Source organism: Oryza brachyantha, chromosome 8 (assembly GCF_000231095.2).
Source record: "Oryza brachyantha chromosome 8, ObraRS2, whole genome shotgun sequence".
NCBI lineage: Eukaryota > Viridiplantae > Streptophyta > Magnoliopsida > Poales > Poaceae > Oryza > Oryza brachyantha.
In genome coordinates, this window is record NC_023170.2 from 2,042,068 (window position 1) to 2,182,534 (window position 140,467).

General features: G+C 39.6%; 16 protein-coding genes and 2 non-coding genes across 29 annotated transcripts; 9 read left to right on the top strand and 9 right to left on the bottom strand.

The window, feature by feature from the left end:
• Positions 1–337: 337 nt before the first annotated feature.
• TRNAR-UCU lies at positions 338–410 on the bottom strand. The gene has a single exon. It is a non-coding gene; the product is annotated as a tRNA-Arg (tRNA).
• A 5,080-nt stretch (positions 411–5,490) lies between these two features.
• On the top strand, positions 5,491–8,312 carry LOC102712744 (factor of DNA methylation 1-like). The gene is made up of 6 exons (XM_006659058.1): positions 5,491–6,378; positions 6,496–6,677; positions 6,894–6,983; positions 7,082–7,366; positions 7,490–7,702; positions 7,822–8,312. Exons 1-6 carry the CDS (start codon positions 5,496–5,498, stop codon positions 8,047–8,049), a joined length of 1,881 nt encoding a protein of 626 aa, XP_006659121.1. The 5' UTR covers positions 5,491–5,495; the 3' UTR covers positions 8,050–8,312.
• A 1,353-nt stretch (positions 8,313–9,665) lies between these two features.
• Positions 9,666–12,860, top strand: LOC102720624 (pentatricopeptide repeat-containing protein At4g16835, mitochondrial). 4 transcript variants are annotated; one of them, XM_040526877.1, is made up of 3 exons: positions 9,666–12,241; positions 12,355–12,464; positions 12,670–12,860. In XM_040526877.1, the coding sequence occupies exon 1, from the start codon at positions 9,836–9,838 to the stop codon at positions 11,666–11,668; it is 1,833 nt and encodes a 610-aa protein (XP_040382811.1). In that variant the 5' UTR covers positions 9,666–9,835; the 3' UTR covers positions 11,669–12,241; positions 12,355–12,464; positions 12,670–12,860. The 4 variants fall into 4 exon arrangements, with proteins under 4 accessions (XP_040382811.1, XP_040382812.1, XP_040382813.1 ...); XM_040526878.1 differs by having other exon boundaries at positions 12,687–12,860; XM_040526879.1 differs by having other exon boundaries at positions 9,666–11,790.
• Positions 12,861–13,633: 773 nt separating this feature from the next.
• LOC102720900 lies at positions 13,634–14,594 on the bottom strand. The gene has a single exon (XM_006659777.3). The coding sequence runs from the start codon at positions 14,592–14,594 to the stop codon at positions 13,851–13,853; it is 744 nt and encodes a 247-aa protein (XP_006659840.1). The 3' UTR covers positions 13,634–13,850.
• A 5,928-nt stretch (positions 14,595–20,522) lies between these two features.
• LOC102721187 lies at positions 20,523–21,684 on the bottom strand. The gene has a single exon (XM_040526969.1). It carries the CDS (start codon positions 21,583–21,585, stop codon positions 20,791–20,793), a length of 795 nt encoding a protein of 264 aa, XP_040382903.1. The 5' UTR covers positions 21,586–21,684; the 3' UTR covers positions 20,523–20,790.
• Positions 21,685–27,755: 6,071 nt separating this feature from the next.
• LOC102713012 (O-methyltransferase MdmC-like) lies at positions 27,756–31,594 on the top strand. The gene is made up of 9 exons (XM_006659059.3): positions 27,756–28,047; positions 28,162–28,215; positions 28,768–28,851; positions 29,324–29,449; positions 29,780–29,847; positions 29,936–30,005; positions 30,224–30,289; positions 30,411–30,488; positions 31,018–31,594. The coding sequence occupies exons 1-9, from the start codon at positions 27,766–27,768 to the stop codon at positions 31,066–31,068; spliced, it is 879 nt and encodes a 292-aa protein (XP_006659122.3). The 5' UTR covers positions 27,756–27,765; the 3' UTR covers positions 31,069–31,594.
• Positions 31,595–34,273: 2,679 nt separating this feature from the next.
• LOC102713759 (DEAD-box ATP-dependent RNA helicase 42-like) lies at positions 34,274–42,969 on the bottom strand. 8 transcript variants are annotated; one of them, XM_040526520.1, is made up of 7 exons: positions 39,630–42,969; positions 38,973–39,171; positions 37,946–38,881; positions 37,644–37,854; positions 36,790–37,570; positions 35,635–36,677; positions 34,274–34,718 (listed from the first exon to the last, which is right to left on the bottom strand). In XM_040526520.1, the coding sequence occupies exon 1, from the start codon at positions 42,916–42,918 to the stop codon at positions 39,688–39,690; it is 3,231 nt and encodes a 1,076-aa protein (XP_040382454.1). In that variant the 5' UTR covers positions 42,919–42,969; the 3' UTR covers positions 34,274–34,718; positions 35,635–36,677; positions 36,790–37,570; positions 37,644–37,854; positions 37,946–38,881; positions 38,973–39,171; positions 39,630–39,687. The 8 variants fall into 8 exon arrangements, with proteins under 8 accessions (XP_040382454.1, XP_040382455.1, XP_040382458.1 ...); XM_040526521.1 differs by having other exon boundaries at positions 36,790–37,128; positions 37,249–37,854; XM_040526524.1 differs by having other exon boundaries at positions 35,635–36,560; positions 36,641–36,668; positions 36,790–37,854.
• On the top strand, positions 35,356–38,136 carry LOC102713291 (disease resistance protein RPM1-like). The gene is made up of 2 exons (XM_040526722.1): positions 35,356–36,934; positions 37,004–38,136. Exons 1-2 carry the CDS (start codon positions 35,356–35,358, stop codon positions 38,134–38,136), a joined length of 2,712 nt encoding a protein of 903 aa, XP_040382656.1.
• A 1,448-nt stretch (positions 42,970–44,417) lies between the features above and the next one.
• Positions 44,418–50,343, bottom strand: LOC102721472 (monocopper oxidase-like protein SKU5). The gene is made up of 9 exons (XM_006659779.3): positions 50,050–50,343; positions 49,237–49,346; positions 47,938–48,208; positions 47,428–47,566; positions 46,570–46,939; positions 45,572–45,937; positions 45,400–45,478; positions 45,090–45,289; positions 44,418–44,757 (listed from the first exon to the last, which is right to left on the bottom strand). The coding sequence occupies exons 1-9, from the start codon at positions 50,194–50,196 to the stop codon at positions 44,646–44,648; spliced, it is 1,794 nt and encodes a 597-aa protein (XP_006659842.2). The 5' UTR covers positions 50,197–50,343; the 3' UTR covers positions 44,418–44,645.
• Positions 50,344–53,807: 3,464 nt separating this feature from the next.
• Positions 53,808–57,708, bottom strand: LOC102721760 (transaldolase). The gene is made up of 13 exons (XM_040527254.1): positions 57,642–57,708; positions 57,410–57,536; positions 57,231–57,309; positions 57,055–57,130; positions 56,850–56,933; positions 56,671–56,775; positions 56,482–56,562; positions 56,330–56,394; positions 55,715–55,784; positions 55,562–55,639; positions 55,011–55,108; positions 54,788–54,923; positions 53,808–54,298 (listed from the first exon to the last, which is right to left on the bottom strand). Exons 1-13 carry the CDS (start codon positions 57,696–57,698, stop codon positions 54,152–54,154), a joined length of 1,203 nt encoding a protein of 400 aa, XP_040383188.1. The 5' UTR covers positions 57,699–57,708; the 3' UTR covers positions 53,808–54,151.
• Positions 57,709–63,553: 5,845 nt separating this feature from the next.
• LOC102714032 (DNA topoisomerase 1 beta-like) lies at positions 63,554–69,825 on the top strand. The gene is made up of 16 exons (XM_040526680.1): positions 63,554–63,793; positions 64,321–65,587; positions 65,728–65,922; positions 66,035–66,115; positions 66,448–66,507; positions 66,603–66,697; positions 66,795–66,951; positions 67,032–67,157; positions 67,605–67,685; positions 67,764–67,854; positions 67,945–68,078; positions 68,373–68,441; positions 68,529–68,618; positions 68,713–68,816; positions 68,901–69,069; positions 69,430–69,825. The coding sequence occupies exons 2-16, from the start codon at positions 64,373–64,375 to the stop codon at positions 69,496–69,498; spliced, it is 2,736 nt and encodes a 911-aa protein (XP_040382614.1). The 5' UTR covers positions 63,554–63,793; positions 64,321–64,372; the 3' UTR covers positions 69,499–69,825.
• A 1,817-nt stretch (positions 69,826–71,642) lies between these two features.
• LOC102714310 (sm-like protein LSM2) lies at positions 71,643–74,900 on the top strand. The gene is made up of 4 exons (XM_006659062.3): positions 71,643–71,769; positions 71,865–71,943; positions 72,040–72,198; positions 74,571–74,900. The coding sequence occupies exons 2-4, from the start codon at positions 71,941–71,943 to the stop codon at positions 74,688–74,690; spliced, it is 282 nt and encodes a 93-aa protein (XP_006659125.1). The 5' UTR covers positions 71,643–71,769; positions 71,865–71,940; the 3' UTR covers positions 74,691–74,900.
• LOC121055245 lies at positions 73,272–73,413 on the top strand. The gene has a single exon (XR_005812392.1). It is a non-coding gene; the product is annotated as a small nucleolar RNA snoR134 (small nucleolar RNA).
• Positions 74,901–81,754: 6,854 nt separating the features above from the next.
• On the top strand, positions 81,755–88,121 carry LOC102722040 (oxysterol-binding protein-related protein 2A-like). 2 transcript variants are annotated; one of them, XM_006659781.3, is made up of 10 exons: positions 81,755–82,212; positions 83,764–84,126; positions 84,408–84,486; positions 84,726–85,132; positions 85,622–85,777; positions 86,038–86,205; positions 86,293–86,433; positions 86,991–87,218; positions 87,306–87,419; positions 87,525–88,121. In XM_006659781.3, exons 1-10 carry the CDS (start codon positions 81,826–81,828, stop codon positions 87,681–87,683), a joined length of 2,202 nt encoding a protein of 733 aa, XP_006659844.2. In that variant the 5' UTR covers positions 81,755–81,825; the 3' UTR covers positions 87,684–88,121. The 2 variants fall into 2 exon arrangements, with proteins under 2 accessions (XP_006659844.2, XP_040382582.1); XM_040526648.1 differs by lacking the exon at positions 81,755–82,212 and adding an exon at positions 83,559–83,604.
• Positions 88,122–88,317: 196 nt separating this feature from the next.
• On the bottom strand, positions 88,318–91,742 carry LOC102714577 (U3 small nucleolar ribonucleoprotein protein IMP4). The gene is made up of 8 exons (XM_006659063.2): positions 91,473–91,742; positions 91,248–91,357; positions 91,109–91,159; positions 90,795–90,938; positions 90,605–90,694; positions 88,962–89,068; positions 88,704–88,788; positions 88,318–88,616 (listed from the first exon to the last, which is right to left on the bottom strand). The coding sequence occupies exons 1-8, from the start codon at positions 91,666–91,668 to the stop codon at positions 88,518–88,520; spliced, it is 882 nt and encodes a 293-aa protein (XP_006659126.1). The 5' UTR covers positions 91,669–91,742; the 3' UTR covers positions 88,318–88,517.
• Positions 91,743–95,113: 3,371 nt separating this feature from the next.
• On the top strand, positions 95,114–98,921 carry LOC102714851 (vesicle-associated protein 1-3). Its single transcript, XM_006659064.3, has 7 exons — positions 95,114–95,470; positions 96,114–96,184; positions 96,278–96,359; positions 96,488–96,603; positions 96,705–96,863; positions 97,991–98,068; positions 98,527–98,921. The coding sequence occupies exons 1-7, from the start codon at positions 95,413–95,415 to the stop codon at positions 98,635–98,637; spliced, it is 675 nt and encodes a 224-aa protein (XP_006659127.1). The 5' UTR covers positions 95,114–95,412; the 3' UTR covers positions 98,638–98,921.
• Positions 98,922–101,007: 2,086 nt separating this feature from the next.
• LOC102722323 (protein NRT1/ PTR FAMILY 6.3-like) lies at positions 101,008–108,210 on the bottom strand. The gene is made up of 3 exons (XM_040526684.1): positions 107,774–108,210; positions 107,080–107,669; positions 101,008–102,273 (listed from the first exon to the last, which is right to left on the bottom strand). The coding sequence occupies exons 1-3, from the start codon at positions 108,116–108,118 to the stop codon at positions 101,415–101,417; spliced, it is 1,794 nt and encodes a 597-aa protein (XP_040382618.1). The 5' UTR covers positions 108,119–108,210; the 3' UTR covers positions 101,008–101,414.
• A 21,842-nt stretch (positions 108,211–130,052) lies between these two features.
• Positions 130,053–139,547, bottom strand: LOC102715133 (DNA-directed RNA polymerase II subunit RPB1). The gene is made up of 14 exons (XM_006659065.3): positions 139,272–139,547; positions 138,116–138,379; positions 137,294–137,593; positions 137,047–137,205; positions 136,803–136,964; positions 136,502–136,722; positions 136,284–136,425; positions 135,848–136,183; positions 135,485–135,771; positions 135,126–135,384; positions 131,909–135,024; positions 131,724–131,795; positions 130,718–130,777; positions 130,053–130,619 (listed from the first exon to the last, which is right to left on the bottom strand). Exons 1-14 carry the CDS (start codon positions 139,353–139,355, stop codon positions 130,514–130,516), a joined length of 5,568 nt encoding a protein of 1,855 aa, XP_006659128.1. The 5' UTR covers positions 139,356–139,547; the 3' UTR covers positions 130,053–130,513.
• Positions 139,548–140,467: the final 920 nt, after the last annotated feature.

Below are 140,467 nucleotides of genomic sequence, written 5' to 3' on the forward strand. Positions count from 1 at the left end.
ATAAAAGTAGACTTAACAATAAATAAAATAATATAAAAATAATTAATAATTATATAAAATTTTTAAATAAGATGAATGGTCAAACTTATATAAAGAATAATGGCGTCAAACATTAGTGACAAAGGTACTAATACTTGTTTGATAACTTTGAATGACATTCTAAACCTTAACGTGAGTTTTGATGGGTAGTCCTTAGCCCTAGTGAAGTTGAACAGATAGGTGGGGTTGCGGGTGCACGGACACATAGATTTTTTTTTTTTCATGTATCACTTCTTATTCTTATTTAAGAAAGAAAAATGGCCTGGGAAAAAAAAAAGAAAGAACAAAGAAATAAAAACACGCCCAGTGGGACTCGAACCCACAATCGCCTGATTAGAAGTCAGACGCCTTATCCATTAGGCCATGGGCGCCTTCTGTTCCTCAGTTGATAATATATAGTACAGTTATTCACAATGCCACCTTACGATTTCTAGGGAAAATATAGAAAATTTACGTAATTTTAATTCTATAGAAAAGTTTTCTATTTGTTCTTTTGAAATATAAATTAGTCTAACTCCAACAATCCTACGGAGTTCCTATAGGACAGCCAAGACAAGGAATTTTCGTTCCAATTTAGCAAGAGGTCCAATGTCATCGGAACTTCCCTCTGATCTATTAAATAAAATAAAGTAGGTCTAGTTTATATGATCTATTTAAACTGTTGTTTTTATATAGAGATAAAAACGATAAAAAAATTTAATAAAAGCCGAATGATATATTTACGTAAAAAATTAATTTGTAAATAAAAATTATATATACGTGTTCTTAGCTATTTAAAAATCAAGACCGAAAAACAACCATCTTTGTGTCTGTCATCCGGCCTTCCGTCCGTCGCGTTGTGTTCGAAGGGCTGGACCTGAGCGCTGAGGAGCTAGTTCTGGCCACGCGTCGGCGATGCCAGTTCTGGTGGCCTAGAGCTAGGAGCATTCATTCACATGTTGGAGCGAGTTATACGGTAGTTTAGTTCTTTCAAGTATTTTTTAGCAAAAATATGTAATTCAAACATGCATATGGCTATTTTAAAGGAGTGTCACTGGGTGCAAGGCTATTTTAGAGAAGCTCACGGTTCCAATCATTTTAACCAAGCCATCCAGTTTCATGGTCAAAATAGCAAAATTCCTCCTCATGTCCCCCTTTCTATAATTGAAATATCTCACTCATTGTATGCATCCTGCAACCCAACGGTGCTAATCTAAGCTTGCCGGTGGCGAGGTGTTACACTTGCCTGTGTTGCTGTATAACACACGCCATGTAAGCAGACACACATGATCCTTCGCCATGGTCCGTTTACACTGCACAGTTTGGAGGGAACCATGACCCAACCCGCATCTCTCTCTCCACCGAACACTCACCTCTCTCTCCCCACCAAACTCAAGACCGACACTGCTGCTCACTCTCTCTCAAGACCGCTCCTCTCCCCGACTACGCGCAGATCTGGGCGCCCGCCGGCCACCGGCCAGGTTGAGCGGCGGATCTTGGTGGCCGGGCGACGGAGATCGGCGGTTGGACGGCGAAGCTCGGCGACAGAGCGGCAGATCTGGGCCCGGCCAGCGACGGACGACCTCGGTGGCAATGGACGTCGCCCGGACGGCGACCAGCGACCTCAGCGACGGATCGAGCAGCAGATCTAGGCTCGGGTGACGGCGTGACGTGTCCGGGCGGATCTAGGCGGCCGTGTCGGTGCGGAGCTCGCCGGCAACCGCGTCAGGGCCGGCGGCAGGCGGGCACCGACGACTTTCTCCCCCTCTCTCTCTCACTTTTTCTGGCTCCTTCTTCTCTCTCTTCCTTTTGCTGGTGCATTTTTCTCAACTCTGACAGAGCTATTCGCCTCCTCTGCAAGCTCCAAAAGCCTCTGTGGGGGTGCGGTTCACAGGAACGTGGCTGCCTCGCTCCAACGTGGTGGGCTTGAACACGAAGCATTGTGCACGCTCTCACTCGCCCAGCAGGAGCGCCCAGCGCCCAGCACATGCACAGTTGGCGCACCCTCCTCCCCTTTCCTTAACCGGAAAGCCGGCGAAGGCCACCCCCCCCCCCCTGGCAATGGCATTGCCATTCTCGTCATGGTCCGTGGGCCCCACCGCTGGACCACGCCATCGCCGTCGACGCGAGGTGGCCCGACGGCCGGGATTGCATTGCCGGTGGGGCCCTTTCTTCGGTGCTGGGGTTTTGCATCTGCTGCTCGTTCAGGTTCAGAGCAGCAGGCAGGCAGACGCGGTGCAGAGCCAGTCTTGTCGTGCTCATCCTTTCTCCCTCTCTCTCCTCTGCTACAAGAGGAGACAGGAAGCAGAGAGAGAGAGAGAGTGAGAGAGAGAGCAAATCCATTCCTGGTTGGTCATCTGGTGAGGTTGCTCGATCTCTCTCGATATCTCTGTATGTATTCCCTCCTCTTCTTGCTGTTCTTGGCTTGGAGATTTTGAAAGAGAATCTCTCTCGCTCTTCTTTTGTGACGATCGATCTTCTTGTTCATGATCTTTGTCTCGTCGTTTGAGTTGCGGATGCTTGATTTCTTGTTGCATTTTGCGCGGATGATTGATGGATACGATGGATCTTGCTGGGAGGTGGGAGACGGACGGTGTGGGGATTTGTTTCTTGACGAGTCTGTTTGCTTGCTTCCACGGCCGAGCACGTAGGTATATGCATGCATACGCGACCTCTGCTCTCCTCCTCGGTTTCGTCTGCTTCGGTTGATTGATTTTCTTTTGGTTTTGGTTCGTCACTTGGTCTCCATGGAATTATTCTTGAAGCCTATGCATGCAAGTCTCGTTTTTTTTTTCTTCTCGTGTATGTTTTATCTACGTTTTTTTGATTGATCTTGCTTTGCCTGCTCCATCGAAAACATAGAGATCCCAGCCATCACCAAGAAACAGAGTACATGCAGAATTCAGATGCATTTCGTTTATGTGTGGATCCATGTAGAACAGATCGTTTTGGGGGTTTTGGTTCCTTCTTTTTCTTCTGCTTCTGCACCAACCATCACCTTTCATCCGGTTTCTTCTTTTTGGTCTCATATCACGTAGAACGTAGATGTGTTTGCTCTTTTTTTTTTTTACTTTTTTACTTTTGCTTCAACCTTTCTCTGCTGCTCCAAAGCGTTCTTGTTGGTTGCATGACTGCTCTTGCATTTTCATCTCGTTTGGATTCTCTTTTTCTTTTGGCGATTAGACGATTACAAGCCTCTCCTCACGCGTTTGATTTGAGATGAGAGACCTGTCATACACTATTCGATTTCTCGACTACTTCCAAGGATGCAGTTACCTTGCCTTCTCTCCTCACGAGAAAATTCATCCAAATGTTTTCCCTTATATTTATACCTATACGCTAAAAAGTAAATTTTTAATATTTATTTTAAAGTTGATTTTATGTTTTTTTCACCAAATTTTATTTTCTAACATTTAACATTTATTTTTAGATCGTTAAGAATATGTATATAAAATTTTTATTTACAAATTATTTGTTGTTTGTAAATATAAAAACGCCAAACAATCGTGATGATCTAAGGGAGAGAGAGGGGAGAAATGAAGCCCTTTCTCTTTTTTTTTTCTTGCTCTGTCACTTCTTTTTCTTAACCGCTTTCCATTTACTTCTTTAGTTTCTCCTCCTGTTCACAAATGTGGGTTTTGTTTTGTATTTATTCACCCCATCAGGTTGATTAACAGCTGCTATTTGCTCTCTGCATCGATTCACTGGCCTGCTATCTACACAGGTCAGGACTAGATGGCACCCACGACAGCACAGGATCAACAGCAGTGGCAAGTTGCACTACAGCCTCCTTAATTAATTACAATTTACGTTCATATCTTTTTTTCCCCTTTTCTTGCCTCTTATGGCTGCTGTACAGTATGCAGATTGGTATGGAAAATGGGTGCTATTTATTATACAACTAATATTGTCTGCCTAACCACATGATTTATGTTTATTTGGGTCTTTCTTTCTGGTTTTCCACCAAGATTTTCCTCGCTAAATTTTACGTACAACGACCGGTCTACTTAGGAGTAGGGCATGTAATTATTATAACTTCATTTTAACATGGGTTTACTCAAGTTCACCGAAAGGCCTAGAAATAAGAATGGTAATTTGGAGAGAGGGGAGTGCAAAAAGTCTAGCGGACGAATACATGTTCACCGTTAGCCCGTGTAAATACTTTCTATATATAAACTTTCCCCATATATATACACACACCTATTTATATACAAACTTTTATATATAATTTGTTAGTGTATAGTTGTTTTAGATACAATTTTCTAACATGATATAAACTTTCTATATATAAAGATGAAACATTATATATAAAATAAAAAGTATAAAAAGTTTGCGTGTATAAACTTTCTAAGCATTAAAAGTGCTCGCATGAGTTAGTGGGTGTGCGCTAGGGAGGTAGATGTAGATTATAACGATGCAGACTTATCCATCAAGTTATATACACGTATATATTTATAAAATAGAATAATTTTGTAGTGAATAGCACCATTCTGTTTCAAATAAATTTGACCATTTTGCTTAAAAAACCCCCAAAAAAAACAGCCCATGTTTCTGGAATTTTGGCCCAGCAAAATGGCACAGAGTTGATCCTCCCCAGCCCAATGTCTTCGCTCTCGCACCACCTCCAGGCTCCAGCCCACGCGCCGCCGTCACCTCGCCGCCGGCGAGGCGGAGCCAGCTCCTTCGTGCCCCTCCTAGTGGCACCGCCGCTGAGATATGGGGCAGGCGTGTGGAGGAGGCCACTCCTGCTGCCATAAGATGCGGGGGCTGCACTGTGAGGTCGCCCAAGTAGGCACCGGGAGAGGCCGCCATCGCCTCCGCCGGCGGCGGCGCGGGCACCCGCCGGCGAGGAGAATGGAGGATGTTTCGGGCTTGTGCATTGGCACCGCCACTCGTGGCCTATGAGGCCTATGTGTTTGTTTAATTGCCTGAGAGCGCTGGTTCATGATCATGGTAGATATCTTGCCTGTGAGTTGTGACTGAATCGATTTTGGCATGTGGTTACTGTCTTACTGAAGGTTTCTTGATTAATCGGGTTGGCTAAGCATGATGATATACAGAAATATAAAGTGTCACATTTTGTAAGGCTGTCTCTAATCCTATTTCAGTAGATTGAAAAATGCACACAAAACTGGAGGATTTTGTGTTGCTGGTTACATTCCTAGTTGTTGTTGCTGACTTATTTGGTATTTCAATTCTTGTACTGAACCAAGTTCAGTGTTGGAGAATATGTGAAACTGTCTAATGTTATGTGATGCAAATGCAAATTTAAAGACAACCCTAATTTCTAATCATAAATGGCTATTGTACTGTTGCTGCATGTGGTCCTTTGATGTTCTGAACAATGCCATATGCACACTACTGCTAATCCTTACATTGATTGATATTTTAACTGTAGTGGAAAAAAGTGCGTCCAGCACTGCTTTTGGGCTCATGCAATGTTTTCATCTGAATATTTCGTTGCCCTCAGGTCTGCCATGGAATGCAGCTCTGATGAGTCGGAGATAAGTGATGCGGATATCGATGACTATGTCGACAAATCCTACATGGACCTGAAGTCTGGCAAGAACGTGGTGAGGCTAGGCAATGAGAAGTTCAGATGCCCGTTCTGTCTGGGGAAGAAGAAGCAGGACTACCGTTACAACGAGCTACTTCAGCATGCCGTCGGGGTGGGCGCATCCAATCGTGCTCCAAAGGTCAGGGCAAACCACATGGCCTTGGCCAATCTTCTCAAGAATGATTACACTGATGCAGCAGGCTCATTGCCGTCACAACAAGTCGTTGCACCAAGTAATCCTCCAAGGCCATTGCCAGATCAGGAAGTATATGTTTGGCCCTGGATGGGCATCCTCGCAAATGTTCCAGCTGAGCAAACGGAGGGGGATGGAGCCAGTCTGATGCAGCAGCTAGCTGATTTCAATCCATTGCACTTTACTTCTGTGTATTGCTCCGAGGGTAGGTATACTGGTTATGCAGTTGTCCGTTTCAGCAAAGATTGGATTGGGTTCAAAAACGCCTTGGCATTCCAGAACTATTTCAAATCACAACATTCGGGTAAAACGGATTGGATTGCACATGGACAAGAGAAGTACATCTTTGGATGGCTGGCCAAAGAAGAGGATTACAAATCTGGTGATGCAGTTGGTAGGTTTTTGTCGGCGAACGGTGATCTGAAGACTGTGTCTGATCTGGAACAGGACCTGTCCCGCAAGACCGAGACTCTCATAGCTAGTTTGTCACACCAGATTACAGCTAAGAGCAAGTATTTAGTGGAACTGGAATGCAAATACAATCAAATGAATCTCTCGGTTAAAAGGGCAATGGAAGAAACTGACCTACTGCACAAACGTTACAATGAAGGTAAATACTACAAACTGTTTGTATGAATAATTCTCATTCCATAGGTATATGATTGCTATGCTGATATCTATTTGTGTTCTATAATATCTATTCTATTGCATTCTGTTGCTGTTACAGAAATGCGAAACATGCAGTCTGCTGCTCGTGAACATTCTCAGAGAATTTTTCAAGAGACTGATCAGCTGAGAAAACAGTTGGATGATAAAGAGTCTGCCATTGAGAGGAGATCCAAACAACTAAGCAAGTTTGTTGCTCAAACTGACATGGAAAGAAGAAAACTGGAGAGTGAGATGAAAAAGGTATGTATGTAACCCCAGCTTTGCTTTATGTTACTGCTTAGCATTTCCTCTGTCAGAGTTCGGTCTTTAGGAAGAACAATGACTATCTTGCTAGGGATGGCATTTCTGTATGCTTATAAAGTATCTATGTTGCACTTCCTCTTAGCTCCACATTTACATCCTAGTTACAATGATCTTATATCTAGCTTGTCTTACTTCTAAGCTGCTTCCCTGCAGAATTCTGAGCAAAATGATTCCCTCCACATGGCTAGAATCGAGCAACAGAAGTCTGATAAAAGTGTGCTAAAGCTTGTTGAGAAGCACAAGGTCTGCTGCACTCTTGTGTTTCCAATTGTTAACCTTACCCAAGATTCTTTTCATTTCTTATGCTCTAGAATTTACTCTGGCTTGTAAAAATCTCACAGAAAGAAAAGGAGATTGCTCTGAGCAAAATCCTGCAGTTAGAAAAGCAGTTGGATGAAAAACAACAGCTGGAACTGGAAATACAACAACTTAGAGGAAGATTGCGGGTGGTCCAACACATGGAGGGGGAGGGTGTTGATGTGAAGAAACTCACTGAGGAGCTGACTGAGGAACTAAATGAGAAAATTGAGGAGATGGAAGATATGGAAGCTCTGAATCAAGCACTCATTATTAAAGAAAGAGAGACCAATGATGAACTGCAAGAGGCTAAGAAAGAGCTGATTTCGGTAATGTGATATGCCACAATATGCAGACATTTTCATTTCTGTTGATTTGAACTCCTTTCAAACTTAATCTTATTATGCTCTCTAATTGTGGCTGAGACCTGAGCTTGTGTGAATATTTTGTAGGGCTTGTCAGACTTGTTAGGCCCTCGTAGCAATATCGGAATCAAGAGAATGGGCGAGCTGGACGAGAGGCCCTTCCTTACCGCTTGCAAGCAAAGGTACGGTGCTGACGAAGCTGTAATGAAAGCTGCTCAAATTTGCTCCAAGTGGCAAGAGAATCTGAAAGATGCCAATTGGCACCCATTCAAGATTGTTACCATAGGAGGAAAGACCGAGGTATGAGGATCCGCTCAACACAATGAATCTTCTACCTCAGTTTCTTGTATTGAATCTCCTGATAAACATATGATCCACACTTCCATCGCTGACAAAACGACGATTTCCGTTTTCGCTAGCAAATCATCAACGAAGATGATGAGAAGCTCGTGGGCTTGAAGGAGGAGCTCGGCGACGAGGTCCACAGTGCCGTGATCACCGCGCTGCTGGAGATCAACGAGTACAATGCGAGCGGCAGCTATGTGGTGTCTGAGCTGTGGAACAACAAGGAGAACAGGAAGGCCAGCATGCAGGAGGCCTTGCAGCACGTCCTGAAGCAGTGGAAGCTTCACAGGCGCAAAAGATGAAGCGTGCCTCTCGAATTGGAATGAGCTGTTGCTCTCAGTTATTTTTTGGAAGGGATTTTGTTGGCTTAGCAGCTGGAGGATTTATCTTTTGTGTGACTCTGGTCTTTTACTCTGATTGAAATTGCTGGGATAAACTTGCATTAAGTTCGTAGACTACATTCTGATATGATTTATTACATTATGGCGGAATTGTTCTACATTCTATTATGCCAGAATTGAGCTACATTACATTATGGCAGACAGTTTCTTTTTGGGATGATAATCTCTGGAACAACTTATTAACTATTAAAAAATAATTTATAGATAAAATTTTTATACATGTGTTCTTAGTGATTTGAAAGCTAAGACTGAAATAAAAGCTATAGTGAAAAAACATCCTCAAATAAACTCCAAATATTAGTTTTAAATTTTTGCTTGTAATCATTACCGAAAAATGGAACAGAAAATGTCTAAATTGATGATGATTTGTTTTTTTAATCACTTTTGAACAATTGCAAAATCAGGCTTCTGTCATGTTACAGTTAGCAGGAGTTGCATTTTTGAACCTTTTGGCGTCAAACTTTTAAAACTACTTTCACATGCTTAATTTAAAAACAAAATAAATGATACAAAACATATCATATCTGTTATGACTTATGACCATACACATATGCCTCAAAAGTACTGTCACAGTATCATTAACTTGCTAGATTTTATAGCTTTGATCCAAGAGAACATTTTCCTTGCTTAATTTTTTAAAAAAAATAAACGGCATGCATAGATATACCTGAAAAGGTATCCTCATGGCATCATAAACTGATTAGAATTTGCAAATTTAACAAGTTAAATATTTGGCCAAATTATGTTAAACAGCAAATATTTATATATTTTACTATGGTTTTCTAGGTCAATTTGACTAATCTTATGCTAAACTTATTATATTTTATAAATTTAACTTGTTGCCATAATTTACCTTCTAAATCATTTTTTGTGTTATCGTGGTTTTGAGAATTTTTTGAATTTTATTTATTAAATGATTTATAAATATAATTTTTCATTTTCGACATTGACAGAACCAACCTTCTGCCATCCTCCTAGAGGACGGAAATGTGACGTGGAAGACGACGGAGCTATCCCCTCTTATCCCCCTCTTGATGCAAAAATCAAATAAAATATGCTACTATGGGGTTTGACCTCTACTCAAGAAAGAGGTGGTGATTACTGAGTCGAAGACAAGACAGTGTTTGGGATTAATTAATTACATACGATATATATATATATATATATATATATATATATATATATATATATATATATATATATATATATATATATATTAAATCATGGTTCAATCGAAAAGTTTTTGAGCACGTGCAATTTTGCACTTTGCGCCTTGCCGCCCTTTGTAAAATTGCCAACGCGCCGTCATTGCTCGTCTTCGGCTCTCTCTCTCCCGTCTGCCACGTCATCTTTCCGTCCTCTAGGAAGACGGGAGGATGTTAGTTTCGTCAATTTCGAAAATAAAAATTATATTTGTAATTATTTAATAAATAAAATTCAAAAAAAAATCATTAAAGGGAATCGAATTGTTTGCTTAATTGCTTTTCTTTCCAGCCCATCCAAGGCTCCAAGCCTTCTTCCTAGTAGGCCCACGCACGACACGCCGGGGCCGTTTTGCCTCTCGCCGCCGGTGACCGGAGTTGAGCCCGAGCCCCCTCCCCGTCCGGCGGCGGGCGGCCTCCGTCATCTTGAACCTGCCTGCGCTGCTGCACAGCGGCGCGCCATGTAAGCAGCCAAGCAGGCCCGCATGATCCTTCGCTGCGGCCCGTTCATGGCCATCGCCCCTCGCTCCCTCACCGCCGCGGCCGTCGCGGCGGCCGTTCGCCGGGGGGACCTCGCCGGAGCGGAGGAGGCGTTTTCTTCGACGCCGCGGAAGACCACGGCCACCTACAACTGCCTCCTCGCCGGGTACGCCAGGGCGCCCGGCCGCCTCGCGGACGCCCGCCAACTGTTCGACCGAATCCCGACCCCGGACGCCGTCTCCTACAACACTCTCCTCTCGTGCCACTTCGCCAACGGCGACGTCGATGGCGCCCGGAGGCTCTTCTCCGCGATGCCGGTCAGGGACGTCGCGTCCTGGAACACCATGGTGTCGGGGCTGTCCAGGAGCGGGGCCGTGGAGGAGGCCAAGGCAGTGTTCCTGGCGATGCCGGTGAGGAACTCCGTTTCTTGGAATGCTATGGTTTCTGGGTTCGCCTGCACTGGGGACATGACGGCGGCGGAGGAGTGGTTCAGGAATGCGCCAGAGAAGGGGGACACCGTTCTGTGGACTGCGATGGTGTCGGGGTACATGGATGCTGGCAATGTGGTGAAGGCCATCGAATACTTTGAGGCAATGCCAGTGAGGAACCTGGTTTCATGGAATGCTGTGGTTGCGGGGTATGTGAAGAATTCACAAGCAGATGATGCTTTGAGGCTGTTCAGGACCATGGTCAGGGATGCCAATGTGCAGCCAAATGCGTCGACATTAAGCAGCGTGCTCCTTGGTTGCAGTAACTTGTCTGCACTTGGATTTGGTCAGCAGATTCACCAGCGATGTATGAAGCTGCCATTGATTAGGAACTTGACTGTGGGTACGTCACTTGTGAGCATGTATTGCAAGTGTGGGGACTTGAGTAGTGCATGCAAGCTGTTTGGTGAGATGCGTACAAGGGATGTGGTTGCATGGAATGCTATGATATCTGGCTATGCTCAGCATGGGGATGGGAAGGAAGCTATCCATTTATTTGAACGAATGAATGACGAAGGAGTTGAGCCCAACTGGATTACTTTTGTGGCAGTATTGACAGCTTGTATCCACACTGGTTTGTGTGATTTTGGAATACAGTGTTTCAAGGGAATGCAGGAATTGTATGGAATTAAGCCCCGGGTTGATCATTACTCATGCATGGTGGATCTTCTCTGCAGAGCTGGTAGGCTTGAAAGAGCTGTGGACTTGATCCGCTCAATGCCCTTTGAACCACATCCTTCTGCCTATGGAACCCTGTTGTCTGCTTGTAGAGTTTATAAGAATTTGGAGTTTGCGGAGCTTGCAGCTGGAAAACTGATTGAAAAGGATCCACAGAACGCAGGTGCCTATGTACAGCTTGCAAATATTTATGCTGTTGCAAATCGGTGGAATGATGTCTCTAGAGTAAGGAGGTGGATGAAGGATAATGCAATTGTGAAAACACCTGGGTATAGCTGGATAGAGATAAAGGGTGTGATGCATGAGTTCAGATCAAATGACAGAGTGCACCATCAGATTCATTTGATCCATGAAAAGTTGGGACAGTTAGAGGAGCGGATTAAGGCAATGGGTTATGTTCCAGATCTTGATTTTGCCCTGCATGATGTTGATGACAGCCTGAAGGTGCAGATGCTAATGAGGCACAGCGAGAAGCTTGCTATTGCTTTTGGTCTGATCAGTACTGCTCCTGGGATGACCTTGAGGATTTTCAAGAATCTCAGGGTCTGTGGAGATTGCCACAATGCAGCCAAGATCATCTCTAAGGTCGAGAATCGAGAGATCATTTTGAGGGACACTACACGTTTCCACCATTTTAAGGGAGGGCATTGCTCATGTGGTGATTACTGGTGAAGAACGCCGATAACAACAGATACATGCTGGCAACTTTTGTAGGGATTGATTCAACCCTATTTAGTCTGTAACAGGGAGAAATGCTGATCATTGTATACAGGAAGGATTCAACAGCCAACACTGTGAGCAGTTTACCATGATGATTTGTCCATGATATTATTTTCAACAAAGTTTGTGCTTTCCAGACCATAGTGCTAGAGTACAAATCAAAAACCCAACTATTTGGAAGAATTGATGAGGTGCATTATTTATGACATATAGGTAGTAGCGAGTTGGGGAAGTGTATGTTCCAAGTCCCAACACCACCATACAGGAGTAGCTGCAATTTTGGATTCCTAGAGTTGTGATTTTCTAGAATAGTAAATGACATGGGTGAATCTTGAGGGCTTGAGTTTCTGGTCAGGTATCACAATTAATTCAGCTGTGATCTGTAAATCTGAAGTTCTTGACTTTGCTGACCTGCATTCCTGCCTGCTGACAGAAGAATTTTGTTCAGCTGTCCAATGGCTTTAACAAGTTGGATAAAACAGGGCTGATCAAGTGATCAGTGCCCAAATATGAACGGCAAATTATGTTAGTTTGATGTGCATACATTTTGTTTGGAAAAATATGAAAGTTTATACGTTTTCAAGATTTGGATTCCTTCAAATCGCCATCTCATGTAACTCCGTGGTTACTATATTCAGGTGGCCTTCCTTAGCCCCTCATTGATTCCTCAAGAAATAATCAACCGAGTCTTTTTCTGCTTCATATGGCGAGACTTTTCAAGATGCCGATGGCAGGCAAGAAGACTGAGGTAAGATTGACTCTTGAACACTAAAGAAAATGGAATAATTCCCACATATAGGAAGCCATGCATGCAGCACAACTAATGGTAGCTGCAGGGGATTTGAAATGATGTATTACATCATTCTGGATGACTGGAATTGAATAATTTTAGCATTATTGTTCTTGATTGCTTGTTGAGTTATGTGGTTGTCTAACTTCAATTGAATCTCTAGATCTCTGAACAATGCAGACTCGTGAATCAAAAGATTAAGCATCATCACCTGCAGAGTAGAGGAGCTAAAAGCTATCAGTATCATTGCATCAACTTCACACAGTATTCAGCTATTCAGGAAGCTGGGGATACCGTAAGGTTTGTAGCTCTCTCTTTATTTTCTTCATATTAGTATTTTGCTGAATGCATGTAGTGAACTAATACTAATACAAAATTTAGTTATATCTCATTGGGAATATGTTCAGAGCTTTCTAATCCTTGATAATATGAGCTTTGCATTTCCAATTTCATTTTCCAAGAAAATTATACATAATCATGCAACTTATAGATGACATAGCATAATTGGCTTTGGTTGCTAGCTATAGTAGAAGTGCATGACGGCACTAACTTGTAAGTTGTCACATAGGAAACAAGATCCAATAAGTTCCAAGGTACTAAAGATCTGATATCACTTCTAGGATATATAATAATACATGATTGTTGCAGGGAAAGCATATATATCATCCTAACTTGAGCAGATAAGCAGATGCGCCCGAGAGAGCGCGAGAGCTAACACCAATACATAACACCAATACATAGAACACACAGAAACAGGCAATACCATGCATTAGCGCCTTAGTTTATTTCAAAACTTTAAAGAACCTTTTACGCATGCATACTGTGGGCTTCAACTTGAGTAGAGAGCGCACTCGCATGTACTATAAAGTTTTTTTTATTTGACGTACTATCTCTGTTTCATATTGTAGTACTTTCTAGATTTGTCTAAATTCATCACTTGATGAATTTATATAATTTATATATATATATATCTAGATTCATTAACATCTATATAAATCTAGGCAAGACTAGAAAGTCTTACATTGTGAAACGAAGGGAGTAGTTGATTTTATGTTTACGTGGGACTATTCATCTGATTTAAAATCTTATATAATTATCAATTATTTTGTTATGAATTAATTTACTATTATAGAAATTTTAAGCATGGCTTATACACCGTAGTTTTTCATATTTAAATAAAAATTTTGAATAAGACGAACGTATATTCAAAATTCAACGGGCATCAAATATAACCATCCAGGAGGTATACGTTGAGTGTGGCGATGGTGTGTTGCGTGTGCGTCATCCGGAAATCAGGCCCAGTTGAACTATACACTACTAAAGTTGCCGTTATTCATGGCATCGTTATTCATGGCATTTGATGGGATCGCCGGCGCCGGCGCCGTTGAGGTCGTCTTCGTCGTCGGGCTTGTCCCACTCGGAGTAGACGTCGAGGAAGTAGAGCGCGCAGACCATGGAGAGGCAGGCGGCGAACATGGGGATGGGCCCGAAGAGCCAGAGGAAGACGGGGCATGAGAAGTAGAAAGCACGGATGCCGAGCGACCAGAAGTAGCTGCCGCGGTTGAGCGCCGCGGTCACGTAGTCGACGGCGAGCCCCGGCCGCCGGAGGCGGTGCGCCTGCAGCGGCACGTTGACGAGGAACCCCGTGTGGCTGTAGTACCGGATGGACTGCACGTTGAGGAGGAATGCGACGAGGAAGCAGACGAGGATGGCGAAGAACTTGACGGACAGCGCCGTCTCGCCGGCGGCGCCGACGAGGAGCTCGCCGCCGCCGGAGCCAGAGAAGATGGTGTGCGCGACGCCGCTGGCCATGAGCGCGGCGACGAGGGAGCTGAGGGTGATGGCGACGGAGGCGAGCACGGTGGAGGCCATGATGCTGTTCCGCATCGTCTGCACCGCCAGCACGGCGTGCTTCCCCGACGGCTCCTCCATGACGTGGCGCACCCAGATGCGGCGGTTGATGGCGTTGATGCCGATCACGGTGGTCGCCGGCCGCCGCCGGATGCGGAGGAGGAGCCACGCGTGGTAGCTCGCCATGATCGCCAGCCCCAGCGGCACCAGCACGTAGTCCAGCTGCACCATCACCATGATCTCTCTCTCTCCTCACTGTCACTCTCTCTGCTGCTTGATTCTAGCTCGTCGCCGTCGTTGACGACACAAGGACGTACGTAGTGGCCGGATCGGCTACGTACGTACGTGCTCGATCACTATGGAGGCTGGAGTGGAGTCTTGCTACTGGAGCATTAGTATTTATGCTGGACTTGCTAGGAATGTACGTGGTGCTACGTCCTGTCCAGATACATGGTGACAGACTGACTGACTGACAGGAACTCGATCAACCATCGCATCCTGCTTCTTGATCGATCAAGTGCTTCCCACGTTTGAAAAACTCAAAAGTACCTTGTACTGCGCTGGTGCTGGCCACATGTGCAGGATTTTGCTACCTAAGTGGCTGGCTGTTTAGATCCACGGATTTTTTAGTCATTTGTCATATCGGATGTTTAGATGTTAATTAGGAGTATTAAATATAGACTGATAACAAAATTAATTGCATAAATAAAAGCTATTTTATTAGATAAATTTTTAAGCCTAATTAATCCACGATTAGCAAATGTTTACTGTATTATCACATTCACTAATCATGGACTAATTAGGCTCAATAGATTCGTCTCGCGAAATAGTCCAGAATATATGGTGGATTTTATTAATAATCTATATTTAATATTTTTAATTATTGTCCAAACATTCGATATAACAGTAACTTAAAAAAAGTTGGAGGGAACAAACAGAGAAACCATTGCTAAGTGCGCCGGCAACCTGCTATTTAGTTAGATATATAAATGCGAATGTTGTTTCTGCCGTCATTACCCACTTTCAGTGGCGGAGGACGGAGGACGAACAGAAAATGAGATGAGGTGTGGTGTGGTGTATGGTTAAGGGTAAAACTAAGCACACTACAATGTTCAATTCACTGACGTGATAATATGGAACAATAATTAGATCAAGAAGTGAACATTTCACAAGAAAATCAAAATCAATTTACAATAAACCCCCTGTTCCAATAGCTCTTCAAATCTGCACATAAAAATAATCCCACAATAGCATTGTCAGGCAATAAATCTTAATCTTTCTTTCAAATATCTTGATGGCGAGGAGGGGGAGAAGACCCAAGGGGTGTTTGCGCGCGCCGTGGTTGAGGTACGTATGGCGAATGCCACACTGAGCGCTGGCCTCGTTATTCTCCAGTTTGAGGTAAGTTGACAAAAGTAGTTTAGGTCTTCAAAAATCTTGCATGCATGTAGATTCGTTGTCTTGCTTGTGCTACGTGCTATCTCAAGTAGAGGTGGACAGAAAGCTCGTGGCTCGTTAGCTCGCTTGACTCATGACAAACTTAGCTCGGTTCGACTCGGCTCATTTCATTTTTCTGACGAGCCGAGCTAGCATTTTAGCCCGTTAGAGATAACGAGCCAGCTCGAGTTGGCTCGTGAGCTGCTCGTGAGCCTAACGAGCTAGACCAAAGATACAAGATTCACCGGTATTCATTGATTTCACCCTGGAATGCATGTGTCTAGTGCTTCATAGGTTCACCATGTGATTTGTTGGTTCAAACTTTAATATTTAAATACAATTTTATATGATTTGCATGTTTGAAATAAAAATTTGCTTGTATAACCTATTAAGAAATTATTTAGGTTAACTTTTTATGCATGGCTCATGAGCCAGCTCGAGCTTTATAACGAGCCGAGCCGGGTTTTTAGCTCGTTACGATAACGAGCCGAGCCGAGCCAGCTCGTTATCTTAACGAGCTGGACCGAGCCGAGCCGAGCTGGCTCGTTATCCAGCCCTAATCTCAGGGCATGTTTTTTTTAAGTCTCTGTCACATCAAATGTTTGGACACTAATTAGAAGTATTAAATATAGACTATTGATAAAATACACCTATACTTTGGACTATTTCGCGAGACGGATCTATTGAGCCTAATTAGTCTATGATTAGCGAATATGATGCTACAGTAAACATTTATTAATCGTGGCTTAATTAGGCTTAAAAAATTTATCTAATGAAATAGCCTTTATTTATGCAATTAGTTTTATTATCAGTCTATATTTAACACTTCTAATTAATGTCTAAACATCCGATGTGGCAAAAGACTCGAAAAAAGACTTGAAAAAATCTTTAGATTCAAACAGCCCCAATAGCCGTGCAGTGCAGATTGTGATGTTATCTGTCACTCTGTAGTCATGCAAAGTGGATGGCAATGGTGTCAGAGATCATAGCTAGCGGTCTTGGGCCTTGACAAATGCTTAATTTAGAAGATGTGAGATCTGTCAGAGTAGTTTGGTGCGATATATATATCTACAAATGAGGTTTTTAATATCCTTGAAAAGATCCATATTTTTTATTGTAAAATTTTAGTAATTTCATGTGCAATGTCTTAAGATACCATAATTTTATACTAAAATTTTTGATATCTTAAGTTACTTTTATCACTTGATAAGGATGTTAAAAAACACCCTATTTTTATTGGGTTGGAGGATGATGAATTGGTGGTGCTGTTTCTTTCATGATCTAATCAATGTTTGTTTGGTTGTCGCATTATTGCTAGCTTGTGTTGCTTTTCTAATCGTATCCAATACATCCTAGCTAGCTAGTAAAGATGATCGAAATTATTACGACGCCGAATGAAGCTTTTAAATGTCGTGCATACTGATCTCTGTTGTTATTGTTTTTGCAGAGGAGCTCTCAACGCCTTGTGTTCTCACGTCGAGAGATAAAAGATTTTCTGGTTTACATGAAAGCAATTTAAAAAATATAAAACATTAAAATTAACTATTCTTAAGAAAATTAAAAGAAATTGATATGATGAACTTTTATGTAGAAGCCGTTTTTTTAAAAAAAAATCACACCTAATAATTTAGATAGCATGCGCATAACAGATGAAAAGGATATATGAAAAAGTTAAGAAATGAACACGGGCTGGTATGAAAAAGTTTTGCTCTCTCTTTGATGACACGTTCTATTGGTATTGTCACTTATTTCGTGGTCCGTGGCAAAAAGTCAAACGGCTGACGCCATGTGTGACGTGTGCACTATATACAGTAGCGAAGGTAGCCGAAGACCTAAGTGTGTAGCGTCTACTAGAGGACGTTTAGGTTTTGAAATTTTTTGGGAGTTGTGTTAAGTCGACTGAATATCGGAAGGGGTTTTTGGACATGAATGAAAAAATAGGTTTTACTGTTAGCCTGAAATCCGCTAGACGAATCTTTTGAGCTTAATTAATTGTTAATTAATCATTTATTAGCATATGTTGGTTACTGTAGTACTTATGACTAATCATGTACTAATTAGGCTTAAAAGATTTATCTTAACATTTTTTCCGTACTGTGTAATTAGTTTTTTGGTTCATCTATGTTTAATGCTTTATTTAGATGTCCATAAATTTAACGTGATGTTTCTTTAAAAAAAAATTTGGGAGCTAAACAATAAACAAGGCCTAACCGTAAGATTCTGAAGAGATTCAGGTACGTGTTAGCATGGTAGTAGTATATACTTTTGCAGTATTATAGCCCACGTACACAGATTAGTTCTGTCACGTCAATTTATAACTTAAAATAGGGATTACTTTACCAGTTAATTACTATTCCCTCTAGTGATATAATACTGTTTGTTTTAGGTATAGTTAAGGTCAAAATTTTAAAACTTTAACTGCAAATAACTTTTAATATATTTACTTTAAAAAATAGAATATATATATAATATAGATTAATGTTAAAATATAGTTTAATAAAAACATATGTTTTGATATTCCTTTCTATATATATATTGCAATAGAATGATCAAAATTATTTTTTAAGAACGTCTCCTTGTTTAAAACGATAGGTATTCTTGAACCGGAAAAATTTAACCTTTTGCCACTCTTATGAGTGACTGGCAATAGATTTGTCACTTTGTCACGTTACAGTATGAGAGGAATTAAACTCTTATGAGTGACTGAAAATAGATTTGTCACTTTGTCACGTTACAGTATGAGAGGAATTAAACGCTTGTTAAAGAGTGGCAAAAAGTTAAAATCCTCTTGAACATGAGGGAGCAGTAGCTTGTAATGTTAGTTTGTAATGTTATCACGTTAGAATGATGTAGACCGCTTTGATTTTGCCTGCAGCATATGTTCAAACATAATAGAATAATTAATCATAATAGAATAATTAATTAGAACGAATTTCACGAAACTATTCTCTTGTCAAAACTACTACTTTATTGTAATCTTAGCCATACATTTCATAAAACTACGAACATTTGTTTGTTAGACAGATTAGGTCCACCCGTCAGAGATGTAATATTTATCCTGCTATAAATTGGGCCCACGTGTCAAAATGTCAAATACACAATAAGGAGTGAGGTTGTAGTTTACTGAAACATTTGATTGAAGTTGTACAAAGTGATAATTCTAGCAAGAAAATTGCAGCTTTGTGGAATTTACTCAATTAAATATGTTTTGCGGAGTTCAGTGCAGTCATATCTTAACCTCACAATGAGTTAGCATCTCTGCAAGTAATGCATCACAACTGTAGCCTGAGAGGCCTAGAAATTTTTAATTACATCATGCAATGATGATTTCATAGAACTGAACGAATTCATCAATTTAGCTGCTGTGTTCTTTTACTGATGAAAGACTATTTGATTTTTGTGATGCTTATTTAATGGCATACACGATATAATTCACTACTACAAACTTGAAAATCTAATTTAGATAGATAAGATGATCAACTTCTATACATAATTTCTTTTTGCAAAACCTTCACATTTTAACGGTCTAGAAAGTGTGCATGCAAAAACCGAAAAAACTGACAATAATCTGTGTAAAAATCTGTAAAAGAAGCATCCTTATGCCGTTTGAAATAGTTGACGACATGGTTATCTAGCTATAAATTAGCACACCCTCTTTTGCTTTTGCTTATGAGTGAAAATTTAAATCTTCAACTTTAAATTTAGAGTTGATTTTAAGTTTTTCACCGAAATTTATTTTATGCATTGCCTTTTAGATCGCTAAAATACATACACACATACATATATATATATATATATATATATATATATATATATATATAAGTCACAAAATATTTTTTATTTATAAATATATCGTTTTAACGTTAAGCATCACTTGCAAAATGCATCAACGTCTTTTAAGATTCAGGAGGCTCAAGAAGAGTATTGTTGCATGTACTCCTTATTGTAAGGATTTTTGTTTGAATAAAAATTTTATATATGCGTTTTTAGTGATATAAAAGTAATGACTGAAAAATAAACTTTAATAAAAAATCCTAAAACTAACTCTAAATTTAAATTTAAAGTTAAAAATTTAAATTTTGGTTTATAACTATATGAAAAACGGGGGGGGGGGGATGTCAGTGACGGTGATATGTCTTTAGTCACCTTGTCGTCTCATTAAGAATAACATGATGGTTTTGAGGTTTGTAATTCCCTTTCAATTTGTTGAATTTATGAGGAAACAATAACATGACTACATGAGTATATATATTATCTTATAAGGTACATTACGTAATTGACTTTTCACGAGATATGATACTACTATACTAGTACTATATATGTAGAACCGGAGTGCACATGAAGCCACTGACTTGTCTGGTAGTAGCGAGATCCAAGAAGGTCATAACGAAGACCCAGTAATTAACATCCTCATCTTTCACTTCTATTTATATTTATAAGCTAAATTTAAATTTTAAATCTAAATTAAAGTTAATTTTAAGGTTTTTTAATGAAGTTTATTTTTCATCCTTGGTTTTTAAGGTCGCTAAGAATAAGTATATAAAAATTTTATTAATAAATTATTTGGTTTGGTTTTTTCACCGGCACCCCCAAAAAGTATGAGATCACTTGTCGTACACGTACACTTCCGTCGTTTGGTTTTTACTTATAATCCGTTGTTAAAATTTAATTTAAGTTAATTTTAGGAGACTAGTTATTATCATATTTTATTCAGCCTTGTATGATATCGTAACGACGTATGTATAAAAGTTTTGTTTATAAATAATTTGTTTTGATCGCTAATAAGCCGTACAGTGCATATACGGTTGTGGTACTATATGACATTGATTTGAAGCGTTTTTGTTTCGAATTTGTCGACACAAATCCTGGATTCAACGAGAAATTGAATCCTAGGTAGGACGATTTATTTCTGATACAGTAGATGCACTAATTAATTGATTAATTAATCTTGATTCAACGAGCTGTTGAATGAAGACCATCTGCATGCAGAGATGATTCAGACGACGTCTTGCTGAGGCATCACCCTGCCGGCGCCGGCGGCCGCCGTCTTGGCGTCGACGTCGCCGCCGTTGAGGTCGTCTTCCTCCTCCGGCTTCTCCCACTCCGTGTACATGTCGAGGAAGTAGAGGCCGCAGACCATGAGGAGGCAGGCGGCGAACATGGGGATGGGCCCGAAGAGCCAGAGGAAGACGGGGCACGAGAAGTAGAAGGCGCGGACGCCGAGGGACCAGAAGTAGCTGCCGCGGTTGAGCGTGTCGGTGACGTAGTCGACGGCGAGCCCCGGGCGGCGGCGGCGGCGGTGCGCGTGCAGCGGCACGTTGACGAGGAAGCCGGTGTGGCTGTAGTACCGGATGGACTGCACGTTGAGGAGGAAGGCGACGAGGAAGCAGACGAGGATGGCGAAGAACTTGACGGACAGCGCCGTCTCGCCGGTGGCGCCGACGAGGAGCTCGCCTCCACCGTCGCCGCCGCCGGAGGACAGGATGGTGTGCGCGACGCCGCTGGCCATGAGCGCGGCGACGAGGGAGCTGAGGGTGATGGCGACGGAGGCGAGCACGGTGGAGGCCATGATGCTGTTCCGCATCGTCTGCACCGCCAGCACGGCGTGCTTCCCCGACGGCTCCTCCATGACGTGGCGCACCCAGATGCGGCGGTTGATGGCGTTGATGCCGATCACGGTGGTCGCCGGCCGCCGCCGGATGCGGAGGAGGAGCCACGCGTGGTAGGCCACCATGACAGCCAGCCCCATCGGCACCAGCACGTAGTCCAGCTCCTTGGATGACTTCCTCATGATGATCACGTCGATCGATCGGTCGGTCGTCTTCTTGGCCGCCGGCGATCGAGCTCGCTCGCGTTGGTGTTCGACTTCTTGGCCGCCGGCGAGCGTGACGACGACGACCACCACAAGCGAAGTGGTGGACTGTGTCGAGTATTTATGGTGGGAAGAGGCGGGTGACAAAGCTCGACCCTCCTGCTTCGATCCATCTTTATGTTTTACCACCACCCATTTCGGATATTTTTCTACCGATTTGACTTGTGCTTTTTTGTAGCTTTACGTGGGGTTATTCACATGCGGAATGGCTACTTTTTGGATGTTGATGATCCAGGGTGATGTATAACAAAAATATCAAGACATGTAAACACGTAATACCTTCGTCTCATACTAACTTTATTTTTCGTTTTTTCATATCTAACGTTTGATCATTTGTCTTATTTAAAAAGTTTGTACAGAAACTTAGAAAAAATAGTCAGAATAAAAATATTAATCACAAAAAAATTTCAAATAAGACGAATAGTCAAAATATTGTATCAAAAAACTGAAAAACGATCTTATTTCAGGACGGAGGTAAAAACGTTGCACTAAGTTAGTACATGATTAATTAATTATTAATTATAAAAATGTAAAATAGACTAATATGATTTTTTTAAGCAACTTTTTTATAGAAAATTTTCGCAAAAAAAATACACCGATTAATAGTCCGAGAAGCATGCGCATGAAAAAAGATGTAATACAGGATAAGTAGCAGTGTGGCCGAACGAGACCATAGTATAGATAGTTAAAGAGTTTTTTTCAATGTAAAAATTTAGTATCTCGAGATACTAAAATTTTGCACTGAAACTTTTGATACTTTTGATAGCTTAAGTTATTTTTCAAAGATGATAAAAAGAACTCTTAAAGTAAACATAGTAATGCATATCTGATAACTTCTCTATCTATTTATTGCATTATAAAGATATCTTGAAAAGAAGTTACCATGCTCTTCTATCTATCTATTGCATTAACCTCAGATACTTACTAGTACAGAAGTTTTACACTAGAAAACACGGTAACTTGAGGTTTCATTTGAAGAATTGTAAAAAAAAATACTTTTTCTAACACTAAATATTTTTGAAACCACAGGTTTTTCTAATATTTCGACATGCAGTACAAAATTTGATTCTCAATCTGTTCGTGTGGACTCCGTTGCCAGTATGTGCTTTTAAGTTTCTGACTGGACAGCGTTCTAAATCAATAAATAAACAAATAAATAGTTGCAAATGGAATCACTCAAAGCCTGGATAAATAAAAAAATTAGAGCTTTTTTCACTCAATATGTGCTTTTTAGTTTTTGGATGGTTCGTGAGCCTAGGTCGATCGAGGATTCACCATCTACGTCGGTGCTGGCCACGTGTTGTAGCTACTAGCTAACATAAGAGTGGACTTTTATCTTTATCTTTTTTTTCTTATATGTCAAATTTAAACTATTAACTTTATATTTAAAGTTGATTTTAAGGTTTTTTTTTACTGTAGTTTATTTTCTAGCTTTGGTTTTTAGATCATTGTGAAACCGTCATTAAAAGTTTTATTCCTAAATTATTTTCTGTTTGCAAATATGTCGTTTAGATTTTTATTCAAAACCCTAAAGATGACCGTTCCATAAGTATTTGTTTTTATAATACAATCATTAAAAAACAAATTTAACTATTATTATTTCTTACAATATACAGGAATATCCATAAATATATGATTTTATTGAATACATCTCGAGATTAATAGATTGATATACCTCCATGCTTCTAAAGGAAAAAAATTCAATATCTTCATAGTCAACTATAAAGATTAACTTTAACTTATCCAAAATGAATGAAATATACTACTAGTAGCCAGCTACTACCTCCATCTCATAATAACCTTATTTTTCGTTTTTTCATGTCCAACGTTTGACCATTCATCTTATTTGAAATTTTTTACGATTAATATTTTTACTGTTACTAGATGATAAAATATAAATAGTACTTTATATGTGACTATTTTTTTTTAAGTTTTTATATAAATTTTTTAAATAATACGAATAGTCAAATATTAGAGACACGGAAAAACGAAAAATAAGATTATTATGCGAGGGGAGTAGCCACGACAATGAGCTATGAGCTAGTGCTCCCCTGTTTCTCTGCATGCGCGCGTGCATGCAACATTGCAAGTCTGCATCCATCATTTTTCCTTTGAAAAACATACAAAATGCGTGTTCTGCGTTCCTGTCGTCATTGCACACGTATAGATATCAAAAAGTTAATCCATGTTAGAGTTACATTTCAAGAGTGAAAAAAAAAAGTCCAACTCATTAGAAAATTACAATTAATAGCATACATCATGTGTCAAACAGAAGGTACAACCGCTAGTATGGTACTTACATTGACAAGTTGGTATGGTTAATTGACAAGTGTGTTTGAATTACTTTTCAAAATTATATTGCACAACATGTATAATTGAATGTGCTTGATACTGAATTTTTTATATGCAAATCTACTGGTCCACCCGTTGTAAAATATAACTTAGAATTTAAATTTAGAATCATAATATAAGCATTCACGTGTTGATTCATATGATTCTTATAACATCCATAAGAATCTCCAACCAATCAGAAGCTTGGAAAGAAAATCTAAACAATTCTAAATTCAAAAACTGACAAATAAATTCTTTTGACACAACTTTAATATTTGCTTAACAATCTAGAAGATGTTTAAATTTTAGAATGTGTGAGTAATACTAATTTTATAATATGTTTAATTGAATTGATACATAAAAAACCAACGGAGAAGGAGGGGTTGATTCAAACAGTGTATTTATAAATAAAAAATAATTTGTGAATAAAGTATTTGTATATATTTTCTTAGCGATGTAAAATTTAAGACTAGAAAATCAACTACGAAAAAATCCTAAAATCTATAAGGTTAAAAATTTTAAATTTTAACAAATAAACGTAATTGGAAGCGAGATGACATAGCTGAGAATTTATTTGGTTGGTGATCCTAGGTCAAAGATTCGCAATTTCCTACTAGTGGACCGGAGCCCGGAGATCATGTCATGTGTGCAAATTAAGTGCAGTGTCTGCCACAATCAGCATCTAAAAGTTTAGTTTAGTTTTAATTTAGAACAGTAGAGATACGTGTAATCATGCACGGATGCATGGATGGTCTATTCTCGTTTTGCGTAGAATGATCCATTTCTTGCTATTGTCATTGCCCACGTCTACATAAAGCCATAAACCTAATTTGTATTGACGTATATATATAGCTTAAATAAACCACACCAGTAATTAATTTATAATGAGATATGATGTTGAATTTTAAATTTTGGGCACCGTGCACGTGTTCTTTTGCGTAAAACGCCTTAAATATACCTTTTGTGTTCCAATCTTTTTAATTTATTTGGGCATGATTACATCTATCATATACGTACTACCTCAGTGCTTACAAGCTGCTAGTATGATGATATGATATCATAACTTCGATCGCTCATTCATGGGTATTCACAATTAAGCGATAGACACTAATTAATTAATTAATTAATTAATTAATTAATAATTATGGTGTCTGAGGTAAACGTAGTCACAAATAAGCAATGGACATCGTTTTACGACGTATACAGCTTATTATTGAGTTCTGAAGTAAAACACCAAAAATAAAATATCTGTTACAATATAAATTAAAATAGTTTTGAGTTACACGTCTTATTTTTATATAAATAAAGATATATGAAAAATTATGTTGCAAGATAAACAATATAGTTTTGAGCTATACGTTTAATAATAAAAAGTTTTTTATTTTATTATTCAAAGTAAAATATATTAAGAACTCACGTAATAAATATAAAAAATGTGGTTAAGTGTATCCAGGTTGCTTATTTATTTTACTTGGAGATGACGTTAGCTAAACCAACACCTTTGTCGAAACAGGCTACCCCTCCGTTTCATAATGTTTTCTGCTTTTAATTTTTGGCCATTTGTCTTATTCAAAAAATTATAGAAATATCATTTATTTTACTTGTGGCTTATAAAAGAACTTTAAGCACGACTTATCTTTTTTTATATTTGCACTAAATTTTTAAATAAAACGAAGAGTCAAATGTTGAAAAAAAAAGCAAACATCTTATGTTATAAAAACAGAGGTACTAGATCGAAGTGTCATCATATGCATGGATATGCATTCACAATATTTAATATGTTAAATATTAAGGTATATGAAAATGCATGTACGTTGACCATACATCCAGGTGCTTTGTATGTATCTAGCGAGGGTTATTACTGGTAAGTTATAATAATGCTCACTGCTTAATTGTTTGACTTTTGCATCATCCACACCGTACGTACACGCCGCAGTACTTGGTCGCCACGATTAGCCATGCAGGAACAACAATACAAATGCGACTCCTCTTCTTTGTCTGAAATCGATCTATAGATATGCATGGTCAATGCATTAATGCTTGGGCCTGTATCAGAAGTCAATTTGCTATTGATTTAAGGTCATCTTTTAGCATTTTTTTAAAAAAGGTAAAGATTATATTTATAGATGAAAAATAATTTATGAATAAAAATTTAGTGATAAAGAGCAAGGCTGAAAAATAAAGTATGATAAAAAACTCAAAATCATCTCTTAATTTGAAGTTGAAAATTTTATATTTTGGCTTATAAGTATAAACAAAAGTAAAAAACATAAAGCCCTTACTTGAAATGTACAAAGTCAATTTGTTAGATCTGGATTTTTCTTAGATAAATCCGGATTAATTAATTTTGCAGCTAGAGAGACTAGCAAAATTATTCTCTCAGGTGTGCTGCTGAGATCGAATCTGGTGCCTTGTTTCGATCAGTAGAACAATATTTGTGTACGTATGGTGTATGTAAAATGATTAATTCGTACGTAAACCTCAATGGCGAGTACTTTGGACAATATACAATTTGGGTTCCATTTTAGCCAAACTGAATCTCTCATGTCATGTCTATGGTCTTGCTAGGCTGATTTAATTTATAGCATCTGTATTATTACTGTCCCGAAAGACATTTCCTTAATTAATTCTATGTATGAGCACCCTTCTGATGACCAAATTATATATGTTTCCTAGAATATATACCATGAATACTATGTGTGGATTTTATTTTCTTGTAGGTTAACCCAAAGCAAACTAATTAAGCTGTTTTCTAATTATCTTTTACGAGACATTATATATTAAAAACGAAGTTTCTAGCAAGTATTCCATCCGTCAAATTATAGGGTGTATCTTTTTTAAATAGTATCCAATGCATAACTTTAAAGTTTTTTATAATATATTATTCGTGGCTAAACACATACATTATTATTCAAAGATATAGGTATTGATTTTTCTAAAATTATGGGCGCCCTCTAATTTGAGACAGAAGGAGTAGCAGAGTGCATGCATTTTGAAAAGGGAGAAAATTGAGGAATAGGAGTGGCATCAATAAAATGTCACCCTTAACATTGCAATTGATAAAATTAATTAACAAAGTGGCAACAAAAATATAAGTGGCATTATCAATTACAATAATAATAAGGGTGGTATTCTACCGACGTAATTTCTATAGGATGGTATATCCTCACTTAATTTTCTCATTACAGAGGAAAAAACTTTTGCGAATATTATTGCTCAACTGTAATTTTAGCTACCTCTCGTTCTAGGAATTAAGACATAGCATTCTCCCAAGTTAATTCCGACCATCATGTCAATCAACCAGGTACTCAAGTTGCAAATAATGGTAATAACGTGCTAATCACATTTTATTTAAATAAAATATCGTTCCAACACAAGTCAACATGCTAGTACATAAAACATAAACATTGATCCATGCATCAATTTATTCGGGTAGACTTAAAACATGTTATAATATAAAACAGAGGGATTAATATTTATCATACAACTATCAGAAAGGTTAAAAGCTTATCTAACCTAATGGAATAAATCGTACTTTAATAGGCGTGGCATGAATAAACTTAAAAGGAAAAAACAAATCATCTTGTTAACATGGGCTTATTGGGCTTTTTATGGGCTGGGAAGAAATAGATGCAGTTGATGAAGCTCGCACATGCTTATTGGGCCTTTTGAAATGGGCTCACCCGTACAGCTTGTCGGCCCAGTGCGGTGGCCACTCACTGACATGTGGGCCCCAGGACGCCAATCCAATCCGCGTCGTCGCACGCGATGGGTCGCTTCGCCTCCGCGTCGGCCCTCCCGCCGCCGGCGACGGCCGCGGCGGCTCTCAGGTTCGGCGCCGCCGCATCGCGGGTCCCCCGGGCGCTAGCCCTTACCTACTCCACTCGCCCGTGGCGCCGGCGCCACCTGTGCTCCTCGTCGTCGTCGGCTGGTGGTGGTGGTGCTGCTGCTACGGTGGAGGCGGTGGAGGCGGCGCGGCAAGGGCGGAAGCAGGTGGGCGCGACGCCGCAGCTCTACGAGTACCTCCTCGCCAACGTCCGTGAGCACCCAGTGCGTCCCTCTCCTCTCCCTCTGTCTCTGCTCCTTCTCGAGCATCGTGGCGCGAAATTTCGAGCAGGCTCTGACCCAATGCGCGCTCCTGTCGTGGGGTGGAAATGGCGCCAGGTTCTCCGGGAGCTACGCGAGGAGACGGCGGCCATGAGAGGGAGCCAGATGCAGGTGCATATCTACGCACGCTTCTTAGAGTTCACGAATGCATTTCTGCTGATTCGTTCCCTTGGCATCCATACTACTTGCCTCATCAATTGGTGTTAACAAACCTACCGCACATTCTGATGATTGTTCCGCAGTTCCGGTGCGGTGTTTCCGCTCATAGTTTATCAACATTGTCAGCCACGACCTTTTTTATTTTTTTATTTTTTTTTATTTTTATTTTTTGCTCCCTCTTCTCCTTCCAATGTGGCTTAATAGTAGTAATAGTTAATCCATGGTTTGTATGTTTTGTAATGGAAATTTTTGGGTATGCAGAGTGCACACATATAAGTATGTCCAGACTATTTAGTGAGGATGAGAGTATCATTCTTATATTGTGTAGGTCTGTCATTTTCAATTTCCATTAAGATAATCCAAAATTTGCATGTCAACATGCCAAATAAGCCACTTTATACTTATTAGTACTTTTTTCTAAAAAAAAACAGTGATGCTGTTTCGTTTCAGAAATTAGGTATAATGATATGCAATTTCAGCTGATCTCCCTCTCTCTCTTGTTAGGTTTCGCCCACGCAGGCTCAGCTGCTAGCAATGCTTGCGCAAATTCTTGGGGCTCAACGATGCATTGAAGTCGGCGTCTATACAGTATGTGAACCAACCTAGTGTCTGGTTTGTATTGTAATGTTTTTCATATTTCCACTCGCAGTAAGTAAAACGCTGAAAAATACTAAATTATTGTTTCTCTTCGAACCAAAGGATTATGTTGAGCAAAATGAGAAGTATTCTCTAGTGGGTTAACAATCTGTTTGTAAAAACTCAGTATCTGCTGTTTTCCCTGGAAAATATCCCATAGTAGGTATGCACCACAGCTTCTAAATCCTACACAGAACAAAACTTGAAGTGGCACTGTCAGAATACCTGAGGTTTGGTTCTTGCATTTGTCTCCTTCCATCAAGCAATCTTTTCTGTTGGGCACAATAATAATCAGCATTGTGTATGTTATGTCAAGTGCTACAAAGTGCAATTTAAACTTTGTGAATGAGCTACTTCTTTAGAAAACCACTATTTTCTGTAAATTCAATATCCTCGTCTTAGCATTCCTCTAATCTTTGCACAGGGATATTCATCATTAGCTGTAGCACTAGCTCTTCCTGAATCAGGTTGTTTGGTTGCTTGTGAAAGGGATGGAAGATGCCTAGAAATTGCCAAGAAATACTACCAGCGTGCTGGTGTTGCACACAAGGTGATGACCTCTTTTTGTTCAATGAGATCTGGAATTCTGGATCATGATAAACTACATAACTTTCTGTACTTGTTCTAGATCCTTGAGTATAAATTTTCTTTCCCCTATTCTCTAGGGTGGTATGCCTTGTGCCTTTATTATATATAACCTATGCTATTTGCAATACAACTAACTATTCACTATGCAATCCTCCTCCCATGACATTTACCACTTAAAACTGAAATTATAAACCTTTTGGAATCACCTAGTATGTACAGTTTGGTGGTAATTCATGATCAATTTGTATGCTTGATTTGATTTCCTGTGCTGATATGTCAACAAATTCCTTAGGTTGATGTCAAACATGCTCTAGCTGTGGATACCTTGAAGTCACTAATTGACCATGGTGAGGCTAACAGGTACAGTAATTTTATTATGGTATAATTCATCATCATATTAGTTGACCTCTTAGTTGGCCTAACAAATTCTCTCTTCTACTTTTTCTAGTTATGACTTTGCATTCGTTGATGCAGACAAAAAAACATATGAGGAGTATTATGAACTTCTGCTTAAGCTAGTAAGATTTAAATACGTGGTTTACCTTTCTGGGCTACTTATAACTGTTTCTTGCCTATAGCAAATTATGGTATTTCATCTCTGATCCTCATAGCTTTGCACACTATCGTAGAAGATCCGCTGCAAGTTTTATATCTATAGGTTCCATGTGTAGTGGCCATGCCTTTTATGTTTTGATTGTTTTCTGTATGGTTAGCACTAAATCTTGTTACTTTGCAGGTAAGAATCGGTGGTTTGATTGTAATAGACAATGTCCTTTGGTATGGAAGGGTTGCTGATCCATTAGTAAGTCCCTTTTTGGATTCTTTTTTCCTTTTCTTAGTTTTGACATGGTACATAGATGCTATACCATAGAAATTGGATAACTCATTTTAAAAAAGAAATTATCTGGAAATCTTTTCTTTAGGTGAATGACCTAAAGACAATCAGTATAAGGAACTTCAACAAGAAACTTCTGGAAGATAATCGTGTCAACATCAGCATGGTCTATTCCTCCTACCACCTCTTATATGTTTGGTCTATCCCATAGTTATTCGTCATTACATGCATATGTTAACTGCAAAGGAGATTATTGATATGTCTGGCAAGTCTTTGTCCTTTAGAACTTGCAAAGAGAACTGAGTCACAATATATCCTATGTTGAAAGTTTTTATTTGCTATTGTGGCATATTCAGCCCATGATCATGTATAACTTGAAACTGTGTAGTCCAGTTTGCTATCTTTTTAACTGACAATTTGCTCCGAAACTAATATAGCTCCTTCTGTCCAAACCTTATTTTGAGCACAATGTTCAGATTTTGTACAGCTTCAATGAGAAGAAAACAGTATGATACTTTCATAATTATTTGACCAATATGCAAGTGACAACCATGTTACTTGATTTCATGTAATAGTTTATACCATAGTTCAGTTGGCACAGCATATACCACATGCCTTCTCTCATTTTTACCTGTTAATGTCACCTATGTTTTTTTAATTGACAATGTTATTATGTTTTTCTGAGAGCTTTGCAGGTGCCAATCGGGGACGGGATGACTATTTGTCAGAAGCTAGTGGATACCTGACTGAACAACATACTTTCTAGATCTTGTTAACTTCCCCTGGACTGATGGCAGCTAATATACACCTCTTGACATCATAGACGCAGTAAGTCTTGCATGCCCAAGGGTACCAATCGCTATGGAGGCATATTGGGAACCAAGATTATACCAGATGCCTATTGTTGTATTGAGCAACAAAAATACTGGCAAGCATGTTTTTTTGTCCAAATGCACTTCAGACCTGCCTGCCATAAGATGGAGCTGAGCATGCTAAATGGAAACTATGGCTTCAAAGCCCTCAAGCACGAAGCAGACAACGTATTGGGGTGTTGCCTTGTCCTGTTCAGATGAAACAGGCCATGAACTGTTTATCGATTGCTTCATGCTTGCGTGAAGATGTCTTTGTCATGTAAATTTGGGGCAGTTTACTTTTAATTGTTCAATAGCGATCCACATATAAAATACTGGAAAGAACCATGTTTAGGCAACTGACCCTTAATAAAGGGGTGATCACTTGTTTTATTTAAAAAAAATGTGATCCAATATTTTTCTCTAATATCTCACTGACGTGGGGCCTTGGATCCAAGTCATTGATTTTGTGGAGCAAAGAGATTATGTAAATTTTCAGGTTCATAGAACACTTCCAATAAAAATCCTATTTAATAGTCAGCAATGTTTAGATGAGTTCTCCAAATGATTAAGTCAACTCTGGTTTGCTTATTTCATCTATTGTTAAACTGTCCCCTGAAGAAGAAGACTAATGTATAAATGGCGAGTTAATGATGTTAAGCCGAAGGTCATTGTGTGGCTTGTTGAGCGAAAAAGAGAATTGGCATATTTATAAACGGAAAATAATTTATGAATAAAACTTTTATAAAAGTGTTCTTACTTATCTAAAAGCAAAGATGGTAAAATAAATTATGATTAAAAAATCTTAAAATCAGCTCTAAATTTAAGATTAAAAAATTAAATTTTAGCTTATAAGCATAAGTAAAAAGATGATCGTGCAGCTCTCTAGGTGTCTTAATCATATGTTTTTTAATCATTTTACTTAGCTATTTTTTAGGGTAGTTAAATGTCAAGCTCTAGACTTGGAGTGCAATGTTACATTGTTTATTTGTTTTGTTTCTTGTATCTGCCCTTGGATCAATTAGCCATGACCTAGCATTGAAGTCTTCTTGAAAACTTTGATTTCTTTCAAGTCTTCTCCCAAGTCATGTTGAACTGGCACTTGCGTTCATACCCCACTTGGCTTCTTGATTGCCATGAATTTCAACCCTTGTGATGATCAGAAATGTAAGTGTCATGAATTCACACCACTATTAACTTGACATCAACATTTATTAATATAGAATCCCCAATCGTTGGTGTAGTTTCTTGAATCGAACAATCCAAGAATGTGGAGGAAAAAACGAGTAATTATGTGCGCGGTGGCAAGAGAAAGTTATGTTTTTGTTATTTCTTTTGAAAGTTATGTATCTTCTGGTAATTTTAATTCATGATTCAAAAAGGTTATAAAAGCATAATACCACGATAGTATTTCTTATAATTATATCAATCATAACAAGGTGTAAACTATAGTATTTTATGTTACGTGGCAATTGAACTATTTATGCCAAATTCCTATCACTCTCATCTTTTCGTTTTTACTTATACTTATAAGTCAAAATTTAAATTTTTAACCTTAAATTTTGAGTTGATTTTAGAAGATTTTCACCAAAGTTTATTTTTAACATTGACATTTAGATTGCTAAGAATATATATGTTAAGGGTGGACAACGAGCCAGCTTGGCTTAGCTCTATCTAGCTCGTTAAGATAACGAGCTGGCTCGTTAAGATCGTGAGCCAATGCGGTACACGACCACCATGACACAGACACATGCACGTAGCCAGGCCTAGGCAGCTGAGTGGCGGATAGAGGGTGAGTGACTGGCGGAGGCTACGCGGCGACAGAGACACAATCCGAATGGAGATGGATGCACCGACGGCGGAGGCATAGGAGAAACACCAACGCCTGGTGGACTCAGCAATAGCGGGCTAGAGGTGTGGAGGCGCGACAAGACCTAGCATGGTGGCACCAATGGGTGATAGGGCGACGGCCGATGGAGTTGGCGGCACCGTGCCTTGGTGGCTTGGCATGGTGCCGGCGTGCCAGGCCGTGACGGAGTTGGCAAATCTGTGTGGGCAATGTGGCGATGGGAGTTGGAGAGTGGAGATTGAGCCACGACAAGCCTGCAATGGGACTATGGGAGTGGGAGTTGGAGTCAGTCCAGCCGGTGATGGGTAGCAGGAGAGAATGAGAGATGAGAGGCGTGGCTTGGCAACTGCACAGAGGAAGGACGGAAGGACGAGACTATGATTACGATTCGAATTTTTTTTATTTTTAAACATTTTTAATAAATAATTTTATTACTAAACCTCAATGAAAAATATTTCCAGCGTATGAATCTTGTAGCCTCGCCACTAACATTGATGTGACAAAATAACACTATCACGCAGAGTTTTTAGCGTGGCAAGACTGTCACGCCAACCAGGTTACGTGGTAACGTTGTGTTGCCACGCCACCCACACTGGCGTGGCCAAAAGTTCATACGACGAAAATATTTTTCTTCGAGGTTTAGTAATAAAATTATTTATTAAAAAAGTTTAATAAATAAATAAAATTCAGTATGGTTAGGGTTTTCTATAGGCATGTGGCCACTGGGTTGTGGCGTGTGAGCTTGTGGGGGCCTGATAGAACTTGGAGTGCTAGACTGGTCTGGCTCATTAAGGCTTCCAAGCCAACTCAACTCAAGCTAGCTCGTTATGCTCGCTCGTTACAAAAATAAAACGAGCCAGACATAGCCGATCAAAATTTGTCGTAAGTTGAGCGAGCTAACGAGCCACGAGTTTTGTCCACCCCTAACGTATATAAAAGTTTTATTTATAAATTATTTTTTTGTTTGCAAATATGACGCTTGACTTTTTCCATAAAAAAAGTCAAACAATCGCCCCGTATATTCCAAACAGGGTGTAATTATCGGTCAAAGAGATTAAACTCTAATTGAATCGAAGGCTTGAAAATGTTCTTCTATAATTGCTGAGTACTAATGTACCATGAACTTATAAATATAAGTGAATCTTCAACGGACTAGTCAAACCATCATCCATATCAAATTTAAGTGAGCATCCAAAAGACCAGTCATCTGGCTAGCCAAAAGATCCTATCTGACTAACCAAGTTTGGCGAGCCATCCCAATGTACAAGAGCGTCTGCATGCATTTGGAGGGAAAAAAATAATAAAGAGCAAAAGCAAACTTAACAGTGACAACTGACAAGGGCTCTGTATATAGTAGCTGCAGCTGCCTCTCTGAAGTCCCAAGCTCAGTTCAGTTCTTCTCTGCTCTGCTCTCCTCTCCGCTGTCCACCACAGACGAGACGATTCCACCGCCAGGGAACCAGGGCTAAGATAGCCAGGCTCCAGAGAGGGGGTAAGCACTAAGCAGTATGCACCTTTGCTTTCAACATGTTGTTACATTTCTCTGTCAAATCATTTCTGTTTCAGAGGTTTAAAAAGAAAAAGAGAAATCTTGATGCGTTAGACAGTTATCACTCTCTTGGTATTGTTGTTCCAACTTCCAAGAACGAACAAGATGAACAATTCCTCTCCTGATGGAAATTTTGGTGTAGCTGTCCTGTTTGATGGAACAAATAGAATAGAAATCCCGGCGTAAATAACCTGATAATTCAATATGGAAGAATCCGTGTTGAAGTTTTGATGTTTAAAGCAAATTAACAGCACATGATGATCATACCAAAAGAAGTGTGTAATAATCACATAAGAACTCGGGGCAATTTGGGTGTCAGAATAGTTTCTAGTTGTGTTTTATGCATACCTATTTCTGGAGAGTTGTGCAAGATTAATTACATTGAGTATTTGACAGTCATAAGTTTGTTAATTCTAATGAATATGAGCACCTTACTTCTGCCTTGTGTTTCCTCTATTGTCATCAATTTTGATACACATGCTTATCTCATCAAGAAAATAGTCAACGCTAACAAAATTTATTTAATAGAATCCAACTTGGGTGCACCAAACGGAAAGAAAGAAAAGGACAAGCTTCAACACAGAGACATTAATTAACTGCAAATTCCAGTATGTTTATGTTGCTTCTGAAAATATTGGACTATTTATCAAGAAAAACTTAATATTGTTATGGATGTAGTGCTATGTGTCAGTATAACGTACTTTTTTTTCTCAAAATACCAGTGTTTTGATTTAATGAGAATCTCCAATTTCACAAACCTTGTGCCAGACCAGCTAAAAACAAGATGGCACAAGGCGTGGTATTCGCCGTTCTATGCAAAATTGGATCCGTCTTAGCATCGTCTGCAAGCATAACATTAGGTGGACGTTTTGACGCAAACTTGACAATAATAAATGAGATCGAGAATCGAATAAAGCAGATTGAGGTTGAGCTCAAGTTGATGCAAGCATTCCTGCGCCAAGCACAAAAGCAAGAAGGCTATAGCGAACCCACTGAAGTATACTTGCAGGAAGTAAGAAAAGCAGCTTTTGAAATCGAGGATATCATTGATGAGTTTCTTTACCTGTCTGTTAAGCACAAGAGCAGGTTCTTTAATGGGGAGTTCTTGAGTTACTTCCGTAAACTTGGGAAAACTTCTTGGCACAAGATTGCTGGAGACCTGAAGGATTTGCAATGTCACCTTCAGAATCTCCAGAATTTGCGGGTGCAGTATGAGATTCAGCTGCCAAATGGCGGTAGAGTTTCAACCGACAAGGAAGATCACCGACTTCCTCATCATCTTTCTTACTACCTAGCTGATAAGATGGTGGGTGTTGAACAAGAAAAAACAATGATAATCAGATGGTTAAGTGCGACAACAAGATTGACATCGGTTATCGCAGTCTGGGGCATGGGAGGATCTGGGAAGACCACTCTTGTCAACATCATCTATGAAGATGAGAGAATCAAGAACCGGTTTGATTGCCATGTTTGGATCACAGTGTCTCAGAAGTTCAATGCCTCTGACATCATGAGGAAGATGGTACGGCACATCTTGCAAAGCCGGTGCCCATCCAACATTGATAGCATAGATGGTAGGGATCTGGTAGAAATTCTGAAGAGAACATTAGAACAAAGAAAAATTTTGCTTGTACTAGATGATGTGTGGTGCACAGATGTTTGGATGGATCTAGCAGGCACGGTAGGAAGCAGCAGCAATGAAAACAAGGTCATAATAACGACCCGGATCAAAGAAGTTGCCTCCTTAGCAAGCGAAGATCAGGTTCTTGAGCTGAAAAAGCTAAATGAGGCAGACTCTTGGTGTCTCTTTTGCAGGTGGGCATTCAAGAACAACATGGATAGAGCTTGTCCTCCAGAACTAGAGCCATTGGGGAGAGAGATTGTGGGCAAGTGTGATGGTTTGCCATTAGCAGTTGTGGTCGTGGGCAACATGCTCTCATTCAAGAAACAAGATACCGAAGAGTGGAGTAAGTGTGATGATCAGATAACCTGGGAATTGCGCGACAGATTGCGTGACCAGGAATTGAGTTCGGTGATGAAGATTCTGAAGCTGAGTTATAAACACTTACCAAGCCACCTAAAGAATGCCTTTGTGTTCTGCAGCATCTTTCCAGAGGATTACATGATAACAAAGAAAAGGCTGGTCAGACTATGGGTTGCAGAGGATCTAATTAAACCAGAAAAGAGAAGAACAGTAGAAGAAATCGCTGAGGAGTACCTGAATGAGCTGATAGACCGATGCATGCTACAGGTTGTTGAGAGGAAGCACTTCAGAAAGGTGAAGGAATTCCAAATGCATGACATTGTGAGGGAGCTGGCCATTTCCATATCAGAGAAGGAGACCTTCTGCATGACACAGCCTGGTGAGCCTGAATACAGGTGTCGCTGATTGTCAATACACGAGCACAATGACAGAATCAACTCGGTTTCAGACCCTTCTCGACTTCGTTCGCTCTACCATTTCGATGTTACTTGTTCTTGTTTTCCATCTGTGGGGACACCAAGAAGTGCAAGGTATCTGAATGTTCTCGAGCTGCAAGATGTTTCAATCACAATTCTGCCAGAAGAATTGTCAGGCTTGTTTAACTTGCGCTACCTTGGTTTGAGAAGAACAAAGATCAAGCAGCTGCCACAATCAGTTGACAAGTTGTTCAATCTCCAAACACTTGATATTTACCTTACAAATGTAGACAAGTTGCCAACTGGGATCACCAAGCTGAAGAGGTTAAGGCACATGATTGCAGGAAAGTTGAGTGCTCCACTGTATTGTGGAATTGTTGAGAAGTCCAGAGGCGTTGAAGCTCCAAAGGTGGTATGGCAGTCAATGGAGCTGCAAACTCTTAAGGGTGTTCTTGCAAACATGGATCTTGTTGAACATTTAGGGAACATGACTCAATTAAGAACATTAACGATCGAAGATGTGGCCGAAGAACACTACCCCAAACTCTTTGCATCCATCAGCAAGATGCGGTTTTTACGCACGCTGAAAGTTCTTTCAGCTGAAGGTAATCAAGGTATCAGCTTTGAAGCACTGATCTCCCCACCAAAGAATTTGCGCAAACTCCATCTTACCGGAAGGCTTCATCAGAGTGTGATGGAGTCCAATTTCTTTCAGACAGTTGGAGCTAAGCTCGAGGAGCTGTACCTTACAGGCAGTAGGATGAACATTGATCCATTGATCTCCATCTCCTCTCTCTCCAACCTGAAAACACTCCAGATCGGAGACGCATACGATGGAGCGAGCATCATCTTTCGGAGTGGCTGGTTCCCCAAGCTGCACACACTGATCATGTGCAACATGTTGAGCATCAGTTCAATGGTCATGGAGCAGCAGACGATGCAGAATCTCCAGTGGCTTGCAATGGTCAACTTACCTGAGCTCAAGGAGGTGCCTCATGGCATTGAGTTGCTCTTGACACTGCAGAATTTGATGCTGGTGAACATGCATGATGAGTTCAGGGAGCGGATACAGGGTGAGGACAAGTTGAGAGTCCAGCACATTTCCACTGTCCGGTTCTTGGACAAGAGCAGAGGCATTGAGAAACGCCTGTTTCAAGATTCATAAATAGGTAATAAGTCTGACTTGATGAGAATTGTTTTGCCTAGATATTGCAAGTTACTGAAATGTGATAGCTGTTGAATTGTTTCTGTCCTCTCTTGTTGCTTACTCTACTTGGGCAGATCAAAATATATAGAATGTAAAGCAGAGCTTCTGCATGTGTTAGTTTTTGCAGGTCAAGACTTCATATTGATTACAGTCAAAAAAAAAAAAAAGACTTCATATTGATTGGACTTCCTTAAACAGATTCTGAATTCATCTGCAAACTTTAGATAGGTGACAAAGAGTTAAACACCTTTGTAAGTTGTCAGTGTTGATAATTGATTAAGTGCGCGAGAATGTGTTCATCCGTTGGAGTTTACTGTTTACCTGCCTAATCTATCGCACAAAAAACAACAATGCCGGCTAATTATTTTTTTAATCGCATATGAAGCATTCAGTTATGAAAAAAACCTGCTTTATAGAATTAAACAGCTACCTCAAATGGTAAACCAAGGAAATCAAACACCCGGTAAAATTGACCAAATTTCATTTTTAGCATCAAGTTAATGGCATTTGCACAAACAAGTTGTTCTACTCAACAAACATTGATCACTCTAATCCCTAGCTAAGAATAACAAGTCATGTGGTTTCAACAAATTTAACTGGAAATCGCAACTGCGATTATCAGCAACGCAGTTGTGAGGAGCCTGGCTCTCCATCAAACTGTAAGCCTAGGATGATGACTTCTTGTCTGGCTGGTGAATATGGCCTGAAAGGTTTTCAGATGGTAACTGGTTAACAACAGGGGTGTAACAGTGATGCATTGCACCAAACAAAAGAGATGTTCAGCTTAAACGTACTTTGCCTGCATTTCAGGTAGGCCACAATATAGTGCGCTATCTGGCATGATCATTCAGGTGATGTAATCAGTAAGACTGTAACTTCCACAAAGCCACCTCCTATTGTACCAGTTATCCAGCTTCTCAGAACACAGATTGCAAGATGACAACGTTGTCGAGGAAGACTAGAATGGCAGTCACTCTAGCTTCGAGGAGAGACCTAGTCAGATTGAGAATATCAGAATCTTGCATGGTTCAGAATGTGCAGGTTGGTCATACCAATTTTGGAAGGTTCAAACATATGGCATAATACACATTCGACTAGCATTTTTCGTTACATCAACGGTACAAAAATAGAATATATGTGTAGTTACTCCTTCAACATATAAGGTATAGAAACACCCCCATACATATTTCTACTCACCCAATAGAAAGCACATATACCATCAAATCTCATATGAAAGACACACGGACACAGTAGTAAATAAGAGGAAAGAGTGATCTGCTGGCATTGAGGAAGCACTTTGATGATATATTTCTAAAGTTGTGACCTTTCAATGCTATAGAACTTATATTTTCATAATAAAATGAAATGACAAGCAGTATTTTGTTTACTGTCATACAAGGGCAGATAGTATTTGATCTATGGACTGATCTTTTCCCCCTCTTTTCGCATACCTTCATGAGAAAAAACTACATCTTTGATAAGTAGTCGGTTTGTTAACAGCTCTGCAGGTCAAATAACAGAGTACTTTCCAGTTTGGACAGAACCAGGAAGGTTCAGAGCATGATTGGCACAATCCTCAAGGACACGTTTTAATTCTGCTTTTGCCTTTTTGACGGATAATTCCGTGGGTCCCTCAATGAACAGGTACAGCTTGCGCTCATTTGCACCAACAATTTTCCCTTGTGGAATATATGTTCCCCTTGTAGTGACCGCTGCTCCAGTCCAATCCTGAATAGGACCCAAAGTCTCTTTGTGAGTGATCTTCCAACGCGCATTTTGTGGGAAATCGTTAATCTCAAGTTCAGCCTCATAATGTTCTGGGACTGCATGTGCCTGTATCCGTGCCAAATTTTGCTGAATGTTCAATGCAGCCTGAAGTGCACGTGCTGTGGCCTCATTATTTGGAGCATTGGCTACAACGGGTATAGAAAGCAAGGACCCTGCATTGGTGCCTGGTACTTGCTGGTTGGCATTACTAGCAGCCTTGGCTGCAGCCAAAGCAGCAGCAGCTTGGGCAGCAGCAATAGCTTGTGCTGCAACGTCACCTCCAGCCTTACGAACCCCTCCTTCCTCATCAGAATCTGAATCTGACTTATCCTCCTCATATCCATATTCCCTTGCCTGAGCCTTCTTTGCAGATCTCCGTGCTTCATCCTCTTCTTCGTTGAACTTGAAACCACTTCCGCCATACCCTGTTCCATGGGCCTGCTCTGTTCCCTGCTTCACCTTTGCCATGAAACGATCAGCTAGGCCTTTCAAGTCCTCTGGAACAGCCTGTTCAGAGAGCTCCAAAGCCTTGACAAGATCTGGTGCATACCGCTCCTCTTCCTCAGAAATAAAAGTGACAGCAAAGCCCTTCCTGCCAGCACGACCAGTTCGCCCAACACGATGAACATAGTCCTCATAATGGTTAGGGACATCATAATTCACAACCAGCTCAAGCTCCTTCACATCTAAACCCCTAGCTGCAACACTGGTAGCAATCAGCAAGTTGCATACATTGCTCTTGAAATCAGCAAGAGTTGATTCACGGTCAGTTTGATCTTTTCCACCATGTAAAGATAGGCATGGATATCCACGCTGAAACAAGTCTTTGAGTAGAGAATCGCATTTATCTTGAGAGTGGACAAAAACAAGAATTTTGCCTTTATCGAACCACTCTCCAAGCAGCTCCAACAGCCTCAAGAACCTCTCGTTTTCTGGTCGTACCTCAACCAGTTGTGTGATATCTTTGTTGACAACACTCCTTCCTCCCACCTGGATCTCAACAGGCTTTGTCAGCACCTTACGTGCCAGTATCTCCACTTGCCGAGGGAAAGTAGCAGAGAAAAGAACTGTCTGCCTATCTGGGCGTGTATTCTGTACTATCCGAGTAATCTGAGGCTCAAAGCCCATATCAAACATCCTATCAGCTTCATCCATCACCAAGAATGTAACTCTCCGAAGGTTAGTGATTTTCCCACTGCTGGTGCAAAGGATATCGATCATCCTGCCCAGTGTACAAACAACAATTTCAGCACCCCTCTTTAGTTCACTGATCTGCTGGGCAACCCCTGAACCTCCATAGATAGGTACACAATTGATGCCAAGTGCCTTCGAGAACTTCTTTATGTCTGAATGTATCTGCACCACGAGCTCTCTGGTGGGAGCCATAATGAGCCCAATAGGGCCATCTCCAGGCACAACAGGTGGCTGGTCTTTCACATGCCTCAGCATTGGCAGGACAAACGCTAAAGTCTTGCCTGATCCAGTCTTTGCGATTCCTATACAATCACGCCCACTCATTATGATAGGTAATGCCTGTGCCTGTATAGGCATCGGTTTCTCAAAACCAAGCTTCTTAATGGTGTCGAGGAGCTTGCTGGTCAGCCCACTCTGCACCCAAGTTTTTATTGGCTTGGGCACATCTTTACCATGCACCTTGAGCTCCAGATTCTTCCTGTAGGCAGCCACTTCCTCGCCTGTCATCTTTGTGATATCCTTCACCTCAATGTAGAAATTCTTCCGGAATGGCTGGTAGTCAATCTTCGAATGGTCGACTATTACCAGCTTTTCTACCTTTGTCTTCTTGACACGTTTCATGAACTCCTCATCATCCTCATCTTCGGATCCACCCTCGTCATCCTCGTCATCATCATAATCAGAGTCCGAATCATCCCCTTGCATAATTCTCCCCATTGCCTTCTTTGGCACTTTCTTATCCCCATTGCTCACAGTACTCTTACCATTCTTGTCATCCATGTTGGCAGCAGGCGTGCTTCCCATTGATGCCACAACAGTCTCCAGCTTTGCAACCTCTGGCAACACCATAGAGTTCATGAATGCATCGAGCGGGTCAATGTCATCCTCCTCCATAGCAGCGGCGCCATTTGCGTCATTGACCACATTCGGCAAATCGGTAGTGACACCACCACTATCTTGTGTCTTTTCGGCATCCTCCTTGCTCCCCTCCTCATCCGACTCCTCCCCATCCAAAGTCCACTTCTTCCCAGCATTGGCATCGCCATCGCCGTTGGCCTCTGCAGTGGTAGTAGCGGCAGCGGTAGAAGCGCCATCGCCAGCTCTGGCTTCCTCCTCCTGCTCGAGGCGCTTTGCCTCCTCCTCGAGCCGCTTCATCTCCTGCCACTCCTTGACACGGCGGCGGCGGAGCTCCATCTCCTCGTCGAGCCGCTTCTGCTCCTCCTCCTTCCTCTTCTGACGCCGCCTCTCAGCCTCCTCCTCATCCACCTCCTCCTCAACCTCCCTGGCGGCCGCCGAGGACGGCCCCGCCGCCTCCGTCTCCGAGTCATGGTGGTGGCCGGAGGACCGGCGGCGGCGCTTCCGGTGGCGGTCCTCCTCCTCTCCCTCATCCTCCCCCTCGTCCGCCCCCCGCCTCCTCGACCGCGAGGACTCCTCGCGGCCCCTCTCCTCCCGCCGCCGCGCCCGCTCCCTCTCCTTCTCCTTCTCCTTCTCCTTCTCCTTCTCCTTCTCCTTCTCCTTCTCCCGCCCCCGCGCCTTGCGCTCCTCGCGATCCCGTTCCTTGTCCCTGTGGTGGCGGTCCCGGTCCCTCTCCCTCTCCACGTCCTTGTCCTCGCGGTGGTGATGGTGGTGACGAGAGGAGGAAGAGCGCTCGCGCTCGCGCTCGCGGTCCTTCTCCTTGTCGCGGTGGTGGTGGCGGGAGGAGGAGCGGTCGCGGTCCTTGTCCTTGTCCTTGTCGCGGCGGTGGTGCTTGGAGGTGGTGGCCTCGTCGCCGGAGCCCATGGCGGCGGCGGCGGCGGCGCTCCGGGAGAGAGGAATCCCTAGATGCGGACGATGGGTTGGGTGGGGAGTTTGGATGAGCGCACTTACAAGAATTCTTTTTTACGAGTAAATTTTACGAAATTAGGTGGTGTTTAGTTTGAAAAAAATTATAAAAATATCACATCAAGTTTTATATTTAAAGTATTAAACGTAGTCTACTTATAAAACAAATTTCAGATTCCGGCTGAAAACCGCGAGACGAATTTTTTGAGCATAATTAATCCGTCATTAGCACATGTTGGTTACTGTAGCACTTATGGCTAATCATTTTCTAATGTCTCAAAAGATTCGTCTCAAGATTTCTTCCGTAACTGTGCAATTAGTTTTTTGTTTATCTATGTTTAATGCTTTATTTAGATGTCCAAAGATTTGATGTGATGTTTTTAGGAAAAAAATTTGGGAACTAAACAAGGCTTTAGTATTACTTATAAGTCCAAGACTAGGAGAACCGAAACATAAAAAAAAATTTAAATATAGACTTAAAAAACAACAACATTAAACTAAGAAAAGCAAAAGGAGTATATATACAAAATCACTGTCAACAATATTTTAGTATGTATACATACATATAGTGTGTGTTTGGTTGACTGTATAATCATAGTCTGCTCTGTATCCTCTAGTCTGGCTGCTCTTAACTTGGATAGGTTGATTAATGTGGTATTAGTATTACAGTAGAGATATATCGCTAAGTGTGAATTAATAACTTGACAGTAGCTTAGATTGGCTCGCTTTCTGTGAGCTATACATCACCTCGAGTTCATAGGTAGTGTCAAATCCTCTCGCAAGACAAAACCAACTCTAAAATCAGTCAGGTCTTGCGCTTCCGCACAAGTCACAACGGCGCGCAGGCCCTCTATGGCGAGGTTGGCTCTGCGTTCGTGCGCAGCCCACTCAAGTGATACGGACGATCGCACGAGGCCTACTCGAGCAACGCACACATGACGGCGCAGGCTATGTGCGACCCACTCGCTAGTCTTGTGCTCACAGACAACAGACATTTTTTTGAAAAATCATTACTCCTTTTTATAATTATATAGATAGCTACATGTCAAATTTTATAAAACAACACTTTTAACACCACCCATCTATATATTACCACGCAAGCAAAATCATCTGGTATGTACCATCTTCAATGAGGTGAGAGAAGAGGGTTGTTCGTTACGTGAGCATATTGCATGCGCTTGCTATCCTATAACAAATCAATGAATTTTTAAGAAGCAGCTGTTTGATAGTCAGTTTTTGATAATCTAGAAAAGCTTCTAAATCTAGCTTCTCCAACTTCTGAATTCTTAGTTCATTTTCAAAATTTGTAACTATAAATTCTGTAGACCATTTAAAGCAACTTCAGACAGAAACAGTTTTTGAAAAAAACTATAGCTGAGAGAAGCTCCTCCAGACAGGCTCTTTGATCAGGTAATAAGGTAAAACCTGCATACATGCTATCTCAGGTGAAAGACATTGAGAACAAAACCCATAGGTTAATTGACCTTTTTTTTCATTTGTAGAATCCAACTTTTGCACTTCACACAGACAGCCTTTCAAGTTGTTCTGTTACTCAAAGAACAATGATCACTACCATAGGGGAAAATTTCTCAGATATTATAGTAAACTGTATAATTGGCATTACCAATCTGGATTTCTATCACCCACAGAGACTAACTAAAAGATATCCTCTGATTCAAACAAGTTTAACTGAAAATCACAGCTGCAACTATCAGCAACACCATTGCAAGAACTCTTGCGCTCCGCCGATCTGCAGCTTGTGCGGATGACTTGTTGCTTACCTGGTGAATCTGTGGCCTGCAAGATTTTTCAGAATTCAATATAAGTGGTCAAGAATATAATGCACTACTCACTCTGTTTCACAGTAAGCGTAATTTTGTACTATCTATATTCATCATTTGATCATCCGTCATGTTTTCAAAAAAATTACGATTAGTATTTAATTGTTATTAGATGATAAAATATAAATAGTACTTTATGTGTGACACTGTTTTATAATTTTTTATATTTTATTAAATAAGACGAACAGTCAAACAATAGACATGGAAATTCACAAATGCAGTTATATTAGGACGGAAGTAATATCACTGGACCAAAGAGAAGACAAGACATGTTCAGCTGAAACTTACTTCTGCAGGTCTTTCAGTAGACCACAGTACAATGCATTATCTGGCTTGATCATTTCGGTGATGTTGTATCCCAGTGGATCAGCCACTTTGACATAGACCTCCTGCCCATTGTACCAGTTATCCAGCTTCTCGGACCGGAGATTCCAGATGCCAACATTGTCGAGGGAGACAAGAACTGCAGTCCACCCTCCAGGGAAAACCTGTTCACAGTGCAAAATGCTGCATTGTTCAGAATGTTCAAGGTTGCATATATGTCTGAGGTATATATACAGCTTTTTCATGACCATATTTTCTTTAAGAAGTTGTGTACCTGAGTAGTGCTGCGAAAGACAGCATCCCAGTTGTTGTACCGGCCCCTGCAATCTGGTGTCCACTCACCATAATCCATCCTGAAAATTCAACACGGTAGTGTAGATGATTAGCCTGAAATTCACAAAATGATTACATGATGAAGGAAGCTATTTTGGTTTTTCATCACCTACCCAACAACAAAGAATGAGTAACCATCCAGATGGTAGGTCTGAACATCGGTGTCATTGTTCTGAAAGACGATCTCGAGGAAGCCCTTGTACGACGCGTTCAGCGCAGATGAGGCCATCCGTGGTGGTGCATTGCTTGGCACTGTGGGGAAGTCAGCCTTGTACACTCCAGTCAGGTTGTGGAGATCAGCAAGCCTCAGTGGAGTCTCCGGGGATGAGTACGAGATCCTGTTCACCGTCCTCCGAAGCTTCCCATTGATGCGCAAGGGCAACTCGTTCTTCAGAACGAAGGTCTGGGTGATGTTGATGGAGCCATAGTGGAATGACCCCTGCGGATTTGGACGTGCAGCACCAGAAGTCGTATTCATTCTGAAAAAAACAAAACACAATTGCAATGGTTATCAATGTAGAACGAGCAATTTTACCATCCTTGAGAAGGTATCAGGAGGTACTACTATTTTCTATCTCTTAGTATCTTAAATACTAGAAGATACCAAATTTTATATAGAAAACAGTGGTACCTCCTTAAGGATGAGAAAAATACTCACGTAGAACATTTCGTTTTTATGATAAGCAATTTTACCATCATTGAAAAAGTACCAAGAGATACTACTGTTTCCTATATAAAATTTGGTAGATACTAGAAGATACTAAATTTTACAAAGAAAACAGTGGTACCTTCTTAAGTATGGGAAAAATGCTCACGTAGAACATTTCGTTATGATGAACAATTTTATCATCTTTGAGAAGGTACAAAGAGGTACTACTGTTTTCTATATAAAATTTAGTACCTCTTAGTATCTTACATAGAAAACAGTGGTACCTCCTTAAGGATGGGAAAAATGCTCTTTTGTGATATAGCCACTGAAAATTAGACACATCATTAAAATTAAATGATGCTTACAATCAGTAGCATCATAGTTACTAATAATGCAAGGATATTGTAAGTAAAGACTAAGGAGTAAAGAGCACAATACTACTCTCCAGTGATCAAAACTGACCTGACAGACTTGGCTTGGTCCATGGAATAGGACTTGTAATAGACATCATTTGGAGCATCAGGGAGGGGGCCAGAAGCTCTTCCTTTGGAGTTTGAGTACTGCAGGATGGCCACACCAGTGACATCGCGCCAGCGAGGCTCGTTCGCGACGAACCTTGGGCTCGCCACAATGTAGTAGTCAGTGCTTGCATTTTGGTCCATGGTCACCAAGAAGGAGTATGACTGTCCCACATGGATGTCCAGGTTGGTGTAATTCTGCTGAAGAGTGTAGGTTCCTTCAGCCTCTACTAGAAGCATGTTGTGACTCTGGATTCTGAAGTTTAGGCTAGTTGAGGTGCCGACATTGTGCACACGGAAGCGATATGTTTTGCCTGTCACAATTAGATGGAATATTTTTCAAGAACAGATTGTCAGAGCGTTATAGTTGGCATGACTGATGGGGATTTTTGCAGTAGTCCTGATAGCTGATCAATCATATGCATCCTTTTAAACGTCCAAATATATGTATGTAAATGCAGCTAGATATCCAGACGTTGAAAAATCTGCCCTTTGCAACTACAAAATAGCAGAATTGATAAAGGCAGTCTTTCAATTATTTGTGATTAATAACTGTGCACGGTGTTAGATATGATGTTTTTTTTCCATGGAAGTATGATTCTTTAGTTTTCCAAATTTTGAGTGCATATCGAGAATGTTTAGCACTTGTATCCACTGTTAAAAAAAAACTGGATATTTGCAAGTACAGGTTACTAAGGAATCAACTGATGCAATCGCAGAAAACTAATGATAGGTCAGAGTGTCACGTATAAACAATTGCAAATATGAGGAGAAACAAAGTATGCTCAAAGAGACAGCTTACCTGGCTCAACTCCAACAATTTCATGTTGAAGACCCTCTGGAACCAATGTGTTGTCATATTGGTAAGGGCCTTTCCCATTAATCAGAATTCCATCTGGTATCCCGAGATCCTTGCCATCATCTAGCATTTTCCTCAGTTCCTTCATTGCACAGAGATATTTTCTCACATTGAAGGAAGAACAGACATAAATATCTTCATAAATTAAATCATGCCACTATTTTTTACTGTGTTCCAGTTCTTGTAAATCAGGTCAGGGTCTCATAACATGTTTAGAAATGAACCTATGATGAAACACTACAATTCTCTTCAGAAAGTAAAGCTCCAAGTATCATTCCACACATATCTATGTGTCCATTTGACCATCTTTGCAACACAAACCAATAAAGATCGATCACTATGCCAGTTGAGAGATCAAGAAAGCAATCCATTAGATCTCCCAGACTATCTATGAACACTGGCACTGTCAGCTAAACTGCAGACACCAACAGCTGGAGAGAGCTCGGAGCTTACGACGTGGCTCTCGGTGTACCAGTCCCCGATGAACAAGGTGACGTCGCCGTCGGGGTGGCCGAAGGGGACGGGCACGACGGCGCGGTTGTTGACGGTGACCGGGCCGAACCCGCCGGCGGCTCGCTGGAGGCCAAGCGAAGGGAAGTAGAAGAAGCTGCCGATCTGGTCCTTGAGCTGGAACTGGTAGGTCCAGTTCCACCCGGGAGGGATCGGGCAGTTGGTGCCGGCGACGCCGTCCTGCCATGAGTTCATCCTCATCTGGATCCCATCCCTGCCATGAATGAATGAATGCCATGAGCTCTCTCCATTGCAGAGAAAATTTGGCGCCAATGGCTCACCCATTGCTGCAGGTGGCCTAGCCTAGCCACACTTTTGAAAAGGACAACTTGCAAATAACACCCTGCTGAACTTGGCATTTTGCATGTTGTGTTGTGTGTAGCTTAACATTTACAACCTTCTTGTTAAGTTACAAAGTGCGACAAAGATCGGGTACAACTGTATAAGATACTGTAAATTGTATAGTAGGCTACTAATATAGTCTCATCATTTTCACTTATGCATATAGTTATAAGCTAAATTTTAATTTTTAAAACTTATATTTAGAGTTGATTTGGGGTTTTTCATCGTAATATATTTTCCAACATTTACTTTAGATCGCTAAAAACACATATATAAAAGTTTTAACCATAAATTATTTAATTGTTAATAAGCGGTTTTCACTTATTAAAGTAAAACGATGCGACTGCTAGTAAGTCAAGAATTCATGTATTGACCTGAAATGGATTTTTTTTTGTCAAAAAAAGAATGTAATAGGAATTCATGTATTGAACTGAATTGAATTTTTGTTTGAAAAATTGCAATACAATAAAATGGAAAATAGTGCTGTATTAAGTTGTCAAGATAATGAATCGATGATACTGAGCATTGTGAACAAAAGAACTTGAGAAATGGGAAAAGCTATGGATAAGTGCAGCTATGTGCCTATCCTATATCACATTCTCAATATACCATAAGCATATATGGATACATGACACACCAATTTAGCCCATAAATGCCCCAGATGCAGCATGCATGCCTAATATAATGCCCAAGAATAGGCCCCATAGAATGGAAGTATACAGCTAAGATCCAACTATAAATGTGATGGTTAGTCCAATAGAAGCAGAAACTGAAACTTAAAACAAGGTGCACATTTCATTAATAGAGAAAATTAAACAAATTCTCAACAAAATGACATGCTCCAGCTTGTTTTATTAATTTTGGATTATGCAATTGAAATGCAGGAGTAGCAAGTACTACCAGGTGAGGAGGAGGGGCTCATCCAGGTTGTTTCGGACGTTCACCCTCACGTTCCAGTTGGTTGTCACGTTCAGGAGTGGGCCCGGGAACTGGTTGTTTATCGCAATCACCTGAAAATAATCAAGTATTTGCATAGATGCCATCAGAAAACAATTCTTGCACATAACAAAATTGCCTCCATAAGTGCCAAAATAAACAACTTTTCTCTTTGCAAATCTCAAAATGGATCAAAATCAACCCCAAAAAAAAAAAAGGAATCACAGATGAAAAGAAACCACAAGAAGGAAGAACCATGCAGGTTTAGAAACAGAAGCAGAAATCCAACCCATAAGAGACTGGATTATTCTTTTCCTCTGTTTTCTACGTAATATTGAATTTTTTATTTGTCGACGATAAATTTGCAATCTTTGTAGCATCAGATTTATTTTAGCAGGAAATGCGGTTACGGTGTCTGTGATTATTACAGCCCCTGCAAGAACAAGTAAGAGACAGAACCGAAACGGCCACGACGAGACGAGATCGTGCGATCGAAACTGCCCACGCAAACCGGAAGAGAAAAAAGGAAGCATTTTTAACCCCAAAATTCATCAAACGAACCACAAACCCACGCAAAAAAAGGGTCTTTTTTCGGTTCGAACTCGCGCAGGATCGATGGGAACCGCGAAGAACATGGAGAAATTTTTCGGATGGAAACCGCGAAGAACAGGAAGAAATAAAATCAGACAAGGGTGGCCGAAAATCTCGGAAGAAACTTTTTGGCTGCTGCCATGGCCGCAGCAGCGTGCTGCTCTCTCCTCTGGCTCTAAACCCCACCTTCTGCGAGACGCCGAGCGGCGCCACCGTCATGTACCCGACATCCCACCGCACCTCGCGCGTCGGCTCGCCGGCGGACGCGGCCGCCGCCGCCGCCGCGACGGCCGTGACCACCACCACCACCGCCGCCGCAACCGGCGCCGCCATCCTACCACCTCCCTCTCTCTCTCTCTCCTCTGGTGCAGAGAGAGGTTTTGGTCTCTCTCCCTCTCTAGAGTTTGTGTGGGGTTTTCAAGTAGAAAAAAAAAGTGGAAGAGGAGAGAAGGACAAAAGGAAGGGAAGGCAGCAAAGGGCAGAGGAAAGATGAGCCATTTTTACCATTTGTGATTTGTGAGTGTGTTATAAAAAGGAAGTTTTGGAGGAGCTTTAATTTACTTCCAAAATGCTACTTACTAAATTGACAGCTCCTACAGTATTTTTTTTATTTTTTTAAAGAAAAATGTTTACAGGTTTCAGAAATAATAAAGTAGAGTTGAGTATAACAGCTGTAATAATAGGTGTTTATGCCTGGGATCTGTTAATTGTGGATTTTTCTAAGATTGTGTTCGATTCAGAGGTTGGCTCGACATTTTTTTTCACGTAAAATGAGATAAGTTATTAGCACATTATCAATTAAGTTTTAGTGACTAAAAACTTATTGAATGGATTTGTTTGGTTTCTCAAAGAAACCTCTAAATATATATAAAGTGTTTTATAAAATATACTCCGAGCTCTAGAAGTATGATGTACTCGTAAGTAGTTAAGCCGGCTAAGTGGTGACCTAAGTGATTATTAGGGATGAGTGAATATACATGCAATGTTTTACGTGTTCTACGATAACGCACTTGCTTTGTTCCAAAATTTAAGTTAATTTAGTTGTTTTCAAGTCAAACTTCTTTAATATTAGTCAAATTTATAAAAACTATAAATATTTATACCATTAAATTAGTTTCATTAAATATATATAGCATATATTGTAATAGCGCATTTATTTGGTATTTGCATATGTTAATAATATTTTATAAGCTTGATTAAAATTAGGGAAGTTTGATTTCAAACAAAATTAAAACATTTCACGTTTTGCGACAGATGAAGGGGAACTTATGCACTTGTACGCCTCCTATTAATCTAGCCAATGGGCATATGGACTGGTTAACGTATTGCTGCATGGTGAGGCTACAAGTTGCATGGTACTACCTTGGTCGTAAAATATACGACCTCTGTGCTAAAATGATTTTTTTGTCATTGTTTAATGTTTGATCATCCGTCTTATTAGAAAAATTATAAAGAAATTTAAAAAATTAGTCACGTGTAAAGTACTATTCATGTTTTATCATCTAGTAACAATAAAAATATTAATTATAAAAAAATAAAATAAGACGAAGAGGCAAACATTAGCTTATTTTGCAACAGAGGGGGGGTAACAACTACTAAATCTATATTTTTCTTTTTATACAATCATAAGCTTTCACCATTAGAGTTATTTATATATTTTTCTCAACTCATCCAATCACACTCTTTATATCTTTAATTTCACTAAACTTTTTAATACTTGTTATTAGATCTAAAACTTCAAATATTTTTGGGACGAATGGAGTATTACAGTGTTAATAATCAGATATATGGAATATCTTGATTTGAACTATTCCCTCAGTTCCAAAATAAAAGCATCTTTAGGCTGTTTATAGAATATTAATGTGGGATCGAAAAAATTACCCTTTGTCACTGCGGTGGTGAATTTTTGAATTTTGGATGGTTTAGATTTTCTTTCCAAGTTTCTGATTGGGTTAGAAATTATTGATTTGATGAGAATTATGGGAATAAATGCAGGAATGCTTAAAGTATCGTGTACAATTTGAATCATAGCAATTTTTATATTTTTGAACGGATGGGTAGCCAAATTCTACACAAACTATGCCTAGATATATACTTGCTTCAAGTGAATTAACCATGTGATGTGTTGCCAAAGTGCAGGGGTTCGATGAAGAGCTATGGGTTATGGTTAAACCTAATTAAGTTATATGGTTATGCAAGTCTTGCGCATAATGCAAGGACATATCAGCAATGGATGTGTTCATCAATTAATGTGGGAGTTTTGCAAACTCAGCATGCGTATGGTTTAGCTGTTTAGGCCTTTTGTGTTGGAATATGTCCATTAAGGTTCAAGTAGTAGACTTATACCGGAACTTATATATGGCTACTATTAGTGTAAATTTTAATAGTGTCATTATAATTTTGCAAAGTTAGAGATATGTCATAGATATCTCGTTGAGGATGGCATATCTCTAATTTAGCAAAATTATAATGACAAATCTTGGATTTTTTTTCTATTTCGCTGTTAGGTCATATCGGTCGACTACTAGCGACTATCGTGACTTCGTTAATCTCATCATTGCTTTAATAGCATATCTAGGATTTTTAATATAGGATTTTTAGTATAGGTGATCCAATTTAAACATTTTCTTAAACACCATAAATGTAATATGACAATATAAATACAAGTGTATAATGATTAAAACTATGTTCTGATACATTAATAAGTGAGTTGTTTTTCTTTTTTTTTTCTTACGAAAGGATTTTTTTCCTTTTTAACATATATTGATCATATGCTAGAATTTTGTGGATTATCTCGGGACCAACTTCTGTATATGCCACTAAATGACTTAATCTATCTTAAATATGGCTGAAACCTCCAATGTGATCATGGGGATATGTGTCCATTGGTAATTTTATTTAAAAGATGAACATGAAGTGTTTTCCTTTGATAATAGACAACATTGAAGACCATATCTAGTGGCAACCGTTAAGCCATTAAGTTCTTTTTATAAATAATCTTTAATTCTGTACACAATAGGGTATTACTAATTTGTTACTCTGCAATATCATATATGCAAGATTACAAACAAGATAAAAAAAATTGGACATTGGATTGTAGAGGATAGCTAGTTTATTTTCTATTACCTTTATTTCACATTATAAGATTTTTTTTAGTCTTTCTATATTCTTACAACTACTACTTCCTCTGGTAAAATATATTTGTCGTTTAGGACAATATTTGATCCAACTTCTAAAATTCCGACGAGCAATTTTGAGTCAACATAAAATTATAAAATCTAATAAGCTTATGATATTATGATAATACTTTTCGAGAAAAATCTATATGTATTATTTATTTTATATTTAAACTAAGCATTCAAGAAATTATTGCTGGTTTAGGACAAGATATTGCATGTCGGAACTTGACCAAATCTGGTCTTAAACAACAAACATTTTTAATGTTTTATCGGATGGATTAATAAATCTAAATACATATATAAACATATTCATTGATCCATAAATAAATCTAAGTAGGATCAAACCACTTATAATACGAAAGAGATGGAGTACTGCGTTATTTTGAAACATTTTTTTCTTTCTAAATGCTGACGTCATCATCACTGCATAAGCGTGAACAACCGGCCTTTCCACCTGATCTTGCTCAAACCACCGAAACGTTTCCAATGTCTGCTAATTTGGTATAAATATATATGTTAATGATAATTGCATGTCAAGAACATAAGTTCATGCCATCAGTGTGATTACTGAGCTAACCAGCATCCTTTTCGAACCAGAACTCACATCCCAGATAGCAGTTTGGAGTGGATAATTTTCAGGTAATGGCATCTGAATTGCTCCAGCTTCCAGGATGAAATTTATTGGCATCTGTAATGACAGGATTCTTTTACAGTCACAAGTCCATGGCAGGGAACATCAAATTATCATCAAAAGTGAGAGCAACCTTGATATTCGATTTCACTCATCAGCAGTTTTTTTTCCATTTTGCTGAAAATGGGGATTCACAGTACTAGCTGATGGCAGCCATCTTTTTACAAAAGGCATAGTGATAACTAACTCTGATGATTCAGTTCAGAGTCTCGAACAATCCAGCAGAGCATTTTAAGGGAAACAAAGATGTTCTTGACATGTCATCTAGAAAACTACAAAGTACAGACACAGACAGGCAAGAGGAGTGTTTTTTGAAGCAAATGAGCAAATGCTGGCCAGCCGTATCTGTGCCTGTTGTTATTATTCTTTTGGACTAAAGCCTTGTTGCATATGGTCGGGTCCTCATCATAGAGTGTGTTCAAACATTTGGAGGAGGCCAGATCTTCCCAAAGAGTTCCTCCACACGCCGTGCTTGGTTCACATATCCTTCCAACCCAGAAGCAAGTAGTTCTTCTGCAGCTGGCCCCATTGCAGCTGCTAGACTCAATTGGTCCCACTTCACAAGCTGCATTCATAGTATCATTGAAAACACGAACTGTTAGCACGAAAGTACCATATTAAGACCAAAAATATAATCAGTTAGCCTGAAGGATGCCAATGAATTGATTGTTTAGTTCTGGAAGTTTTTCAAACAATTCTTTCACCATGCAGGCAATTCAGCTCATTTTGTCTATCATGATTGCACCTACTATGAGTTTCAACATATACTTTTTTCTGAATGCGTAGGTGATCTATAAAAGTACCCAACATTCGATTGGTACACTCCAAATGTATTATCCTTGGTTCATCTCTCCAGTAGTGAAAATGCATATGCCAAGTGAAGATCCTATATATTTTAGATAAAACATCAGCTGATAGGACCACTACAGTGGGTAGCTGGGTAGAGTTACTCAATGCATGCTTGTCAATGGCCATATATTATTAAAGATTCAATTGCTGGTTGAATATAATTCATATATGTTAACTCGGGCACAGCCAGGATAGGTGAGTGAACCTCCTCTTCGGTGAAGTTGTACGTCTTGCCAAGAACGGGAGTCAACCTTGGGACATAACCATACTTCACATCAGTATCAGTGACACATTCCTCCAGGGACTGCAATATCTTCAGAGGTGCAATGATGTAATCAATCCTACATTTCAGAAATGTTAGTTCCAAACCACTAATAGGACATCAATCCAGATCTACCATCTATGAAATTTAAGTATCAGAGACATACCCCAGGAGGCTAAAGACATCTTGCTTGTTGCGTATGGCAGCGGCCATCAGCTTTGTTTTGTACCCATTTTTGTGAATGTAGGCATACACTTTCTTTGCCTGCATCACAATTTAGAATTATATGAAAACTAAATAGTTGTACACTCGCAGAAAATGTAAGCAACACGCAAATACGGAGTATGTAAAATTGAAAGTGTTATGTTCCTCATCTAACATTATCGCTTGATACACGTACTGTTCTGCATTCTTAGTCCCCTTATTAATTATAGCCTTAATAACTGATGCTAATTGTTCAGTTACATGAATGTTGCTAATTACACTGTAACATGGGCAGCATGCCAGATGAATACATGATCTGCTAAAAACTGATGAGACCAAATGGAATTTAAAATATGCTGAGTCCTAAAATCAATCCAAGCATGTTTCATGTCCACATTGACTCAAAATAGTCAGGTCTCAATTTTCAAAATGTGGCTCCGGTACCTACACATTGGCTCACATGGACAGAATTCTCTAGAAAAAATATAAATTAAAAGGTGATATAATACTAACCAAAGCAAGCCCAGCATCTTCTCCTTTCTTTAAAGCATCATCAATCTCTGGGTCACCAGAGTGAGTCCTTGCCCAATCCTGCATAGTTTGTGGTCAGCATAACATTTTTTGGTTTAGCATAAGCCCATGAAAAGAAGGGTCTGATGAATTTACCCGAACACGTCCCACAAAGATTTGTACAACAGATGCACCAGCTTGCGCTGCAGCTGATGCTTGGGCAAAACTGAAGAAGAATGATCAGCCACAAAAAAAGATGATTATAAGGTCTCAGTTATTAACTACTAGATGAGTTACACATCTTGCAGTCCGAGATAAACAATTCTCTCTCCAACAGCACATCTTACGTAAATTGCAAAAGTATGTTTGGCTTTATGAAGCTGCAGTAGTGCAGGTTCTTTAGAGATAAGCTTGTTATTCACAGTAATCCCTTGAGTCATTACAATCTCACTAGGTAGATTCAACAGAAAACCTCTCATTGTGCTAACATAAAACCAAAGTGCGTACTTACAATGTAATGGATCAATCATTAAAAAGTGATGCATGAAGATAACAAGCAATCTTGACTAGCTTCCTTAATCCTTATACAGTTATACTTATCTAAGTATTTTAATACTTAAAAGATTGTTTAGAGGGCAAAAATAAATACTGCCAAGCAGGCAAGCACCCAGATCCATATAAAAAAAATTGAGGAAAATAAACATCTACACAATTTCCCCACAACAAGAAATAGTGCTGTGATAAAATTAGGCCAAGTATATGGTATATTACCTGTATACAAACGTTAAATGTGTTTGAATCCCTTCAGATTCAAGCAACCTTGAGGCCTCTATACCCTACTAGTAAACAAGATGATTACAAAGATGGAATGACAGAAGGTACCAACCAGCCAACTTGCCAACTACTGTGCAGTATCTACTTACTTGCCATGTCGCAGGAATTTTGAATAGAAGACGTTCTGATGAGACATCATGGTCATTGTACAGCTTCAACAGTTCATGAACCTGAACATATGCATATCAAATCATTTTCATGGAACTGAAACTGCAGATCTAGGGATAAATATTTCATGTAAGCAAGATGAACAACAAAAAGAACGAATAAGCTCATACCCTCTGGATAATTCCTTGGGTATCATAAGCCAACCGTGCGTCTATTTCTGTCGACACCCGACCAGGGACTAGATGAGCCAACTCAGCTCCAACATTTGCCAGGGCCTGCCAAATTTCTTCATGCTCAACCTATCCGATTAACAGAACTGCCAATATCGAAACTGAAATGCAGCATGAACCTTGGTAAGAAAACAGGACATCCGGTCATTGGGCTTCTCCAAGGTGTTACATTCACCGTCTGCCAACGCCGTATCTATCGCACTCTATAAAAATAAAAAAACCAAAATTTATCCTTGTTATCAGTGCGTGCTTCACTTCACTTTTTCTCCCTTTTTTTTTCAATTTTGAGCAACACCAAAAACTTCATTTTGAACAGCACCTCACCTTGAACTTAGTATCAGGGAGGCCAGCAATGCCAAGCAGCAGCGACGAGCTCACCGTGGCGGCGGTCGGCGCAAACCTGGAATTGAATTAACAGCGCAAACCTATGACCATAAGATCAGCCAGCCGAATTGAATGTGGAACTATAAGATCAAGGAGGCAACTTAGCCAAGTATTACTTCTCGAAGTCATCGAACACGACGGTGTCCGGCACGATCTCGCTGAAGCTAGCCACGGCATCAAGCTCAGTAACCACCTCTGCAACCAACCAAGATGAGCAAATCAGCGAACCGAATCACAAAGAGAAGCCAGCGAAGACGAGTCGAGAGACGACGGCCACGGCCGGCCAGGCCAGCACCTCCCACGGAGGAGGACGACGGGGCGTTGCCACCGGCGGCCACACGAGCCGCGACAGCCGGCCTCCGGAGGCCAGGGGCCACGGGCTTGGCCGACGACCTCGCCGCCCACGAGCTCCGCCTGCCGACCTGAAGCAAGCAAGCAGACAGACGGTGAAGCGGGCGCGAGGGGCGGCCAGATCGGGCCAATGAGAACTCTCTGGGGAGAGGAGGAGCGGGAGAGCGTGCGCGCACCTGGAAGGAGGCCGGCAGGAGGGAGGAGGAGGTCGGTGCGGAGATGGAGAGCGCCATTGGAGGTGGGGGGGGGGGGGATCGGAGGTGCTACTGCGGGAGAGTGAGGGGGGGAGTGGAAGAAGATTTCAATGAATATAGTAGAGTCAAAGTGGTATGACTATTTTGCCCTCACAAATCACAATAATTTGAGAGTTTTTAACACATATTCGGTTTCAAGAAATGCCACGAGTATTCTCGTCCATCTGCTTTTTCATGGAAAAAAAATGACATTTCCACAAATGGAAAGTAATTTTTTAATAAAACATTTTTATATATGTCTTTAGTGATCTAAAAGCAAAATACTGAAAATAAACTAATGAAAAACATCAAAATCAACTCCGAATTTAAGGTTAAAAATTTAAATTTTGACTTATAAGCATTAACAAAAGTGAAAAGATAAGACCCGAGAATTTTGGAAGAGCTGAATGGTTCCCCGTAAAACCTATGTGTTCTGAACCTTGAATTGTTTACGAGGTATTCTATGGTTATATGTCGCTAAGTTTTTAATGGTTATCTGTTTATGTCTCAATTATTCTTATACAAGTGTTCCTTAAAGTTTTCTTTGATTTTTTTTAAATATAGAAAGAAAGTATGAATTGAACCGATGAATTTTGAATTTATAGAAAAACTTTTTTCTCCATAGAAAACCCTTAGGTCATTCTCTTGCTTAGGTTTTCTCTTGCCACATTAAATTAACCCCAATATTAGCCCTTGACAAGGCATAAAAAACTAATGAGGTTTAAGCTTGCTACTCACTAATTTTAGTGGCAATGACAACCCAACAACTTTGTTTGCACCTATATGAGTGACTTTCATCGAATCATAAAGCTATTAGATAGAACACTTAATGATGTGGTAGCATTTTCCTAGTCTTAATCACCCATCAAAGCACTTAGTCCTGAGAATGGCCATATAATGCAAATTCGCATCCTTTTCATGTCGTCCGGAGCATATAAATCTCTTACTATCTCCATTTCATAATATAATATGTTTGATTTTTTTTGTTATAATGTTTGATTGTTCGTCTTATTCAAAAATTTAATATAAATATAAAAAAGACAAGTTGTGCTTTAAAGTTCTTTTTGATAATAAAGTAAGTCACAAATAAAATAAATGATATTTCTATAATTTTATTTCTATAATTTTTTAAATAAGACGAATGATCAAAAGTTACAAGTAAAAAAGTAAAATATTTTACATTATGAAACGGATGGAGTAATAAATAATTGTTGTCTAATATAAGTTTAGTGAGAATTATAAGTCCTTTAAACAGTAGAAATATTTAGTTTATGATGTGAAAATATGGCTCTAGTTTCTAACCAATAAAAGGCCGATATCCAAAAATGCCAAGCTAAGCTCATCAAACAATCTTTCATGACACTATAGGGCCTTTTGAAACACGGGATAGGAAAACACATGAACATAATTTTTACGATGCTACTTAGATTTGGAAAACAAGAAAATGAGGAGATATGCCATTTGACTGTAACACAGAAAAAATTAAGCAAAGAAAAGTTTCGGGTAGCTCTAACATCATGCTTACTTTCCTATTAAATTGTGCATAGAATGTAATCTATGATAAATATTCATGTCTTTCTTCCTACAAATCAAAGGATCCATAAGAAAAACAGGAAATGGAAGAAACTTAAATCCTACTGTCTTCGTTTCATATTATAAAATTTTATAGTTTTGACTAAATTCATCAATTAATAAATATATATAATTTATATATATATATATCTAGATACAATAACATCTATATGAATCTAGGCTAGAAAAATGATCGGAGGGAGCACAAAAGAAAAGTTGCCTATCCTCAATAAGGGTAGCAGGGGTAGACTGGTCATTGAACTGTGGCTTTGTTTGTTGATCCCAAGGCTCCTACTTCGGTGTTTCGATACCAACGAGGTCCAGCAGGATCATCGATTGAGACGTGCTGCACATAGAGGATGGGCATTGGGTTATGTTCTTTTTTTGGTTTTCTTGCTTTCGAGATATGGTCAAACCAATTATATATTTATATCTATGAAAATTTAGCTCACTCTACATTGCTATATGCAGTGGAAAATGATGTGTAAATTGGAGACAATGACACGTGGGGCATGGGGCCACGTGTGGGCAATGTCGAGTTATTTGTGTTACTCTACGTTTCATAATATAAGACTTTCTAAAATTGTCTAGATTTATATAGATATTATATATAAATTATGTATATTTATTAATTGATGAATCTAGGCAAAATAATGTAAGACTTTCTAGACTTGTTTAGATTTATATAGATATTATATATAAATTATGTATATTTATTAATTGATGAATCTAGGTAAAACTATAAAGCCTTACATATGAAACGGGTGTAGTAGTTTTTTTTCCAATTACAAGTCAGATTTGTGGAGGTTGAAGAAAGGCAGCATACTAGATCAATTTCACAGGTGCGGGAAGTTGTTGATCGATAGTATGATTTGTATGGGTGGTTTTGTATACTCGGAGACCATGTTTGTATCGACCACATTAATTACTGCTCTCTAGATATTTTAATAAATAACATACCTGAATTTTTTTATGTGTTTCATCTTATTCAAAACTTCTATTCAAGTATAAAAAATGTAAATTATAATTAAAATACAAGTATAAAAATGTAAGTTATAATTAAAATACACTTAACAGTTATATCCCTGTGTACGGTGATTATGTCCCCGAGTACTATAAATATCAAGGTAACCTAAGTTGTTGACTATAACTTCTAATTTCTTAGCAGGATTACTTGGTAGGTTAGGTTAGGAAGACACTTTTTGATCATGCTACTTGGTGTGTTTTCATCGTTTATAGTTAATATAAAATGGATTAAGGATATTACCTGCTCCGAAGGACCAAACAAATATAAATATATGTGCCCTATTTTTTGTACTCATATTCGTGGATACCCTTGGCACCCAATTATTCTACGTGGCTTGAATACTGAATATCGCTACTTCGACAATGCATTTTTAAAATAGGGAATGAGTTCTTACACTCAGAAGCATATCACCTTGCCAAAAAATATAGCCAATATAACCTCCATTTAAAAAAAGTACAAAGCATATTAGCTTTCGTTAGGACAATATTTTGAAAAAAAAATGCTTCACTAGAATTTTATTTTTGTGATACAAAATCATAATCATAAGTAACTATTTTTGAAAATGAATAGCATCAATTTTGTGATATACTAATATAGTAAGTGTTAGATAAAACCTAAGATGTGTTATATTTTTGAGTGGACAGAGTGTCAGTCCTACAACATGCCACGTTTACTTTAGTTAGCTACGTAGTTAATTCCTTTCTCTATTGTTTTTTTATACAACACTAACAATTTTGTACCACCCTATGTTTTAATACATGACACTTTTGAATTTTTTGACAGAAGTTTAACTATTTATCTTATTTAAAAATAATTATTTATTTGTTATGGTTGAATTTATTACCAGATGTATTAATTTTAACTTAAACTTTTATATATTTATATAATGATTTTTGAATAAAACAAATGATTGAACGTAATAGAAAAAATCAGCGATGTAATGTATTAAATTACCCAGGGAGTAACTAATTAGTGCACGCGTCGTGTTCGACCGAAAATATTGCTTCTTGGGCCATCTCCAACATGTTTATTATTCGAGCGCTTATAGAAAAATATTCGGTTTATTTCCACCTAATTTATTTGATGACCGCTAATTCCAGCAGGTCATCGCTTTCCTTGCATCGACGTCGGGAGGTGCTTACCGACAAGCTATTTTTATTGCAACACCATTACACCAAACTGATAGCTGCAGTTGCAGATGATAGTTGCTTCTGTCATCCTCAATTAAGCTTTTATAGAGGTATTGATCTTACTAAAGGGCATATCAAATACACAAAAATAAAAATAATGAGAGATACTCCGTAAGAGTTAATTTTATAGGGACGAAACATGTAGTATAGAGTTATTTAGACTATAAAATTAGATTGAATGTTTACTAAGAGTAACTCGTTTCATCGATACATATTTAATCATTTCTATTGATCATTTAAGTGATATGTTATCGAAAGAAATTTTGCATTGAGAGAACTTGTTTCGATCAGTACCGCATGATAAAACCTTGCATACCATGAGAGTGGCCATAATTAACATACTTATAGGCTCCTAATAATGTTCTTAACTTTTTCTTTCTTTTTCTAATCATCCATGTTAACGTGCAGAGTTGAAGGCGGTCTAAAAATGTCTTCTTTCTTAAGAGTCCTGGCTCGCTTGCAATTACAAGACGTACACACCACACATGCAAACTAGTTCATCATATTCAAAACTATTCATCATATTTACCAGCTAAGCCTAACATATTCAAAACTATTCATACACACCACACATGCAAACTGGTGGTAGTAATTTTTTATTATGTTAGGCTTAAACGAGAAAATGTGCTAGTCTGTTTAATCAATATGGTTGAATATGCTTAGCTGGTCTGATTTCGTAAATAAACATCAAATATAATTTAATTTGGAGCTCAAAATTCCTTTTTTTCCCTGATCATGAATTATTAAGTGTGACTTAGGGGTGGTGATGGTTTAAGTTCACCTCAACCCTTATATATATTTAACTCAAAATTTTATAAAATTTCAGTTACTCTATTTTAGACTCAATTCTAAAATTTTTATAGGCCAAAATATTAGATCCATAAAAAGGCTAATCCAAAGTACCACATACCAATAATAATTCAGTCCGTAGTCGGACGAAATACCGTACAAACGGTATAAGCTACGTAGGCTGCTATCGTGTGGTTGAAACAAAGTAGACACGCACCTCTGTGCTACCACGTACGCTTTCTCGCTCCACCGCTCCTTGTGCCGCTACCTAGCTGTGGTACCTCGTTATACATAGTTGTCATGTATAATACCATGTAAAATATGGTCATGTATACTGGTACTAAACATAAGGATCACATGATACTAGATGGTTTTAGTTCATTACTAAATTGGTAGGAGATGAAATCAGATGATACCCGTATCACCTAGTACCATAGATAAAACCAGATGGTACCAACTACTTGGTATCAGTTAGTACGAGATGATACCAACTGTTATCATCAACACCGCACGATGAAACAACACGAAGACGTGGTGGAGTGCGGTGAAGCCGATAGAGGGGAGAGTAACGATGGAGATTGGCGACGACGATGAAGCCCTCTTCAGCAAGGATGGAGATCGGCGCCAGCGGCAAACTCGACGGATAAAAAACAATGGTCAAGAGGAGCGATGCCGGCACACGCGAGGACAAAGTTGATGGTGCGGAGGCGCGAGGACGGGGGAAGCTGTGCCAATAAGAAAGAAGTATGCGGCGCCGGTGCGGGGAAGGAAGCCATACCAAAATAAGCGACTCGTTAATTCATCGTTAGTAGGGGATACCGTCAATCCGTCATGTTGAGTTTTCTGATGACAATTATACACGCTAATCCAGACCTTTCCAATCCAAATACACGTAATTACCGGTTCATCCCCACCGTTTTCCAACACCTCAAAAAACAGTGGGTCCCACCTCACCTTATCCCAATCCACAAGAGCGCACACCCTCACCCCCACCGACACCTGGGCCCCACCCACACATCCCCTCTCACCGACAAACGGGCCCCACCCCGCGTGCGGCGCGTGAGGCGGCGTGCGGGCTTCCGTTCCGTTCCGTCGACGCATCCCGTCCTCCCCCCTCCTCTCCCTGCCACTGCACGCGGGGCCCACCGGCGCCTCTGCCAGCGGGCCCCACGCGACGCGTGCCGCTCACTGCAAGCGGGCCCCACACGTAGCGTTCGACCCGACCCCCCCTCCCTCTGGAAGAGGTGGGGGGAAAAACGCGAGGCAAGCAAGGGCGAGGAGGGGTCGGACGGCGAGGGGGAGACAGCGGGCGATAGAAATACGAGCGCGAGAGAGGCAGGAGAGGGAGAGGCGAAGGAAGAGTGAGACACGGATAAGCTCTGCCCTAACCCTAGCCTCGCGCCGCCGCCGCCGTCGCCGCAGCAGCGGGGAAGGGGCTGCGCGGGCGGGATCCGTACGGTGGCCACCCCGCCCCGCCGCTCCGGGGTGGGGGCCGACGTCGCGCCCCGCTTCCCCAGGTGCGTATCTCCTCTCTATCCTTTGCCTCGAGGCTCCGTTCGCGGAAGGGGTGTCGTGATCGGGGAGGGTGCCGCGGTGGTGGGCGACGACGCCCTAGGGATTGCGCGATGGGGGATGTTTGCGGTGGATCGGGGGGAGGAGGAGGGGGAGGACGGCCGTTTCGTTTCGTCCGGGCGGCCGATCTGAGGGGGTTGGGTTGGGGGCGCGGTGGGCTGGCTGGCTGGCTGGTTGGTCTCATCGGTCATTTTGATTGTGGTGCTTGATGTCGCTGAGGAACGAGCTGAATTTGGCTGTGTTTGTGGCGGGGTGTATCGGCGTTGGAGGGCTCAAAGTGTGATTGCGTGAGTTGGGATGTGGTGGTAGCTCTATTCTGGTGATGGTTTTCTTTGAAATAGGACATTCCGGTGATTAGATTTGCGCGCTGGTTGCTTTGGCTGATCGATTTTATTTGCACTCGCGCATTGTGTTGGAATGTCGTAATACTATGTTGATGTTTCTTACATGAGTTAGTTAACTTTGTTTGCAGGTGTGATTGACTTGCCATATTTGTTCTGTCTACCAGCCACTGCAAGGAATCCATGGCTGTTGTCAATCCTGTTATGTTTGACAATGACGACGACGAAGGACCAGTTTCCTTCAAGAGGTCAAGTGCCTCTGTGAAGAACAGGCCCACCCCCACAAAGCCGGAAGGCTCATCAGGAAATGTCGGATCTGTTAGGAGCCCTAAATCTGTTGCTTCCAGTCAACAGAGGAATGGGCTGACTGGTGTTTCAAGGCCATTGCAACAGAGGCCGCAGTCAAGCACTCCAAACCCTCGACCTTTGGGATCAGTTCAGCTCAACAGTTCCAAAGAACATAACAACAATAGTAATGCTATGGACAAGAGTAAATTGAAAAGACCTTTTGTGGAAGATAAGTCAGATGACTCAGAAGATGACCATAAGCCTATTGGATTAAGGAGAAAGGTTGAGGATAAAAATTTTAAGAAAGCTGCTGTTGGAAGTGAGACGGCAGATGATTCAGATGATAATAAACCATTGAGTCTCAAGATAAACTCAACAAAAACACCATCCAACAGTACAAATAAGGCTAGTGTGCTGAAAGTTACACCTAAAATTGTGCAACCTGCTGATGATTCTGAGGACGAGAAACCACTGGCCAGGAGGTTGCCAGCTAAAACTACTCTGAAAAGTGGTGCTAATGCTTCGGATGATTCAGAGGATGAGAAGCCATTGGCTGCCCGATTCTCAAAGGTTACTGGCAGTGCATCTGCAAGTATCTCAAGTTCAAAGGACAAGGTTCAGTCTGCAAATCTAAAACCAAGTTCTTCCAGCAAGGTGTCAAACAATGACACGAACACTTCACGAAATTCAATTAAAAGGCCAATTGACAATAATAATCAATCAATTTCAGCTCTCAAGAAGGCAAGGCCTTCAGATGTTTCTGTGTCTGCAAGTGTCAAAAGAGAATCCAAGGCAGATGACAATGACAATATACCTCTTTCACAAAGACTGAAAATGGGTGAGTCTTCAAAAAGCAAGCCACCTGCAAAGAATATTGTAAAGAAGAATCCTTCATCTTTTAAGAAGGATAGCAAGAAAATGAAAACAAAGAAAACAATGAAAAATTCTCAGTTCTCAAAGACAATGAAGGTCCCTCCTGGATCTGGTGGTGGACAGAAATGGACTACCCTGGTGCACAATGGTGTTATTTTCCCCCCTCCATACAAGCCTCATGGTGTCAAGATGCTTTACAATGGGCAACCTGTTGATCTGACACCAGAACAAGAAGAGGTGATATATGGACCATTGGCTGATTATTACTTTTTATTTGCATCTTTTGATTTGTATTTAGAGTGGTACTTTAATCAGGTTCTTCTGAATTAGATCTTGCTCCCAGATAATTGTTCCTCTACTAATGCTCTCCGTCACAGGTTGCAACTATGTTTTCTGTGATGAAAGACACTGATTACGCATCCAAACAAACGTTTATTGACAACTTCTTCACTGATTGGAGAAAAATTCTTGGTAAGAACCATATCATCAAGAAATTTGAGCTTTGTGATTTCACCCCAATCTATGAATGGCACCTAAGAGAGAAGGAGAAGAAGAAGCAGATGACATCAGAGGTATCTGTTTACAGCTCTTTAAAACAAACCTGCATGAATTTAGTTTTCATATTGATAATCTATAATAAGCTGACACTGGAAGTGATCCATCATTAAAATTCTTATTGTGCAGGAGAAGAAAGCAGTGAAGGAAGAGAAATTGAAACAAGAGGAGAAGTACATGTGGGCTGTTGTAGATGGTGTTAAAGAGAAGGTGCTTTTCTTTGTGCTGCGAGAATGTGGTTCAACAAATAATTGTAGATATTCTCTTGTTCTCTATTCTTCTCTTGTTTTTTTAGTTAAACGTTTTTACGTATTATATAGCAATTGCTTGGTAAACCCTAGTGTTCAATTTCGTGAATAATTTTGTAGCAAATGTCAAGAATGCTTTATAATGTGTTAGGCATAGTTTCCTTCATGACATGAAGGACGGACTTGATGTTCTTATTTTTTTTACACAAAGCAGTTGTATCTGATATGTCCTGTGATACACTAGATTCATTTTGCATACAATTATTCTGGGTTAAAGTACTTTGTTCCTTCCAGGTTGGCAATTTCAGAGTAGAACCACCTGGCTTGTTCAGGGGACGTGGAGAGCATCCAAAGGTGCATATATGAATACTTTTTAAGAACATGTATTTGTTATGCTGTTTTAAGTGAGCAACATCATTTCAATGCTTTTTTTTATTACATTCTTTTAGATGGGAAAACTGAAACGCCGCATTCAACCAAGCGATATTACAATAAACATTGGAAAAGGGGCTCCAATCCCAGAGTGTCCGATACCTGGAGAAAGGTTTGCTGGAAATTTTCCAATCATCTCTGACGTGCAATATATATTTGTGAAGAGGTTGCTAGTGTGTACTCACTCTTATTGGTCATGTGTCCTGCAGTTGGAAAGAAGTCAAACATGATAACACAGTTACATGGTTGGCCTTTTGGAATGATCCAATAAGCCAAAAAGATTTCAAGTATGTTTTCTTGGCAGCAAGCAGTGCATTAAAGGGTCAAAGTGACAAAGAGAAGTATGAGAAGTCTCGAAAATTGAAGGTGAGAAAGTTCATTGTGTGTGCCATGGAGATCTCGAGTTTACACGTATAAATAATTGTCTTCCCGCTTGTCCATTGCAGCATCATATACACAAAATTCGTGACACTTACACAAAGGACTTCAGAAGTAAAGATAAGACAAAGAAACAAATTGCAGTGGCGACATACCTTATAGATAAGCTAGCCCTTAGGGCAGGCAATGAGAAGGTATTTTCTAATCTGAACTTATTGATTGGCATTTATGAAGTGGTTTTCTGGTAGCCTGGGTTATACCTTTTCTGTTGATAATTTTGGTTCGTTCCCATCATATTTGGTACATAAATTCTTCTGCTATTACTGCAGCTTGCACAGCAATGTTTTTTCCCGACAGAAAAGGGTATATGTGCCTTTTGTTTCAACGTCTGTTCTGAATGGGCGTATACATTGTGCAAAATAGTGCTTTGCTTCAAGCCTTCAAGACTATCTATTATTAGCTCTGTTGTTGTGGCTTTTCACTACTATAATTTTGCATATTGTGCTGAAATATATATTTGTTAGCATACAGTCTTCAACATCATTCTTTTTTTTTTACCATTTAGGCATTTAGCTTTGAATTACATTGACATGCATCATTATGAGTTTGTTTTCTTAGCTACTACTACAAATCCTTTTCAGGATGATGACGAAGCTGAAACTGTTGGTTGCTGTACACTGAAGGTTGATAATGTTACTTGTGTTCCTCCAAATAACCTGCAGGTATTGATCTTTGTTATTAATAAATTCTTGCATATGTAACTTGATTAGATGATATCTGATGTTCCATAACCTTTACAGTTCGACTTCCTTGGTAAAGATTCTATAAGATACTTCAACACTGTAGAGGTTGAACTGCCTGTATACAAGGCAATTGAGGAATTCCGTGCTGGTATCTCTCTGCCATGCTACTGCCTTTTTTCCTCCATTCATCACCTTGGACTAGTGGAATCACTTCTGTTTTCTTAATTTGGATTTCTAGGTAAGAAACCAGGAGACGATCTCTTTGACAAGCTCGATACAACTAGGCTAAATGCTCATCTAAAGGACTTGATGCCTGGGCTTACTGCAAAAGTGTTCCGTACATATAATGCCTCAATCACCTTGGATGATATTGTAAGTTCAAAGAGGACTTCACATTTTTGCTTGAACTTCTGCTGCTGTATGATGTTATTAATTGAAGTTTGTCATGATTAAGACATTTTAGTATTATATATGTCTGTGTTCTGTACTTCTGTCTACCTGAAGCTCAAGTCAACATTAATTAAATATGTAGCTAGCCAATTTATGAAGAGATATTGTATCTTCAATTATTGCATTATCTGAATCTGTACATTATGATTCATGTGTGTAACTTGTTGTACAATATATTGTATTCTAAACATATATTTATCCATGACGATATTACAGTTGCACAAAGAAACAGAAGATGGAACTCTTCTTGAAAAGATTGCAGTTTATCAACGAGCCAACAAAGAGGTCTGTTTCTTTTGCTTTAAAAAACAGAAAAAAATGAAGCACTTTTATCATCACCTGTCTTGATCGCAACCATACTTGTTTGCTCAGGTTGCCATAATCTGTAACCATCAGCGCAGTGTCTCAAAATCACATGACTCCCAGATGACTAGATTGAATGAGAAGATTGATGAATTGAAGGTTGGAGTTTCACTGCAAATGATTGGCCTCACATTATACCTTTTCATTTCTTTTGCCCCTGTTCTTGTTAACTCTTGTTTTTTCTTTTCTCTAGGCCCAAAGGGATGAATTGAAGGCAGACTTGAGCAAAGTGAAGAAAGGAAAGTCTCTAGGCTATGACAAAGATGGGAAACCAAAAAGAAATTTGGCGCCTGAAGCGTAACTTCTCAATCACAAATAGATATCAATTTTTTATGTATGCAAATCAATAGTGTTGAGAAATCTTACCAAAATTGCTTGCAGGTTTGAAAAGAAGATTTCTCAGGTTGAAACCAAGATCGAGAAAATGGAGATGGATAAGAAGATTAAAGAGGATTTAAAGACGGTAGCACTGGGAACTTCAAAGATCAATTACCTTGATCCCAGAATTACTGTTGCGTGGTGCAAACGCCATGAAGTACCTATTGAGAAGGTACCAGTGCTCTTTGACAACACCTTATTTTTCTTACGTGGAATGGATCTATAGCATGGCTGTGCCTTGGGAAAGTTCATAATATTACACCTCATTTTATCTTGCTTGGTGTGGCATTCTGTTCCCTTGTCTTATCAACTTATTTTTTAAAATATTGGTATATATAAGTCTTGTTGCAACTAAGGGGGAGTGATCAACTATAACATAATGTACAAAAAAGCTGACTTGAAATGCTGTAGATTTGAAATGATAATAGTTTATGGTCATTGCATTCTGAGCAGAGTAGATTAAATCAAAGGATTGAACCAATTGACACTACTTATTTTATTAGCCATTAACTGTGTCTATTCCCCTTGACAGATATTCAACAAATCACTCATTGCGAAATTTTCATGGGCAATGGATGTCGACCCAGATTTCAGATTCTAAGAACACTGGCTACCGATCAGCCATCCCCCACCTTTAGTAAACTTGATCCACCTTCCAGCCCTTGTCCCGGACACTAATTGCAGCTAGGAAAGGAAGAGCTCGGTGTTTGTTTTTGAAGTCCCCTGCTCCTGGAAAGAAGGAAGCACCCGGCATTCTCATTGTAGGCTTTTTATCTTTTCTTCTTTCTTCTTGTTAATGCCTTTGCCATCGGCCCTCAAGTTCTGTATGCATTTGGGCTGATGAATTTTAGCTCGCTGAGAACGAATGGACATTCATTTTATACCGGATTAATCTCAAAATATACCATGAGGTTTCGTTTGGTTGCGGGAGTGAACATTGTTTGCGTATGTACTTGCGAACTGGTAAATTGGTAATGGAAGAAAGAAGTGCTGAGGTGTAAATTTTGGTCAAAGAAGATGCTTTCCTGGCCCTTCAGGGGACTATCGAGTGCCATATCAGTCGACTGTTACAACAATATCTAAGTGTCTATCTTTTGGCTTAATTAAGAAATAAATCAAGTGACATATTTATAAATGAAAAATAATTTATGAATAAATTTTTTAGAACAATTAAAAGTTAAGTGATGAAACAACCTCAAAATCAACTCTAAATTTAAGATTAAAATTTTAAATTGTCTCATAAGCAGAAGTAAAAAAGATGATGGGGCTTGTGTTCGTGATGATTTTACATTTTAACCCTATGTCAATGGGACGAGGTAATTATACATGTCCCGATATTAGTATATTACTACTAGTATATTTTGAGATAGTTAAACGAGAACATAGTCATTAGTTTTTTTAGGCCACCGCACTGTCTCACACACCTGCTAGTTGCTATCTCTTTTCAAAGCCCGTGCAGCCGTGGTTAGGCAGGAAGGTATGGTGTGGATCATGTACGAAGTTTTCTTTATGGTCCGAGAAACTCCATCTTTAACCATTAAGTCGTTAGGTTTATTTCATGGTTGAGAAGTGCCGCTACCTTTATATACCCCTTTGATTTTTTTTAACGGAGTTAACTTTTAGATCTACGTTTAACCATTTATCATATTAAAAAAAATACATACTTATCATTTACTTTCGTTATGGTTTGTTTTATCACTAAAACTACTATATCTTTTATATATTTGCACATATATTTGAAAAATTCATCTACATTGGACAACGGAGAGAGTAACTATTTCAAAATAATTTGAACATTTGTCTTTTTTCAAAATAATTTGACAATTTGTCCTTTCCAAAATAATTGCAAATACTTAAATAGGTCTTATATTAGTAAAATGTACATACTTTTAAACTTTCATCTATCATAGTATAGTTATTTAAATTTTTGAAGAAAAGTGCTAATATGCTATCTTCAAAAACGTATTTCGTTAAAATACCATCCCGAATTTGACATCACTAAAATATCATCCTCAAACAATGGGTATACGCTAGAATACCATTTAGCTTCTAAATGGACAGAAATGGCCTTACCTTTTTCTCTTTGATCGTTACTTTGCACCTCCTGAGCTACACGAAATGGCGATGGCGGTGGACCAAGGGGCCGGAATGGGATTTAGTGACATTGCACCGTGACATTTTCAATGACATTCTGTCACTGACATGTGGGTCCAAGTATATATGGGTCCCACATGTCAGTGACAGAATGTCGCCGAGAATGTCACGGTACAATGTCACTGAATCCATATCCCAAGGGGCCAACGATGAGGCCGTGAATAAGGTGAGTTTTCGTGTGGCGACGTCGGCGAGGCGGTCACCTGATGCCGAATTTAGCGAGGTGACCATGGTAGGCGTCAAGTATGGGACAAGGACGGTGAGCAAAGGATGGCGATGACTAATGAATGGAGGGAGGTCATGACTATGCCTTCTAGCGTATACCCATAATTTGATAATGTTATTTTAGCGAATCCAAAAGTCAATATGACATTCTAGCGAAACACGATGCGTGCGGGGTACTAGTGATCAAAGTCACACCAACCAACACGTGGGATCAATGGAGGGAGGAGTTGCAAACTTTGGAATGGACTTGGTGAGGTGGTGTTCTTTGGGCCGCAATCAGCCACGCTGGCAAGGCCCAACCGTAATCCGCCACGTGGGCCCTTCGACCCGTTGCCTTTCTCTTCCCCTCTCCCCCCACTCGATCTCTTCTCCTCCTCCCTTCGCCCTCGACTCCTCCTCCCGCCGCCGCCGCCGCCGATACCGCGAGCACCGGCGCCGGAGTCCATTCCCCCCTCCGCTTCCGCCGCACCCTCGCCGGTGTGCACCCCCACCGGTACGGACATCCATTCTCTCCTCTCTAAGATCTGCAAGCTACTTCCCCCCCCCCCCCCCTTTGCCCTGAACGTTAAACCCTAGCTTCTCTTCTAGATCTATCCGGAAGCTTCTCCGGCTCCCGTTCTTGCAGAGATTCTTCGGAGTCGGCACCGCGAGCACCGCAGCCAATATGGTAAAGATTACTATCTTTTTGTTTCGTCTTTCTTTTGGCTTCTTATAGTGTGACAAGCGTTCATCGATTTCTTCTGCTCTTGTTGTTTTTATGCAGCTGTTCTTCTCCTACTTCAAGGAACTCGTGGGGAAGGAGGTGACGGTGGAGCTCAAGAACGACCTGGCGATCCGCGGCACGCTCCACTCTGTCGACCAATACCTCAACATCAAGCTTGAGAACACCCGGGTCGTCGACCAGGACAAGTACCCCCACATGGTATGCCACGCTGCCTTGGCCTTGCTTGCCTATATGCATATATTCCATTCTAGTAAAAAGAAATGCGAAATGCCAGGAGTAGGATGCTTATTTGCACGGGTAACTTTGTAGTTTGTATGGATCAATTGAGTTTGTGGCCAACACTATGTTTCATTGGGAAATTATGGTGCCTTGTTGTCGTTATGATATGTGTCCTTCGATTTATGAAGCGAAGTACTTTGGTATTCTTGTCTGTTTGCTATGGACAACAAGGAATCATACATGTCCAAATATTGTTCGGCACAAGTTAATGTGTTTGTAAGGTTGATCCACCATTCACAGTTCTGTTACAGTATTTACACAATTCGAATTGTAAATTATCTTGTACTTGTACAGCACATGTACATGTGGCAACTCAGTCAATGTGACCTTCTCATGTTAAATTTGTATTTGAGAAGGTCAAATAACAATATAACACTTTATCAAAGGACTATTATATGTTTACTCTGTTCCATATTGTAAGGTGTTTTAGTTTGTCATAAGTCAAAAGCTCTTTAACTTTGACCAAATTATAGAAACAGAATAATTAACATCTACTATGCCAACTAAATATGCTATCTAGACCTATTTCATAGTGGATTTTAATGAAATTAATTTGATGTTGTAGATGTTGGTGCACCTTTCTATAAACCAACATTTTGTCAAAGGACTATTATATGTTCGCTCTCTTCCATATTGTAAGGTGTTTTAGTTTGTCATAAGTCAAAAGCTCTTTAACTTTGACCAAATTTATAGAAACTGAAATAATTAGCATCTACTATGCCAACTAATTATGCTATCTAGACCTATTTCATAGTGGATTTTAATGAAATTAATTTGATGTTGTAGATGTTGGTGAGCCTTTCTATAAACCTGGTCAAAATTAGAGAAGTTTGACTTAGGACAAAACTAAAACAGCTTACAATATGGAACAGAGGGGGTAGTATGAAGATTTCAAGAGGTAGCTCATTAAAATGTAGTGTAAGGGAAGTGATATGGCAGATTCACCATTACCACTGCCTTCTTTTAATAGGAGTATGGATAGATATGGTTTCATGCATGGTGCTAACCCCGGACTTGTCAGAATACTGTCCTCTGAAGCAGCCCCAATGCCTGTGCTACATCCACTGTGCCATTCAGTGTTGCAGGTCATGATGCTTCATGCAATTGGTCTGTGTCAGAGCAATGGATACATTTGAAAATACCTCATTCTTTATGATTGTAGATTTCTCCTCTTCTTCGTATTTGCATAAGCATTGTGAAAGGAGCACCTTTAGCATGATCCTGACATGTTTACTTAGTTCTAATGTTGTGCAGTTGAGAACCATAACACTTCAACATTTAGTTGTATAATTATTAAGTAAAATAACTACAATATGGGTAGGGAGTGCTCTCAGTTCATAAGTAGATGGCATTTGTTCTTTATTTTTTGGGAATACATGTAGATAGATGTCATTTATAGGATCTCAGAACCAAGAGCATGCTTATGGAAGACCATAATCACCATATTAACATTCTTCAAAAACCATATTACCCTTCATTATTCTTCATAAACCATATTACCCTTTATTAGATCACTTATTGCTCTTGTGTTGTGTTAACTCCAGTCCATAGTAGTGGATCACCAAGTAGGCCATTGGCTGATGAACAAGGGAGCATTTTATGATGACATGGATTTAGAAATTAAGGGACTATATCCTATAGTGCTAGTCCTAATTGATTACTTCATAATATGCTGTTGGAGACCTACCTCACTGATGCAGAATTAGGAGCCTAGGAGCTACATTAATCATGCAGTTTAAAAATTAAGGGATCGTTGCAGATTATTCCAATGCAAGCTAAGCTACTGATTATTCCAGTGCTAGTCCTAATTCGTTGAAAGTGAAGAATACGTAAAACACAAAGCTGTTTTGCAACCAGCTGATAGTTGTTTAGCTAGAATTGTACTGTTATTTTTCCTTTGCCTGTGCCATATCATTTTGGAGCAGGTTCATTACTAGGCAGAGCTACCAGTGTCCGTACCTAGATATTTGGTTGTGCTTTGGTTCCATCCAATGATATTCTATGAAGGGTGTACTTTTGTACTGCATCACATTACTAAAGGTTGCTTGTTAGTTGTTACAAGTACATGATTCCTGAAGTAATCCCAAAGGAAAGCAAAGCTTATATATCATGGTGATATATTGTGTTTCGTAGGCCATGATATTGACTGAAATATGGATATCCACTTACATCTTTGCTTGCTTTGTTTGAAAGAATCTTCATACTGATTGCTTTGCCACTTACATCTTTGGCATCCATGCTTTGTATGAAAAAACTACATTAATCAAGCACAACTTCCCTTTGGCTGGCAGCTATCGGTGCGAAACTGCTTCATAAGGGGATCCGTGGTGCGGTACGTGCTGCTTCCGCAGGACGGCGTCGACATTGACATCCTCCATGATGCCACCAGGAGGGAGGCGCGTGGAGGCTGATCGGCTGTGTTCTCTCCCTAGAGGAGCCCTAATCTGATGTATGGGGAACATGTATGGAGTATGGAACCGTGTTGACACCCCAATATTGAGAGGAGTTAAATCTGTAGCAATTCCTCCTGATACTTGCAGTGACAAACTGTCCAAGATTGCATCCAGCAAATGCCATACTTCCCTTTCTTGTGTAATTCCAGTCAAAGCTTATTAGATCAACTGTGCCCACTGGTTAGTTGAGATGTTTTTTCAGTCCATATGTTCCTGAGAAGGTACCATATGTTTGACAGGCTGCACATTTGCATGTTCAGTTCAGCAAGGAGTTGTTGACCGGTCAATGATCAATGGCTTGGATTTACTAAAGAGAATTAGGATGAATGCGACTTGACGTTAAAGCGTCGCAACTTTTCCAACTTAAAATCTGAAAACAGAAGAGCTAAATTTTACATCATTGTAATTATTCAAATTATTTTTTTTCTGAAATATCGAAATCTACTTAAATTAAAGCGTTCGATTAAATGATCGTCGTGATACTCAATTAGTCCGAATTATTCATCATCATTCGGGATCCTCGCGTGCAAGAACACTTTGTACGGTTGGTGATCTCAGCGTCTGCCTCTTTATTCGTGCAATGTGATTAATTATTGGCAACGAACAACGGTGATGTGTACTGTAATAATCCTATGTTATTTGGTCCCAAGCACCTAGAGATGCTAACACGTCAGAAAGTTTAGTCAGTCGAGTAAAATGTGTACTACACCCTTGCTAATATCATGGTTATATGTACATTAACCGAGAGAATAACAGTATACTACCCGTTAAAGTGGTACGGATGTGATGCAACTGTAGTATCTTGAAGTCATTTTCGATAAAAATATAATCTTGGAGTCATCTCTATGTTTTTTTTAAGGACACAAAAAATTCTAATTGCATTTGGTTGGCTGTTAAGTCATGCGACTGAATCTTATACATGTGACAATAGTTAAGCAACCAATACACAGGGTTTCATCTTACCGCCGGGCATAATATTATCGTATGCGGTTATCGCAGCAAAACATAGAAATTAGTAAATTAAAAAAAATGTTTTGAATTTGATAGGTTTATCTATTACAGTACCTCAACTATAAACACGGTTATCGAAGATAATGTGAATCATGTTCACATGACATTTTTATAGAAACATAAAGGTAGGAAAAAGCTACCATAGTTTGAGAATGACTATGCACAAGCAACTCAACGACCACATGGTTAAGTTTGCATATTTATCTAAAAATGTTAAAGATTTTATAACTTTTGAAAAGATAATCACCAGGGATCATAGTTTTGCCTTGAACAAGGGGCTATCAGCAAGAAATAGCTAAAGCGTGCAAGCAAGGAATCTAATTGAACCAAACAAACATAACAACTAACCCATTGTTGTCTACGACTCATTGAGCATGCGTTAAAAGGGATGCAAATGTGATATACACATATAAATCTACTACTTAATTAAGAAAAACAAACACAGTACAAATACAGATGGTTATACCCCGCAAGCATAAAAAAAAAAAGAAGAAAAAGAAAACCGAGTGGCATGCTACTTCCTAAAAGGAAAAATCATGTGGTGCTTTGTACCCAAGGGGTAGTACACACAATCATATGGATGATGCTCCAATGCATGATTCTTTGTTCTCACTTGGGGTATAAGGGCATGTTCAGTTCCCAAAATTTTCTTTTTGAAACATGCCACATGTACATACGATCACACATTTAAAGTATTAAATATAGTTTAATTATAAAATAAATTCTAGATTCTGTCAGAAAACCACGAGATGATCTTTTGAGTCTAATTATTCTGTCATTAGCACATATGGGTTACTGTAGCAATTATGACTAATCATAAATTAACTAGGCTCAAAAGATTCGTCTCACGATTTCTTTCATGACTGTACAATTAGTTTTTTTTATTTTATCTATATTTAATATTTTATTTATATGTCTAAAGATTCGAAATGATATTTTTAGGAAAAAATTTTGGAACTCAACAGGGCCTAAAAAGCCCATGCAACCGTGGTGGATGCTGAGGGAACATCTGGTGCATCGATCGAAGGTGACATGATTTGATTGATATCATCCCAACACATACACATATGCGTTGTCCCCCCCCCCCCCCCCCCCCCAGCACAGGCCCCATGTTACCTCTTCTCATCTTTTTTTTGTTCTTCTCTTGACAATGCTGGTTTCCTTTTGATTTTTCAAGAGAGGAACAGCAGCCGGCAGCTGCAGTGAAACAAAACAAAATCATGAGGGTCTCAGGGGTTGCATACCAGTGGTGAAGATAGATGCTGCTGGATGATGATGTGCCTTTTGTTTTGCTTTGTGCAGCAACAAATTAAAGCAAGCAAAACAATGTCCTTGATGGGTTTTTCTTGGTATTATTCTTCTTTCTTTGGGTTGGTTTTGAAGGGAAATAAAATGGTTTTAAAATTTATACTTGTTAGTCCTTAAAATAGTGGTGGGGCTGGCTATTTGTTCAATGACAGAGGCTGAGATGTAAAATATTTTTATTATATATTAAAAGGAGTGGTAGAATTAACAGATCAAAGTATTTATAATAGAATTAGTAGAGTAAGTATTGGGGAATCAAAATTAAATTTGATCAATGACACATTCGATTTTACGCTATCGTAACAAGGATGATCATTCGAAAATGTCAAGATAAATTTTTTGAAGAACGATGTCAAGATAAAATTCAGTGACGAAAGCCATGGGTTTCGCCCAACCAAAAATTGACATGCCTTCTCTAGTCATTTTCTTTCATGACATGTGAGCCTAAGTCTACTTAATTCCGTTTTAACCAGTTACATTAGCAGTTATCCGTACCATCCCATTAATTGATTAAGTCAACTGTGACCAGATCCAAGAATAAATAAAATAGGCAGACACTCACCTCTGCCCATCTGTAGCATCGGCCCAATAATTCATTTTCACTATAGTCCATGTAAAATAGTCACATTTTCTCCAATTAAAAGCCTGCACAAAGCATTATGCAGCAGACAAGAGCAATAATGCTATCCACACCAGGTATTGAAAAGTTCTAAATAAAAAATTATATTTTTGGTAAGTTTTTATCTGGTTTGTCTTGATTTATGTCGATAAGCATATAGTAACTGAGCTTACTGTTGAGGTGTGGTAAGCCATTTCCAAACAATAAGGGAAACCGTCATCTAACTATGATGATAACCATTTATGCACATATGTCTAGCAAGTATTTTAAATAAGGTATATTTTCTCCTCGCAAAAGAAAAATAAAATACATGTATCTTCATACTAAATAGCGGGCCATGCCGCTATCAGCCTATCACGAGAAATGAACTAGCGAATCAATCAATGAAGCTTGACCAACTGTCGTGATAACGATATTCCAAAAAATGTGCTCGACCGGCTATGAAAACCATATCAAGCTATGAAAACGACATCAATCAACACACACTATTGTGCCAAAATTCAAATACACTATTTCACATTGTCTATACATTGCCACTACTGTATACAAATATAGTGCTGGGTTGGGGATATGCTGGGTTTCCCATTGCTTTCCTTGCAAAGGGGGGAATTATTAAAGTGGTAGCAGCGTTGGAGTGCACCTGGCGATGTTGGGTTTCTTCGTTCAAGCGTGGGGGCCGCAGATCAACCAGATCTTCAGCTACGTGGCACATCACCAGCCATGGGATTTGCTATATTGCTATGCCCACTTTCCTTTTTGTCCCCAGCCTTCTCTCTCTTGATTACTTGGAAGGTGCACACGTACATGTGTTCGGGTAGAACAGTTCGTTGAGATGAGGGATTAGCCCATGAATAACTAATTACTACTTCATCCGTATAAAAATATAAATATTTCTATATTAAATTTTATACCATGATATAAATACTTTTACACCCAAACGCGCACACCCCATATGCACGCACCAACTGAATGTGCACTCCTAACCTATGCTCACTAAAACGAAGTCACGTGGCAAATCCTTATATATATATATATATCACGAATTTCATGTGTTGAAATTTGATTGTATTATGCATTTTCGACCTATCATTAAAGGTATTTATTATTTAGGATAATATTTGGTCAAACTTCTAAAGTTTCAACTATCGATAATTTCTTAAATGTTTAGTTTAAATACAAAAAAAATAATACATATAGATTCTCCTCAAAAAGTACTATCATAAATTTATTAAATTTTAATAAATTTATTCAACATAAATTTTTTTGTCAAAAATTTAAAAATTTGACCAAATTTTGTCCTAAACGAAAAATACATTTTTACCGGAGTGAGTATCATACTAACAATGTGAATAGGACATGATCTAAATCAGGGTGAATATCATACAACAAACTGAAGCAAATTGATTCCTTTTAGCTCCAGTTTCTTTTACAAGCTTAATCTAACTTTCAGTTTTGTGAAACATAGCAAGACTGTAAGCTAAAAATCTGTGTAGCAAATCAAGTGTACCCAAGCATTAGAACCCTCACAAACAAGAGTACAATTCAACAAATGACATATGGGGCCCATGTTTGCTGGCCCACCTGTCAGTGGCACCTGCTGTTGGGAAGACAACGATATCTGTTGCCACGTAAGCCTAGAAGAGAGGCTGGTTGGTCACGCGGGCCACACCGGGACAAGCACACGTGCCAACCTCGAGTGGGCCCCCCTACACCGTGATTTTGACCAATTATATTTGCCAATATATAATACTAGTTTCCAAAATGATATAGAAAAGAAAAAAAAAATCTTGTAAGCAAACACTCCTTAGAAAGTGACTTGTATTTAATTGCTGCCCTATAATTTCTGTACTAGGACCCTTCAAAAGTTAATATTTGGATTACTAGGAAACATAAATGCTCAAATTTTTATTATTATATGCATGTTCACTACATTCATTTGTGGGATTTGGCTCAAATCTCTCGTATAATAGCTAAATGTCCATGTTTTTATGGATTAAAAATATATTATAATATTACTAAAAACAAATAATAATATGTTTAGTGAGAAATATATTTGTCATGGAATATGTTACGCATGTTTCTTCTATAAGAGATATTCATCTCAATTTGATTTTATATGTAGCTATTTATTTAGATTTAATTACTTTAGTATTGTCAAGTAAAAGATGTAATTTACAAAAATTACAACGAAAATACGCAGGATGACAAATTCACTGTGTATTACCATCACCACTACATTTTCTTAAGCACAGTTATGCACAGATGACTAGTGTGTTCTTGTATAATTTGTCCCTTAATCTCGAAACGGTTCTAAAAGTTTATAGCATCCACGGTCAACATGTTGTATATATAATTTCAGTAAAATTCACGACATTGCTATAAAATTTGCACCATCATTTTTGAGAGATCTTATGAATTAACGGAAATGTCAAATGTCCAACAAAAATTGACAGAAGAGACATCTAAGCAAAGAACTATGGAGCATTAGTTATGAAATTTTCTATGCACATGTTCATCTACAGCTCATGCGATCTGTACAAGTATATTCACAACCTGACTTCCCTTTTCCATCACTCTCTCGACCAAAATATAGTGGTGTCTGTTGGTGCTCTGGATTTGAAGCTAAGTATATGGTTTTACACTGGGTGTTTTTTCTTCTCCTCTTTCTCTATAATCTTCAGGACAGTAAGAGTGATATTAATATGTGGTGTCAGACATACTTCGTATCTATAAGGTCGCGTTCGGTGTCAAGGGGTGATAAGGTACTCGGCGTGAAAAATATAGTAATATGTTAGTACATGATTAATTATTAATTATAAAAAAATAAAATAGATTAATATTTTTAAAGCAACTTTTCTATAAAAAAATTTCGCTAAAGGCGTGCACGTGGAAAATGGGGAAATCTGAATAATTTAACTAGTGCGGCGAACGAGGCCTAAGATATCATTGTTTAAATCTTTTGTCTAACCTTGAAGGTAATCCTACGAATTTGTAACATTATTCCTAGTTAGCAATCTTGTCTTGCAAACATAGAGCAAACCTAATGGAAGTCCCAAAAGGTTAATTATTAAGGTCTACTACTAGATTAGATTACATGGTGGGGAGTTTGGTTAGAGGTGGATGGTGCACTCACCTCCACAACTAGCTGGAGTTCACTTTAACTAGGCATTAAGGCCCACTAAATCTAGTCATAGCACGTGAACCACTCCTGATCCCTATGACAATCCTGTGCTCCCCTACATCTGGTAAACAGTATCCATGTCCTTGCTTAACGTCTCTCTCTCCTCTCTCTCTCTCTTCTTAATCATAATTAATTTCTTGCTTGTTTTAATAACTTATCTTGGTTTTTCCTAAAATTCAACTATTAGTTCATATATATGGCAAACAAGGGCTTATTATATGTACTAGTATTATTAACAGCTAATAAAAACCACAGACCCACTCATTCTATGTGTTAACCACTGTCATTGTCTATGTGTATTTCATATTTTCATTTGGATGGTTTCGCATAAAAACAAATACGATAATTTTTTTCGTCATGTGACGCAAATAAACAAATATTGTCTTTATCATAGTGCTGTTGATCTGTCGTAACTTAGGATTATACATCAACACAGATCATTGTTACGATATAGACAATATCGATAAGACCTACTATGGTTACGCGATAGTTTCAGGTCAGTCCAATATTTTATAAACTAAAATTTAAATTTTTGAGTAGATTTTAGGAAATTTTATTATAGTTTATTTTTTAGTTTGGCTTTCATATCGCTAAGAATACGTGTACAAAATTTATTCATAAATTATTTTTAGTTGTAAATATGTCATTTAACTTATTCACTCAGAAGGTCAATTGATCAGCCTCTTAGTTGCTCAGCTGCATTTCAGTTAACAGGACAAAACTCAAAAGAAAGAGAGAGAATCTGCGAAAACGAATAGCCAAATGAAGTTAGCAAATGGCCAAATTAAAGTTGTGAAAAAATCCAAAATTTTTGAAACAAAAATGAGCATAAATAGCGAGGGAGGTGTTGCCCACACACAAATAGCAACCAACCGCTGCTAAATAAAGCCAACTCTCATCTCCTCGCCTCTTCGCGAACCCGAAAAAATCGATTTTTTCTGCATTTTTTTTCTCTCTCTCCCGTCGAATCGACGCGGATGACGCAGAGCAGCGGCGGCGCCGGCGGTGGCCACCACCTCCACCTGAACCACCACGGGCTGTGCTGCCTGTCCGCGGCGGCGCTGCCGGCGCAGGACGCGCCGCCGACGCCGGAGCCGGAGGCGGCGCCGGGCGCGGCGGTGGCGGTGGCCGGGGTGCTGCACAAGTGGACCAACTACGGCCGCGGGTGGCGGGAGCGGTGGTTCTCGCTCCACGACGGGGTGCTCTCCTACTCCAAGATTCGGAGGGACGCGGGCGGCGGCGGCGACGACGAGGATGGCTGCGGCGGCGGTGGCGGCGAGGTCAGGCTGATCGGCGTCGCGTCCGCCAGGATCGGCGGCGGCGCGCGCCGCCGCGACAAGCCCGTCGGCGTCGTCTGCCTCAAGGTACCACTCTCTCCTGCGATCCGGCACATCCCCCAACGTTTCTGAATGCCCGTGTTCTTCTGGTGAATCTGAATGCGTTCGCTTCATTGGATCAAGCATCCGGTTTTCTTCTTCGTCGTCGTCGTGTGTGAATTGTTCTTCGTTTCGTTGGTGAAAAGGGCTGGAAGATTCTATGTCGAAATCTCATTTGTAACTATGGAATGGCAGTTGGGAGATTGCGTCACACTGCTGGATCGAAATGGCGTGATGTCTTTCTGTCATTTCACAAATTCTCCATTTCTTTCCCAACATCTTTTGTTCTTGGGGGTGTTAAACATGATCTGGCATTCTGCATTCAACATCGTTCTGGTGTTCTTAAAAAAAAGAGAAATTCCGAATTAATGTTTGTTTTGTTCATGATTTGAATGGACATATCGGAGTCGGAGAGAATTTATCACTTGCGGTTTTGCTTATGAACTGGTTTGATTAATCAATCACCTCATTCGTGGTCCAATGCCTAAATTTAGAAGCATCAGGTTAAGCTACAAATGAACAAAAAGATCCCTATTTTGCTCTCCCTGATACGAGATTTCCCAAAGAAAAAAGAACGTACCTTTCTCCATCACACAACCAGGCACATCTTTTGCACAAAAAGCCCTCAACTTTTGGTGGGTTTAGCCAAAATTTCAACCTCTCGCAATTTCTTTGAACGATAGGGTTCTGTTGCAACTCTAGAGATCGACCCAGACAACGAAGTTTATCCGTCCGTCGTTGTCCTACTAAAAAAATTGATGATATAGTTAGTTCAACAGTGACATAATTAATCCTTAATGAACCATGCTTACTGTGCATTAAGTTGAACAAATCTGGGGGGAAAAGGGCTCAGCGAATACTTTTTAAAAATTTTGAATCTTTTTGCATTATTGATTTATACTGCTCTAGAGGGTTGCTTTTCCACAAGTCTTTTACTAGCTCTTGAACTCGCAGTAGTCGTACTAGCACCGAGTCTTTTCAAGGCCATTGCTCATGGGTCCCCAACAATTAAAGGATGCACAGTTGCTTTGCTTCCAGTGGCCACATATTACTAGATACTAGAGAGGAAGAGGAGAGGGATTGAAATGAGGGCTTGTGTGTAAAAGTTGGAGTGAATCAGGGGGGGGGGGGGGGGGGGGGGGCCTTGTGGATCTCCAAGAACTGCTCTAGTAGCTCACTTGCTTGGTCCAAGGTAGTGACCAGACCAGCTTGATTATATTTTCTAGGTTTTCTTGAAATCATTGTTGTTTCTCTTATCCCCATATTTTTGCTGTTAGATGTACCTTTTGCTTGCCTTTCCCCCTTCACCCTTTAATTAAAGCTGAAGGGAGTGGAAGCACTTGATTCACATGTCCCTTTTTCCTGGAATACCAAACTATGGTCTCTGGATCTTTGTTTTTATTTGCCTTGGTCTTCAATAAGCATTTAGCTATATTTTATACCTGATGGATAGCGTTACATGTTGGAAAGTTTACTACATTTTCATGCACAAGGTCATCATTAATAACATATTAAAGCTAACTGGTCACTATGTTCTAGTTGTCAGCATTTCGGGAGAGCAAGTCGGATGATAGGAGATTCTACATATTTTCCCCCACAAAAACACTTCATTTGAAGACAGATTCAAAAGAAGACCGTGTTGCCTGGATTGAGGCCTTGATCTTGGCGAGGAGTTTTTATTCGTTAAGATCACTCAGTGGGAGGATAACTTTTGTGCAAAGCGATGTTTCGGTTTCAACGGCAAGGCTTCGAAATCGCCTGCAGCAAGAGGGACTGAATGAAAGTTTTATACAGGAGTGTGAACAGATTGTGCTTACAGAGTTTTCCAGCTTCCGGAAACAACTGAAGCTATGCTACGAGGACCAGCTAAGCTTGTTTGGATCCTGTAGGCACCATTTTGAGGTAAGAATAGCTGCATGTGTTAATCATTGGATGCACTGTTTTTAGGACCAGTGAAAGCTTTCATGTGCCTAACTTGTAATGGAATTGACAGCTAGCAGAAGCTTCTTATGCCAGTCGAAATTCATCTTAATATGCTTTTTATATTTCTTAATAAGCTGCTAATCAATACATAGGTGTCATACAGGACTTGTTTTCTAACTCTGCAAAGTTACTCTCCTTGAAAGGTTACTCTGTTCTCTTTTCCTGCAGGAATTTTACGTATTACACACGTATTTGTGCAGGAAGGAAAAGATGCAAGTATAATACAGGGGGCTTTGACAAGAAATGACTTTTCCAGTTCTCGTCATGGAAATTTTAGTGGTATGTTTTCATAGAGCATACTGAGCTATTTCTGCCCAAGATTAGCTGTACAGATACGTTTTTTGGTGATTTATCCTTCTTGCCACGCCATCAGACATTTTGAATGCTTATGTTTCATTCAGTTGCCTAAGTAATTTACTAGTCTGAATTGTTATTAGAAGGAAGGGAAAACCTGCAATTCTCATTTAATAATTCACATTAGCATTTGTTAATGCTGTAATAGTTTGCTCATTGTGCAGAATACAGCACTACAGAATCTGATGAATTTGAGAAGCAAGATGGTGGTGAATTGACTTGTGAAGATGAGTCTACATTCTTTGATGCTGCAGACTACTTCATTGAATCAAACAACAGGTCTTCAGCAATGTTAAGCTCTACCAGTTGTGGTGAGGAACTTTTGGATATCCAAATGCAAGATTCTAGTTGCTCACTACCACAAATCGAACGACGGAGTAAATTGCCAGAACCTGCAGAGAAAGAGAGAGGCATCAGCCTTTGGTCCATTATTAAAGATAGTGTCGGCAAGGATTTGACACGAGTATGCCTTCCAGTTTACTTTAATGAACCACTCTCATCCCTTCAAAAGTGCTTTGAAGATTTAGAATATTCACACCTTTTGGATCAAGCTTATCAATATGGAAAAATGGTAAGATCGTTTTACATATATGGTTATGTATTCCTGGATATTTTGTTTTATACTTTTATGATAAAGAGTATGAGAGATCAGTTGTATTCGCTCCGTTCCATATTATAAGACTTTCTAGCCTTACCTAGATTCATTTGTGTGCTAATGAATCTAGACACATATACAAACATATATACATTGATACATGGATTAATCTAGATAAACCCAGAAAATCTTATATTATGAAACGGAGGGAGTAATATTATTAGACTTAAAGTTCAATGCTGATCCCTTGATGAGCTTTCTAAAATAGTAATATTCTTTAAGAAAATTTTGCAAGTAAAAGACTGTTTGTTCATATTGTACTCTTGATCTACGGATTTGGTGAAGGTACGGAAATGGTCATTGTGGAGTTCAGAATGTACTTTAATTATATGTATCAAGTATCAACTGGCATGTTTCTCTATTATAACGAGATTTTTTCATATGTCTGTTAACTCTATAATTTAGGGAAACAGTCTCATGAGAATTCTCAAAGTAGCTGCATTTGCAGTCTCTGGCTATGCTTCATCTGTTGCGAGACCTTGCAAACCATTCAACCCACTGTTAGGAGAGACTTATGAAGCTGATTTCCCTGAAAGAGGCGTCCGTTTCTTTGCAGAAAAGGTTGGTTATCTAACTCAATTGTATTTTCTTATGCAAAGGATATAGTTTATCCTTTACTTCAATTTATATAATACGAAGCTGATATTTATTATCTTTTACTTCAGTTTTATATAAAACAAATCTGGTATTTATTGAAAAATAATCCAATTTCCACTATGCATAACACTTGTCTCTTTTTCTATCTGAGAACTAAACTTTAATACCTTAATAGTGTGAAGCATTTAATTGCAACACATTTTTTTCATCATGTTCATCACTAGGTTAGTCATCATCCCATGCTGATTGCCTGCCACTGTGAAGGCAAGGGCTGGAAATTCTGGGGCGACAGCAATCTCAAATCTAAGTTTTGGGGGCAGTCGATTCAAGTTGATCCAGTTGGTGTTTTGACAGTGGAATTCGATGACGGTGAAATCTTCCAATGGAGTAAGGTGTGGAACATCATTCCTGATCAGAACTTGTCAATTTTATGTTCTTCATAACCAATTTCTGTATGTCTCATGCTAATGCCTTTTCAGGTGACAACAACTATTCACAATCTCATCCTCGGGAAGCTGTACTGCAGCCATCATGGAACCATGCACATAAAAGGGAACCATCAGTATTCATGTAAACTCAAGTTCAAAGAGCCATCGCTTCTTGATCGCAATCCTCACCTAGTATGTTTTGGTTCATTTCCTTTTTCCTGGTCAGCCTTAAATATCAAATCTTTAGACAATCATGTTTTGTTCTGCACACAGTACCTTCCGTATTTCATGCACATTTCCTGTTCAAGCATCGCATACGTGAACCCACATGGCATACATGAACAAGAAACATTTGTCACATGAAGAGCTGATGAATAGTGCCTATCGATCTTGCTGTCTGTTACATCAATTGAACAAGCACGTTCCTATTTTATTTATTTGGAATATGTTATGGAAGTACTGCTATGAATTAAAAATCCACGATTTTACTGCGAGGTTGCAAGTTCCTCCTCTGAACTGCCCCATCAATCTCTTAAAATTATCAATCCATTGATCATGAATAGATTTGACAAGATTAGTCCATTGTCATGTTGGTATGGTAGCATGAAATGAGGTTTTCTGAAACTTGTTTGACCCCATTTTTCATATAGTTCAGTCTGGATGTAACTGTAAGAAATTATCCACTGTTTTAACACGACCGTTCCTGGTGGATATATCTTCATACTGTGTCTATACTTTCATGTCCACAGGTACAGGGCTTTGTAGAGGATAATGATGGAAACAAAGCTTCGTTTTTAATAGGAAAATGGGATGAAAATATGTATTATAGTAATTTAGATACTTCCAAGGTCAAGAGCGCTGATCAATTGAAAGGTGCCTCACTGCTGTGGGAAAAGAACAAACCTTCTCCTAATCCAACGCGATACAATTTATCCTCGTTCGCTATCACATTGAATGAACTGTCGCCCGAGCTTCAGGTATGTATGTAAAATGTAGTATAGTCAGCATTGTTGACTTGATATCAACACTTGCAATGATCCTAATTGCTTTGTCATGTGTTAAAGGATAAACTGCCTCCTACTGATTCACGGCTAAGGCCAGACCAGCGGCATCTAGAGAATGGTGAATATGAGAAGGCAAACACAGAGAAGCTGAGGTTGGAACGCCGACAAAGAATGGTACGCTCAACTCTCTTTTGTAAAAACAACTACAAGCATGATAGATGTAGCTCTTTGAAATCATCATCCAGCTGCAGCATTTTGACGACATCTGCTTCATCGCAGTCGAGCAAGCTTCAAGACAATGGCTGGAAGCCAAAATGGTTCCAGCAGGACGGCCAAGACGGGACATATCGCTTCAAAGGTGGTTACTGGGAAGCAAGGGAGCAGGGACACTGGGATGGATGCCTTGACATATTTGGGGAGTTCTCAGAGACATTGTGAATGCCCAATCTCAGTTGCTATAGCAGCATTAGCTTCTCCAACAACCAAAATTCCATGGACCATGGGTGCTCTGAAGCTCTGAAGCATTTTGCTGGTTCTCCTGCATAGCAACAAGAGCACAGCAATGCAATGCATATGAGGAAGGATTAGGGTCAATAGACAATAGAGAGCATTGCCATCTTCAGTGGTAGATATATGCTTGGATGGCTATGGTCACCGGCCTGTCATTAGCTCATTTCCTGGACAATTATCCGTAATAATGTTGCTGTTCTTTTTTTATCATTTGCTTGGATTGGATTCAGGTTGGGGCTGTAAAGCCACAACACACGTCGATTGCACAGAGAGCATCATTTGTAGAAAAGGAAAGGAAAAAAAGCAGTAAATTGAGATGGAGAAAAATCACCCTGGATGGAATGAGAGGTGATGCATGATTAGAAAGCCCCAATCTTTGAGACTGAAAATGACCAACAACTAATCGTTCTTACTTTAGAAACTGAAACGAATAATCGACTGCTTAATTGTGTTCTTGTCTCGTACTGTTCTTTATACTTCATAAATCATAGCATCAGGTAAACAAACAAATTCTTTCAAATGAATTTTCGATGTTATATTTGCTTGCTGTGGGTTGCCATCGCTACAAAATTTGGCCGTTATTGGGCCCCAATCCACAACAGAGACGTAAATTCAATTCCGACAGATAGGACCCAGTAACTATGAATGGAACCATTATCACAGCACAGATATTAGATACACTGAGCTAATGTTACAGATGCAACAAGAGAACAAAAACTCAAAAAAATTGATGCACTGCTGCAAGTTGCAGTTGCAGGTCAATCAGGCACCAAGAGATTTTTGCTTCTTCGCTGTATTCATGTATGGCCGTAGCACAAACTCGTTCTGTGCTTCTGCTTGGTCTACTGTTCCTCTCTTGATCTGAACAGAGAATAAGCAAGGAATTAGTATCAGAAAAGTCCTACTGTCAAGCTTCAAACACCGAGCGGGCGATAGAGCCTTCTTAACCTGATATAGTCGCAGCTCAAATCGAGGACCAACCTCCTTCAGGTCAATGGATTTGGGGCCACCATGTTTTTCATATACGTGATGCCTGATGCAGGGAAAAAATTGTTCATGGTTAGTGTGGTTAGATATGTTACATTTGATGGGGGATTTCAGAAGGAACAAAAGATTCAAACGTGGTGGAAGAACCACACTAGGGGGGATAGGTTTGTAAGTTAGACTAATGTAGCAGTTAAAGGGTGAATAGATCATAATGTGAACCTGAATGAGATGTAGTCGTCTCTGTTAGCAAAAGTAATTATCCGCTTCGAGTCTGGTTTTGGCACAGGAAAGAGATGCTTGACAATATTAGCAGTCCTTTCACCAGTCTGTAACAATAGAATCTTATCAAACAGATGTGATGGAGCACAGACCGAAAAAGCATAAATCCCTGACAAAGTAGAGACAGAAGTAGAAATGTATGTGCTTAAATGTAAGGTACACACTAGAGAAACTCCTTTTAGAGTCCAATCTCCTTCAATCTAAAATAGCAAAGCAACCAAAACCACAAACCTCTCAAATAAACCAGTGGGTTCAATTTATTTGGGTTTAGTGAAGCAGAGAGCGATCACAACAAAACCACCAAAAAGGGAGATAAAGCAAACAACACAAGATGTAAAAAGCAGAGGCACTCAGTTTAGTTATTCTGAATGGATAGATTTGTCCTCATGGTTAGTACTTCTCAGGTTAACGAGAAAAACATCACGGTGGCCTCCATATTTCAGAAGTGTGATAATTCAGAAAACCAAACAAGTAACAAACAGAACTACAAGTAGACTAAGAACAAATGGCGAGTGAAATTGGAGGCTCTCAGTATATTGTTTTGAATGGATTGAAGTGTCTTTCATAGAAAAAACAAATCTCAGGTTAACGAGAAAAACATCACAGCAGCCTCCGTATAACTTTAGAAACATCAAGGAACAGAATAAAAGAAAATAAACACAAGTTGGAGGATCTCAGTCTAGAATTTTGAATGGATTTAAATGTCTTTCATGGAAGAAACAAGTCTCAGGTTAACGAGAAAGACATCACTGTAACCTCCGCCTTTGTAACCCAGGTGTGCTGGGATGCAAGTCACAAAAAGAATAGAAATGAACAAGATTATTAGGAACACATGGTAAACCCTGATCATGTTACAAACCAGCAACATGTTAAAGCTGCTCAGATATGTTATTTTGGAATGGATAGATATAATCCTCATGGTAGACCTCAGGTTAACGAGAAAACCATCATTGCAGCCACCAGAAATAATATGCAAATTGTAGTGTACAAGTTCTCCTACATGTCAATAGAACTGGAGGTGCTCAGCATTCTGTTGCAAATGAACATTGTATCATCACTTGTAGCAATATTGCTTAACAAGAAGCCGTTATTGCCAGTACTCTTGTGCACTTGAGAATATATATGTGTGTATGCATGTATGTGGTGACTGATGTATCACCTTCCACATAGATATATAGATAGACAGACAGACAAAGAGGCAGGCAAAGAGGGAGAGAGAGAGCGATAGATAGATAGATAGAGAGAGAGAGAGAGAGAGAGAGAGAGAGCAAAGAGCACTCAGATTATAAAGAATCATCACAGCAGCCTCCAGTTCATGAACATGTTAGTGAATCTAGTAAAAAAAAGGAAAAAAATTGATAATAGGCTTCCTCACTTCATTATGTTCATCATGACTCTTCAATCTGATACCCCTGATATAAAAAAATCATGTACTTTTCCAACAAACAACTATCAAGGTGGACATAACTGAATGCAACACAAGTGTATAGTCATAAAACAATAGAGAAAAATCATTTATTATTTACATGAAACAAACAAATTAGTTGCTTTAGAACAAAACAACTAAAAGCAAAGTATCCTACCTTGGTTGTGAAGTTGTCCAGTATTAGATGGGGGTAAGCTTCTGACATTTTACCCATGGCTTTCCTATCTTTAATAGCGTGGCGTGTCACCTGTTCAACAATGATATCCAGGGTCAGAACCAAGTATCATCTCCTACATCTTACACGACAAAGACTTGGCATGCACTGATAAAGTGGTAAGGACACATACCACATTGAGTAACCCAAAGTATGCAGTTGGCCCAAACGGTAGGTGGCAGACGATTAAACCATCAGGCTGACCACGATGTTCATGCACCAAAACAAGGTCAGTGATATCATGCGAACGGCAAGACTCGACGATTTCCGATATCACCTGCCAAAGGAAACCTCTAGATAAATACTCCACATCGTACTGAGCTAAGTCCACATAAGCTAGAACCGCAGTTCCAGGCAAAAATGCATCCTTGGAACACATTTTTTCACTCTTAGCAACCTAAAATCTCAATTAAACGTGAGAATGTAACAACAACAACAACGTTATACCTGACCACCACGATTCATTCTTTGCGAGTTAGGGAAGACAACTTTGAGCTCCTAGCAAAATGGACAGTAAGGATGGTTAGCTTCATCGTTTCAACTTGCCGAGGAGGAGTTCATTCACAAACGAAATAAAAGGCCGCACCTTGACAAACTGCGTCAGGGGCGCGCTCGGGTTGCGCGACGTGGTGAGGAGAATCTTGGGCTCGCGGAGAGCGGCGCCGGCGTACTCATCGTCGATGAGGCTCTTCGGAACTGCATCAAAGATCACCACCAGCCAGCCATGGATGAGAAGAAGAAAAAAGGCGGCAGCGGCAGCAGCTGATGGGAGTGGGAAGCGGCGAAAGGGGGGGGGAGCTGAGCAGCCGACCTGCCCTGTCCTGGTCGTCGAGGTCGATCTCGCGGCGGAGGGCGAGCTCCTCGTTGCGGAGCTCGGTGGGGATGGGCTTGCCCTCCTCGAGCGCCTCCCGGAGGCGCCGCTTCTTCTCGTAGTGCTGCCGCTCCTTCCCCTCGAGGCTCTTGCGGTACAGGTACTCCCGCCGCAGCCGCGTGTTCCGGCGCAGCATCTCGCCTCCTCCTCCTCGTCGTCGTCGGAGCCGAGCGGCGGCGATAAACCCTAGCGCCTTCGGTTGCGTCGCCGGCGGCGGCGGTGGTTTATATAAGCAGAGTGGAATGTGTAGGTGGGCCTATTGGGCCTGTCCTAATGGGCCCACCGTGGAATGTGATGGGACGAGCCCACATTGTCCTCGATCCGCTGCAGCAATGGGCCTCCACACACCTGGACGGCGGAGACGCTTTGTGAAATGGCTACCCGTAGCTGGATCATTGGAATTTTTTTACTGCTTCCACCCTTTAATATTTATTATAAAATAAATATTCCAGGAACTTATTTCCAAATAAGCATGGTTTGATTAATCCGTACTGACTATCGTTCATCTTATTAGTACTTTGGTAAATCTAATAGTTTTTTTACTAATTACTAATTATTTTTTATTTGATACCGTTGATTTTTTCTTCATGTTTAATCATTTGCCTTACTTAAAAAAGTGGCATAATTAAATAATTATTTATTGTGGATTATCACTGAATGTAATATAAAAATGACTTAGAATTTTTCATGCTTTCTAATTCTTTTTGAAAAGAAGATGTCCCATGAAAATAAAAAAAATTAACAACGTCAAATAAAAAATGGTGGAAGTGTTAAATATTGAAGAAGTGTTGAATTGTTATAAGGAAAAAGTTTGGTACTTGGAATCCCTAAAGACAGTAGGATTTTCCCCTTTTAAAAACGAATGCACTTGGACTTTCCTATCTGAGAAAATGTTCATCAGGAAAAAATGTAACTATTTATAAATTATTCAGGAAAATTAGTCTTAAAATTTTGTGTACATTAGTCTTAGAAAAATACTGCCACAAAATTCAATTTACTTATTATTATAATGAGAATTGTAGTTAAATATAAACCGTGGAACTAGACTGCATCGTCAATACCTATTCTATCACTTATACAAAACACACAGTTCATTGGAACTCATGCCCTATATTTCTTCTTTCACATACTCTCTTTTTTAACTTAACACAAATATGATGTGATAATTTTATACCTCGTTGATATCACTTCTTGTACGGATGCACCTAGCATTTTGCCAACTATAATGCTAGAAGCAAACGATGGGCTGGGTTGTGAAAGGCAAGCAACTAAAAAACTGTCAAAGAATGCCCCAATTACTATTATTACCAAAATTTTATCCACCAATTTGCTCGATCAATCCTTTGGATTTTGTAAAAGCGTCTGGTTTGAGATTCAGAATACACCCTTTTTTTAAATAAAAAGCTCATGCAATATTCCTGACTTCCGAAATAAGCCGACGCAACTGCAAATTGCACAAAGCAAAATGACACGGAAGATGATGATAGTACACCCTTCGGTTTTTTCTAATTTACGCAGCTGACTTTTTTCTGATGTTTCGTCTTGTTAAAAAATTATATAACTATTGATTATTTTGTTATAATTTAATTTATTACTAAACTAACTTTAAGTATATGATTTATATATCTAGATAAAATTTTTAAAATTAATGATCAAATAACTTAAAAAATCAACTGTATTAATAAAAAAAATTCCGAAGTAGTAGTAATATTGTTTGAGCATCAGTAAAAAGGCATCCATCCGTGAAGAGGCAAGCACGTTTCTTCCTTCACCTGCATTCCACTGACTGGTGGGGCCACCCTGCATGCCCGTTAAAGCGCCACGTCACTGGCTCACCCAGCTCCAGCTGCAATACCGCACGCACGATCTGGGCTATTTTCTTCCCTTTTTTTACATTTTAGTTCATTTTATTTTCGGTTTTATTTTTTTGTTTTGATGCCCCTCTACTAAAAAGAGTGTTATTTTTATTTGCTCATGATCCACCTACGTGTTTATATAGCTTATGCTTTGGGTCAACCTGCGGCATTCTTTAGTTTATGCCAAACTATCTATATCTATAAACTTTGTACATGTCAACATATATATCAACATATGGACGTAAGCAGTGGCGGAGCTAGGATTAGGGTACGAGTGGCTCAACTAATTTTTTTCCTTATACAAGGTTAATCTAATTATGCTAATATACACAATGCAAGTAAATAAAACAGAACATAGGTATACCATGATATATTAATAAAGCATTTTAAAACATATGAAAATAGTAGTTAAGTGAAATGTTGACTCAAAGAAGCATATAGGCTAGGAAAGTTTAATTAAGAAGATTACCTTTTATTCTTATCAGATCTCGATCTTTCTTCATGTTTCACGATCTATAGTAATACAAATAACAATTTAGTATCACATGACGAGAGATTAAATTTTTAAAACTATAAATTAAAAATTTTATACAAGTATAGCTGTAAAAAAGTACAAAAAAATAGCCAAAGTTTCTACCGTTGATTGTTGACTGTTGTGCTATAAGCTGCATTTTGTTGTCTTGTGTGGTGGAGTGCCGGAGACCCGGAGTAACAGCGTGAGCGGCTGCACCCTACGTTGGTGACTTGCCGAAGGTGTGCCCACTACCTCGATATGACACGACGCCTGGTGTATGGTCGCCGCCTCGCCGAGGTGCGGCGACCACCGGCTGCCAACCCGTCGCACCGACCGCTCTGCCGCGCATTGCCACTGTTGTTTCCCGATCTCGATATGTCGGTGCGTCGTCTACCGTCCATCGTCCGAGTCTCGTTCTACCGAATCACCGATTGCCGACGCCAAGGCCCAGCCGCCCAGGGAGGAACCGATGGCGATGAAGTGTAGACGCCGATGCCCGTCTCTGATTTCACCTTTCACGGTCCCACGTATCACGTATGCGGCGTAAATGGAAGGCATTCCGTTGATTACGTTGCGATTGGTGCGTCATTTTCTCATTTTTTTAATTTTTTATTAATAGGGGTATAGTCGCTGATTTTTTTGGGTGGTCCGCCCTACATAAGACATACGAATTTTATGTAGAGAAATTTCAAACGAATTCAAAAATAATTTTGAACAAAGTATTATATGGACTTATCTTTTATGTTAGGTCTTATCAAGAAACCCATATAGATGCAATAAACAAAACAACAAAAATCTGTTCTCATCTCTTGTTTCTCTTCCAAATGAAATTGGTTAAAAAAAAGAAAAGCGTTCTCACTTCTGCTAAAACATGAAAGGAGAGAAATCAAATTTTTTATTTCTAAACAGAAAATGGAACTATTAGCATACCCTTGTCCTGGCGAGCCTAGCTTTGAAGGGAAATTTAACTTTTTTTACTCATACGAGTGGTCAAAATAAATTTATCACTTACTATTTATAACACTATGAATATGAATATATGATATTTGAGTTTAGCGGTAAATCTGCTATAAACATTTTTTTATTGAGTAAAACAAGTTAAATGCCCCAGCTTCGAAGGGTAGTATGGTCATTCACCTCGAGGGGTCCCAACGAACACCAACTCAATTCATTCACTCGACAGAATTTCTCCCATTTTTAATCAAAAACAAAGAGCATCCGTCCATCCATCGACGAGGAGGAGGACACGCAGTCTCGGCTTCGGCGAGCGGAGATTTCCCCCCACGGTCTTCCGCTGTTGTGGCGGGGGCAGATTCCGGGTCGATTTAGTGGCTGGAGCCTCTGTTCTTCGCTTCCCCGATCGAATCCGGTGGAAGGGAGCACTAAAAATCACTTTTTTTTTTTGTTGTTGCTGCTGCTGCTGCTGCTGTTCTCTTTTGGGGGTTTCTTCCTGCTCGAGTCTGTTGCTTGATTCGCGTGAGGAGAGGGGCGCGCGCTCGGAGAAGCGACGATGAGCGCCGGGAGCGCGCGTTTCCTCGAGATCCAGCCTTCGGAGCTCGCATTCCCCTGTAAGTTTTCTTCACCACCTCCACCCAGATCTCGCCCACCCCCGCAGATCTCGCCCACCCAATCCCCTTCCTGCTGGAATTGTTATGGTTGATCGATCGATGCGAGTGGCTGTTCTTCCGTCGATGGATCTTGGTCAAAGCTGGGATCTTGGGCTTTGATCCGTGGGAGTGGCGTGTCCCTTCGAGTGGTGATTCTTGTAGGCTTCTTCTGTGCCACTGCAGCATGCTTCAGGGGTTGTTGTTTTGCTGGGGTTTGAGTGGGTTCCTTGATGCACGTCGTACGCGAGGCTAGCTCTGATGATGAAACGCTTCTGACGTGCATTGCGTAGGATCATCGTTTGGTAGCCATTTTGTGCCTCCAGGAGTCTTGGGATCTTGTCAGCTAGTATGTGACTTTTGACCATGCTGATCTGTTGCTTTCTGTGATTTGTTGGGAAGCTTGAATGCAATGTCCATGCAAGCATTCATGGCTATTGCGGATCGAAATAGCACGATCCATTTTAGAATCCAGTATTTTGATTTTTGTTCCCATTTTACTAAAATTTGTTGTTGTTGTTTTTCATTCTGTACCATGTCCAGCGAGTTGTATTATGTTTGTTTCTTCAGATGTTCCTGAAACTAAACTGCTGTTCTGTGCATGCAGTCCAACTACTGAAACAGAGCTCATGCTCCATGCAACTCACCAATAAGACTGACCATTATGTTGCATTTAAGGTAATCTACTTGAGATGTCATCTCTTACACGCTTCTGGTTATCTGAATTCGTTCCAAATGATTTAAATCTGTTACCTCATCTTTGGTTCACAGGTCAAAACAACCAACCCAAAGCAATACTGTGTGCGCCCTAATATTGGTGTGGTATTGCCGGGGTCTACATGCGATGTTACAGGTAGCTGCCACTACATTACATAGTGAAACAATAGAATTTATGCTCAATAAAATTTATTCCAGAAGAAGTCTGCTCAAGTTAGTTCAGATGTCTATTTAGAAGTTTTGTGTAACATTTAGTTTTATTAGTGATGATGCAAGCACAGATGAAGGCACCTCCAGATATGCAGTGCAAGGATAAGTTCCTTGTTCAAAGTGTTGCAGCTGACAATGGTGCAACAACTCAAGATATTAATGCAGAAATGGTACCTACCTTGCAGTTCTTCATTTTGTGTTTCCTTAATCAATTTTCTGCATCCATCTGTTACAACATCATCTCATCCGTCTATGTGTTCTCATGTAACAGTTCAATAAGGTGGCAGGAAAGGTTGTTGAGGAATTCAAGCTACGTGTAGTCTATGTGCCAACTACATCCTCTGCAGTGCCTGAAGACTCTGAACAAGGTAGTTCTGCTCGGTCATTTGCGCAAGGAAATGGCACTTATAATTCCACAGTGCAACAACCTGTAAGTCTACCTGGTTTTAATTATTTCTTTATCTCTATTTTTATATCAGACACCTGGGATTCATTTTGTTGTTTAATTGTCTCTTATCAATGTGCGACATTTAGGTTTCTAGATCATCTGCTGAACCAACAAAGGAGAGGCCCACAGAGGCAGCTTTTATCTTTTGTCATTACATATCTATTGAAGAATCAATCCCACTATAGCACAGAATTGCAACTTGCTAGAGTAAATAATGTTGGCGCCCTCGTTCTTTAATATTATTACTCAACTAACTACTAATGCACAGGTCATGATAACAACGTTAAGTAAAATTGGATAAAATAATGCAGGCATAGGTCAAGACATCTTGGATCTGATTCCATGCGATAGTTAAATTACATGAGGTGCTAGCTACAGTATATTGCAAGTGATCATGAATAATGGCTGCCCCGCAGTATGACATTTAGTGCTTTATTGGTGGTATCCTTTCATGAGTCCAAAACCATACCTTTTTGTTTGCTTTTCTGAATGTCACTCTTAACATTGAGGTTGATAAGCACAATTATCACATAGATGTGGACATGTGACATGTCGGGGTGGTAATGGACCCAACTTTTTTTGCCTACAAAATTTAAGGGTTGAGTCTAAAATGAGGTGGACTAACATTTAATAGATTTTGGAGCTAATTTTTTTAATGGTTAAGTAGGGTTGTAAATGGGCCTAAGGGCCTTGCCCATTACCACCCCTATTGGCATGTAGTCATAAGTAACACGGCAATGGCATGTCACCACCTATATGTATACTATGTATATTACCTAGTACTAAATCCAATTTGAAAGCTAAAATCAACTTAGCTTTAATACTACAAAACTCAATACTTTTTTTTTTTTTGAAAATTGGGCTTTTTCATCGCTTCAACCATGAATGATACGGTGCATCCAGTGACTGATGAACCATATCACACAGAAAAGCATAATCCTTTGGTCTTGATAATAGTGGGTACTTTAGTATTATCTGAGATAATTGAATGATAATAGAAAGCCGAAATACATGAGTTACATTTAGTTGTTAGCATAGCATATCTTTATATTCTATAAAAAGCCTTCTTTTGATAAACAACCACTTTTTGATGATTATATTCCTATTAGGCATCATCCGAGATCTCCAAACTAAACGATGAGAAGAGGGATGCTATTCAGCAAAACCAGAAGTTACGACATGAGCTGGTAAGTACTTCTACCATAGTACCATTATGAAACAGCAGTTGTTGTCCCATCATTAGAAGGAAATAAAGAATTGCATTCACAAGAACTGATGGTTAACATTGTTAGACAGCAGATTGAGTAGTTTCTGCTTTCTTCGTACGAGTGGTCTTAAACTTTTCTGTAATAGACTATGAATTCAAAATTTGTTAGCGACTGTTTCTTTCAATTAAAACACTCGTATCAACTGCCATCTGATGACTAAGTCAATGACAAATCCAGATTCGTCAATTGGGGACAAAACAGTTATGAACAAACACAAATACTACGCATTTTCACTGCTAAAACTAAAATCTGCACTTTCAAAATGCTGCATTTGATCTATAGCTTGCATATGCCTGTGAAATTTCATGGATTCTATGAGCTGAGCGCTGTGTTTATCGGATAGTTTGACGAAATCTCTATTTGTATCTTTAAATCAGGAGCTCCTACGGAAAGAAAGCGGCAAAAGCAATGGTGGTTTCTCCCTCACCTTCTTGGCCATCGTGGGTCTTCTCGGCATCATCGTGGGCTACATCCTCAAGAAGACATAGAAGAAGAGGAGGTAGTAGTTCCCAACAAAGTTATACTCCCAGGAAAAGGATACCCTCATATTGGTATGCCTCCCCTCATGTTTTTTTTCCTCCTAAAAAGGAGCACCTGTTCTAACTTGTAACAACAATACTCCTCCCTAGATGCCATGGTTTGTGTACATTATGGTGGTTCACGGGTTCGTCGCGATTTCTACATTGACTAGGCTTGATTTTTTTTGAAAGTTTTTAACTGCCGCAACAGTTTGACATCCTCCATAAATCTTTATTCTTTCTTCCTGATCAAATCGACCTACTATCGTCATACCATGAATGGATTTATCTTCTGACAGTGCTGGATCATCTTACACATATAGCTTGTCAGATCTTTTATCATGAACTCGATGCAATCTTGCATTCATCATTCAGAGTAGTGAACAGGGAAGAGAGATAATCTCTTCATATCAGAAATTTTTGAACATGTCAGGATAAACATGAGATGAGAAAAAAAGTTAGAAAGACAATGTTACAACATTACTTGTGTGCTACTGCTGCTGCTGCTGCTGGTGTGGCGTCGTCAGAGATCTTCAGGTTGGAACCACGCAGAGCTGAGGCGGTGGCCCACCGCCGCCACGCTTCAGGAACAGCATCGCCGCCGCCGCCACGGCCACGCCGACGACGAACCCTAGCATCAGATTCAACACGTGCCAGCGCCACACCGGAGACGACGACGACGACGAAGCCGCCGGCACCGTACCCGCCCTCTCCCCCTCCTCCGTCGTGGTGGTCACCGCCGACGTCGCCGCATTGGCAGCGGTCACCATCTCCGTCACGCCCGAGCCGCCGGTGTAGCCACCTCCTCCTCCTCCTCTGCCGGACATCTCGCCGTCGGCAGCGCCGCCGTCGTCGCCGCCGCAATTCATCTCTGCATGGAGGCGGCGGCGGCGGTCTCTGTATAGTACACGACACGGCGGCGAAGGGGCGCGACGCTTCGTGGGTGGTTGTGGGCCGTCCGATCGGGTGGGGGAGGCGACGTGGGCCGTCGGATCGGCAACTAACGCCTCCGGATTTCTAGTCTAGTTTTCGCGCACGTTGCCAACTTGCCATATGAATTCTCTCGTTGGTTTGGTTTGGGAGTTTTTTTGACGAACAAATTGATTAAAATTGGATAAGTTTGATTTACTTTTAAGGGGAGTGGAAGAAATTTCTCTGTAAATTCATGGAGCTGCCTTATTTGTTGTGCATGGAATATTTAGTGGGAAATTTTAAGGAACTATCGCGAGGTTTTGTGGTTTACTAGATGGCACGGGGAAGATTCCATGCTTTAATTTGGACTTCTTTTAAATTTAAATCTACGTATCTTCCTTAATGTTTTTGTATATGGTTACTCTAGTTCCATAAATAAAATGGCATCTGTAGTTTGATAATTTGTCCAATAATATTAGTACATTTCCATGTATCTTCTCACTTGTAACAATTATAACTCTTCCTCGTTTAATTTTTTACATTCTACAACTCTTTGTTTCCCTGTTCGGGAAAGCTTTTCATAAACTCTGCAAGCAACATTTAGATTTGAGAATCCGCAGTGATAGAATTCAGAAAATGAAAAAAAAAACACATAAGCTGAAAAATCTAGCCTTTTCAAATTCTCATCAGCATGTTAGGGCATGTTTATTTTCATTTACAATTATGGTAATATAGATTATTGAGCCAAGTTACTATAAGCTAGATTATTATAAGCTGAACTAAGTAATAGATGATAAGGTGTATAGTTAATTTGAAGTACCCAAGTATATAGTAGGTCTTTAACAACTCAATAACTGATATTATTTTTTGTTTTAGATTATTTCTAATAATTTATATTACAACTATTCTAAATGAAAACAAACATGACCTTAGAATCTTAAGCTCTTCAAACAAAATCTTATTGTTTGACTAAGGGAGTAGATTAAAGAAACAAATTACATTATGGTATCATGAATCTTTTGTTATATATGACAACCCTGGCACATATCTTGAAACAGCATTCTTCTATGGCCGGAGGAAGTAATTTGAGGACAGCAACTTAATGGAAGTTGTACAAATAGCTCTTTGCTGTGGTTTAATGTATCATGCACGAGGAGTTCTACTCTCCTAAATATTCTCCAATATGATTTTGTTATAAGTTTATTTGAAAAATTTTCAAATACACATTTAATACCTCGTATATGTGAACTAGCACGATAAAACATTATCATTCAAATGTTTGCAAACATGAGTAATTACACCTCATTCGGATTGGAAAAATTTTATGGGATTTTTCGAGGAAATGACTTAATTTCTATAAACACCAATTGAAATTTCTACTACATTCTAAATGATTTGTAGGCCTGAAACTTGGATGGACACAGCAAATGAATGACTTGTAGGTTAATGAAAAGCACGCACGTTTTTTTTTTCCCATCTTTTCCTTTCGGATGATTTTACACTGAAGCCGTGGTAAATCTTTTTTTTTACCACGAGACCCTCCCATGACACAAAATGTACCAACAAGTCACTGACACCCTGTCCCCACCACCGTTGAAAATTCTTAATCCTTCCTCTCTCTCTAATCCGTAGTTTTTACCATTTCCCCCTCTAACAAGTTATTAATTCCATTTATACTACTACGCAGGCACACGTATACGTATAAATATACGTATACGTACGTGCATTGCTGGTACACACGTATACTATACTATATATATATAGTACAACATGCGAAGAAATCGTGGCCGTCCGATCGGCGGATGGACGGCGGGATCGATCGACGGACACGTCAGTCAGTGGAGGCACGGCTCGGCGTCGGCCATCTCGACGGCGGCGCCGGGGCGGCCGGCCTTGTACTTGTACCACCTGGCGGCGACGAGGTAGACGGCGAGGTTGGCGAAGCAGAGGGCGGCGAGCAGCCAGTAGAACCTGTCGAGGTGGCCCCTGTTGAGGTTGTCGGCGATCCAGGCGTGGCGGTCGCCGGTGAGCTTGTGGACGGCGGCGACGAGCGCCGAGCTGACGAAGAAGCCCAGCGAGAGCGTGCTGAGGAAGAGGCCGGTGCTCATGGTCTTCATCCCCTTGGGGCACTCGCGGAGGAAGAAGTCGAGCTGGCCGATGTAGGTGAAGGCCTCGCCGGCGCCGACGAAGAAGAACTGGGGGATGAGCCAGAACACGGTCATGGGCACGACTTCGCCGCCGCCGGCGACCCCGGCGTCGCGCGCCACGCGGAGCCGCCTCACCTCGGTGAGCGCGGCGCAGACCATGGCGAGGATGGACAGCACCAGGCCGACGCCGATCCGCTGCAGCGGCGTGAGGCCGTGCGGGTTGCCGCAGAGGCGGCGCGCCGCCGGGACCACGAGGCGGTCGTAGACGGGCACGGTGAGGAGGATGGAGCCGACGAAGAAGACGGTGAGGGAGCCGGCGGGGATCTGGAAGGAGCCGCCGATGTGGCGGTCCATGGTGGTGGCCTGCGACACCGAGAAGGTGGTCATCTGCGCGTACACCGTCCAGAACATGATCGTCGTCGCCCAGATCGGCAGCATCCGCGCCACCGTCTTCACCTCCTCCACGTCCGTCAGCGTCGCCAGCTCCCACTTGCTCGCCTCGCCGTCCACGCCGGCCTCCTCGTTGATCGCCGCATGGTCCAAGAAACTGCACACACACACAAAAATGTTATCTGTTAACTCTCTTTATCATCTTCCGTGAAAAAAACTTCACTCACGTGTGCATCAGTTTTCAGTTTCTTTTAACTCTTTTCATCTTGCATGCACAATCAATTTCGGATTATATGCAAAAAGAAGGGTTTTTAAAAACCCTTATCAACTCAGACAAGAAAAAAACATTTTTATGAAAAGAGGCATGATTCATTCTGTGGACATGCACAATTTTTGAGCTTGGTACTACTTGTAATCACTGGAGTATACATGAATTTTCATGGGTGTTAGCCTGAGAAATTAAGCTGAAACAGCATGCAGGAGTTTCAAAGGATTCAGCTTGTTTTCTTCAGGGTTCAGATACAGAAACCTCATCAGCAATTTTTGCACACTTGTTTCAGTGATTGCAGGAACATACTTCTGAACAAAAAGAAGCCTATAGAAAACATAAAGCAAGATTTTTGGAAATATATGTATCTATCATTGACCTATTTTAATTGAAACAGAGGCTATTGCAATGTTCTTTTCATCTTTTAGGCATAAAAAAAAAGGCGACAAGGAGGCCGTGTGCAAGCTAAAGCAACGGTCACAAGAAAGATTCTTCACAAGAGGGAGACACAAATCCAATCATCAAAACACTAAAACAATTTTATCCAGCTAGTTGGACAAATTATGCTCCATTAACAAGATCATGTGTTGGTCAAATAAAATCATCCTGTCATTTAGCTGGGGGAATCATTGACAACTAATTAAGTCTTCAGGGCAATCTTTTCTGAAAAATAACTTCGTCAGAGTTTTTCATCCAAACTAGGAATAAACAGCTACTTGTCAAGTGACTCCTAGTGGCAATATTCTTCCCATTTGCACATGTTGATGATATGGTCTGACAAGACAATTAGTATTGGGAAGCAACATGTTCATGTGATTTGATGCAATGATGGTTACGCATCTGCGGTTCTATACATTCCCAGATAGAGTCTGAAGATTTGAGTTCATAATCTGGAGATTCAGACAGCTCGAACAGATTCATTAAACAACCATTCAGGCCGGCACTATCCTGTCGACAAGATAAACATAATTTCATACTGTCTTTTTTTGCATAGTGTTAATCTGACATGATTTTGATTTGTTGCTATTCAACAAAAGGAACTGAACTTTTATCATGTGGAACTGAATCCATGGCGGGCAAGTTGCCATGAAAACATTATCCCAGAACCTATGAGAAAACTCTGCCCTACCCTGCCCGTGCTGAGGCCGACCACCATGGCTAAAATGAATGTGATCACGTGTGCCTAACTAAAATATGAACCATGAATATGGAAGCAACTGACACGACAAGTGTCACTCGAGGCCTAAAAGTATCATGTGTAATTCAACCATAAGCTATACTAAAAAATCGCTATTCGTCGCGCCCCACGTACACATACCACCCCCACTCTTGATAAAAAAAAAAGCGGTTTTTTTATCGATGTGAATAACTAGGGGTAGATTTAGTTTCTCCAATCAACCTCACCAACCCACAAGACAATTATAGGGGAAGAGAAGGCAGCCACAATGCTAACAACACAGCTCACATGTCCCTCTCCTTTCCTTCCTTTTCTTCTCAAGCTGCTTTTGCATATGGTCCATGGAGATGATCCACCAATTGTGAATGATCCCCATTGCCTTTCCAGCATCAGAGATTGGACAGATGTGCAGTGTAGCTCCAAGTGAGCCATGCCAAAATGAATGCAGATACATGTGAGGGAGACAGAGAGAGACAGAGAGAGGTTGCTGCTAAGATCTCCTTGTCCTCATCGTTTGCAAGATGGAGCTTGCCTGAACAAATGATACACTAGCTCTTGTTAAACTAGCTGTGGCTTCTAGGGCTAAATTTCTTCCCTTTTTTTTCCTACTTACCAATCATGCAGAAACCTTTTCTGAACTCTCTGAACTTTCGGTATGCACACGTCTCAGTCCTGTTCAGAAACAGTCTGCTAATAATTGAGGGGATATGCCATGTTTTTTTACCACTTGCTTTTGGATTAGCTTTCTAATGGCCCACAATGGAGTTCTCATCAACGAATTTATGAACACACGTGTATGTCTGGTCACTATTAGTCACCAACTATTTTAGAATATTTATTTCAAGTATTGTATTTGCATTGTGGCAGATAAGCACGGCTTCTTCACCTGTGTGTTGTCTGATATTCCAAGATTTAGTCTGATTTTTTTTGTTCCTCTATCTGAAGCAATGTCTTTGATTTGGTAAATGACATGTACAAATAAGACTTTTGCAGGTTAATGTTTTTTTGAAAGAACAGATTATAGTTTATTTATAGGGTAAAGGAGATTTGAGTTTTACAAGCTAAGTCGATGGTATGGTTTAATACTTGAAGTGAACAAAAAGTTGATGTGGAACTTGCAAAAACCAAACTAGCAAGAGTCAGTTACTTCACTGTCTCTGAGACCAGACTAGAGAAAAAGTAAAAGTAAAAGTAAAGCTTGTTTTCTTGAGAAGCCATTCCAACCACCATACTCCATGACACATGTGAGCTAAAGTGTTTTTAGCTACAAATGTTCTCACCCCACTTTAAGTTAATATACTTGGGTTAATTCTACTCTTTTTCATGTCTTAATCCCATTGGAGAATGGTCTTGTAGATTTCTCTAGTTATTCCTCCAGAATTATTTTCAATATTTTTTCAAAGGCAGATATTGTTGTTAATATGACCTTTAAGACCAAGGCATCTGCATCCTAATTCCTAACCTTGTGCTCACATTTCAGCCTTCAGAAATTATAGGATGTTAATAGCACTCAAACCTCAAAGCTCTACTAATCTTATTTTTCTACTGAACAGTAGAAACAGTCACCCTCAGTTATTTTCAACTCTCACTATAGGAACTCTGGTGTTTTTGAACAAAATCTCCATGCAGGAGAATAGGAAATCTATGAAATTTCTACTGCAATAATCCTAAAGGGAGTAGGTCTGAGACAGCTCTCTCTCCACAGGTGTGATAGATAGGCTGCTAATGTTCTAGGGGGGACAAAAACATGACAAAAAAAAATTGGCATTTGGCATTGCCTGCCGACCAGCCTGATGAGTCCTGATCTCCAATATCTTCTGACTAGTTTTTATCTTTCATCAGAGGATAGTGTTTTCAGTCTGCATTTTCAGTGCAGAGCATCAGGCAGAGGAAGACATCTTCATCAGGATTCAGGATCAATTGAAGGGAGATAGGGATGGTCAGTAAACAGAACTACAGAAGCATAGCCCGTGACCCTTGCATTCAGATTATAATACAGGCAATTATTGGCTGGTCACTGCCAAAATCACAATTTGTCGCCTCCTATATGGAACTCACGCATATCACTTCAATTCTCTAGCTAGGGTCACCAAGAAGGGATTTATCATAAAATTGTTCAGTTTTCGTCCGAATATAATCCGGAAATTTTTATTTAACTCTTCATCGGAATCTGGAAAAATAATCATTGGAACTCAGACAAAAGAGATTTGCTCGATCCAACAGAAAGTATCTCGAGATATCGGTATCTCGAGATACCAAATTATTTACTACCATTGGATCTAGCTGAGTATGATGTATACTATTAGATCCAACGATCATAAACGATTTGGTATTGCGAGGTACCGGTATCCGAGGTACTTTTTGTTACTTTTTGTTGGACTAGAGCAAATCTCCAGAAAAGAATATCGTCTTTATGCCCATAAGCTACCGTAGCCGACATTCTATATATTGGCAATCTAAATGGCAGGTTGATTGATGGTCAAAAACAGTTCAATTTTCGTCTGAATCTGGGAAAAAAAACTCATCAGAATCTGGAAAATATCCTCTTATGTCCATAACACACCAGAATTTCTACGCTGTTAGTGACACCATGTATGGACATATCTATGAGTTGCAATGCGTATTGCAGACTACAAATGCTCCACTGAATTCATTGAAGACTACAAAGCATCTCATCATGTGACATTTGCTACTTGGTGGACAATGAGAACTGATAAGATTGGCTGGAGGGGGACAAGTTGATTGAACAGTGTAATCTGAATCTACACCCAAACTTACATTTGATTGGATCATTAAAATCTATAATAAATTTCTTCAAGTGTTATTATTATCATTTCTTCACCTGGCCAAATTTGTTCTCTTGCTCTCCTATGGTTAAAAGGTTGGGTGCCAACCATGGTCAAGACTAGCATAATTAATTAATTTTTCCTATGTCACTCCTCACTTCATGACTGAGCAGTCCATGCAAGTTGACCCATATATACTCAAGCAACCAATGGCTATTCCATGTGCTAATTAATCTATAATTGTTGCAAAGCAAATTGTGCAATTAGGAGTTGTTTAATAGTTATAATTAATCTCAACCAGCCAATCAATCAATTACCACGCCCGTTTTAAAATACCGATGTTTAATCAAAATATTCTCTTCTAGTCACTATTGCTTAAATTCCCTTTTCAAGGACCTTACTAGTCGCAAAATCATTGGAAATAAGGAAAATCATGAGAATCAACATAGCACATAATATAATACTTATACCGTGGTATAAAATTTGAATTCTAAAAATACTTGTACTTTAGACTAAATAGAGAGAGCAATTAGTTAACGAACAATTTTACGGTTCTTGAGTATGTATTGAAAGGTATTAAAATTTTAATATAAAATTTGGTATCTTCTATAACCTAGGTATCAAGAGTTACTAAAATTTTACACTGAAATTTTGATACCTCAGAACCGTAAAATTGCTTTTAATTAATTAAGAAAGAAATAGTAAAGAACAATTAATTAATTAATTAATTACCTGAACTGTTTGGTGTGGGGGAGGCGCTGCTTGAGCTTGCTCTTCTTGGAGGAGACCTCCTCGGCGGCGGCGAGCTTGCCGACGTCGATGTCGTAGAGCATCGAGGGGTCGGAGGGGAGCTCGAGGTGGCGCTTGCGCCAGGCGGCGACGACGACGGCGGCGATCTGGGTGAGCGGGCTCCCCACGAGCTTCTTGAACCGGTACCTGCGGGTGCCGGCGAGGAAGACGACGAGGCCGGCGGCGATGGCGGCGGCGCAGGCGCCGTACCCCCAGGGGCGGCCCAGGTTGTCCTGGACGTAGACGAGCACGGTGACGGCGAGCAGCGAGCCGAGGCTGATGAAGAAGAAGAACCAGTTGAAGAAGCGCATCATCTGCGACTTCTCGCCGGAGTCGGACTCGTCGAACTGGTCGGAGCCGAAGCCGGAGACGCTCGACTTGAGCCCGCCGGTGCCCAGCGCCGTCAGGTAGAGCGCCAGGTAGAGCACCCCCATCTGCGCCCCCGACGCCCGCTCGCACGCCGCCGACCCCGCTGCGCACGCCGCCGGCCTCAGCCCCGGCGCCGCCGTCGAGATCGTCAGTATCGTCACGCCCTGACGACAGCAAGAAGAAGAAGCAAATCTTAGCTTCTCATTAAAAAAAAGAGAGAGACAAAGCGGTGGGGCTCGCCGTCGCCGGAGAGGTAGGTGGTACTCACGGAGGCTTGGACGGCGGTGAAAATGGCGATGGTGAGGTAGCGGCCGAGGAAGGAGTCGGCGACGAAGCCGCCGAGGAGGCAGAGCATGAAGGAGGTGCCCATGAAGTTGGTGACGACGTTGGCCGCCTCGGCGTTGCCGACGTGCATCGTGGCCGTCAGGTAGGTGACCAGGTTGACGGCGATGCCGAGCGTGGTCAGCCGCTCGTTCAGCTCCGCCACGAGGATCATCGCGGCGGCGCCCCACCTCCCCGTCCTCGACCTCGCCGCGGGCCTCCCGCCGTAGTCCCACGCGTCGCCCAGCACGTCCGCCGCCTGCGCATTGCTCTCCGGCAGCATCCCGACCATCTCCGCCGGTGTCTCTTGCTTCGTCCTCCTCGCCGCCGGCAACCGCAGCAGAGGAAGATGACGATGGCCCGGAGGAGGAGGAGGAGCTCGTGGGCTTGGGTGGTGAGAGATGTGTGGCGCGCCATGGCTATATATATACTTCGCCGGCCCATGCCGCCGGAGAGATTCTGGGAGCCACCTGCCCGCACTCCATTTTCTCCACCACGTAAGACTTTCTTCGTTTGCTTAGAATAATTTAAATGTCAATAAATCTAAATACATACATATATAAATAATAGAGTAAAATATATAGCTAGTCTTTAAAGTTGGAAGCAGATGTTGGGCCTAGTTAGGGAGATTTAGATTCTAATAAGTAGCTGCTTGCTAATCAGGTTATGAAGATTTAGATTCTAATAAGTAGCTGCTTGCTAATCAGGTTATGAGAATCTGGAAAAGCTCCTAAACCTAGCTTCTCCAGCTTCTGAATTCTCGTTTCATTTTGCAAAATCCCTAACTACATATTTTTAGAAGCCATGAACCGTTTGGGACACCTTCTAGTAGAAGCAGCTTTTGGAAGCTACGGCTGGAAAAAGCTCCCCAAACAGGCCCGTTATCTATGCCCATGAACTTTTAAATTGTATATTAAGTCCTTAAACTTATGAGCGGATGTTATTTAGTTCCTTAAACTTTTAAATTACATATTAGACTCTTAAACTGGAGAGCAAATGTTATTAGACCTATAAAATTAAAAATTACACATTTAGATTCACCGTCTTGGTTTGATGAATTATAGTCAATTCAAATCTCATTTGAGTAAAATTGACTGTGGAAGGAGTTGTTTGTAAATGCAGTACCTATGTAGAATGCCACTTTAGCGGTCAACTTCAGTCAAATGAGGTTTGGATTGGCTATGAATCATTAAACCTGAGATAAACTGTAGCGGTGAAAGACTAATCGGTTCGAAAGAAAATACGGGTATAAAAGTTGTTATATTTCTGAACAAATTTGGAGTACTATTTTGATACATAGAGTCAGTAGATCTGGATTAATTTAATTAACTGTCAACCGTATATTTATATCCACGAGAAGTTGATGGCAGTCTCCCTAGCAAGCTAGTACGATGGGAAGCTTATCTAGGTACAAAGCTAAAGCCTGTATAGGCTCTTACTTCATTAAGAGATTATTTTCTTGTAATATTTGAGACGACAAAAAGTCGGATCATTAATATACCAACTTTTTAATTATTCATGTCTTTTTTCCTCACCTTTTATCATATAAAATTTCTTTTTATAAATGCTAAGAGCCTCTTCGCTAGCATGTCAGTAAATTTACATTGCTAATAACTCTAAATTCTGCTTTACATGATAACACGCAAGAAAAGAATCGCTACCTCACTAAAATTAGTTGGTGGCAATAAATATTATTTTCAGTATATAACACATGATCCTCTTACAACATGTTATCTACATGTAAATATATATTTATAACTGACAATTTTAAAAAACAAATACCGAATCCCTCTCGACCCTCGATAGAATTAACTCCAATAAGTTTCAAAATATAACAGATTATAAGCAAATTCCGAACCTCCCGGTCGCCCAAAGAAACAATTCCAAGATTGACAGGTATACTAGATAATTTCTTAAATCTGATAGCACACTTTCAGTAGTCACAATCCATGGTTTGTTTTTTGCGATCAAAGTTTTTTTTTTTTTTAGCTTTTAAGATGTAATAAGGCTGAGAAAACACCTGTGAGATCTAATGTTTATGAGCCCTATTTTGACTTTCTGGAAGCATAAGCAAAACAACTTATTAACGATTAAAATATTATGAACAAAATTTTATATGCATGTTCTTGGTGATCTAAAAGCAAGACGGTAAATAAACTATTGTAGAAAAACTCTAAAAATAACTCTAAATTTAAGGTTGAAAAATTTAAACTTTAACTTATAAATATAAGTATAAATGAAAAGATGACGCTAAGTATATGTATAATATTATTAAGAACATTGAAATTGCAATTTGGATGCAATTAACATCATCATATACATCAAAAAGGAAAAGAAAAGGATTGACCTGACGTGGGAGATCAAATGATCGATCATGTCACACAATGTTACGGATTTGGGTCTTCTAGATCCTGTCAGAAACTGGAAATTATTTCGTCACATTACGTTAGTTCTCCGGTCATAATTCGGATATACGCTCTGATAATCCACTTTGTTATAGCACACGTCACAAATTATTTTCCCAACAAATTAAAGGTAGTTAAATTGTTGTGGTGTGAAGGTCTCTTTGAGATAAGACATCCAAACCATTACTTTTTTTCTCCTTTCTAATTATTTTTTGGTGATTATAAATATTTCAGGTAAAAAAGATTTATCAATCAATCGGATAGGATCGAATAATAGTAAACCGATGATTTTTTTTTGTGTCAATGCACGTAATTATCGAATAAGCACAGAAATTCGTTTGTTCTCTCAAAACTCAAAAGCTGTACAAGTCTCGTGAATGTATCTTTCTCGAAAAAGGGTATATATAAATGTCTTGTTAATGTATCTTTCTAGAAAAGAATGAACAGGAAGGAACCAAAATTACCAGCACGAACAATTTAATGGTAATATATACTCCCTCCGTTTTTTAATTGATACCAATTTTGAATCTAGTTTGACCATTCGTCTTATTTAAAAAAATATATAATTATTGATTATTTTGTTATGATATGATTTATTACTAAAATAACTTTAAGCATGATTTATAATTTGGTATATTTGACATTTTTTTAAATAAGATAAAGAGACAAACGCAAATCAAAAAATCAACTACGACAATTAAAAAAAAATATAGGGAGCATTATCTATGGGGTAGCACCCACATGATTGGAATTCTCCAAAAGGTTTTATTTTAGATCGTAGAATATAATTATGTTTCTCATAAAACTAGTGCTCACTATAACATTAAATTTTGAATTTGATGCTGATCAAAACCTATCTCTTGGCACTTCATAAAACTTCAAATTGTGGTGTAAATTAAAATAGTCTTCTTCGCACTTACAAAAAATAACACACGTAAAAGTGCAATCCCATTTCAACATGATCAATTTGTTCTAGTGGCTTTTCTGTCAGTTGGACCTTGATTTATAATTCTAATAAGTACATAGTAGACTATATCCAAAATATTCTTTCATTTTCTAGGGTTCACCCCTAAAAGAACTGCACGCGGCGACCCTTTCAACCTATTTGCAATAAATAAATTCATGTGCCAATAAAAGCCAAGAACAAAATGAATCTATCACATTAACAATTCGGATGGTACAATTTCTGCCTCTGTTATTTGATCATACTAATAATTTAAATGGATAGACAACAATTTTGTAATTACGTAATGAATGTGTGCCAGTGAGATTTCAAGCCAATGTTGTTTCCAAATGGGTTATTTTGATTTGGTACTAACAAGAAAAGTTGAAATCTGTGTTTCTATGTAACTCAAAAGGGTTTGGCATAAAGTGATTTTTGTATGTAGCCCACAACCCCATATTTTTGGTGTGATCTTTAAAGTTTCCCAGTAAACATTTGGTGCCATCTTCCTGGGAATTTCTTGTGGTCGTAGTTGTCAAAACTCCATAGGTTACCTGCAAAGGTTGGTTACCTCACCTACCATGCCTTTAGACAAAATCATATATAACATTGAAACCATGCTACACTTGCGTGTGTGGAGTTAGGAATCTAAGATATATATTGAGACCGAATAAGATGTGCGAGGTGATTACATTAGTTTTATTATTAATCAAATAAAATTATTATTTTTTGTTAGAAAAGCACACCTAATTGACCAATTCAAAAATTCGACAAATTTCTCTCATTTCGAATTATACTACCAAGGGTATCCTTTAAAAATACAAATAACTCTAAACATAACACAAAATATGTTACAAGTGGCATGCACTGAATGAAGAAAAGGAAAGAAGAAAATGAAAGGGAGAGAATTGAAGTAAATTGATGCCCTATTTGGGAAGTCATCTAACCTATCAAATATTCCACGATCAACTTGGATAATGATCATAGCCAGGTTATTGCTAGGGGAGGCAGAAATGCCCCCCAGAAAAGGGCACCTAAAATGTGGAATTAGTTCAAAGCATCCTCTATATTCTATATCTCCCTCTGGCCCACAAAGCAAAAAGAACATAACCAGAGATGAATAAGATAGATAAAAAATTAAAAAAATGCAAAGCATCACAATTAACTTAAGATTAACCAATTTAATCTTATGTGATTCTTGGGCTGTGCTGTCTTTACCTCGGATTATTCCTCAGCTTTGCGGTGTGTTTTTTTAATTGCTAAATGTTATTTTTTGTTCATCACTTATTTTTTAAATAGATTTTTAATCATCATGTACTAGTTAACTTTATTATTTATATTACTATATAGCTTAAAAAAATCAGATAATCTTTTATTTTTTCTCCTTCATTAAGCAAAAGAACACAGCCTTGAGAGTCTAAGATGCTGCCGGTGGGGTTGACGCGTGCCAGCAGCCGCCGCCACCACCACCACCGGCGGCCGGCCACGGTTGCGTCTCCGGGCAGCTCACCAGAGAAGCATCTGCACCCCCTCTCCTGTAGATACTACAGCATCAGGGCGAGGATCGAGGAAGAAGAAGCTAGCTAGCCTAGCTTGCATTTGGAGGCGCCACACGTCGGCGGCGGCCGTGCTGGCCTGTCGACGGCGGATTGGCCGGCGACGACACGGTGCTGCCATGCTGTCTCCTTCCTGGCCGGCGGCCGGCGGCCAGATGTGGCTGCGCCGATTCGATCAGCCTGTCAGCTGTGCTCTGAATTTCTCTCGCACTGTTTGTTTCTCGAATAAATAAATTCTCTGCTATTATGTTGCTTAGTAAAACTGCACGTGTACGTCAATTTTATCAGGCTTAAAAAAGCAACTCAAGATAATTAAATATACGCATAAAGTTTTTTACCTTAAAATATAAGATAATTGGAGGTACCTCTTAAGGATAATAAATTGCTCATATCTTATATTATATTAGAAAAATTCCTTACGTGTCCCTGAAACTTTCCTCAATCCCTTGTGTACCCCTGAATTTATCTCATCCCTTGAATACCCTTGAGATTTTATTTTGATTCCCTCTATACATATCTGCTACCTAGTCGATACATTTTCATATGTAAAGAATAACTTATACTAAAATAAAAGGACATAATCAGTTAATGCTAAACTTAAAAATAAAACTTATTTTTTTAGAAAAATAATTTTTAAAAAAAATATGATTAAATCCACACATTAATTTTAAATATGTTTTTTAGTTTGTGATGAAATAATTTTGTCCCCTTTGTTTTTTTAAAATGAATCTTTTTCACTGCATATTCGTTCAAAAAGTAATTTTTAAATTTGATGAGAAGCTTGATTTGTTTCAAATAAATATTTTTAAATTGTTAATGAAATTATGTTTTATTTTTTAAAAAAATATTTAGTAATTTATCTCTTATTGTTATTCACAACCCAAATAATTTACACATCAAACATTTCTAGCTTTTAGCAATATACCGAGGACACTAAAATCATTTGTACGATAATTAACGGTCAACTAACGGAATGGGCATGTAAGAGATTCAAATAATAACTCAGGGCTATATAAGAGTTCAAGCAAATCTCAGGGACGCAGAAAAGATTGGAGAAAATTACATGGGCATACTGGGAATTGGCCCTATTATATTCCTGTGTTTTCTTATTTCTTCTTTTTAAATTTATGTTTAAACGTCGTCGTAAAGCACTACGAGAGAAATCGATACGAGTTGTCGATTCATACGTGTGCATCCAAATATACTCTCTAGCAGAGAAGCCAACTGTGCCCCATGGTTGCCAGGGGGCGAATTGAAGCCATAATATTATGGCAAAAAAATATACATCTGATGTAAATGATCGAATGATGTAGATTGATTCCATTATGCACTTAAATGTTTTGCAGTATAAAAATATGAAAGGATAAATTAGTCTTTTTTGTTGTCAGGTGGGGCAATTTGATAAATTAGTCTTTCTATGTTAGTGGTCAAGACATTAGGGACCTGGGAGTAGTGTGAAGGGAGGCATCGGGCTACCACTACATGTCGTCATATATTCCTATTGTGAATCGATTTCATGATTAGATTGAAGCTAAATCACCATATTATTAAAATATCCTTTCTAAGAACAATTTTACGGTTTTTGAGTAGGTATAAAGAGGTACCAAAAATATTACACTGAAATTTTGGTACCTCTTGGTATCTTCTCAAGGACTGTAAAATTGCTCTATATTATGGCAAATTTTAAACGTATCCTTGATTATGTTAAGGTATATACTGATAATATATTATAATGTAAAATTTTTGCTATACATATGCTCATCCAAATATAATGTGTCCTCCAGTGGTGAGGAGTTGATAAAAGAGAGTTGATGTACAATCATGGCAGAGAATTGGATTGTACAAATTACAAGGTGCTTAACCAATAATCAGAGATCCCAAATTTTACTTGATCTACCACAAAAGTATACTCCCTTATTTGTCCATCACCATTCCACAAAGAACATCATCTTCCTATTAAGAAATCCTTTCTGATTACTCAAATTTGTGTTGTCGATTCAAGAAATAGTCCTTAAAAACTGTTCCTCAAATAGTTAATTTTGTCATGAAAAGTGCCTTGCTTGCCTTGATTCAAAGTTTGTCAAATTCCATGGTTGGACGCACTCAACTCATGACGAACATTTGATCATCAACTTGGAAGAAAGATACTTATAACGTTTGGATTTGATACGCATCGCATCCTCACAGATTTTCTGCGAAATATTTGCGGCTATGGTTTTAACATGAACGGTGTCATTTTCTCCATAGATGTTGGATTTAGATTCGAACTAATCTCATCTCTATTCATTAGGAACTAGTGTTTGTGCCTAATTTGAAGCAAGTGAGACAGTTCGGAGTTCTGACCCTCAAGGGATTCGGAGTTCTCCCTTTCGGCTCGAGCTTGATTACAATGCTCTCTACTAGAACTATTTTATCATTGATATAACAACTAATATCGACGTTGATTTATAGTTCTACTACTAATAAGAAAAAATATTATACCGGTGGTAATTGATGGGTTGATATAAATAGATCCGATCATTTGGATTAGAAAAAAATAAACGGTCTATATATTACTAGTAGAGAGCATCGTAGAACATTAGGCTTGGGTTTGGACCACCATGAATTAATTCAGGGGATCGAGGTGCATGGCTAATGAGGCTGGACTAACAAGTTAGCTAGAGTTTGATCCTGCCACACTAATCAAGTGTTGCTTCTCTCCAAGCAACAATGAGCAGACATTCCTTTTTCTTCCTCCATATGGTCCATCTTTGATTGTAATTATTCCCTACTCATATGTGTGTGATACCAAAATATCTCTCCTCTTTTTGGCTCTGCATTAATCTCATGATCTTGAAGTTTTTTTTTTTAATTCAGGTAACAAAATTTTAGAACACATATTTCTGCGGGATTTGAATGATTCCTGTAATATTCATCCAAATTAACGAGGCCTCGATCGGTAAGAACAGTAGGCATCGTTTGTTTGGTTTAAAACACTAGTACTGTTTTCTGCGTTCTCTTTCATTCTTTTGTTTAGATTCTCTCTGTTGCTACTTTGATGCGTTACATCGACACTTGTGAGGCTTCAAACTAGGTCAAATAAAAGGAGATGGGGAAAAGACATGCATGTCCATTGTTTGGCTTTTTTATATAAAAAATCAAACAATATATTTGTAATAGAAAATAATTTATGAATAAAATTTATATGTATGTGTAGCGATCTAAAATCAAAAGCTGAAAAAAAACCATGGTGAAAAACCCCAAAATCATCTCCAGATTAAGGCTGAAAATTTAAATTCTGGCTTATAACATAAGAAAAACGAAAAGACGAGGCTCATGTATTGCATAAGTCGATGTGACACCATATATGTTGGTTTAGTGGTACATGAGCTTCATGTGCACTGGCAAGAAGAGGACTGGACATGAAGTAGCATGTGGTTGGTTACTAGCCATATACTGATAAGTAACAAGTTTGAGTACAATTATTACCCAATATGAAAATACGCCAAGTAGTGCACAAATTGTATCAAAAATGATAGGATTAACAGCAAGGGTCCATTCCACAGCATAAATTTGATAGAAATATGAAGGTGAAAATTTGTGTGTGCCACCAAATGGAATTTTGCTTTTTTGCCGGTCCCTTGTCGCACTTTACACAGTTTCGTGTGTGCTCAGAATTTGATAAGTACCACCTCTGTTTCATATTATATTTCTAGATTTGCTTAGGGTGTGTTTGGTTGATGGTCATGGTGGGATAGGATATAACCATCCATGTCCTAAGTGATATGGCCATCCAGTTTTTTGTTTGGTTGGGTGGATGGAATTAGACAATATTTTGTTTGGTTAGAGGGATATAGGTGGATATGGTGATCCAATTTTTTGTTTGGATAGATTGATGATTGGTATGGTCACCTTCTGGTGAGAATACCCTTTAAACTCACCTAGAAGGATGATCAACATGACAACGAATGCATATTGAAAATATTTAGAAACTTCTCTGTACCAAACATAATTCTAACATAGAAACACATTGTGTATTGATAAAAACAAAAGAAGGACAACACAAAAGCCCATCACTTTAAACCATTTCATTCATCAGCCAATGTTTAAGTGAAAAAGAAAACATCATAATCTCAAAGTACACATAATTGCTCTTCTACTAATTCAACAGCAGCAGCAACAGTTCTTCAATGCAAAAAATTAGCAGTAGCAGCAACCAGCCGCCGAGATCCCCCTGCGCCCTCCCAACGCTGCCTCTGGACGCCGAGACCTTCCATGCGCCATCCAAGCGCCGCCCCTGGTCGCTGCCCTCTGGAAGCCGCGCCGCCCCTGGACTCCACCCCTTGCGCCGCCCTCTACAAGCCGCAGCGCTGCCCCTGGACGCCGCCCCTTGCCCGCCACCGCCCGGAGACCGCCGCCGGCCACCCAAGTTCTAGCTAGGGTTTGGGCTTGGTGAGGAGGTGAGCAGGTGAGGACGTGAGAAAAAGGGGAGAAAAATGACCGGAGGTGAGAAAGAGGTGAGCGCTCGTGATTTTTTTCTTCCGGGCGGCCGTGTCCACCAGATTTGCTCGGAGCTGGATATCCAGCATCTACAGGGAATATTCCATAGGTGGTGGCCAAATCCTTCCTCTGCCCTTGAACCAAACAGCCTAGAAAAAACAGTGGCCATGTCTTATCCAGACAAATCATCCCAACCAAACAGATCCTTAGATTCATCCATATATCATTGTATATGTTTTGTATATGTGTCTAGATTTATTAGCACACATATGAATCTAGGTCTATATAAAGTCAGAAATAACAAGTTTTGGGCTTGCGTATTTGACTCAATCAGATTATAGGAGTATGTGTCCAATGTATTCTGATAACTGATAAGTTCAGTGAGCAAATCTGATGGAGATTGGTGGTTTTTGTTAATTGCGACAAGGGTAATGGCTTAGCTAAACAGCAAGGGCACTTTGGTCATTTTAATAGGAAAATCGACAAGATTGATGATGGTTAATATTACCTAGGCTGATATCAGTAGTATAGATAGGCAAGCTATCACGTTTTGGTGGTATTTACAGTGCTTAAAATATAAATAAGCAAAAAGTCCCAGTAGCATCCACAATTTTTTTCATCAGATATCTAATCTAACCCTGCAGGCTTAGGCCGCATTCCTTCCCCATGCTTAGTAAGCCAAAATACCTCTTTTTTCACGTGCACACTTTCTAAATTGTTAAATGGTATATCTTTTGTGAAAATCTTTTATAAAAAAGGTGCTTTAAAAATCATATTAATTTATTTTTTAAATTTTTATACTTAATAATTAATTAATCATATACTAATCTATTACTATATTTTCTGCGCTGATTAACAATCTAATTGCCGAACGCGGGCTTAGTAAGGTTATTCATCATCTTTCCTCATGTTTCGGTGATATTTACGTTCATTTTAATTTTTCCCACGTGATTTTGTCTGCTCAAGACTTACCTATAGATATAAAAAAATGGATGTGTATCGTGTGGTGTTTTTTCCGTTACAAGAAATAATCAATGATTATATTTCTTTATTTAGCTTAAGGTTTGCCATAGTTTGTGCTCATATCTTTAGATCGCACTATCACCAACACGGTCCTTGTTAATCTAATGGAATCATTTTTGTCATCCCTTGATGTTGTAACTGTAGCAACTGAGTATATATGATTATCACTCAATTTTAATTTTTTGAAAGAACTATTCCAATATTTGGATAGCCCTAAAATAATTCAAATCAAATGACTATTCATTTGTTCCAATTCCACTTTGATCACAAAGTTGTGGCTTTTATGTCTCAATACACAGGCAGCTACCTTTAGATCACTTCGTCCTAAATATGCAAGGAACACCAAAAGCTAGCTTTGAAGCTTGCATCTTTGATCTTTATTCCCCAAATGGCATAGGGCAAGCAAAACGAGTAGTATATTATATATCAAAATCTAATGAATGATATGACATCTCTGTCTTGTCTGTTTCTTTGCAAGTTTTGTTAAGCTGGCCAATTTTCAGATGCTCTAAGGAGCAATGGCAGCCTCCTTAAGTGTGGATGAATCAAACAAAGTAATTATTTCTAGTGTACTATGAATGATTAATTTTATTTTTGGGAACATCAAGGTGTATGGCCCTCATTCAGTGGGAATTGCTGGCTTTAGCCTTTTAAGGGCACGTACAAAGGGTTCTAATTGCTGTCTCTATCGCTGCATGCTCGCTGACGTGGAAGAGAAACGATAGTAGAGAGAAAATTAGTTGTTTTGCATAGAGTCAGCAAAACATCAACTCTTGACGTATAACAAGGAGACGATCATAAAATCTGCTTTGTACTTGTGCTGATTCTAATTAGAGACGATGACCAGATGGAATGCAAACGAGAAATTAATTAGTCTAGAGTCAGCTTGAGAGAATGCCCTTTGTATGAGAATTTTTTTCTGCTGACGTAACTTGAGATAAAACCTATAATAAGCTTTACCATTAAGCATGCCCTAATTCGTTTATCCTGTATATTAGCCTAAATTTAGCATTATCATAAAACATAGATGCACTAAATAGAGCCATTTTTAGCAACTTTTGCCAAAATATCTACAGGGAGCTATCTGGCTATAATTATTTGGCACATATGTTTTGTCCAAAATACTCATCCAAAAGCAATTTTGTTGTGCCCTAGCTTTGGAGGAATATCAAATCCTGCACTGATAGCCACTGGAACCTAGTTGGTTTTAGCTGATCAGAATGGTTGCACAAAAGATATCAGAATATATATGACTAGTGCCACTACAGACAATTTAATATGATTACAAAAAAGATAAATACTGACGCGCAGTTTATACAGAAGTATGAAATATTCTATCTTTCCCAGATAAAGTAGAAAAAAAATGGAAGCAGCATACAGAGATATCAGTTTATATATATATATATATATATATATATATATATATATATATATATATATATATATATATATATATATATATATATATATATATATATATATATATATATATGGCACGGTTTCAGAGGATGTAAGCAGAGGCGTATCAAGCTATTTTAAAAGTTTGTTTCATTTCATTCTGCGAGATATAAGGTGCAAAATTGAACAGATGATAAAGAAACCTGCTGTAAACAAATATTTCTTCCAAGATTTGTCTTTCAAAAGACAAAGTACGTAACTAACAATGAGCAGCTTATAAGAAACATGCAAATTTATTTTCCTAAAAGAAGCCCATTATTTGCTACTGTATGTAAACTTCAAATAATCAGAAAGTATTTAGGTCATATCCTGAAATCCAAACCTAACTCCAGGTTTGGAATACTGTCAAGACAAATCATGTGCTGCTGACACCTTCAAAATTGTATGTTCTTGTTCCAATGTGTGTTTTTTTTTACTCAGCCCTGAAACATTGTTAAGCTGCATGATTGAGCTCTCTAACACCCACCGTAATACATTAATACATATGAATCCTGCCATCTAATAGGCTCACAGAGATGAGCAGATTGTGGACCCTGAAATCTCACCTAAACCCATGAAACGATTATACTGAGACTGGGAAGACCATCAACGATTGCTTAAAGCCCAGACGCAATCCTAATCCTTCTTTCAAGTTGAGGATAATGCCACAAGAACAAACATGATGAGAATATTCCAAAATTTAAAAAATCCCCACTAGCACAAGCACTTTACATGGCTAGGCTCAATGGCAACAGCAACTTGATGAGCTAGCTTCCATATATATATATATATATATATATATATATATATATATATATATATATATATATATATATATATATATATGAAGAATTTGCTTCAGTCCAACAAAAAGTAACAAAAAGTACCTCGAGGTACCGGTACCTCATGGTACCAAATCATTTCTGATCGTTAGATCTAATGGTGGAAAACGATTTGGTACCTCAAGGTACCGGTACCTCGAGATACTTTTTGTTGGACTGGAACAAATCTCATTGATGAAAGGTGCATCGGATGATTGATAGGGTGTATTTGAATTAAGAAACTATCCATCACGAATTATGGAAAAAGTTTCAATGGATCCTTGTAATTAACTAGCACAAGTGTCCTTTGGAATGTTTCAATGCATTGGAGACAGAGAACGATTTGTGAACCACATTTTAAATGGCATACTTGCTAGGCAATGTTGACTTCATGATGCATTAGTGAGATTTTTTTTTACTCTCTTGATGGTGATGTGTATATTGAGTCCATGGTATGGCCTCCACTTGTCCTTGAAGCCTGCATATCATTTCTCAGTTAATCCCTTCACCAGGTTATAAGTAAACTAATCTTCTGAGGTAATTAATCACTACTTAGTACATAAAATAGGCCTGGCCTATAACTGAACTGCTCTTGATGTGCCCATGATAAGTTGCTGGCCATTTCTATGCCATAGCTGCAAGGCAATTCTGCATTGCAGTCTACATTATTGGCTTCATGTATTAGTGACTTTTTTGCTGTGGAACAGAACAGAACAGAACATCAGGGCACTAGGCACTAACCAAGCAGCAAAGAACTTTTGAAAGCAGGATAAGAATTGAGAATCTCTGACATGTATCCATCCCAATGGGAATGACATCATGTTCAAATCTGCAATTCACTGCATTCATTTGCTCTACATGTATACAGTTCAGATGATGACAGTTGCTAGTTAGTGGTAGCTGGCTAGCCATCTCACACTTCTGCAGAAGTTGCTCTTTCATTTGATAGGGTGGAAGACCTGTGGGATAGTACAACAGCAACAACTTTTTGAGAAAGGCAATGTTAAATGTATGCTGCATTATTGAACTGGTCCTCTTGACATCCTCAGAAGATCTGGACAAAGGTGGTAGTGTTAGAATTGTTGCAAATGCTGAACACTGTAACTACTGCATATCTTGTGACTAATTGCCACCTTGTATGTTTCTTTCCCATTTTTTTCTAACTGTAGTAGTATTCATTTTTTTCACCTTCAGCACAAAAATTATTGCCGTCCAGTGGCGTATCCAAGGGGGACCACCCAAAAAATTCTAATCCAAGTATTATATATGTAAAAAAAAGAAAAATACATCCTATGAAGAGAAAATATCCTCAATAATATGTGATGGTGAATTTTTTTGATAATTTTATACATGTATTGTACTTTTGGCATGATATATTTATAGTATTTGAAAAACTATATAAATTGGATCACCCAAACATAAGATCCTAGATACGCCACTTGCCGTCTACTATTCTCTGTCAAAGTTTCAGGGAGTCTGAAGCACTCACTATTGAACAAGTGGCAAGTATCCATCTGCACTGCTCACATACTATCTGTAGTAGGATGAGCATGTTGGCAAGAGTAAAGTTCTTCTGAAAATTTTCAGCCGACAACCTAGAAGATTAGCACTTGACATTCAAACTGCAAGGAGATGAACAATTCTAGTGATTTAGACTTTCTTGGCTCTTGTTTATTGAGAAATTGATTGTTCATGTGCATCTTGATGTGTATAAACTTGGGGAAAAAAACAGTCAAGTATGTGGCAGGACAAGATGAAATTGGCGGTAGTAGAACATGCTTACATATTGTGTACAGATGAAATTGCATACCATCCATTAGCAACTCCAAGTCTCCAACTAATGATCTAAAATATGTAGTTCATTTTATAAGTCTCCATATTTGTCAATGAAGAGGTCTTCTAACAAATAATGTGATAGCCTATCCAACACATCTCCAGATAGGATGCTGACTCTATGATTTTCCTAGCTGCATTATTGGTCATTAGTTATGTAATATGGGAATTAATAATAATACCTGGTACAATGGCAGTCAAAGCTTAGTTGATTGGTGATCTACATCACATTCACATGATCTCTGTAGCATACCACCTTCACCAATTAGCATGCATATTTCCTTGAAAAGCAACATGCATATTATAACTATATAGCTTCTGGACATCAAATTATAAGAGAAAATGACAACTGGTAGCATTACATCCTTTCTTTTGCTTGACCTTATCTGTCTATCTTTTATGTTGTTGCAAGGGGATACATGGATGCTATCATTCATGTTATTCTCAGGTGGCTGATTTAAAATTGTTAATGCTGTTTGCTGAAATTGTTCTCCAGTTTTTATTAAACAAAAGGTGTGTCGAGCTTTTCTATTCTTGGGGAAAATGCTAACCCACTTTAATTTGAGGTAAGGCCATGTTTGAAACGTAAATTTCTGCAAGAATTTTGTAAAAATCTGTCCCGCATCAGTGAGTGTAATTGTTCATTTTCTACGAAATTCCAGCGTCGCAAACATGATAATTCTCATATCCCAACATGAATTGAACAAGATGTGTTCCAAACTATTCAATTAGACAAAAAAACAAATAAAATTTCAAAATCTATACTCTATACACCTTTAAACATTCTCGATGATGGTGACTAGTGGTAGTGAATCTGTGACCACCACCACCAACTCCCTGTTTTTTATCTATTCTCTTTGTAAAAGAAAAAAAATGATTATGGATCCCACATGTCAACCACTTTTATTCACATATAGACAACTCTACTTGTTGTGAGAAAAAAAAAGATTGTGGGACCAATAAGCCTATGTCAATAACAAATATATGCAACAATTAAAAAATGATATATGCAAAAAAATATTAATAACATGTTAATGATATTTTTTAAATAAAATCTCTTTGCAATGCACAGGCAGCATGCTAGTAAGAAAAATATTAGTAACAAGCCAATCTAAGCATTTCGTCAAAAAAATGTTCAGAGCCAGTAATTTTTCAACCAAGTTCTATTTGGAGTTTTGGACGACTGATACACATAGGCCCAACAAGAACTGGCCAGAATTTTTGGTAGCAAATTAAGTCATGAACTTCAGGAGCAAAATATCTACACAGTCCATATCATGTATCTATAATAGCAATTAAGCAGTTGCTTGCTGAAACTATCAAAATTAAAGTAGCATTCGTACGCTTGCTGCTTCGACTGAACAATAATACACAGCAATCAACCACATCCAGAGGAGGGCAAGTTTTGGGCGAGCCAGTAGAAGTAGAACACACAGTTTATGAGACAATCATGAAACAGACAAGTAGCACAAGTGGAATTTGGATACAGAAAAAATGGCAGGAGAGGACTGCATTGCTAGGGCACTGTTGCTGCTCATATTTTTGGTGTATAATGGATGAGAGAGAAGGTGATGCGGATGATAATGTTGAGATACTGGGCAAAGGAAAGCTGCATGTAGTGGAGCATTCCTCTTGGGCAGATTTGCTGTCTGGACTGCCATCAATAATGTTAAAACTTTTGTCTTCTGTTCCTAGGAGGATTGATTGCAACTTCCTTTTCAATTTGAAGAATCTAGCCTGTGCTACTGCTTCCACTGATGCTGTGGATTATAGTACTTTTTAGCTCTAACTAGGCTCATGAAACCTCTTGTGTAATGTGTATGAACAGTGCTGATGGATCAGCTGCTCAATGCATGACTTGCACAAGTGGAATGCAGCAATGATAATGTTGTTTTTATATGGTCTCCAGAATATTGCATTTTACAGAGCTATTAAAACAGCATGGTGACTAGTTGATTAGTGGGCAATTATATTGGGTAAAGTTTATGTTATCTCTTTTTTTTTAAAAAAAAGTGTTTTGACATTTTTTTAAAAAAAAATTAAGGCCTGAAAATGCCGGCCGCTCTTTTACAAAGTCTTGGTCCCTGAACAATGAGCACATAAAGAATATGAGTCCAACATGAGACGCAAACATTCAGGGAACTTCCTGTTGAATGTTGATGTTGCATCACTAGCTGACAAAGCAAAACACTTCACATGTATTTCTATGAAAATTTGGAGCACATTCTGACAAATCACCATTGCAAATTTGACTCAGGCTCTGCTGACACTTCAGGTTTATGGGTTGAACCACATCATGGGAGTCACATCTTGGATAAAAGGATCATCCAGTTGCTACTTTCTATTGTGTGAAAAACACTGAACACCACAAATCTGGACTAGTATAAGACAATGGAACGATCTTGGAAATGCTGGCCGATTGAAGGCTATTGGTGATAGATCGGGTGATAGCATGCATCTTTCAAGATGATTTCCATCAAGATTAGTAGGAGATCTGCGTGTCTACTGTACTGTACTAAGAAGAAAAAGTAGATGATGCAAATTGCAAAAACATCACAAAACGATGCATATGGGTGTTACCCAACAACCGAACAGAAAGGACTGACAACAACTAAATGAAATGCAGAAACTTACATAACTGTTGCCGTAACAGCTAAAACAGTTTATCAATGCAGAAATTGTTGTTTCGGTTGTTTCCAGGTGGAACCAAAAATTTATTAAGTTTAGGGCTTAACAATAAAATATAAAATCTTTTGAATAAATTTTAACTAAAAATAGTAATTTCCTAATGCATTTTTTTGCCAGGCGTGGGGCTCCAGCCCAAGCTGCCCCACGCCTGGTACCACCCCTGTTGTTTCTAAATGATTCTTTCTGTTTTTGTCTTTAGTAAGTTGCTATTGTGGGCTTGTGCACTGGAATAATTAACTTTTTGCCACTCTTTAAAATAGTGCTAACATATTTGTCACTGGGCCCACATGTCATAGACGCATGAGGGCCCATATGTTATAGACAGCGGATGACAAATATGTTAGGCGTCATCTCTAAGAGTGGCAAAAAGTTAAACGCCCCTTGTGCACTACACACGCGAAAACAAATAGATATACATAGGAATGAAAGAAATTATGTTCTGACCAACAGAAAAAAAAAAGTGTGATATAACGTCAAAACAGGGGAGATCACAGACTTTTGAAAGTAGAAAATATATTTATGCTCAATTATGTCCAGCGTTTAATTTAGATGTATTAAGTATCAACAGATGGTTGAGTGATCATGATTGGTTACAATAAACTCAGTTGACAAACTTTAAGTATTATTTTTTTCTGTAAAGTTTTCCTTCACAAATTATATCCAGGAATTTGAGGAGACTCCTTGGAACTAGGATCCATGTGAGATGTTGTGTTCAGTGCATGTACACGGCAATACCTCAATTATGGAGTGACTAAATTTCTGAGATAGGTCAAAGCCACAGCATTTTATTACTTTTCAAGATAGTGGGGGGACAAATGCATGCTACTAAGTTCTTCTCCTCCAGAGATTATATTTGCACTAATTGTTACAGATAGATCAAATGACAGGGATGGGGTCAGAGCATGCAATCAGTTGTGCTTATAAGATTGTGGGGGCTCCACTAATAATTTGTAGATGAATGGCTACCCTTCCCTGAAATAAATAAATTGAAGAAAAAAATCTATGGTGAAAAGGCAAATAGATGTATAGAACAAAACATTATCTAAAAAAAAGTGTAAACAACAGGAAAGTTTTGCTATTTATTGTCACTAATTCAAGACTTGGTTAGAGAAATTGTGATAGTTGAGAGATTGGTTGTAAGGCTTGCAGAATTATTTTAATAATGGAAAACAGTTATATTTCTGGTCGCTACACAAGGTGCACACTGCAAATAACAAAATATAAAATAAATTTGAGTTAGGACAGCACCTACACTCTTGTGAGCATTAAAAATCTAAGAAAGGTTAGGCATGCCACATCACACTTTGCCAGATATATGGCATGCCACACCAAGTGTGACTGCAATTTGTTAGCCACAGGCGTGGTAAGGTTAGACAAGAAAATGAGTGTACGACACATGAGTGTTACTAAAATGTGGCATGTCAAAATTGTAGCAATCAACTAAACCCTATGCTAACAAACTGTGACTTAACTAAGATGTGGCTCGACAAATTGAAATAACCAATCAAACAACCCTTTCACTGATCCACACACAACCTACTGCTAGTGTGCCACCTATATTGTATATTTGGTTGTCCCTATGCCATGGTTTTTCAATGATGGAAGATAGTTTTAAAATAATAATAATAATGGAAGAGTTTTTTTAAAAAAATAATAATGGAAGATAACCTCCGGCCTTTGTGGTGGTTAAATCACAAAGTAAATATTATTCCTTTCGATGAACCATAGTTACCCGTGAAAGTGTTCTACTTCTGCTAGACATTAGCACACCTAAGGCCTTTGGGATATGTATGCTTAAAGCCATATGAATTAGTAAAAGTGAACCCACTAGAATATGGCATAAATCATCTCATAAAGAATATACCATATTCTTTTCAATGAACAATAGTTACCACTTGGTATATAATGGCCCTGAGTGAACATTTTCATTGGCAAAATGAGTCTTTTCACAAAATATAGATTGTGAATTGTTCCCTTGAAAGAGCAAGTTCTGTGGCACAGAGAAACCAAATGAACAACCCAATCAGGAGGGAGCATCAAGGCCGACATATCACAGCAGTGGCAAAGGGCAAGGGAGCATCAATCCATGCATGCTACTCCAACTAATAATAAACTCTCATGCCACAACCTCCAAAGATCCTAGACAAAATGAGGATTGATCCACTAAACCCTCATGACAAAGATAATGATTAATCACCTCTCCCATTATCTCTCTTTTCAGTGGACATTAGCACCTGATCCAGCAACCACACACACCACTTGTCATGCCGATGTGTCAATGTGGCATTGGCTCACTCCACGCCACATCCAACGTGGCATGCCACGGGTGCAGAGGATGTCACATGGTTCACTAGGCTATGTTTAGAGAAAGAAACAACGGGGCTCTATTATGTGAAAAAGGTGTGAAGAAAGAAGGAATGAACTCTATTATTGAAAAAAAATTCATAGAGCCGTATAGAATGAAAATGCACTTGGGAAATACTCCCTCTGGTTTTTTCTATTTGACGTCGTTGACTTTTTATTTACGTTTGACTCTTCATCTTATTCAAAAATTTTATCCAAATATTAAAAATTATAAATCATACTTAAAGTAACTTTAAATCAAATCATAATAAAATAGTCAATAATTATTTTTTTAATAAGACGAAGGGTCAAACATAGATTAAAAGTCAACGGTGTTAAAAAAAATCGGAGGGAGTATAAGGTTGGAAGGAGCTGCAGCTAACTGCTGATATGTGGGGGTGACTTGCACACACGATCTGGCTCTCCTGACCATGGAATTCAACTCCCAATTTGTTTGTTGGTCAGTGAGTGGTTTTTGAGGCTGGAATTCACTTTCCAAAGCATGTGATATGCATATGCATATCAGCATATATGATATGTGAAATTTTTACGATCTTTAACAAAGTAATATAGGGTGACAAAATTTTAGTATAAAATTTTGATATCTTAAGATACCTAATATCTAGAGGTACCATATTTTACACTAAAAAATATGCTACCTCAAGTTACCATTTTAAGGATGGTAAAAAAAAATCATGATTTGTATATACATTAGACATGCATCACTTTGGAACCTACCAAATTTTGGCAGCACTGAATTTTGGTGATGCAACTATATATAACCTACCAAAAATATGGTAGAAATCTTCCACTGTTGAAAATCTACCGAAATTTGCAAGATTTAAACCAAATATTCCAACACTAAGAAAAATCTATTATTGCTAAACACACCAAAATTTGGTATTTCTATCAATTTAAAATTTTTCGCCATCCCAATATACTTGAAAATGCCTATGGGTTATCAGTGAGCATTATCTTTGACCGTGTGTAGGGTTCCTTCACCTCCTTACTTTACAACTCCTTTTTTCTATTGTTGGAACAGCACTTTGGTATAATTCATGGTGTAATCAGTGTTTGACTTTTCTTTTTTGAAGGCAAGTAGGAAGGAGGTCAGAAATGGGTTTAGTGGTTAGAATAATGCAGGTGGGTGCCCAGCACACGTGGCAGGTTCTTACAATGTTGGGTGGGCCCGGCAGTTGCTGACGTCGGCTGCTCATGGTATGGGGCTGGGGCTCTTTCGGTTGGCAGTTGGTTGGTTGGCAATTGCAAATCAGATTTAGCTTACCATGACAATGACAAGTCAGGGCTGCCACCATATGCTCTTTCTCTCTATCTAAATTCGAATCAATAAACATTATTCATATATATTTATTAGCATATATATATATATATATATATATATATATAGGAATAATCGAAGCGTCTTGTTATATGAACAGAGGTAATACTTGTTTTGGTTAATTATCATGGTTTTGACTTCAACCATTACTTACTCTTAAATAATTAGACCACAGAGCTCAAGCTTATATTTAGTATGCCCTAGACTTCACCAACGTGGTATTTCCTACAGTGATTGTATTTTTTTGACAAAAATAATGTGATTTGAAAAACGTGCACAATACTCCAATATCAATTATTTAAAAACGGAGAGAGGTCTAGCTACGAGGTGACATATGATGCAATACCAACCAGAGTACCAGAAGGGAGAAAGAAAGAAAGTGTGATGGTGTTGGATTGTACGTGCACTATAGCATAATAATTGTTATCAAGTCAAAATAAGATTTAACAGTTCCATTTTTTCTCTTCTACTTATATAAGCTAAAATTTAAATTTTCAACAGTAGATGTTATTGTTTTTTCATCTTAATTTATTTTTCAGTGTTAGGCTTTTTATTGCTAAGAACACATATATAAAATTTTTATCATGAATTATTTTTTATTTACAAATATATTATTTCTTCATTTCTAAATAAGCTAAAAGATCACCCCTTATACTCTTGTGACTATACGCTTTTTATCGTCTGGGTATCTTTTTGTGCATGATGATCGTGTGGCGTTTGTAACGCTGACAGGCACAGCGGTAGTTTTGGTTGTCTCATGTGGCATGTTCTTGCTTTTTTTTTTTCCTTACTTTTCACCATCACTTTTGGCATAGAAAGTTACACGAATAGACTAACGGTTATTGAGAAATTTATTGCACACTACTGCTCTCTATTTCATATCATCAATCTGTGCTGTAGTCCTGTAAGTTAACCTTTTTAAGTTTATTAAAAAAATATAGTAATATTTTCAGCCCAAAATAAATATAGTACACAAATATATTTAATTATGAATTTAATAAAACTAATCCGGTGTTATGGATGTTATACAAGTTTCATGAACTTGATGAAAATTGAATATGTTTAACTCAAAACAAGTCTAAAATGACTTATAATATAAAATGGAGAAGGTAAAATCCATGACAAATCACCACGAAATCACATGCATGAAAGCAGAACATAACTTTAGTTTCATGTTCCCTCCAACCAAAACAATGTGTCTAGATTCGTAGTTGGGATTGAGTTTTTTTTCTGGATGTTCCCCTACCAGGATTGCGTGTAACACATGTGCCTCAATGTTTTCGAGCAGAGTCGAAATTTTCCAAGTAACATCTGAAAGTCAAGCACGCCATGGAAAGGCACCAGCAAGGACTCCCCAAATGGACGCACAAGATTAGCTCTAATGGCACACGACAAGTCAGAAAACAGCATTAATTGTCTCTAATCCCATCGAGATCATAACATTAACGAATAATTATTAGTCAAGGCACTCGACAGATGGTCCAATGCCTGGGTAAAGTTCAGATCCTTTCTATGGGGGTAGTAGGGTTCTCATAATAATACATGACTCTGGCTGCTATTAGCAGCACAAGGAAATCTATCAGGTACTCACTCTCATACACAGCACTGTTTCGCTGCTATTAGCAGCTCGAGCAAAACACAGCCTCCCATTTCCGTTGGTTCAAAGAGTTCATCATCAACCATGCAGAAACTGGGAAAGAAAAAGAGAGGTTGGTGCAGCACGTCGTCCCTCCTCAGCCATCACCACCATCACCATCCTTTCTTCCTCAGCAGTTTTCATGCCATCACCACCATCACCATCCTTTCTTCCTCAGCAGTTTTCATTGGGCGTCGTCCTCGTCTTTGTTGGCGGCCCGGGGAGAGAACTGCTGGCCGGTGGAGGACGGGGAGTAGCCCGGTGCAGTGGGGGAGTAGCTTCCGCTAGGGCTGCACATGCAGTGGATGATTTGAGATTGTGATACGTCTGATGGTGCCCAAGGTTGACAGGAAGGATAGATAGATTGTGCTTGGTGTAGTATTGCTACCTGTAATTTGGAGAGGTTGGGCTATAATCTGGGCTAGGCCCTCCAGAGGTGGTGTATGGGCTGCAAAAAAAAAGTAGCACATTACATAATTTGCACGCACAAAGATGAATACATAGATATATAGTACTTAAATAAACCACTTCTTGATAATGATGGTACCCAGAAAATTGTATTAATTAAACTATTAGAACATAGTGGTCAGTAGTTGAGTAGTGGGTATATATGCTCATGTTCTTTTTGCAGAAAAAAAGAGTCTCTTTGGACCTTATTGAAAAAAACTAAGGCCCAAAAACATAGGCCGCTATTTTACAAAGCTTTGGTCCATGAACACACGCAGGGAATATGACTGCAATATTTAGACGCAACATTCAGGGACCTTCCTGTTGATGTTACAATCACTAGCTGACAAAGCAGAAAACTTCAACATTTCTATGAAAATTCAGAGCACATTTTGACTAACCACCATTACAAATTTGACTCAGATTACATTTAAACATTATCAGGTTTATGCGTTGAACCATGTCATGGAAGTCACATCTTAAAGAAAAGATCATTCAGTTGCTATTTTGTGAAGGGAACTATCTTGGAAATGCCTAGCCATAAAAGGTTACTACTGATAGGGTGATAGCATATATCTTTCTATATGATTTTCTTCAAGATTAGTAGATCTTTTTGACTATTGTACTAACAAGAAAAATAGCAGCTAAAAGCAACAACACCAGAAACCACTGCACATGGATGCTACCCAACAACCGAACAAAAAGGATTGACAAACAGCTAAACGAATGCAAAAACTTACATGACTATTGTCATAACAGCTAAACAGTCTACCAATGCAGAAATTGGATTTTTGAATGTTTGTTTTGTTTTGATTAAATGATTATTGTTAGTATGTGTTAGTGTATTACACACGCACAAAGAAAATATAGGAAAGAGAAATTATGTTCTGAGTTGTAAGTTAGTTTGACCAATTAGAGATAACATAATTTGATGTGGTAAGTCTGACCTTGTCGGGCTGTATGACGGGCTTGGTTGTGAATATGACGGTGAGGTAGGTGAGTACGTCGGCGAGGTCGGGCTGAGGAACAAAAGTACAAGTGAAATGAACAAGGTTGCATATTATGAAGACAGATACCAACTGAGAATTCTGCCAAAGCCAAGATTGCAGTTCACATAACAAATTGTCAGTACCTGTAATTTGGAGATGTCTGACTGTAAGGGCTCAGCCTTGGGCTGCTTGGAGAATACGCATGTGAAGGACTATACTTGGCCGAAGAAGGATTGTAACTTGGCGAGGTAGGACTGTAATTTGGTGAAGTTGGGCTGTAGCTTGGAGATGTCGGACTGTAGCCAGGCGAGGTAGGGCTGTATGCAGGCGATGTTGGGCTGTATGAGGGTGAGGTGGGGCTGTATGAGGGTGAGGTGGGGCTGTATGATGGAGATGTTGGGCTATATGATGGTGATGTAGGGCTGTAAGACGGTGATGTGGGGCTATAAGATGGTGACGTGGGGCTGTATGCAGGAGAAGTTGGGCTATATGCCGGAGAAGTTGGGCTATAAACTGGTGATGTGGGACTGTAGCTCGGAGAAGTGGGACTATAACTTGGCGAGGTGGGGCTGTAGCTTGGTGATGTAGGGCTATAGCTAGGAGATGTAGGGCTGTAGCTTGGAGATGTTGGCGAGTATGATGGACTGGTCGGCGAGTATGATGGGCTGGTAGGTGAGTATGATGGACTTGTAGGTGAGTAAGTAGGAGAGCCAGGTGTATAAGATGGAGAAGTGGGACTGTAGCTGGGTGAGGCAGGACTATATGAAGGAGAGGTGGGGCTGTATCCTGGCCCTGGACTGTATACAGGAGAAGATGGACTGTAACCACCCCCTGATGATGGAGTGTAGCCTGGTGAAGGTACGGGTGAGAAAGCCATTCCTCCAACATATGGCGAGAACTGAGCATCTGTAATGGGGGAAGCCCTGATGTTTGGACTAAGCAGGTAACTTGGTGACATCATTCCTTCATGATATGGTGTCCCAGAGATGGGCGAGCGTGCTGGTGTCATTCCAAAGTCCAGACCTTCAACATAGCTTGGAAGTTGAAGTTCAATGGCCTGCTGCAGCATCTGATCGTTCAGATACAATGCACAGCCTCCTGTACCGATAGGAGCAAGCTGGCCAAGCATAATATTCTCAGTGACACCTCTCAGGTAGTCAGATTCTGCATATACGGCAGCATCAAGCAAGATATCCACAGTCTCTTCAAAGGAACATCTCATAAGAGGCCCTGTGTCATTACGATTGATACCATGCCTTGTAATAGCCATCAGGTGTCCTCTGTATGTCATTGTATCACAAAGAATGGCCAGATGCCTGTAATTGACATAAGATCCATCGAAAGATATGACAACCCTCAGCTCATCCAAGAGGGCTCGGCGGACAGCCTCAATTCCAAGGACCTCAATTACTTCAATCAAATGGTTACTTGTTGTCCTAGTGGCATCAACATCTTCATGGCACATGACAGCCAAGAGATTAACACCTTCTGTATCAAGCATCCACTCATTATCTGGTTTGAAACCATCATTGTCCTCAAATTTATTGACCTTCCCATATTTGATGAAAACTTTGTTAATATCTGGGATTCCACGAAGGGCCATCTCTGTCAACATGTTACTCTCAATCTTCTTGAGGAAGACATCATCCTCAGCAGATTCATCCTGTATTTCTCCCTTTGGAGCTTCATCATTTGTGATGCGGACACGAAGGATCAGTTTATCCGCATTATCATCATTAAATATGCATGACAAGTCATCATCAAACTCATGATTGATCTTCTCTGCAATATCAGCCATGCTCAATTTCTTATCAACCATCATCTCACGGTTCAGCTCAATACGCAACAGCCATGGAGAAATTTTATCAGGGTCAACATCTTCATCAGGCATTTCATAGTAGGACCTGACAAACTCAACATCTTCTTCAATAATGGTTCCCAGAGGGTCAGGATCATACCAAATTTCCGTAGCATGTGTCACACTGCGCAGAGTAGTATACTCTAATGCACATTGGACATTCTTAGCCAATTCCTTCTTCTTGTTCACCTCAGGCTTTAGGTAAACTGACAATGATGGAGTCTTTATCTTCTTAGCAACATTAATGATCTCTCTCAGCCTAGGAACACCAAGAGTAACATTCTTGGCACTGACACCAGCATAATGGAAAGTATTCAGGGTCATCTGAGTTGCAGGTTCACCAATGGACTGTGCAGCCACACATCCAATCATTTCACCTGGGGCCACCAAAGACTGAAGGAATCTCGACTCAATCTCACCAATAACCCATTCAAAAGCTTCCTTTGTAAGCCTATACTCCTTCAAGACCCTCTTGCTAGCAAATGTGCTTCGAAGCAGGATATTGAAGAACAAAGTAGCATTCTTCTGTGCCTCAATACTCATAGCATCATCACCAGGAACAACCTTAAGTCTTTCTTGCAGCTTATCTATTGCCTCCACAATTTCCATTGGGTGCATGTCAGAAGGCCTTCTCAGATCAATCTTGAATGTCTTCTGAGCATTCCAGATAAGCCGCTTGAGGTTGACAGGCATAGGCCATGTATTATCACCAGTTGTAGCAATCTCAGTGCCAAGCTGGAACCGGTCAGCTTCTAGCTTCTGAACCTCCGCCTCAAACACATTTCTAAACTCACGAATGGTCTTCAAATCTTCAACGTGTTCAGGCAACATATAGTTTGGCCTCCAGTTTTCATCATCCAGTTCATAACGAAAGACAGTATCAAACTCACCCTTTTTCATCTTCAAGGAGTCCAACTTCTGTGACTCGATCCAAACAGCATCCATGCCATCTTCCCCATATAAGAACTGAATGACATCTCCCAAGGAGTTTCTCACAGTACCATCATACTTCACCATAATATCTTCCATAGCCTTCACAAGTCGCCGCTGGATATATCCAGTCTCAGAGGTCTTCACAGCAGTATCAATCAGACCTTCTCTACCACCCATAGCATGGAAGAAAAATTCTTGTGGTGTCAGGCCCCGAAGGTAAGAGTTCTCCACAAATCCACGACTTTCAGGACCATAGTCATCTTTTGTGAAGTGAGGCAATGTTCGATCGATGAAGCCAAATGGGATCCGCTTGCCCTCAACATTCTGCTGTCCAACACAAGCAGTCATTTGTGAAATATTGATGAAACTGCCTTTTGAGCCTGCAGTGACCATAGCCTTCAGATTGTTGCTTTCAGACAAACTCTTCTGGGCACTACTTCCAGCATCATCACGAGCCTTGTTAAGAACCTAGTATGGAGAAAGGGTAAGTTAGCAAGTCACGAGTCTACCAAATGACTGGTCCATTCTTTCTTCAATTGAAAGAGCAAGCATAAACAGTCAAGAAGTACCTGATTTACTCTATTTTCAAATGATTCCATCATGGTGCGTCCTGGCTCAGCTTCCAAGTGTTTATCATGGGCTTGCTTAATAAGTTCCTTCACTTCATTTTTAGCAGTAGAGATTGTCTCATTAATCTTCTCCATGGTGGCTGCATCTGCAATTGTATCCCCAATTCCAATACTAAAACCATTTTGCAGAAGCCAGTAGTTGACTAGCCACTGTGTATGACCTAAGAACTTGCGAGCAGCATCTGGACCAACCTCTTCCCTGCAAAGAACAGGACATAACTTCTAATAAAAAGGCCAAATGGAATATGACTTAAATGAAACTAAATCTCAGCATTAAAAGTTAAGTACAGCATACTTACCAGATAACATGAATAAGACTTCCAGTTGATGTTCCAAGTGTCTTTTTGCAAAGTGTACCAGATAGAAGTTCTCCCTTCTCTATCCGGACCATAGTATCACCAGGAGTAATAAATCCTGTTTCAGCTTCAGAATGCCAGGCAGAAAATCTAATCAAATTGATTGGCTTGGGAATAATCAAGTTGAAAACTTGTTTCCCAGTCCAAATAGGCCTTGGTTTCAAAATGGCAGGGGCAGGGACCTTTCCATCAAAATCTTCCCACCACATTAAGATGTTCATAAATACATCCTGGGGAAAAAACAGAATAATGAGCATAACTGAGTAGAGGAAGAACTAATTAACATATTAAAGTACACCTACTTACCTTTTCAATAAGAGTATCTCTTTTTGTAATTTTCCGACATCCAAGAAGCGTGTCCTGGACAATACCCATAACGGGCCTATTTGATTGAGGAGACACGATACATTTTGGAACCATCATCAACTCTAGCACTTCAGCTCTGGTCTCAAATGACTGAGGAACATGCATATTCATTTCATCTCCATCAAAATCAGCATTGTACGGTGAAGTGACGGACAAGTTTAAGCGGAAAGTTGAATATGGCATTATTTTAATGCGATGACCCATTATAGACATTTTGTGAAGACTAGGTTGCCGATTGAAAAGAACAAAATCCCCATCATTGAGGTGTCTTTCCACCTGAAAAGAAAATACCATATGAGGGGACTAACATAGAAGAATATTGTCCTGTGAGGTTGTGACCATCACAAAGCAGATTCTACAAAAAAATTGCACTAACCTTGTAACCCAGCTCCAGATGCTGGTCACTGCTTTTCTTCACATAACGGAGATCAAGCCTCTGACCGTCTTCCCTGATAATGTACTTTGCACCTGTCTTCCCAGGGGGAGGGTGGGGCCCATATTCTACAAGTTCTTTCAACCTGAGATCATTGAATTTAGGTGTAAGTGATCATTAAAGAACTATGATCATGCCTCAATAATGGTAAAACATTTTACCTCTCAATGTTATATGGAGTGACAGTTTCTGGGTATGTCAGGTTCAAAGCAATACTCCATGGCACTCCTAATTCATCAATGTTAATATTTGGATCTGGTGTTATGACAGTACGAGCTGAGAAATCAACACGCTTCCCCATCAAGTTTCCTCTAATACGGCCTTCCTTTGCTTTCAGTCTGCTGCAAATTGATTTAATAGGCCTTCCAGAACGCTGTGTTGCCTGAAAATTCCAACAAAAGAGAATAAATATAACTTATCTGTGTTTAGTAAAATGGCGAAATGACTTTCTAATCTGCTCACCCTTGGTTGGCCAGGAAGTTCATTGTCAAAGTATGTTGCGATGTGAAATTGCAACAGCTGAGCAAACTCTGTTATTATGTGAGCTGGTGCTCCATTTCTCTCTTGCCTCCTCAAGTTCTCGTTATGTCGAATTATCATTGCTAATTGATGAGTCAAATCATCCTGTAAAGAATAGCAAGGAGTTAATGAAGATGCATCATTTTATGCCAGTAGGAAGGTTAAAGATGCATAGCGCTATACTCACCTCACTTCTCGAAGAAGTATCCATCATGACAGATGGTCTCACAGGGGGTGGGGGAATTGGAAGGACTTGCAAAATCATCCAGTCAGGACGGGCGAATTTGGGGTTCAGACCCAATAGAAGACAGTCCTCATCACTTATACGTTTAAGAACATTGAGGACCTGAGTTAACAGATACAGAGGAACCACATGGTTAAATGAATATTCTTAAAAGTATTGTATTGAACTGAGTAAAAGGTTGTGTGCATACCCTCTCAGCAGAGAGGATTTGCTTCCGCTCCACTGGTTCAGGGAGTTGCTCTTGATCATCATTCTTCTTCTTTGGTGCTTTAAACTCTGCAACCATCTTCATACCGTCAACAGTGATATTTGGCTGCTGAGCACCACAGCCACCTCTTCTCTTTACTGGCTCATCAGTATCTTGCTGCTCCTGAACATCGAGGTCATCACCCCCTGCACAAACTTTTTTGCTCTTGCAAGCATCATATATTCTTTTCAGCCTGTTTTTTGGGTTCCTGATTTTAAGAGCCTGCTTGAACTTAGTATCATCCTGCAAGAACAGCATTCAGCCATTGATAAACAAAGTCAAAGATTAGAAAAGATGGAAAACATGACAGGGTTAAATATGGTAAAAGCACAAAAGTGTATTTGTGTTTGCATGAATAGCCCGAGTAAGTTTAAATCAGTATGGTTCATGTTTAGCATGTCTAGCATAATAGCATTAAAAGTAAATGCACTTCCCAGCTTTTAGCCTTAAATGGTCAAAAGGAGGAAACAGAAGGGGAAAAGTAAGTCATCAAACAATTGCATTTTACATGTTAAGCATGTGCAACACAAAAGATGTTATCAGATTTAGTACGCCAAACAACAAAACATGCAAAACAGAAAAGAGTTAAATATAGTAAAAGCTTACTAGTATAGTTCTGTTTATGTGAATATTCAAAATAAATAGTATTGGGTTCCAGTTTGGCATGTACTACAGCATAGCATAAAGTCAAAAGTGCCTTCTTCTTTAAGTTCCATATGACACACCCTGCATAACAGCCAAACCTTAGAAGAGGGGTATGTGTACCTCATCGGCAAGGATCTTGGAACAGTTGAAGCAGACGCAGCGCATTATGGAGAGAACGGTCTTGATAAAGCCGATGTGGAACATTGGCTTAGCAAGCTCAAGGTGGCCAAAGTGGCCTGGGCACTCCGCCATCCCAGCCATGCATGTCTCACACTTGATTTTCCGGTCAATAGTCCCCAACCTAGGGTCACTCAAGCCACCAGGTTTCGGTTTCCCTCTTTCCATAGTTTCTGCATGCTCTATCTGCACCACTGACATTTGCCTCTACAAAGACAAAGCAATGCAGAAACAACATCAAATACCATCCTAAAAATTATGCTCCATACACCCACATGAGATAGCATTGTTGTAATGAAGCACTCAGCCCATTTTTGAAGCAGGAGTGCAGAACCATTAAACCCAATGACTCAATACTGTTAAACTCATATAACCGATGTTATCTATTATCACAATTAATGTATCTCAATTGTACTCAAAATTTTAAACTTCATTATAGAAGATCAGAAATTTATTCATCCAAACTTTCCGTTGAAGATGAACATGATTAAACTGAAAACATACAAAAAAAAAAAAACTAGCAGACCAAGAGCTTCCCAGCTGAACAGTTACACAGCACAGCAATGACTGCAAAGTACAAACTTGATTGAATACCCCACAACTTACAACAACAGTACATGCTCCGACAATTGCTTGTATTCTAAGTACACTGCACACAGCTGCTAGCAGACTCGATCCTAACTACTTCATCATACACCTTACAGGTTACAACAGAATACCGTTTCCTTGTAGTGCTAAAAAAATAAACTTAGCTTTCCTTGTAGCGCTAAAAAATTTAGCTTTTTACACATGGTTGTTCATTTCTACGATGTTACTCCCCCTGAATTGAATTATCAAAGTACCGACACAACCAAACACCGTCCTGAGTCCAAACAGTCAGTGCTCACTCATATTAACGTTCACTTCGATTTTTCTACTAGCAATCGCAAGCTAGCAAAGCACCACACATGAATCCATCCACCCAAACCGGCCCCCGCCCCGCCCCCGCCCCAGCCCCAGCTCGAATTCCGACTCCGCGACGACACACAGAGAGAGAAACCAAACACAGGCCTGCGGGGGAGGAGGAGAAGCAGGAGATTCGAGGAGGGTGGGGTATTACGATCTCGTCGGGGCTGAGGATGCCGAACTGGACCAGCTGCACCTTGGCCACCTCGGCCGGCGAGTACGGGAACCTCGCATCCATTTCTCCCCCCGCCGCCGCCGCCCCCCACCCCCACCTAGGGTTTCAGATCGCGGCGCTCCTCCTCCGCCGACCGCTCCCTCCCCCACCCAGCGACCACCAGTGCGCCGCTAAACCGGGGGGGGGGGGGGGGGGGGGGCGATTCGAATCGACTCGATCCCGCGCGCGAGCAGCAGCAGATCGCCGCCTCCGCGAAGCGAGGTGGGGAAAAATCGCGGCGGAGGAGGGGAGGGGTTCGTCTAAGGAAAGGGGGGTCCGGGTCGGGGTAGGGGCGTATTTATAGACGTATCGTGCGCCGCGGCGGCTATCGTGCGCGGGTCGGTTCGGGGGATGCGTGGACCCGTGGGCGCGGTGTACGGGTGGCGTGTGTGTGGGGGGGGGGGGCGCAGGGGAGGTGGAGCTGCGGTTCTGGTGGACCCGGTGTAGGGGAGGGTATGAAGGGTGGAGAAGGGGAGACGGTGTCTGTTTCTGGGGCGTTGGATGTGGGAGTGGATGGACGGTCGGGATGAGCGGGAAGGGTGTGGGTCAGATCTGGTCTGTTCTGGTCAACTGCCGGAACAAGAGTTTGTGTAGTAGTCCTGGTGCTTTACTACTGCTTTATTAGGTGTGATTTTTTTCAGGAATTGCTAAACGGCATTTGGCATAAAAAAAATATATATGTCACCTGGTATTACAGTAAACAAATTGGACCAGACCGATAGTTGAAAGGGAAAAACCAAAACCGGCGATATTGGTAGTTCGGTTCTGCTTAATAAATAAAAAACTGGTGGTTCATTTGGTGAACCGACGAGCAAAGCGGGCCGACCTCCGGTTCATTTTTTTGCTATGCCTAATATGTTTCATGAGTCATGCTTCAATGCTCTTCTTCTTTGGCTCCAACGATATATGCTACTTCTCTGGTGTTGAACCCCAAACTCTGACATGGAGGATATGAATAAAGTTTTGGTGGTTAAAGTCGAAGTAGGAGCTAGAAAGTTATGTTGAGTCTTAGAGGGTTGGGGGTTAGAAATAGTAAAACCAATAGTTGGCGCAAACATAGGTCGGTCACACCGCCAGAGTTGTATGGATAGAGAAGGACGGTGGAGTAGTGTCAGAGGCGGGAGCAAAGGAAACGA

Excerpts from the sequence above, each read along its gene's own strand:
- LOC102713012 (XM_006659059.3), top strand. The coding sequence starts at position 27,766 with ATGGGTCGCTTCGCCTCCGCGTCGGCCCTCCCGCCGCCGGCGACGGCC. Across the intron at positions 28,048-28,161 it reads CCAACGTCCGTGAGCACCCA|GTTCTCCGGGAGCTACGCGA; the intron begins GTGCGTCCCTCT and ends AAATGGCGCCAG. Across the intron at positions 29,848-29,935 it reads GACCATGGTGAGGCTAACAG|TTATGACTTTGCATTCGTTG; the intron begins GTACAGTAATTT and ends TACTTTTTCTAG.
- LOC102714851 (XM_006659064.3), top strand. The coding sequence starts at position 95,413 with ATGAGCGCCGGGAGCGCGCGTTTCCTCGAGATCCAGCCTTCGGAGCTC. Across the intron at positions 96,185-96,277 it reads ACCATTATGTTGCATTTAAG|GTCAAAACAACCAACCCAAA; the intron begins GTAATCTACTTG and ends TTTGGTTCACAG. Across the intron at positions 96,360-96,487 it reads GTCTACATGCGATGTTACAG|TGATGATGCAAGCACAGATG; the intron begins GTAGCTGCCACT and ends TAGTTTTATTAG.
- LOC102715133 (XM_006659065.3), bottom strand. The coding sequence starts at position 139,355 with ATGGATGCGAGGTTCCCGTACTCGCCGGCCGAGGTGGCCAAGGTGCAG. Across the intron at positions 136,426-136,501 it reads ACTCCATATAACATTGAGAG|GTTGAAAGAACTTGTAGAAT; the intron begins GTAAAATGTTTT and ends CAATGATCTCAG. Across the intron at positions 135,772-135,847 it reads GAGATACTCTTATTGAAAAG|GATGTATTTATGAACATCTT; the intron begins GTAAGTAGGTGT and ends TTTTTTCCCCAG.
- LOC102722040 (XM_006659781.3), top strand. The coding sequence starts at position 81,826 with ATGACGCAGAGCAGCGGCGGCGCCGGCGGTGGCCACCACCTCCACCTG. Across the intron at positions 86,206-86,292 it reads AAATCTTCCAATGGAGTAAG|GTGACAACAACTATTCACAA; the intron begins GTGTGGAACATC and ends ATGCCTTTTCAG. Across the intron at positions 87,219-87,305 it reads AACTGTCGCCCGAGCTTCAG|GATAAACTGCCTCCTACTGA; the intron begins GTATGTATGTAA and ends CATGTGTTAAAG.
- LOC102720624 (XM_040526877.1), top strand. The coding sequence starts at position 9,836 with ATGATCCTTCGCTGCGGCCCGTTCATGGCCATCGCCCCTCGCTCCCTC.
- LOC102721472 (XM_006659779.3), bottom strand. The coding sequence starts at position 50,196 with ATGGCGGCGCCGGTTGCGGCGGCGGTGGTGGTGGTGGTCACGGCCGTC. Across the intron at positions 49,347-50,049 it reads CGCTCGGCGTCTCGCAGAAG|GTGATTGCGATAAACAACCA; the intron begins GTGGGGTTTAGA and ends GATTATTTTCAG. Across the intron at positions 47,567-47,937 it reads GGTACACCGAGAGCCACGTC|GAACTGAGGAAAATGCTAGA; the intron begins GTAAGCTCCGAG and ends TGTGCAATGAAG.
- LOC102720900 (XM_006659777.3), bottom strand. The coding sequence starts at position 14,594 with ATGGTGATGGTGCAGCTGGACTACGTGCTGGTGCCGCTGGGGCTGGCG.
- LOC102714577 (XM_006659063.2), bottom strand. The coding sequence starts at position 91,668 with ATGCTGCGCCGGAACACGCGGCTGCGGCGGGAGTACCTGTACCGCAAG. Across the intron at positions 91,358-91,472 it reads CGACGACCAGGACAGGGCAG|TTCCGAAGAGCCTCATCGAC; the intron begins GTCGGCTGCTCA and ends TCTTTGATGCAG. Across the intron at positions 88,617-88,703 it reads TTGAGCTGCGACTATATCAG|ATCAAGAGAGGAACAGTAGA; the intron begins GTTAAGAAGGCT and ends TTCTCTGTTCAG.
- LOC102721187 (XM_040526969.1), bottom strand. The coding sequence starts at position 21,585 with ATGAGGAAGTCATCCAAGGAGCTGGACTACGTGCTGGTGCCGATGGGG.
- LOC102714310 (XM_006659062.3), top strand. Across the intron at positions 72,199-74,570 it reads AGGACAAGTACCCCCACATG|CTATCGGTGCGAAACTGCTT; the intron begins GTATGCCACGCT and ends TTTGGCTGGCAG.
- LOC102722323 (XM_040526684.1), bottom strand. The coding sequence starts at position 108,118 with ATGGTCGGGATGCTGCCGGAGAGCAATGCGCAGGCGGCGGACGTGCTG. Across the intron at positions 107,670-107,773 it reads TCACCGCCGTCCAAGCCTCC|GGCGTGACGATACTGACGAT; the intron begins GTGAGTACCACC and ends TGCTGTCGTCAG. Across the intron at positions 102,274-107,079 it reads CCCCACACCAAACAGTTCAG|TTTCTTGGACCATGCGGCGA; the intron begins GTAATTAATTAA and ends GTGTGTGTGCAG.
- LOC102713291 (XM_040526722.1), top strand. The coding sequence starts at position 35,356 with ATGGCACAAGGCGTGGTATTCGCCGTTCTATGCAAAATTGGATCCGTC. Across the intron at positions 36,935-37,003 it reads CTTCTGCATGACACAGCCTG|ACCCTTCTCGACTTCGTTCG; the intron begins GTGAGCCTGAAT and ends ACTCGGTTTCAG.
- LOC102721760 (XM_040527254.1), bottom strand. The coding sequence starts at position 57,698 with ATGGCGCTCTCCATCTCCGCACCGACCTCCTCCTCCCTCCTGCCGGCC. Across the intron at positions 57,310-57,409 it reads GTCGTCCTCCTCCGTGGGAG|AGGTGGTTACTGAGCTTGAT; the intron begins GTGCTGGCCTGG and ends GGTTGGTTGCAG. Across the intron at positions 56,395-56,481 it reads AAATTCCTGCGACATGGCAA|GGTATAGAGGCCTCAAGGTT; the intron begins GTAAGTAGATAC and ends GTTTACTAGTAG.
- LOC102714032 (XM_040526680.1), top strand. The coding sequence starts at position 64,373 with ATGGCTGTTGTCAATCCTGTTATGTTTGACAATGACGACGACGAAGGA. Across the intron at positions 66,116-66,447 it reads TAGATGGTGTTAAAGAGAAG|GTTGGCAATTTCAGAGTAGA; the intron begins GTGCTTTTCTTT and ends TGTTCCTTCCAG. Across the intron at positions 68,079-68,372 it reads CAATCACCTTGGATGATATT|TTGCACAAAGAAACAGAAGA; the intron begins GTAAGTTCAAAG and ends ACGATATTACAG.
- LOC102712744 (XM_006659058.1), top strand. The coding sequence starts at position 5,496 with ATGGAATGCAGCTCTGATGAGTCGGAGATAAGTGATGCGGATATCGAT. Across the intron at positions 6,984-7,081 it reads AGCTTGTTGAGAAGCACAAG|AAAGAAAAGGAGATTGCTCT; the intron begins GTCTGCTGCACT and ends AAAATCTCACAG. Across the intron at positions 7,703-7,821 it reads CCATAGGAGGAAAGACCGAG|CAAATCATCAACGAAGATGA; the intron begins GTATGAGGATCC and ends CGTTTTCGCTAG.
- LOC102713759 (XM_040526520.1), bottom strand. The coding sequence starts at position 42,918 with ATGGGCTCCGGCGACGAGGCCACCACCTCCAAGCACCACCGCCGCGAC.